The following is a 143450-nucleotide window of genomic DNA, read 5'->3' as shown; positions in this document are numbered from 1 at the left end:
AGTGCTATTCTAGACGCATTTAAAATGACAACTGCGAGATGTGAGTGTGAGCATCATTGAAGCGCCAGTGAGACAACCGACAGCAGGACAGGTAGGCTACACAGACAGGGGCGGTGTCGAAGTATATCTCCCCATTTCAATGGCCTGTAAAAGCTTATTGAATCAAAATGTCAATATTACATATCAGGTGCACTATATGTCCAGCGTTACATACCGAAAGAGTGAATTTGTCGTCTAATTCATTGTTCTTCTTCAGATACTGCAAGGACCTAACCTATTATGAAGTTTTTCTGACAGATCCAGGGGATGAAGTGCAGACAACGGAACATGGGTAAGGGGCGGAGTTTTCGAAAACCATTAAAGGACTGTCCGCATTATAAAACAGATACAACAGAAGCGCGTGGTGGGTGTGGTGTTCTCCACACAGAAATTGATGCAATCTGTAATGCCGTTTGTGAGGCTGTCAATGTCCATGGCCCTTTATTTTGAACGTCTAAAATTACATTTGTTAGGGAAAAATAAATAAATAAACAGCTCTAAAAACTTTCGGGAGGACTTTCACAATTGGATATTGTGTAATAATTATGGTGTTGACTTACAAAAACATTAAATTTGGCCTTAGAATTTTTTGCATAAATGTAAATTTCTCAAAACCACCCCACGCTTTATTGTACTTTTGACAGAACAGTTTATTTTCATGGATCATTGAAACTAAACCAAAAAGCTGCACTTTTATATGAATATATGTTAAATGTATCTTTCGACTGGACCCCAAACAGATATTGAAATTATTTACTTACTTACTCACTTACTTAATTTTTTCTTTCTTTGTATTATTATTTGTTTAATTTGCATTTTGGTTTTCTGTTTATTTTTTAACCTTGCTCTGTACTTGTACTGGTAACTGTTGATTTTGCTGTAATTGCTCAGTCCTTAACTGAAGTCTGTTTTTCTTAAAAAAGCTTGTAAGATTTTAATTTTGCAATAAAGAAAGTAAGAAAAATAAACTTTACGAGGCAGAAGAGGTGACCATTGCACATGCAATCAAGGAGGTGCTTCTGCACATCCGCTGGCGGCGGTCCGTCATCTTATCTGCAGCAAGGTACTCATTTTTAGTTCTGATGATGATGTTGTGATAACTTGTGATCTATAAATTAATATGTTTGTTGTTCATTGTGAATCCTGACTGGACAGATGTGACAGAGAAGAAATCAGGAGCTCAGACAAAAGTTCTGGAGGATCATGTCATGAGAATAAAACAACAAAAGTGGGTGTGTCAGTGTCATTAGTTTCCATCAGTATTTCAACTGCTGCAGACTAAAACAAAAACCCAGAATTTGGCCAACTAAAAGGTTGATATAAAATTAAGGGATTATAAATGCCACAAAAAGTGATAAAACTGAAATGTATTAGTGTAGCTGGAGCCTTGGTGTCATAACTTTTAGTGTCTCTTATTGTAAATAGTAGTTTTATATTTGGATGTAAGTGCTTATATTGTCTCAAGGTTATTGTTTTTTGTTCTCTCAAGACTATAGTTATATTTATTTGTTGTACAAGAACCACCAAAACAATAATCAGTTCAGCAAACTTTATGGATAATAAAGGATAATAAACTATAAACTAAGGAGCAGGCAGCTCCTTAGTTTATAGTTTATTATCCTCCCATTAAGGAATGGGGGGATAATAAACTATATTGTGTTTAGAACAGCAGCAAAAGGTAACACTTGGAAGCTGAACAGATGACCAAAAAGACACAAGTGAGGCAGGGATGGTTGGACTCAGGTGAAACACATCAGGGCAGGTCAGAAAATAACAAAAGCAGAAAAACTTTACAATTACAGGAAATAAAACAGCCAACAGACACAAGTAATATCAATATAAAACAGGAAATAATAAGACTGTCATTTGCAGGGTACGAGAGTTTGTCAGTTATATGCATTACACTCTCAATCTTTACCATCAACAGACGTGTTGTGTATACTGTACTCTAGTTTTAATGTAGTGGCTGATTGTTGTATCATTTACATTCTGAATCATTGTTCACCACCCTAATGAACTATCTTAACTCAGCTGACTGATGCTGAACTGCAGAGGGAGCCAAAGAGAGGGTTTAGAGACTGTAGGCCTTGTACTCTCTAAACATTTCAACTATCTACATCTGCCTTGTGCTTTTAGTAAATATTCATTTAAAGACACATTACAACAAAGTACCAACATCCAGAGCTCCATGTATATGCATACTGTTGTGCAAGGTATGTTGACCCCCTTATGTTTTTAGATATTTAGATGGATATAACCTGCAGAATGTTTGACAAAAGTATTTGCTAAATAAAATTACAATCTTGCTTACTCACTTACTTGCCTGAACAATATGATAAGAAGAAATTGTAGATACTGTAAACAAAACTTAACAGATTTCTTCTTTCTGTATTAAAAAAAGACTCCTGCTGCTCAAAATGCATTTCCCTACAGATGGCTGCTATAAAAGAGACATATATATAAAACAGAAGAATTTTAATATTTGTTGGCATATTCCCAGAGTGTAGACCAGCATATTTGTGTATATATGTGTATGACATAATTTTGTAAAAAGTATATAAGCAGGAGTGACATTTTGTCATAAAACACTTTTGGGGACATTACATAGATTTGCATATAGTTTCTCACCTAAAGTAAATACTGTAAATTGCAATATGTTACACTATATCTGATCACTATATTTTCTTTAAAATGAAAGGTGAAAATAGGAAAATTTATAAAAAATATTATTTATTTATTTATCAGGTGTAGGCTATAGTTCTAAGTACCTGTTTGATGTGCTTGTGTTTGAAATTAACTGATAAAAACCCTAAAAGTTGAAATTGTGGAAATTATTTTAAAACTTTATTTCTGAGGAGGTGTATAGCTCACCTGTTAGAGCTGCTACCCCAATGAGGCAAGGCCTCAACCTGTAGAGGCCTGAGTTCAATTCTACATGTCCTCCCCCACTCTCTTTCTATCCCCCTTTCACAAACTTACTCTGTCCTATCCACAAAAAAAGCCCCAAAAAAGCAACAGCTTAAATATATTTGTTTAAATGCAGCTTTTTCTGAAAGGAGCAACCAGATTTCTGCTGTTGCAGCTAACAGTAATGGACAGTGGGCTTGACTTTGAAAAGGTTGTTGTAGGTGTATGTGTGTCTCTGTAAAGAGCTCTTGTCAGCAGGACAAAAGGCTGTGATGGGTGTTTGAGTGTCTCTCTCAGTGTCTAGTTTACTCAGCTACATTCACCACTTACACTGGCTTGCTCACTCATAGACATCAGACATGCATGATTATTGCTCAGTAGACATAAACCTCTCAGCTCTCTCTTCTGTCTCCATCAAGTGGACACATTTTATGGAGTACAAGGAGGAATGTGTACACGCTCTTCTACCTTTATCCACCACCTTTTCATTATTGTTTTCTTCTCCTCTATAGACAAGTTTTGTAGATGTAATCTCAAAGATTTTTCTAATCCCACAAAAATCTGTTTCTTTCTAAAATAAGTGTATTCATCCCTACAGTAAAGTTTCAAACGTTTTTTTGTCTCTGATACTGGAAGTGTTCAATGGCCATGAGTGAGGAGACCATGGTGATTGTTAAATGTGTGCAGGTGAGTAAACATCTAACTGAGTTCTTCTTTGGAAAATAAACAAAATACCAAAGCAAGACATAATTTAATCAAATGTATCCTGCTAAATGGTGGGGCTGCAGTCTACCTGATGAATGACGACTCCTGTTAAAATGTTTGCAGTGTAGTCTCTGTTTGCACAGTTGTGGCGTCTTCACCTCTGTTCCTCTGAAAGAGGAGATCCATCTCATCCTGCCATGCAGGTTTATCAAACACAGAACAGACATTTGTGACACTAGTCTTCCTTTGTCTTGTTCAGGCTCGAGACAGGGTGAAAAATATTCTCAACTTGGGAAATGAGAAGTAATTTAACAGCCAGTAGTTTATCTGTGTTTGTGAACCTGTAAAAAGATTCAAGATTCAAATGGATCAAATTTGCAGATGAAGTAAATATATGTACTTATAGTGAAGAAATAATTAGAGAAAAAATGTGCAAAAATTATGTGGCATTTATGTTATTTTGCTGTTGAGGTTTTACAAAACCTCTAAGAAATGAACAGTTCTTAAGCTCCTTTTAGTGGCTCTCATGAACCTTTGGATTAAATAAACTGAGTTTGCTGATGTGCTAAATCAAGATCTAGAACAGCCACTAAATAGATTTTGAAATAAGACTTGAATATAAGTCAGCTTTTGTTTTCAAGGTCTACAATGGACTTACTTACTTTTATTTTACTTTTACTTTTACTTTTACCTTTATAAATATTTACGTGGTACAGGTTCATCAAACAAAACAATCAGTGTTTGTTCTTGGTCTGTCACAGTAAAAAAAATAACAGAGAGTGATGCTACCATTGTGTTATTGAGTCCCTCCAAATAAAAGGTTTAATATAAACTTATTTACTTTACATCAGATTTGTATAGGTCACTGCTTCACTCTTAAAATAAATGTACATTCACACTCTATGGACAAATAAATAGTTTTCGATCACAACCAGAAAATATAAGCAAAAAGTATTAAATAAAATACAACTCATAGGATCAGCATTGCAGTATTAATCTTTATTTACAGTGAATATTTTTATATTTTGAGGCCCTGATATGACATACATTGGCCTTCAGGTACTAATTCTAAATACGTGGTTGGCCATTTCACTCTTTTGGCTTGCACTCTTTCTGTCTCTTTTTCCTCCTATTCAATGCATACTGTCAATCAGCTGTCAACTGCAGTCAAAGTGGTCCTCAATGCAACTTTAAATAGAATATGTGAGGATTTGATCAGGCTGAAGTTCTTTAAGGTATGCTTGGTGTGTCAAGTCTTTTAAAGAACACTTTGCCTTTAGAGGTTAACTGTTTTGGTATAATCTCGTATGTAACCTCGTCACCGTGAACATGTGTCTGTGCAGGCTGCTAATCCAGTCCGTCATTGTTGTGAAATTGGCCCAGTGTTCATTTAGAAAGGGGAAGTGAGAGATAGGCACACACACACACACACACACATATGGGTGTTCAGCAAAGCAGTGTAGCCATACACCCTGCATGTGTGCTCTTAGATAGCTTGTTATTTTTTAATAGCAGAACATGTGTTGTTACCGATAGGCAAATCCTCTGGGTGCCGTCACTGACGGCTGCATTCTGTGAAGAAAGAATGTCCACATGACTCAGCAGACACAGAGACAGGCAGAAAGACAAAGAGTAAGAGGGAAGAACCCAAGAGAGACAACATGGATAATAAAACAACTTGTCTTTATTATTTATAAGTTTCTTTTTAAATATGTTGATTACGTTTGTGTGATCATACATGCTCACATAAACTGTAAAATATTTCTGCTTTGTCTAAGAAAACAAAGGCTAAAGGAATCTCTTAGAATAGATGGCAGTACAAAGGTTTAATTTCCACCTGGTATGTCTATTGGGCCATTATTGTAGCAAAACTATTGACAAATGTGAGTCAGATTTGAAAATGTGTAAAGAAAATATCTTCAAATATTTATTCAGATTTGAAAGTGTATTTATATCTGTAAATGTGAAGTACAATCTGTAAACCCATACTTGGAGATTAATGGCTGAAAAGTGTAAGTATTTTGCTTCAAGAGCTGAAAATATAGTCATCAGTCATCAGTTTCTGCTCAGACCCTTTCAATTGGGTGTTTTTTACATGTGACTTTTGCTACCCTTCTGCTGTGGCAGATCCGTAAATGTGTGCAGCCATCTGCAAATATGTGAGGAGACTTTTTGCGTTTTCAGTAGCTGCAGCCGTCATACCACTAGGTGGCGGTAGCAGTTTGTAGTGGCTATAGCAGCGTAACACCAAAGTCCATTCACAAATTTCCCTTCTCAACACATATTTGTCCGTCATAGTCCTGGTCGAAACCGTTGTACTGTTTTCACTTTTATTAGTCTGTCAGTCATCTTGGAAGATGTACCGCCCAGTGCGGCCTTGAATATTGGGCTCAGCACAGCTTAGTTTGGCAAACAGAAACACTGCGCTCCGGCTGCGTTTATGTTTTTTCCGACCTATCTGCTGTCTGTGGTCCACCAGGCACTACTGCCACCTAGTTGTATGAAGGCTGTACCTCCTGAAAACACAGACAAATCTCCACACAAATTTACAGATCGCTGCAGACATTTGCAGATCTGTGAAGGCAGAAGTGTCGCAAAAGTCACATGTAAAAAAACAGCCAATTGAGAAACTGATGACTTGTCTGTATTTTCAGCTCTTAAAGCAAAAAGCAAAATACTCAGACTTTTCAGCCATGCAGCTTCATGTCTGCATTCTAAATACAGATTTGCAGATTCTTTTACACATTCACAAATCTGATTACAATCAGACAGATTGAGACACACATTGCAACAATAATGGCCCCATATATGTCCCCCTCAGTTTTCAAGATCCCATTTCCTGAGATGCTCACCAGGCTGAGGAACATTATTGGTAATGGTAATGGTTTTGCATTTATATAGCACTTTTCTAGTCTTGATGACCACTCAAAGCTCTTTACAGTACAGTTTTACATTCACCCATTCACACACACATTCATACAGTACATCTATTAGCAGCACTTTGTTGTTCTATGTGGGGCAATTCGGGGTTCAGCATCTTGCCCAAGGACACTTCCGGTGAAGACTGGGACCTTCAGGTTGGAGGACGACCACTCTACCCCTCAGCCACAGCCGCCCCTATATAGTGGACAAATATAATGTTGTTGTATGTTGTACCAAGAAATAAGATGAGTGTTGACACCCTGCTTTCGTGCAAACAGGCTTATTTCTGTAAAATATCAAACATGTAAAATAAAATTAAACACGCCCAGTTCGGATCTTACTTCAGATCTTGTTCATCTGTCATGAGTCTGCTCTTTTAAACAATAGACTGTTTCCGATCGTGATGGTGTATCCTGATCATGGTAGCTGCTGACCATGGACTATGATTACAACATCTTTCTGATGTTCTCTATTACACGTGGTATCTATTGCACTTCTGTCCGTCCTGGAAGAGGGATCCCTTACATGTGGCTCTCTCTGAGGTTTCTACCTTCTTTTTAACCTGTTAAAAGTTTTTTTTGTAGTTTTTCTTTACTCGTGTTGAGGGTTAAGGGCAGAGGATGTGACACCTTGTTAAAGACAAATTGTGATTTGTGAATATGGGCTATACAAATAAAATTAGATTTATTGATTGATTCTCCTACCCTAACAGCTGTTGCCTAGCAACAGAGCTACTGACGAAATAGTTCTTCGGTTGATAAAATAAGTTGAAAAGAGGTTTTTGTGTGTACTGTTAGCTCTTCAGTTGAGTACTTACATTTAAAAATAAATTCCTCTGACGTTTTTATCATCAAGATGGCGTCGAGTGGCAGCTTCTCCAGTACCTCCGTCTGTGTAGTGTTGATTTGTTGTTTTCCTACTTAGCTTTCACTTTTTACTTTTTTTACTGCACGCATTGGGAAGATCACATTAAATCCTATGGATATGTGTTTTGGTCTTGCAAGACAGTCAGGGAAGCTGTATTTATTCAAGGGAACAACTGATCACACTTCGAACAATGGTGAACTCTCTCTGGGGGGTGTAGTGGGTGCATAAGAAAAAGTATGGGGGAAGATTTCTGGGTTTTATTAAAACAACATTTGGAACAGTAAAGAGAAGAACATGTTGGGCTTGACTTCACATAAAACTACGTAAAAAAATAACCAAAGTATAGGAAAGAAGTGAGGGTGTGTGTGTGTGTGTCTCCCACAGTGGACATCTGGACCGTGGTTTTGGTTTCGATTTGAGAATCGTTACAGCCCTAGTACAAAGGCAACCACAGGGTCCTTCAGAAAATGGTTTCCAGAAGCAGAGGAGGCTCTGAGGGACTGCTTTGAGTCCACTGACTGGATATGCAGGAACCCTACAGCAAGGACATTGAGGTGGTCACACACTGCATTACTGACAACCTAAACTTAAGATAAGATAAGATAAAAATTAAATAAGCTTTATTTGTCACGTACACAATTATGCATCGTACAACTTGCAGTGAAATGTGTTATTGTGCCTGCATCCAGTTTTAAAATAGTAAAATAAAAGATACAATATTAAAATAGCACACAATAGTATTACAAAATTGCTAAATATTACAAAGGTAAAATATAAAAATGCCATAATATATTCATGTAAGTGAGTGTGCTTCTGCTGTAGTGCAGGAACTGTGCAAGTATGCAAGTGCTCGGCTGAACGGACTACCCTTTTCAGGGACAAGAAGTCCTGCTTAGTGCAGCTGCCCATCCAGGTGGTGATGCTCCCACTCAAGATGCTCTCGATGGTGCAGGTGTAAAAGTTCCTGAGCACCTTGAGGGGGAGCTTAAAGTCTCTCAGCCGTCTGAGGTGGATGAGACGCTGTCTGGCCTTCTTCACTGTCCTCTTTACATGGAGTGACCAAGACAGGGTCTGTGTGATGTATTTAAGACTCACCACTCTCTCCACCTCAGACCCACTTATCCAGAGTGGACGGATGGAGCTCTGCTGTTCCTCCTGAAGTCCACAATCAGTTCTTTAGTTTTGCTGGCATTCAGCAGGAGATGATTCTCCCATCACCAGCTCTCCAGGTGGATGATCTCCGTCCTATAGGCTTCCTTGTTGCTGTGGGAGATTAACCCCACAACTGCTGTGTCGTCAGCAAACTTAATTATGATGTTGCTGTCTGATGTGGATACACAGTCATGGGTGTACAGCGAGTACAGCAGAGGGCTCAGCACGAAGCCTTGAGGGGATCCGGTATTAAGGGTAAGGGGGGGATGATGTTTGGGTGCCCACGCACCTGTTGTCTGCCGGTTTGGAAGCTGTGGACCCACCTACACAGGTAGGAGTTCAGTCCAAGGTCACACAGCTTAGTTACCAGCCTGGAGGGGACTATGGTTTTGAATGCTGAGCTGTAGTAGACAAAGAGCACTCTCACATAGTTCCCCTTCCCAGTGTCCACGTTGGGGAGTGTTTTATTGAGCATGAAGCGGTGTCGTCTGTGGATCTGTCCGGGCGGTATGCAAATTGAAGAGGGTCTAGGGTGACAAGTAGGGAGGAGGGGATGAAAGTTTTAACCAGTTTCTCAAAACATTTCATCACCACAGATGTGAGGGCAATGGTGCGGTAGTCATGGGGGCTACTGGGCTGGGCTTTCTTTAGGACAGGGACAGGTTCAATATTACTGTAAACACCAGTGCTAGTTGTACAGCGCAGGTTTTAAGGACGCGTCCACTAATCATCTGGTCCTGCTGCCTTCCTGGTGTTTAGACTTTTGAACATCCTCCTCACATCCCATTTGCTTTGTAGCCGTCCTTGAAGGGTGAGTAGCAGTGGTCTAAAGTTCTCTCTCCTCTGGTGGGACAGGCGATGTGTTGTTTAAACTCCGGTATCACTTTTTTCAAGTTTGCACTGCAAAAGTCCCCAGCCATGATGAGGGCTGAATCAGGGTGGTTAGCCTGATAGGTAGAAATAGCCTCAAGTAGCTCGGTTAGAGCTGTGTCCGTGTCCGCCTGAGGTGGAATATAAACAGGGCTGATGATGACAAAAGTAAACTCACGGGGCAGGTAGAAGGGACAACACTTTATGGTTAGGAGCTCCAGGTGAGGGAAACAGGAGTATTTGAGAGACACAACATGCCTGTTGTCACACCAGTTGTTATTAACCATCAGACATACCCCACCACCCCTTGATTTACCAGACTCACTCGTTCTGTCCGTGCGATGAACCATAAAGAACTCCGCTGGTTGAACGCCGTGATCCGGAGTCAGGGGGGTCAGCCATGTCTCAGTGAGGCAGATGATATTACAGTCCCGTATGTCCTGTTGGTACTTTATCCTGGCCCTGAGTTCATCCAGCTTGTTTTCGAGTGACTGGACATTGGCGAGTAGGATGCTCGGCAGAGGTGTGTGGTGTGCTCTACGCCTCAGCCTGTTCCTAACACCAGCTTGTTTGCCTTGGGGCTTTTTCCGTGACCTGGAGCCTGCGCGTCCTCCATTTTTGTTGTTGTTGTTGGCCCCACGTAGAATGTCTGGATGCCAGGACGGGTCTGGATTAAAGCTGATAGGAACGCAGATGGAGTACTGGATTTCTATGTTGATCAGAGTCTGTTTGTGGTATGTGTTACAACATATTGTGGCTGAACTCAACAAAGCAAAAATAAGACAAAAAGCTACTATAAACAAACAAAGGTTTGGAGCAGGTACAGTACGACAGCAGCCAACCTCACCGGCGTCATCTTCTACGTGGAAGAACTGCTACAATGATCGAGGTGGCAGACGATAGTGGACCCTGAATGGCGGCAGTGGATCATGATGATGGATTGTGGATTATGGTGGCATCCGATTGTGGTGGTGGATTCTGATCGTGGTGGCAGCTGATTGTGGACTATAATTACTGCTTGATATACAATATACCTACTCAGGTACTTTTACTGACAATAACTCCTCAATTAATTTACTTTCCATTATGCTAAAAATGGTTTATTCTAATCAATGTTGTAAATACTCTTATTTTTCTGATGTTCTCGGTTACACGTGGCATCTATTGCACTTCTGTCTGTCCTGGGAGAGGGATCCCTCACATGTGGCTCTCTCTGAGGTTTCTACGTTCTTTTTCCCCTGTTAATAGTTTATTTTTAAATTTTTTATTACTCTTGTTGAGGGTTAAGGGCAGAGGATGTCACACCTTGTTTAGCCCCATGAGACAAATTGTGATTTGTTAATATGGGCTACACAAATAAAATTTGGTTGATTGATTGATTGAAGTTGTTGTTCCCACCAAAACTGTGCATGCTTCCCCAACAACAAGCCCTGGATTAGCCCCCAATTAGCCCTTGGACATCAAAGACCTTTCTTAAAAAGAAAAATATGGTGTTTAAAGGAGACCGGGGCCGGGCAGAGCTGAAGCTTGTTCAGGGGGAACTCAAGGTCCAGCTGAGAGAGGCAAAGGAGTCTAACAGGAGAAAAGTGGAAAAGAAACTGCAGGACACCAACATGAAGGAGGTCTGGGAGAGTATGAAAACCATCACAAGATGCAGAAAGAAGAACAGTAGCACAGTAGATGGAGATGTAGTGAGAGCAAAAAAGTTCAACCACTTCTTCAACAGGTTTGACAGCCAGTCTCCATTGAGGGGGCTGATGTTGCGGCGGTCAGAGCCAAGTGGCAACCAAGCTGACGTCACCCATTGGTTTGTGAACTGCCATTTTGAAGCCGAGAGTTTCGAAAACTAGCTGCTAACACGGTTAGCTTCCATCATCTGAGGATAAATCCGTAATGTTTAAGTAATCTGAAAAGCCAGTGGTACACATGTCCACATATTTCATAGCAGTAATGAGTTGTAGCTAAAGTTAGTGTGTAAACTAACGTTAAATAATGTTGTGTAAAATATTTTCTAACACTGTGTTTTAATCTGCAGAACAAGAAGAGACGTCAGAACAGATGTCAGCTGCTACATGAACTGTAATGATTCCTGATGAATAATGGCTCCTGGAATGTTCATCTTTCCAGCATTACAGTGAAATTACACACTTTTAAACATTTTAAATGTACGAGCATGTTATGTTCCTCCAGGCTTTGGACTTAACTCTTATTGTGAACAGATGACTGCATCAAGTGCTGTATAAAATACAACTTTACTATTGTGCTTTCTCAATTCTAACATTTCTACTTTAAATTATACATACAAAATATTAAGCACTAGAGATTAATCTTCCTACGGTGAAGATAATGATTACCTTGATCCACAACTGTAGTTCAATGTGCAATAAAGTTATCTATGAAACTCTGTTTCTCATGAGCACATCTGATAAAAAGGTTACAGCAGCAACATGCACAGTATTATAATCATACAAGAACACTTTGATGAACGTGTTTTGGGAATTTGAAATGAATCACAGGCCTTTTATATTTCGGTTTTAATCAAATCAATCATTGATAGTTAAGATATGAGTTAATACTTTCCTTATGTGTCTTATGACAAACGTTTATGACAATGACAACATAAAGTGTCCTGTTTGATTTATTTTAAGGAAAGGGGTAAATGTGCAAAAACCAGGAAAGTCATCTGTAGTCAATGGAAAATGTACTCAGTACAGTTTAATAATAAATATCAGAGGTTAAGTAAACACTTAAGAGATTGTATATCTAATACGTACTTCAAAAGTGTTAACAGCAGTAAACATTTGTTATAGAAGTCACAATTAATCCAGGTGAACTTCAGATTGTACAGTTTCAGCTGTTTAGGATTGAGGACTCTTCATGTCAATCAATCAATCAATCAAATTTTATTTGTATAGCCCATATTCACAAATTACAATTTGTCTCATAGGGCTTTAACAAGGTGTGACATCCTCTGCCCTTAACCCTCAACAAGAGTAAGGAAAAACTACTAAAAAACCCTTTTAACAGGGTAAAAAGAAGGTAGAAACCTCAGAGAGAGCCACATGTGAGGGATCCCTCTCCCAGGATGGACAGATGTGCAATAGATGTCAAGTGTAAAGGAGAACATCAGAAAGATAAGGGTATTTAGAGCTTTGATTAGAATAAACACTTTGTAGAATAATTGAAGGTCAATGAATTGATGGATTATTGTCAGTAATGGTCGAGTATCTGAGGAGAAATATTGTATATCAAGCAGTCTTGTTGTAATCATAGTCCATGGTCAGCTGCCACCATGATCATGATCCACCATCAAGATCGGATTCCACCATAGTCCACAGTCATTGTCCACTGCCGCCATCAGGATCCATCATCAGCTGCCACCTCAATCGTGGTCCACCACCATTATGAGATGCCAACACGATACAGGATCTGCCATTATTATCACAATCAGCCAGCACGATACAGAATCCGCCATCTTTATCACAAACAGCCAGCTAGATACAGGATCCGCCATACAGGATCCACCATTACGATCATGATCTCTGATACGTGATCCCCCATCATAATCCACGATGTGGCTGCAGCCGCGGCCGCTGCCCTGGATCTGCGGACGATAAGGCAAAGGGACTCCGGGGAAGAAGTCAAGTCAGTAACGTATTGATGAGTTATGAATTACTTTGATGTGATAAAGATTGAGATGAGGAAGGAGAAGCTAGGAAGAGAAGCCCCATGTGTCATGTGTCCCCCGACCTTCTAGACCTATAGCAGCATAACTAAGAGCAGGTCTAAGACAAGCCTGGACTGGCCCTAACTAAAGCTTTATCGTAAAGGAAGGTTTTAAGCCTACTCTTAAACGTACAGATGGTGTCTCCCTCCCGAACTGAAACTGGGAGATGATTCCACAGGAGAGGAGCTTGATAGCTGAAAGCTCTGGCTCCTACTCTACTTTTAGAGACTTTAGGGACGACAAGTAAGCCTGAATTCTGGGAGCACAGTGCTCTAGTGGGTTGATATGGTACTATGAGCTGTTTGATGTATAATGGTGCCATATTATTAAGGTAAGGAGGTGAATTTTAAATTCTATTCTAGATTTAACCGTAAGCCAGTGTAGTGAAGCTAATACAGTGTGGTCTCTTTTCCTGGTTCTTATCAGGACACGTGCTGCATCATTTTGGACAAGCTGCAGAGTCTTTAACGACTTACTGCTGGAACCTGATAATAAGGAATTACTCAAGTCTGGATGTAACAAAGGCGTGGACTAGTTTTTCTGCATCTTTTTGAGAAAGGACATGTCAGATTTTTGAGATGTTACGCAAGTGAAAGAAGGCGGTCCTAGAAATTAGTTTTAAGTGAGAATTAAAGGACAAAGTCTTCATATACATTATTTTCTTGGAGAAACTCACACAGCTGATTGGCTACAACTTTTTCAAGGATTTTAGACAGGAAGGGGAGGTTGGATATTGGTCTGTAGTTGGCTAAAATCTCAGGGTCCAGGGTGGATTTTTTGATAAGGGGTTTGATTACAGCTAGTTTAAAGGACTGTGGTACATATCCTGATGATAATGAGAGATTGATTGTTAGGGGCAAAATTTCTTTAAGTAATTTTGTAGGAATGGGATCTAAAATACAAGTTGTGGGTTTAGAACATGAGATTATTTTGGTCAGCGGATCAAGGGTGATCAGAGAGAAGCTGTCTAAATAATTGGTAGGATTCTCAGCCATTTCTGAGATTTCTGTTCTTGATGGGGTATTAGTGCTAACTGAGGGCAGGAGATGGTTGATTTTATTTCTAATAGTTAGAATTTTATCATTAAAGAAGATCATAAAAATATTGCTATTTAGGGATCGAGGAATACTGGGTTTGGTGGAGGTGTGACTCTCTGTCAGCCTGGCTACAGTGCTGAAGAGAAACCTGGGGTTGTTTTTATTTTCTTCTATTAATTTCAAATAGTAGGCAGCTCTTGCTTTGTGGAGGGCCTTCTTATATACTTTAACACAATTTTTCCAGGCTACGTGATTTTCAACACGATTGCTGGAGCGCCACTTCCTTTCTAGTTTTCTTGACGCTTGTTTTAATTCATGTGTGTTGGAATTATACCACGGAGCTAATTTACTATGTTTTACACGTTTCTTTTTTAGAGGCGCTATTGAGTCTAATGTTAATCGTAATGACTTTACAGAGCTATCGACAAGATGGTCAATCTCAGTGGAGCTAGGGTTTTTAAAGAATTTGTTGGTTATATCGACGGAAAATACGGGTTTAAATGTAATTGGAATTATTTCCTTAAATTTAGCTACAGCACTATCAGGTAGACATCTAGAAAATTAGTTTTTTATAAGTGGCATATATTCTGATAATGAGAAATCGAAGGTTATTAAATTATGGTCCGATAGAATCAGATTACGTTGAAGTATTATTAGGTGTTCAATTTTGACACTGTATGATAATACAAGGTCAAGTGTGTGGTTACAACAATGAGTAGGTTGGTGTACACACTGACTGAAACCAATTGAGTCTAGTACTGAAATAAATGCTACGCTAAGGCTATCATTATTATTGTCAACATGAATATTAAAGTCACCGACAATAATAATTGTATCTGTTTTTAGGACTAGGCTTGATAAAAACTCAGGGAATTCCGTTAAAAATTCAGAATAAGCCTTAGGAGCACGGTAAACTACAGCAAATATGATTGGCTGTTGGTGTTTCTTGGATGGGTGTGGAAGACTAAGAACAAGACTTTCAAATGAATTGTAGCTTAGTTTAGGTGTAAGATTAATTGATAGACGCTCTGCGTCCTGGTCCCAACTCTGGGTTGTCATTTTATAGACTGAGTAATATTCCTAGATAAGAGAGCTGCTCCATCCCAAGTGGGATGAACGCCATCTCTCCTAACAAGACCAGGTTTCCTCCCAAAAAATTGCCTACAATTATCTACAAATCCCACACCATTTACAGGACACCACCTTGACAGCCAGCGGTTAAAAGACAACATGTGGCTAAACATGCCATCACCTGTCGTGTTAGGAAGCGGTCCAGAGAAAACTACATTGTCACATTGGTAAACACTTACCTGTGAAGGTTGTGACTGCTGAAGTTGATACACTTATTAATTCTAGGTAAATAATTTGCAAGTAAATACCACCTCTAAAAACTGGAGAAATTAAGTAAAAGGTAAGAAACTGAATCTAAGAATATAGAGAATCGAACACCAAGTTCTGTTGGTCTTTCATCTCAGAAGAAACTGAAGGTGGTTTAATGACATCATCATCACATCTCATTTAAGAATTAAGGTTGTTGTTATCCAGTCTCTCTCCTCTACATCCTGAAGAATGGCACCAAATATGCTGCTCCATACATGAGGTCTTCCTTCTTTTGACACCAGTCATCATTATCGTTGGATGAGGTCCAGTTGTTTCACTTCATCATCATCAACTAAAGCTTCAGTCCTTCAGCCTCTGGTAGATTCATGGATGATTAAAAAAAAAAGTACAAAAGCACGTCAGTAGAGAGAAATAGAAAAATTATTAATGAATTAGTTGGTAGTAATCAGACATTATCACATCAGATTAAAGTAGAAATAAAGACAAATAAAGACAAGGCACCAAGAAATCCAACATCCACAGCCCAGGAGAAATCATAAAACTGAATGTAATCATAAAAATCTAATGTCATTGACTTCCTGTCGGTTTTTCCTACACAGTCAGTATAATCTAACAGCTTCACTACATAACTACATAGACTTACACACAACTTTTTACCTAATTAACTGTAGACATACAGCAGGTAATCACAACAAAACAAAGAAAGTTTATACTATAGTTTAACCACATGTAAGAAGTTACCAAAAAATTATATTAAACTGAACTATCACCACGTCCTCATGGACTTTTAAATGTTACCTTTTTATCGAGCTTAACTTTAACACCTGGTTACCACAGGTTAGCAGCCCTGAGGGAACTGGTAGGCCCAGCATTGCATAGCTATCGGCTAAATAGCTTGCTTGGTCAGCATCATTCACTGGGCCAGTAACTAGCATACTAACAGATTCCTCTTCTATTGTCAGAACACCTAGAAACACAATAACTTTTGTGGAGCATATAGTGAACTCATGTGAAGATAAAGACTGTAAAACGTTAAGAAAACAAGAGTTTACTCACTGAATAAACTGGATATCAGCTCCTGTCTGTTGTTACTGAAGAACAGGCCTTAAACCAGGAGAAGTCAAAACTTATAATCAAAGCAAAAGCAATAGGGTCCTCGCACTGTGAGTGCTCGGGCCCTAATAAAACCAAACTAACAGTAAAAGTGTCAGTGTAAAAACCTTCTCCAGCAACTGATAACGACAGAACAAGAGTAAATGTTAGAGAAGTGAACACGATGTAAATAAAGCTCCAGTTTTCCTCCGGTGAATCTCTCTCTAGTCTGACCCGTCTCAGCTGCTGACTGTCGATCCGAGAGTCTGTGTATCAATCAAACAGACACGCCCTCAAATCTACGGCTTTTTAAACTCTAATATCTAATTATTTACAGTAATTTTTTCAGATGGACCACCAGATCTCTGATAAGAAGGAGGATATCTAGTGAATCAGGCAATAATCACCGGTGGGAAAAAAAATTTGGTGGAGTATTTCATTGGAGAAATTGAAAGCGTTTTTGTTAAATAGATTTAAATGTCTATGGAGCCAGAGATTTCTTGGAGCAGCCCCTTCTGGATCTCCGCGGTAGTACACTTTTAAGCACTTCCACCTAGGCTTCTTCTTTTGGAGCCGGAATCTACGTCCATTTTTTATATACAGTCTATGGTCAGGACGTATAACTACTTCTGACTGCAGCTATCTAGCTGCAGTCAGAAGTATATCATCTGATATACTGGACTGGTCAGCGAAAACAGACACCCTCCAAAGAAAGGGGCAGAACCGATTCTATTTCCTGAGGAGGCTGGGGTCCTTTAACATCTGCAGGAAACTGCTGATGATGTTTTACCAACGCATTAACCATGTCACTAGGCTGCCAGACTGTTACCATTACTGCCTATGTTTATCTTTACTTTGTATAGCTTCGGTTATTTGTCTTTAAATATGTATTTATATTTGGCTTCAATACTCAGTTCTAGTGTCTTTCAATCACTTTATACTTAAAATATCTGTATTGTCAATATTTCCATTAGCACATACTCCTTCACAGTGACAGCTTTGTAGTAGTTCTGGGGGCTAGACATTCATCTCACTGCAATGTACTTATTCTTTACTCACCAATAAAAAAACTTTTTTTATTCTTATGCTCAAACAAACCGGATGTCAGCTCCTCTGTGTCTGTTGTTACTGAAGAACAGGTCTTAAATCCGGTGAACTCAAAACTAAAAATCAAAGCAAAAGCATTTTTGCTTTCATTTTGCTATCCATCTATCTATCTATCTATCTATCTATCTATCTATCTATCTATCTATCTATCGCAATGGAAATTAACTTAATAACTACTTACTTTACTTAATGACAACTTAGTTCATGCTTATAGCAGACATTTCCATCTAGGGTACAGCTCGACATAAACTCTATGAAAGCATGTGCACCCACTGTCCAGCATGTGAGCCCATTGTCTATTCATGTCTTGCAGAAGTTGATCCTGAGGTCATCTGAACTCTGTTGTGACTTTTGCTGTACTCTGGTTGGACCCTGTTTATCCTTTGTTCGAAGAACTCAGCTGACTGATAAACATCCTTACCATACATTACACTATTTCCTCTCCAACACATTTAGAATTCAGCCTTTAAGTCACACCTTTACAGACTATATGTTCCAGACACAGAACAATACATTCAAACACCCCCCTGTGTGTTTTGGGGTAAGGGCATAACCCACACAGAGACACTTAAATAGGAGCACAGACACTTCCCTTTCCATCTCACTTGCAACCTCCACCTTGCCTGTGTGATCCTCTCTGCAGAAAGCTTTTGCAATAAGCCTCACAAAGACAGCTTGTCTCAAAACCTTTTTTATTGACCAATTTCCACAACAACTTGGCGTCAGAAGTGGGATCACTCGCCTGGGATGCGACTGGACTGGGAGTCACTGGCTGACTGATCATCCTGGACATCGAAAGCGTCCAGCCTCAACCTCCCTGATAAGGTGAGACAGAGAAGCCAGACTCCTGATTCAGTTTGTTTCTCAGCGCAGCGTCCGGACTGAAATAGACTGGTGAGAATTTGGTTAATATTGCTTGCATGTTTTCTGTTCTATTATACTAACACTTGAATTCAGGGAATTCTAATATAGTGTTATAGAACTAACATGGTTAGTTAAATGGAGAAGGTTGGACCTGTCTCATTTGTTTCCTGAGTTTAAGAAAACCAGGCGTAGCAACTGACGAGTTGACTTCGTACAGGTAATTGTAATACCGTTTGAGCAGAGTGAACATACTAAGCAAGCAAATCTGAGATGGGGAACTTAAAGAGTAAAAATAACAATGGCAATTCCGACTCTAGGTGGATAAGTCCAAATGAAACACACATGCGAAAAACTTAGGTGAAGAGTTATGTGATCAATTACAATGGTGGAATAAAGAATGTGGTTTTCCAGAAGGAGGTAGTTTTAGTTTGTCTCAGCTGAAACAAGTATGTAAAAGGTTAAAGGGGAAAGAAACAGAAAGTGGTAAAAAGAGAAACAAGAACAAAGTAAATTGGTTAGCTTACAGTATGTGGTTAGATAAAGCACATAAAAGGCAAAAAGAAGCAACAAGTAGGGAAAGCTCATGTGTCTGCTTGTCAGTGTCTTTCCTCTAGTGTCAACCTCAATCTCGACTCCGCTCCGACCTGTCCACCCCAGCTGCAGCTGCCCCAACAACAACCAAAACCACAGCCCATCCTGGTTCGACAACCACCACCACCTCTTCCACTCCAACCACAACCACTTCAAGCCCAGATACATGAACTTCCTCGACAGCAAGCAGACCGTCCTCTATCAACGTCTGCTCCGCCGCAAGCAACACTTCTCTACCCACAGGCTGAGCCGCCTCCATACCCCACTGAGACTGATGTGGTGTCTCCTCTGCACACACATTCGGGTAAGGGTTATTCTGATACTAAACCATTCACCTCTGACTCTCCTGTCTCCACTCGAAAGGTGGAATTTCAACTACCGATGGTAGAGATGTGCAGCCGAGGTCCCGAACCTGCTCTCGTGTACCATCCATGGACAGACACAGACATAAAGGAAGTCATGTCAAGACTCCCGAGTGCTCAAGCTGGTGGCACACGTCTTGCCCCTGAGTTCAGATGGCTCTGTATAATGTTCAAACCGACAACTAATGAAATGCAAAGACTTTACGTTACATCTAGGCATTGAATTCCACAAGGTGGCAAATGAGTTTGATAACAACGATGTCAGAGCTAGACACACTGCTTGGGATGATGAAGCTAACGTCCTGTATCGTGGTGCAGTGCAAGCTGTTGTTGAAGCTTTGGAAAATGCCTTTCCTGTAGCACTGGACATTTCTTAGCATAAACAGCGTAAACAGCGTATTTCTTAGCGTAAACAGCATAAACAAGAGGGTTAGGGTTTCATACCTTGTTAACACAGCAAAACAAAGCACACATGTGAAACTGTCTATATGTCTCCAAAAGATCTGCATGTGACCACACGCATACATTATGGTCTAGAGTCTAGACAAAGAATATGAAACAGTTTGTTTTGACAAACAACACACACAAGACAAGTTAACTTTAAAATGGTTATATTGGCAAGATCACAAATGTGCTGTTTCTGTCTCCATACCACAAACAGGCATGAGGTATGCTCAAAGGTCATGACCTTGCCATTGTTTGATGTGGCCGACTCAGTTCCTCATGTCTCACTTTCCAAACACATCAGTGGTGAATGGAAAGATTTGGGCCCAGGGGTAAGAGAATGGCAATTTGCAGATGATTGGACGCCCACACATCATGACACTGTGTATTATAGCAAATCTCTGAATGTCTACAGGAAGTCTGTAGTTTCAACTTGACACTATGCAGCTTACTTCCTCCAATTTTGTGCTGACTGACTCATCTGCACCTCGACATTCTCTCCCCAAACAGCATGCTGATCCCGTTGACATTGATGCACCACTCTCACAAGTCCCACGTACTCTATGGTCCCAACATATGTACAATGTTGGTCTGATTAAATATGCTGAACCTGTAACTATTACACCAAAATCACCTATTTTTCCGGTAAAAAAGATTTGCAGTACAAGGACCTGCATGTACAGTAGACGACCAGACACTATGAACTTAGTGCTGCAACACTGGACCTGCTGGAGATCCCCCCCCCCCCCCCCCCGCTCAGCCATACAAGGCGCCATTTCCTTTCTGCAAATGATAAATCTAACACGCCACCCTCCTTAAACATAACAGCCTGTTTTATGGGAGTTGTACTCATCTTGGATTCCCACATTTCTAAAGTAAAGTATATGTTTTGCGAGAAACAAGATCTGTGTCTGAGAAAGACTAGCCCGCTAGCTGCTACTGATGCTACTGAGTGGTGGTAGCGAAGCTAACTACTTACCCCAATGGAGTCCGAGCTATCCAGTTTGAGATCTGAACTTCAGTACATCGAGAGTCTTCTAGATGATGTCCTCCAGTGGCAGTTCTCGCTACTCTCCCGGCTAGATGTGCTGAAACAGGACGCTTTCTCCTGCTCTGGGAGTACCTCTCCTGGCCCTGCTGCTAACCAAAGTTCTTCATGGACGTCTGTGGTGAAGACGGGGAAAAGGATTTCTCTCCCGCTATTTTTTCCAGATGGTGAGGAAGACCCTATCCCGATCTCAAACTTCCTTACCCCACTTGAGGACCTAACTGAGCTAGCGGCTACATGCTCGCCGTCTGCTGCTCCGGAGCAGTCAGCCCCGGCCACGTCACCTCCAGTAGCGACTCTCCAGGTGAAACTGCCCTAATCAACTCCTCTGTCTCAGCTACCGTCGCTAACAGCTTTCAGTCACTTCACTCATCTCAACTCTCTGCCTACAACGGTGGCTGCAAAGAAATCCTTGTTATACGTGACTCAATTGTCAGGTTTGTTGAACTCCCAGACGCCATCACCTACTGTCTTTCTGGTGGCAAAACGGCAGATTTCATAGAACTGACACCTGCTCTATGTCCACCCCTCTGTCCACACTGTGCTTTTGCACACGGGTACCAATGACGTCTTGTTAAGACAATCCACCAAACTTCATCATGATTTTGAGTCCCTCGTCTACACAATGGAAAGCCTTGGGAGAAGGTGTGTACTGTCTGGCCCACTTCCCACTCTGAATAAAAGCTCAGAGTGTTTTAGCCATCTTTTTAGCCTGCACATGTGGATGCAGAATTTCACCACTCCCACTTGACAAAGTTTTATAAGCAATTTTGATCATTTTTGGACTGAGTGGGACCTGTTTAAAATTGATGGGTTGCATCCAAACAGGAATGGTGTAGGCAAACTGATTAGCAACTCCATAAAGGTCATTGCTTTTAGCCTAAAGCAAGACCCTGCCCAGCATCATCATTTTTTATCCCACAGCCCTGTCCCTGACAGTGCGGGTCCTGCTGGTTCTGGTTCAGTTTTCCGCAACGACTCACTTATTCCTGATCCTCCTTCACCTACAGTATTTCACCTACTCACAGTCACCTCAAGATTCTTTGTGATTTTAAATGTACCATCCCTGTTATAATCAACCATAGAAGGAACAGGTATTCATCTAGCTACCTCTCTCCATGTACAGTCACACTATCCAATCTTATTCCCATTACCTGCCATCCACCTCCAGTACCCCACACCAAAATTCCAAACATTTTCAAGACAGGTGTACTAAATGTAAGATCTCTGTCAAATAAGTCTTTTGTATGTAATGATTTTATTCTGTCACAGAATTTGGACATATTAATGAAATTGTATTAATATCCATGTCTGCTGCTGCTGATAATGTTTTTTTTTATCTCTGATTGACTTTGAATCTATCTCTCACTCAAACTGGACCCACACTTTGTCTGGGCCACACTCTTGATCTTGTTTAACCTATGGTTTTACATTATCTGATTTGACATGTTTTAATCGGATCACTATTGCTTATGTTTTAAATTTGTTTTATCCCCTGGTTCTAATAGCTCTCCTACTCAGTCTCGGTCTAGAGTTTTTAATTCTACATCTGCCAATTCCTTTAGTAAAGCTTTTAACTCGATCCATATAGAGCCTGTAGCATCAGTTGATGAGCAGCTAACACGTTTTTAATTCTGCCTGCAATTCCATCCTGGATCGAATTGCACCATTTAAGAGCAAAGAAATTAAGCACCTATCTCAGCCCTGACAAAATGAGAACATTCACGGTCTAAAGCGTAAACGTTGCAAAGCAGAGCATCACTGGAGGGCCTCTAAGCTCCCTGGCCACTTTGAGCACCTTAAAATACTCATGAAGCTTTTTCATATAGAGGTAAAAAACTCTAGGCATGCCTATTTTACTAATCTTATTGAATCAAATGCTTCGAACCCCAAGGTGCTTGTTAACATTGTAAGCCGTGCCACTGATGCTCCCTATATCCCCTCTGTAGAGTCTACCCCTCAAGCCTGCAATGAGTTTTTAAACTTTTTTTACAAAAAAATCTCCACCATCCATCAGAGCATTATCGCACCCGTGGATCCTCAGTCAGTTTCTGTACCAACTAGGCCCAATATTTGCTTCACTGTGTTTACTCCAGTCTCCCAGCCTACACTGCTCAATACAGTCCCCCCAAAAATGAACCCCTCATCCAGCCCCCTAGACACTCTTCCCCCTCGATTTGTTAAAGAAGTTTATATACAATCTGTCCATTTTAAATAGCTACCTCTCCTCTGGGACTGTGCCAAATTGTTTTTAAAATGCTATTATCCAACCCCTTTTAAAGAAACCCAGACTTAACTCCAATGATTTTAACAACTTTAGACCCATCTCTAAACTTCCCCTTTTTAGCAAAAGTCCTGGAGAAGATCGTTGCAATCAACTTTTAGCTTTTATATCAGAAAACTCATTGTTTCAGTCTGGTTTTAGAGCCCAACACAGCACCGATACTGCACTCCTGAAAGTAATGAACGATTTGTTTTTAGCTGCTGATGCTGGGCGCCCCTCCATTTTAATACTTTAATACCATCCTCTTGTCCCGTTTAGAGGAGTGGGTGGGCATTAGTGGTACGGCCCTGAAATGGCTTAAATCTTACCTCACAGATTGTGGGGTTCCTCAGGGCTCGGTGCTCGGTCCGATTCTGTTCATTATCTACATGTTAACACTTAGTCACCGCATAAGATCCCACAACATCAGTTTTAATTTTTATGCAGATGACACTCAAGTCTACTTCAGTTGTAACCCCAATAACTTAAATGAAATCTCTTCACTTCTAAACTGTTTCACAGATATTCAAAACTGTATGGCACATAATTTCCTTCAGCTGAACCCAAAAAAGACAGAAATACTTCTGATGGCCACTAACTCCTGACACACCGAACTCACAAACATGCTAGGTCCTTACTCACATCTCATCACTCCTCAGTGTAGAAACCCTAGGGTTATATTTGACAACAACCTCACTTTGAACAGCCACCTCAAATCTATCACACAGGCATGCTTCTGCCAACTCCGGAAGATTTCTAAAATTAAGCCCTTTCTCTCTGCCAAAAACCTAGAAACAGTCATTCATGCATTTATATCAACATGTTTAGATTATTGCAACTCCCTTTTCTCCGTCTGCAGCACAAAATCAGACCAAGAAGCGGACCGAGAAGCGGACCGAGAAGCGGACCGAGAAGCAGACCGAGAAGCAGACCGAGAAGCAGACCGAGAAGAAGACCGAGACGATGAAGAAGACCGAGACGACGACGACGAAGACGACGACGAAGACGGCGACGAAGACGGCGACGAAGACGGCGACGAAGACGGCGACGAAGACGGCGACGAAGACGATGGCGGCGACGGTGACGAAGACTACGACCCAGTGTGTGATGCTGCTGCAGTTTCGTCATCGTGCTCCGCCTCGGAAGAAGAAGAAGAAGAAGAAGAAGGACAAGACCACGGCACCACCACCACCACCGGACTCGTGGAAAGAGAGACCTTCCTGTCAAGAAACGGAGAAATAACATGGTCCTCGAGGGCGTACGACCGAGAGGAGGGCCGCTGCTCCTCCTCCTCCTCCTCCTCCTCTGCTGTGGCTCAAAGCGCCGTCGCTACGCCCATCGGGGTCCCCCTGGGCCCCACGACGCACGCGACGTCCCGCGACGTCCCGCGCCCGTGACCTAGCCTCGACGTTCCGCCTGTTCGTCATGCCGACGGTAGACAACATCATCCTGGAGATGACGAGGGAGGGTCGTCGAAAATACGGCGACGACTGGAAAGGAATGCACGAGACCGACCTGCTCGCCTACGTAGGGCTGCTGATCTTAGTGGGCATGTACAGGTCGCGGGGTGAGGCCGCCACCAGCCTGTGGGACGCCGAGAGCGGCCGGGCGATATTTCATAGTGCCACGATGCCGCTCAAAGTCTTTCACACGTACTCCAGACTGCTGCGCTTTGACGACCGCGAGACGAGACATGCCACGGACAAATTGGTGGCCGTGCGAGAGGTCTGGGAAGCGTGGGTGGCGTGGCTGCCACACCTCTACAACCCGGGGCCCGAAGTGACCGTGGACGAGCAACTGGTTCCGTTCAGAGGTTATTCTTTTTTTCATCTCCTCTCCTCTCATCTCTTCTCCTCCTCTTCTTCTCCCCAGGCCGGTGTCCTTTCCGACAGTACATGCCCAGCAAGCCGGCGAAATACGGGATCAAGTCGTGGGTGGCCTGCGACGCAAAATCCAGCTACGCTTGGAAGATGCAAGTCTACACCGGAAAGCCGAGCGGTGGACGCCCAGAACGGAACCAGGGGTTGCAGGTAGTGCTCGATTTCACCTTCCATTATGCTACAAACTGTTTATGCTAACCAATGCTGTAAATACTAATATTTTTCTGATGTTCTCTATTACACGTGGCATCTGTTGCACTTCTGTCCGTCCTGGGGGAGGGATCCCTCACGTGTGGCTCTCTTTGAGGTTTCTACGTTCTTTTTCCCCTGTTAAAGGTTTTATTTTTTTTATTTTTTCCTTAATCTTGTTGAGGGTTAAGGGCAGATGATGTCACACCTTGTTAAAGCCCTATGAGACAAATTGTGATTTGTGCAAATAGGCTATACAAATAAAATTTGATTGATTGATTAATTGATTGAAAAATGTGATCTGAGACTAATTCATTAACTAAAACAGCCTTTCGTGACAATGATCTTACGTTTTAGAGTCCACATTTAATTGTCTTGCTTTGTTGTGTTGTTGCAGAGGTTGTTTTTATTAGGTTTACTTAGGTTTTTGTGTGGAATTCTCCCTCTCTTAATGTTTGATTTAAATAATTTAATGGGACGGGAGGCAGACACAGTCTCTATGGGGTTGTGGTTGTGTGACTGATCTAAAGTTGGTGCAGAGAAGTGTATAGAACTGCTGCTCTGCATCCTGGTCCCAACTCTGGGTTGTCATTTTGGGTTCATAAACTGAGCTATATTCCTAGATAAGAGAGCCTCTCAATCCAGAGTAGGATGGACACCGTCTCTCCTCACAAGACCAGGTTTCCTCCAAAAAGTTTGCCAATTGTCTACAAAGTCGACAGCCAGCGGTAAATAACAACATGCGGCTAAACATGTCATCAATGGTCATATAAGTTTGAGGTCCAGAGAATACTGATATGAGCACTGAGGTTGTTCCAGAGGAGCTAGGCACAATAAGAAAAAGACTTGCACCCTGCTGACTTCTTTTTAACTCTTGAAACAGACAGGAAACTGCATTCCGAGAGCGAAGAGCATGGGATGGAATATAAGATCTAAGTAGATTAGAAAGGTAAAATGGTAAAACTACAATCCCCACAAACTGAGAGAAGATCTGGGCTACAAGCGATGTGGGAGCTATCAAGTCTCAGGTACCGTGGCACAGAAATCCAAAGGGTATGTCAAGAGATTGCAGTTTATTACCTACCTCACCTTCCTAAAGGATATTGTCAACATGACCTTGATGCCAGACTTACTGAAAAGCCATACCATCATCACACTGGACCTGACACTACCATGGGAAGAGTGCATGGGATAGGCCTATGAGAGGATGCTGCAAAATAATAGCCACTGTAGAATAAATTACAGCAAGTGACAGGATTAGCGACAAGCCCTGTGAGGTGACGAGATGTACGTCTGCCTGGTCTTATCTCTGACAAAGTTGCTTCAGCACCTGCAGATAGAGAGTCCACTCTATTTGAAGGAGGTTCTCATGTGACAGATCTGCCCAACTGTTTAACATGCCTGGCACATGTATTGTGTGAAAGGAATGGTGCCTGGGGTTGCTCCATTAACTTCTGATAACTACAACAGAAGAATTATCACTACAATAGGAGAATTGTAATTTTTTAGGACATGGCGACCTCAGAGAAAATTATAGTCACTGGTAAATAAATGCACTAAGAAAGGATAGATCAAAGCACCTGCCAGTGGAGGTTTGAACTATAGGTTTCCGAGGGCTGTACCTCTGGAGAGCATTGAAACAAACTAGGTTTCAGAAGGCAACAGCAGAACATCTAAAAAGTAGTAGCCCAAGAGGATGAGTGCCTGTTTCCAAGGCAGTGAAGGATGATGCCCCTGCAGCAGTATGCAGAGGATGCGACCTGGTTTGGATGTACATTTGTGTTTCTTCCTGGTGATAACTATTTTCAAGTAAGGCCTTTCAAGGCGTTATCTCTGCCAAATTTGTTCCACCACCTGTAGGTAGAGAGTCTACTCCATGTAAAGAAGGTTCTCTTGTGAGAGATCTGCCCCACTGTTCAACATACCTGGCACATGTGTCGCATGAAGGGACAGAAGTCTGGTGTTGCTCCATTATGTCGCTAACTTATGTAAGTGAAGTCAGCAAGTCCCACCCTAACAGTTGATTAGAAGAACCACAACAGAAGAATTATCTGTTTTTAGGTCATGGTGACCTCAGCGAAAGTGCCCTACATAGTCGCCCCACCTTGACAGGGACAAACTCGTTCTCATGGTTACACTTGATGACACTGCCCCCTCGGAACACCTGGTACGAGCACCATCGAGACACATGCATAATGCTGCCATAAAACATTGAAAATCCGTTATCATCAGAAATCCAAAATTATCAACAGATATTACTAAGGCCATGAGGCTGAAAAGGGCATTGGCATATTCCCACGTGTGGGAGCATATCAAATTCTGGTGTATGAGAATATTCTGATGCCGCTGTGTTTTATTCGAGACTCCTTTCACACACTTGCTCAACACCCTCCATACTAATGAAAGCCTGACTGGAATGACTTTGTAGGCTCAACTCTGAGATGCAAAACTGTGTGTGACATGAGTGATGGGAAAATATGCATCTGAGAGATACATTTTTACAAACCAGTCACATGGACAGATCAAATGACAGAGCACTCACTTTATGTGTTAACAGTGTGAACTTGTATTCGCTTAGGTGCAGGTAAGATGTAAAATAGGGTGATGTGTTTAACTTTTTTTGGGGAATGAAAGCTATTAACACCATTGAATCTGCATGGTTTGTGTGAACTGTGCTTCCCATGGGAAACTGTGTATGTGTATTATTGTCTCCAATAGTGGAGAGATGAACCCCGATAAGAAAAAGTATAGTTGAATAAGGAATATTTGAATCAAAAATAATTGAATATGAATAAATATATTTCTAGATTCCTTTTTATTTCAGTTTATGCTTATCACACAATGTAATTCTTCTTAAAGCTAGAATCATAAATTTCTTGTTTGAGAAAAAATAGCAGGTGGTTTATGGATTGTCAGTTTTGTTGAATAAAAAAAATTGTTGGTGATTCATACAGTGAACGGTTCCCTCTTAGAGGTGTAAAGGCATTTACACAGACACCCTGTGAAAAAGACTAATTTTTAGGGTTTTATCGCAGTGGAAAAATATTCTTAACTTTCCAGCACATATTAATTTTCTTTCTGAATTCACTTGTGCCCTAATAGCACCTTAATTCAGTCGGATGTTTGCAACATTTGGCCATAGCTATTTATTATCAGTGTGTGTACCCTGCCAGGGCAGTTTGTTTGAGCAGCTAATTGTTCAGATGGGCTATCTAAATTGGATGGTGAGGCAGAAAATCCTGTACTCTTTTGACTAGCATATGAATACTTTTAAAACCTTGCTATCCTCCATTTGGATACGGCCTAATTGAAAAGCAAATAGTACACTTGAGTGCACCCATGAATCGGTGAGTGATATCTCCTTAGCTGACACAGGAATTAATCTCTCCTGCCAAGCCCCCTTGTCCCTTCTTTCCTTGGTTTCCATTGCTTCAAATGGCCTCTCTCACGCATAATCTATTGAAACATTGTTTTAGGGATTAATGTCTCGATGTGGATTCTTTTTACACACACAGTAAGTGGTTTCTCGGACAACTCCAGTCCTCAGTGTTGACTCACCATATGGGATGCTGAACAAAGGCTGACAGATACATTCAATGTACAATTTGAATTTGAAGTGGATTTTGCATCGTGAGAAGGTAAAGGGGGAAAGTTAAATGGGCAGTAGTGTATCGTTTGGAATTATTTCTGCAGAATAGGTATGGACTGAAGTCTGAAAATAATCATCTTTAATGTCTAATGCATTTTGTATTATTAATGTACATAATAAAATGTAGAGCAGAGACAAGAGGAGGGACATTAAGTTATAGTAATAAAAAAAACAAAGCTAAAAACCACTCAACTGTTAAATGATTCAATATTGTGTCATCTTATAATAATTGTATTATTTTTCAAGTCATAGTGTAGTTTTTGAGCTTGAACATCGAAGTTAGTTAGATGACATTGAAAATATGAACCCTGAAGTAGAAACTAAATGTAAGAAAAGTGATCAAACCTATGATTTACAATTCAGGATAAATACATGAACAAGGTAATAAATATAATCATACTTTGGTCTAATGAAACCAAAATAAATAAGTTTAAATGACATGGAATCCTCCATGTCTGACACGGACCATGGGTCATAGTGATGACATGGAGTTTGTTTTGTTATGACCAGCTCGTTTTAGGCCACAACAATTAAGGGAGGTCTACACAGACCTTTTTAATGGATTCAAAAGAATAACAAAATTTATGGAATGACACATCAGTTGTCAGTGTGTGGTGGTAAGCAAAAGTACAAACGAGGATGGCAGGAGCTTGGCTGTCCAGGAAGAGAGAGATCGGTCTAATGAAGCCTGGCTTTTATTATAGGAAGCCAAGCAAAACAAAGTAGGAGACCAGGGCATAGCAGACTTAGCACAGAGGTGGGCAAAACACCTGCAATAGAGAAAACATCCAGGAAAACACATAAAGCCAGGGTCCTCACAGTATACATAAAAACATGGAGTTAGTATATATAATATAAGATTATTTTATATATATATAACACCTAAGCTTCCACAGTAGTCAGCTCTGTTCTTTCCTGCTCACAGCCTCTGTGTTGTATTTCCTATCCATGCTATCAAAGTGGTCTCCAAGGTATCTCTCTCTCTCTCTCTCTCTCTCTCTATATATATATATATATATATAGAGTCTTCCCAAGGAAGACTAGGATGATGTTAATCCCCATTTACCTACAGAGAGTAGGTGGAGGTGGTGGAGCAATACAGATACCTTGGAGGTCACTTTATGAATCACATCTGTTTACATTAGATTATTTACTCTATTTGGCAATATACCGAATTATTTCCTTTTATTGCCTTGTTTGTTATTATTATTATAATTATTATTGCCAATAATAATTATTATAATAATTAATTGTCATTCTTGATGGGTTAATGGTTCACTCCTTCCCTCTTCGTGCTGTGCATTTGCTATCATTAAAAATCTTCAAAGAACTGTTTGGTCCTGTCTTCTGCCACCCAGAAAAGCACATGGTTCACTTTTTTTGCTCTCTTTCTACATAAATCAGTGCACAGCCAATTCCTAAAATATGAACTAAATATTCCCAGGCTGGAAGGATAATTCTGCCAACAACTATGAGGGACACATTTTCGTTAATAATCTGCACTGGAGAATTTGTCACTCTCTGTCAGTTTCTATGAGGTTTGTTAGTATGATGTTTGGGATAGACATTTTGCCAGGATGATACATACATATGTAAACAGATGTATACAAGTAATAAAGCATTTAGTATTTTATGCATAACTACAAATGAGGTAAAACCAGCATATCAAATAGTTTCTGCAAAAGAGATCCTCTACCAATAACACTGTGTTGAAATACAAAACAAGTGTTTCCAGTAAACCAAACACTGGACTGCTGTATTTGTGAATAATGCTGCTACTGGAGCCATTTCACACCTATGGAGGGATGTAAATCCAAATGAAATTATTATTGTTTGGTCTTTAAGTCATACACAGAATCAATTAGAATAGTTTGCTTCTACCTAAATACTGCACTGAAGGCTATACTCTTCCATCTTGTTATCTGAGCCCATCTTCTGTTTATTTCATATTTCTCAATCATTACAGGAAGTTAATGCTGGAATGAATAATCAAAAATAAACAGATTATATTTTCCACTAATTCTATCAACCTGTGTCTCACCAATTATATTTGTCCATGCTATCTGTATATGCTTGTCTCTGTTTCCTCCTTACCAATTCTCCCCCTCCTCCTCTACCTCTCTTTGTCTGTGTGGCTGCTGGCGACACTAGTATCGATGTAAGAGATGTTTTCTCTCATTAATTTATCAGCTTAGCAGAGGAGGGAGGCCTCAGCAGGGGGAGATAATGGCTGCCATTTGGCCAAGGTCAACAGTCAACACATTCCTCAGTCGTTCAAATATAACCACACATTAACTTGTGTGCACCAATACCACACACACACACACACACACACACACACACACACACACACACACACACACACACACACATACACACACACACACACACACACACACACACACACACACACACACACACACACAGACGGACACACACACACAGCCAATAGATTGTGGTAACACTGTCCTGTCAATGAGGGTTTCATCCTATTACAGAGTTAATACACTGATCCTGATCTAAAAATCACTTGAATATCAGAATGGTCAACTTCAGATAACAGCTATAGATAACAGCTACAGACAAATAAAGGACTTTACCTCATCAGAACCCAGATGACCCAGGATATCTGCATTTGTTTAGTAGCTGGAAAGTCTAATACTATTAGTCTAATATTTTAATAATGTAAATTTTTCAGGGTAGTAATCAGATTATAATAATTTTGGTGAGGGTAATTGTGATCGTCAGAGGTTTGAGAATGTCTTCTGTAAATGAGGCTAGAGGAAAATTTACTCAACATAAATGAATACATAGGTTTTAGTTTACTCCTTCTAAGCTTAACAGGATGTTGGAAATGTCAGACCGAGACAGGAACGTTTTTACTTGCAATTTTAAAGAGTAAATTTGTCTACCCATTTTGGAAAAAGTACTAGAATACATAGGGAAGTGTATAGGTACTGCGGTATCTGTATCACCAAGACTTTGCCTACTGGGGGACCAGACAGAACTGTCCAATATATCAAAATCCCACTTTGCAGTGATAAAGGTCAGGGCTGTCACGGCTGCCCAAATGATCCTCAGATTATGGAAAAGTAAATCCTCTCCAGATATTAAGAAATGGAGGGAATCTATGTTGGAAATACTATCATATGAACACATGTTAGCTAGAATTAATAATGAAGTTGAGAACTTTCAGAGGACATGGTAACGCTTGCTCGCTCAAAGCATTGCTGGGACACTGTGATGATCTGGTTGCATTACTGTAACTGCTAAATGTTTGTTTGTTGTTCTTAGTGGGTGTATTTCTCACAGGTCTTTGGGTATTTTGTAACTCAAAGTAATAATACAGTTTGTTTGTGCTGTCTGTTTGTACATGTTTAAGTCAATAAAAACATTAATTACAAAAAAAGAGAATGTCTTCAGTCCACATGAACATGTGGGCTAATATTTGAAAATATATAAGAACATAAAATCATAAAACCTGGAACTCCATTGAGCCCACTACTGGTTTATTTACAACTTAATGCCATTACAGGGGAAAATCACGACAGATGGGTAAAAAGCAACAACAAATCAAAACACAACAACTCTCAATACAGAAACTGTAACCACAAAGCAGAAGACATGATATACATGCTGTCTACCAGGGTTGTTGCTAATTGAACGGATTCACTGTCTGTCTTTGTATCACCAAGGAAGGGCTCAGCCTCAAGAGTCTTGTGATGCCCCCCATCACAACCAATGCAAAAGTCTGGCTGTAGGTCTTGGTGACTTTTTTACCACAGGGAGGCCAATATATTCTAATTTTTTTTAATTTCCCAATTTTGGTCCCTCTGCTGTTTTCCTCAGTTTGTGCCTAATGAAGCACATGCCTTTTCTTGTAGGCTAGATGTTGTTGAATGATTCTCCATTCCCAATTTGCAATTGTGTTTTGATGTTGAGATTTTCTATTTTTTGATGATGTTGATGTTGATTTGCACTTCACACCCACCATAGATGTAACTGATAATCTTCACAGACAAAACATTCCCACTCACAAGAAGTTAGCGTTGGTTCATGTCCTGTTTCCATGTTCTTACGCTTAGGCCACTCATGATTTAAATAATTACTGAGGAAGTAAACACATCATGTCTTTTGCTTCAAGCCACCCTTTTTAATCTTTTCATAACCTTAACCACAAGCTTTAAATTGCCTGGACAAAACAATAAAACATTAAAATGCTTTATTTGATCTAGATATTGTAGGAAAATAAATAAAATACTGTGCAGATACAGTCATGAAAGACTTTTCATTGTTATAATTCAGGTGCCATTGCTTTTCACAGTATCATTTATAATTATGGTTTCCGGGAATAAATACAGAGAATTAAAGGTTGTTTCTGAACAGCACTTAAGTGTTTATTCAGATTTATTCTTGATGCCTCTGAATAATGACATTCCACAGTATTTGTCATATCTGGTCATTAGTAGAAAAATGTTTCACATATTGATCATATCTGATGCATACACTAATTTGTGTGTGTGTGTGTGTGTGTGTGTGTGTGTGTGTGTGTGTGTGTGTGTGTGTGTGTGTGTGTGTGTGTGTGTGTGTGTGTGTGTCTGTGTGTGAATTGACCAGATCAGACAGGCACTCAAGAACAGGCCAGCTATCTGCTTAAAATTTTACCCACCAACTGTGTGTGCTATTCCTCCGAATGTTGACTTTACCCAGCACAATTTGTGAACCATTACACAATACAGAGGCTTAGATCAATGTGCATACTGTTGGTTTAGGAATAGTCTTGTACGTGGAAGGCCATTGAACCTCAGTAATGCAACTCAAACAGGTTATGGGAGCAATGACCTTTTGCCTTTAAGAATCACAAATGGTTAAAAATTAGTCTTCCCTAATTTACAAATCAGGGCCATAATCTCAGTTTAAATGTCAGTCTCAACAACTATAATCATTCCTTATATTAAAAACTACTGCGAACATATTGTATGACTATCAATCAGTGCCCTGCTATCTGTCTGTAGTTCCTGCTGTTCTGAAGGTTCACTCAATCATTAACCTAATCTACTTACTGAAAAACTCCCACTCACAGTGTCTGCATGAGAGCTCAGTGATAAGCTATTTGAAGATGAAGGTGGTGATGGGACAACGATCGACATGGACTAAACTGTTTGCTAATCTCTGGCTACTTTGATTTGCTGGGAAATCAGGAGGCAGTAAAATAGAGCAATGAGGGTCTGCATCTTTAAGTGGGAAACTTATGTATCCAGCAACATATGTTTCAACAGCAGATTTTCCATTCAGTGATTTAAACTTTTTCACACTCACAGTTTCTTGTTTTCTGAGGTCAGGTGGCTTCCGGAGTGTAATTTGTTTTCATTATATGAAAGCAAATTAATAAAAACAAATTTGCATCATACTGTGCACATTATCATAAAAATGTATGGGTATTTGAAATTGTTACAATAAAGGACAGAGCAGGAACTGGTGCACATAGGCGCCAGAGTTTTCTTCAACAGCCAGAATCTTCAGGTTATACACAGCTAAGGTAGGACCCTCACGTCCAGAGGGCAGCTTTAAATAAATGAAACACATAACAACAATTTCCAGGTCTACGCATCAGTTGTGATTACTTTCCAGTTCAAAAAATTCACCCAGAACAATTGATGAATTTTTAGAATTTAATGCAGATATAGATTTAACAGAGTAGCTAATTAAGTAGTTAACATTACTTACAACTTGACCAGCTATACATAAAATTATTGATGCATCAATAACGTTAGGCTAATCCGAAACAATATATCATATAATAATATATTGTGAAGGTGTCATATGAATAACTGTATTTATTTTAAGTATTAGTTTGCAAATAATACCTTTGTATTTTTAAGTAAAGTTTTTTGTGTTATTCTCAGTTGCAATTATTCAATATATGTTTTGTCTGAGTAAAAGATCTAATTACCTCCTCTCCATCATAACTTTTCATATAGTTTTTCTTGCTTTTGTAAACTAAACCATAGGAGGGTAGAGCAGTCGTCCTCTAACCAGACGGTCGATGGTTCGATCCCGGTCTTCCCTATATGTTTCCTTGGGAAAGATACTGAACCTCAAATTCCCCCTTCTCATAGAGAAAGTCCTGCACTGAATGATGAATTAGTTAAAGAGGGTGAATGGAAAACACAACAGTAAAGCGCTTTCAGTGGCCAGCCAGACTAGAACAGTGCTAGATATACACCATTTACCATTTACGCAAAAATCCCCCCAAAAAATTATATTATTGTAGTACATAAAACTGGATTATTAGTTAATTAGATGAAACATTCCAGACTACCAACAGGGTCCGATTAAACCAGTGGAAAGAAAAAAGGAAACACCTAATTTGGGAAATAATTTCACTTAATTCCAACTATAAGTCTAATGATTTATCATTGTGTATAATTAAGTCACAAGATAAAAAACTACAAACTACAAATAATCTTAGATCTCATGTGAGAGCAGCCAACCATAGCTACATAGGTAGCATTTTAATTGGGTTTTAATGTATTTAACATGATTGGCAATGTAGCCTGGGAATATACAACACATTCTTACAACTTATGTTCCCCTTGTAAACTCAATATTTGCTCTCGTTCAAATTATGACTATTTAATGGCCATGTAGGATAAAAGCCAAATTTTTCTTGATATGTTTAAATACTATAGGATATTTATTTTGGTTTATTAACTTGTTTATATTAATTTATATTTCAGTTTTTTGCCAAATTATAAATGGTCTATAATGTCGTAATTTATTGATTTTCTTTTTCCTGTAGCAATTTGAAAAATACTAAATACTAAATCACAATGAAATTCTAGCTGTGTTTGACAAAATTATTCTCATCAGAAAATGTGTTTATTATTATTATAAGCAATTAACCACATCATTATTTGGTCTGTATTGATTTCATATATCATATTTTAAGGCAACAGCCTGAATTAAGAATGTTTCTCATTTAAAACAACATACAGTACAAGTCATTTACAGTGGTCAACATAACAAAGTGACAATCAAAACGAATATGTTTTATATACAAAAAGACGCGTCATGGCAGGATTAAGTAATGTAAACGTTACCTAAATATTACACCAGTAACTATTTTGTCAAGTTGTCTGAATGGAGATGAGTGACCAGACTCAGGTGTGAGAAGATTCCGCTAGCCTTCATCATCCAGCTCTGAATGTCCATTGGATCCAGTGTCATTGTGGATTATACCCTTCAGAATTGCAGTTTCCGTGTGAATTCTTCGTCGTCCACTATGTCCAGCTCCTGGTCAGTGTCATCTGATGTCACGTTAGAGTCCAGTGCTGTGTGCAGATGTTGCGGGGACACAGAGCGCACATAGACTGTCTGCTTCTGTTCCGGGCTCTGCATCACGGTTGACTCGATCATCTCATCACCTTTATTACTCCTCCCGGCTGGACTGTCATTCTCCAGCTCCCTTTTACCTCCCTGAGGATTCTCCTGAAAGAAATTGAAACAGATGATTTTATGAATGAAGGGTCTGGACAACTGTATACCTGGTTGAACAGAATTATTTTTAATGAATGCTTGTCATGTGACATTTGTCAAAAGTCCTCACCTGTTTCAGTCTTCGCCACTTCGCACGTCGATTTTGGAACCAGGTTTTAACCTTGGAGAGGAAACAATTCAAACCAAAATATATCTTATTATATTCCATTTAGCTAGAATCCTGCTCCAGACAAAATGTGTCATTTTTGGGTCAGTTATTAACGGATTATAATATGTTTTTATCCGAACTGATGTGCAATTGTCAAAGAAGATTTCAATATTGAAACATGTCAGTTTGTTTCTGCTGTTAGGGCCTATTAATTGAGTGAAACTTCATCATTATTATTAATTATTACATACTTCCCTTCCATAATTTTAATGGTGGAATGCACACCGCATTAAATTAGACGGTAGAGGCTTGTGCCGTAGGACTACACCATGAGGACTCATTTATAACCAAATGAACTTGACCTTAAACAAATACTTAAAATACAAACCCAATTAATAACTTCTATTAACAAATAAATATAAAACATTGTAACAGATTATTAACACTGTCGGGAATAGTTCTGCTCTCTCTCTCTCTCTCTCTCTCTCTCTCTCTCTCTCTCTCTCTCTCTCTCTCTCTCTCGCATTGAGTCTGATTCTGCTGGAGGTTTCTTCATGTAATATTTTTTTCCCCCCTTCATTATCACCTGTCTCTCGCTGAGCTGCAGCATCTTTGCCAATCGCTTCCTCTCTGGAGGAGAGAGGTACTTTTGCGTCTCAAACTTCTTCTCCAGCTCAATGGTCTGGTCGTTAGAAAACCGGACCTGGCCGCCTTTTCTCTTGTGCAGCGGCCGCTGCATGAAGGGAGTCCATAGCAGCGGCTTCCCTTTAGAGGAGGGAGGGAAGAACAGCGCATTTAATACAAGTCCCCACAAAGTTGCATTATATACGAGGACAGTCGCCATCATTTTGACTGTTGGATGTGGCAGGCCTGCTCATTTGTATCACTAACATTCTATTAAAGGCAACGTTATTACATTTTCCCAATTGAAAGTTAAAGGTTTTCAGATTACTCTCGCTAGGGAAAACCATGACAGTCACTTAAAATATGAAGAAAAATCTAATGAATCGAAATTGAAGATTGATCACTTTTTAGTTTTTCAAAATATTTACACAGACTGCTTATATAGCTGAATATCATTAAGAGCTTTAAAAAAGGAATCGAAGGAAAGTGGACAGACACTGAAAATAAAAATAAAAAACCTAGGAAGACTTTCAGATCATGAGCATGCGACCCCTGTGCACACATTCATTAAAACATCTGACTGTGTAACACACTAACAGTCTCACTGTACTTTATGATTCAATAACAATAAGATATAGTGGTCAAAGTGTACAGTTAGAGTTCAGATAAATGAGGAAATATTGTGAATTGTTCAGCTAAATTAATCTTCGTTTTGCAGGTTGTTTGAAATGACTGTAAAGGTTTATTGAGAGAAAGGACGCAGCAGTGGGTTCAGGCCTGGTTTCCTCTGCAGTTAACGGCCGGGAAGACTGCCCCCACCCCCCACCGGCCTGCTGCATGCTGTCTTTAAAGGAAGGTCGTGACAGAGTAAAAACTATGGCCAAATATCCGCTGCATGTGCTTCCTCCTTTGTGGCGTGATTATAGGCGATAGCATCCACCAACAGACACAGACTCACTGACACAATATAAATCTGTTGCGGTCGAAACTGCTGTCAAAGACCTTACTGCGGCTCTTTTCCAAAGGAAGTTAGCTAATCCAGGCCCATGTGATCTGTTTCTAAAACCAAAAAAATGTCGTGAAATTCAAAAAGATTCTGTAAAGATCTCATGTCCTTTATTCGGGAGTATTTATGATTGTATGTATTGTTTACTGTTATGATTAAAACGATGTCGAGATCACACATACAATGACTTCTTAGTGTCGACAGCTTTTCTTTCTGATGACCTTAATTCATCTGGTGTTTATTCCTATTAAAATGAAATAGCTGGGCTACGGTGAAGCTGAGCTTATTAAATGAATTAAGAACATTTAAGAGGGAGGAGATAGTGTTAAAACTGGAGAAAATCCGTTTCAACTGCTACTATCATCAGCTTTAGATACACATAATTTGCTGTCTTAGATTTTAAATGGCATTGTATTAATTTGCTTCTTGTTTTTGATGTTTTGTATTTTTGTCTTCATTGTCCACTTTGTAGCGGTTCTTTTGAAATGTGCTATATAATATAAAATAAAGTAATAATAATAATAATGAATATTACTTTATTGTGTATTATAATGATTCATTCCCTAACCTCAATATAGTTTCACAAAATAAAAAATAAACTGAAAAAATGAGAGTGAACACAAATCAGGCCTACACACTAAATTCATCCCATTATTCTTTGGGAGAACTTTTTGTTTGTGCTTTTCATTGTCACGTATGAGACTCGTTTACGTTACTCCAACCCTTCCTCTTTTATTATTGTTGCCTGCTCTCAAACTAGCCTTTATCTTTTCTCTAAGATCCCATTAGGTCTGTCGTGCTGCTCTGTATGCTTTATTTTCTTCTCGCCGCTAACCATGCCACATCCTCGCTGGCCAGCCAGAGGAAGTGTAACAATATGTGAAAAACGGATCCCGGGCTATCAGAGGCCGAGTGTTTCCTGAATATGTCTGTATTGAGGATGTCGATAAAATAATCAGCAGCGTGCAGCGGGCTCCCGAGGAAGTGACTGGCCGGGTGAGCCAGGAAAACATTTAACAGCTTCTGAAAGCAGATTTATTCCTATTGACAGGCTTGCGGCTTCCGTTATGAACGGAAAGGCCCAGCTTGTTCAGCGCAACACAAAGTCAGCCGTTCCGCTTGTCACACAAGAGGATCACAGAGCGAAAGGGAGACAAATATTCACCAAAAAAAATAACAGTAGCCATTAACAGTAGACATAACCTCTGCCCCCGGTGTCTATATGTGACGCTTACATTTAATCCAGTTACCACATTTGAACCAGGGCCTGATAAAGCTGGCATAAAGAGAGGGAGAGAGAGAGAGAGAGAGAGAGAGAGAGAGAGAGAGAGAGAGAGAGCAGTGAAATACCAAGTGATTTAGAGCACAAATATGTTTAAGTCACCGACTCACTTGCGCCTCTGATGTTTCAGAACAATGGGAGTCAGGAAAACGAGTCAAGGCTACCCCCCCAACCAACCCAGACACACACACACACACACACACACGTACACACACACGTACACACACACACACACACACACACACACACACACACACACACACAAACACACACGCACACACGCACACCACCACCACAGCAGACTGAATGGAATGAAAGGCCCCAAATATGTCTGTTGCAATGACAATGTGACCCATATGTTCGTGGTGAGGCACAACTGTTTCTTCAGGACTGATATGAGCCGAGCACTCAGAGCAACAAGCTACCAAAACTCCACACTCACTTATGTATAGGTTATATGAAACTATATGGTCGCGAGCTCGATATGCAAGCATGACCAAGCGTGATACACTTATGCAAAATTGGTTTCGTTGGTACTGAAACGAAGTTTGTGAAAAATAAAAAACATCGTTTTAATGCACAGTATGTTAAGTGCTCTCACATCATCTGCGCAAGTCTGACTGTTGGGCTGAAATGGGCTAAATTTAGATCAGTTAGTTTCTCTTGCAGAATCTTCAGGGACATTCTGTGAATTACGTTCACTATAAATGAGCAAACAATACCTATGCCTACACCCCAAATTATCTATGAGTTTCACGCAAGTCATTTGCCCAACTCACCGAGCGGGTCGCGCCTCAGCAGAGCCTGTGCGTACTCCCCCATGGAGCGGTTGTGCTGGTGGTGGAACGGGTAGATGGGGCCAGCGAAAGCTCCGGCGGAGGCGTACGTCGTTGTCAACATTGCAGCTGCATGGTGAGACAGCGCCGCGTGGATCGGCGTGGGTTCATAAATCGGCGCCCGGTACGGTGAGATTACACTCGTGAACGAAGAATTGGGCGATGCGAGAGTCGGTGTGGGGATAATCAGCGTGGAGCAGGAGGAGGATGAAGAGGCGGAGGATGAAGAAGAGGAGGGAGAGTAGGTAGTAGAGGCAGTCGTCCCCAGAATGTCCTCGATGTAGAAGGGAGTCGGATGAGCCGGCTGGATCGGAGTTGGTGCAAAAAGCGGGACGCTCATGGTGCTGTTTGCCGCCGCTGTGCACTGGAACTCAATTTACAGTCTCACAACAGCCTTCCTATTTAGCGACTACGTCTCTCTCGTTTTTAAATAATACCCTCAAGTTTTTACATGTTATCAACCATCTACTGTAACTTTGAGTGAAACCTTCAGTCTGCGGGCTGCCCTTTACAAACCAAACACAGTCCCTCTGGGTTGTGGATAACACCGTTAGAGTGTTTTGGTGTCCATCACGTTGCAAGGGTGAACAAGCAGATACTCGGTCCAACTGTTGAGGCTGTTATCTGGCTGCAGGCGGAGGTGGGTGGTGATAAGTGCGGTCAACTTCCTGCAGGTGGCCAACGGCCATTCCTGATTGGCTTATTTTCAGCTCCAATGGCGCCACAGTGATCCAGATGGCAGGGTAGAAGAGATTATTGTATTTCAGGTGAATCAGTGGGCTATTCGGCAGCTACTGGGACACATACACACACACACACAAAATAATAATAGAAAGTCCTAAAATGATCTCTCTCCTGAAAACCTTGGTTACAGCAGTGGCTACATCATGCATTTGTCTTCAAACTGAATCCTTTGAATCAGTTTAATTAGATGATCTTACATTTTATGTAACTTGCATACGCAACATATATGTATAAACTAAATAATGTAAATGTATAGTGATTATAAAGTAATCACACATTACTGTATTTTATCATTTAGCTGTAAGCTTAATACCAAAGCGGGGACTTTTCTTCTGCTTCTTATCTCCTTTGTCTTGTATTTGTATCAAGTTCCCCTGGATAAAGACTTTTATAGGACACCTCCACCAAGCATCGTTCTCCCTTGTATCCCTCCGGTTAACTTAACTAAACTTAACTTAACTTAACTTAACTTATATTGTTGGTAGAAACCTTTGATAATGTTGGATTTTGAGAAAAAACTGTCTTTGCAAATACAAATAAATAATACCTCTCTTAAACATCATTAAACAAATTACTAAAAGAAAACCGTGATACAGGTAAATGAGTAGAGCATAATTCGCTACAGCTGTATTAGAAAAATAAATGAATACAAGAATCATACATAGTAAGCAGTAAGCAAGTATCACAGTAAGCAGATATTAAATACTGAAGAATCAGAATCTACATTTTACAGTTACATCTGTATAGTATATGCTTCACTGAGCTACTTGACCTTTTAAAGAAAACGCTTTTATCAGTAACTTTGTCCAGACTCCTGCTTAGGGGCCTAATAACACTTTGGGCCCCACAACACCACACACATGCATATACTGAACCATGTATGTCATGTATTTTGTTGGTCTATAGGAATTTGACATTTAAGTTTAAAACTACCTGAATCAATAAGTAATATTATTTACAGCTCACTGTAAATAATATTGTGTACTGTAGTAACCAGTTGTGGAATTTAACAATGTAGAACAGGGACATAAGAGAAAAAGAACACCCAGAGGGCATGTCCTAAAGTCGCTGTATGAGCGGCATCTTGCGTTAAAGGGCTCTCTGAAACTGTTTAGTGTTATCTAACAAGGTAATGTATAGGGTAACTGCAATCCACTGGCCTAACAGCGCAGCTGAATGGCGAGTGATTAACTCATGATTTCAATGTTTGGAGTTTTCCTGTAAAATCTACCTATCAGTGCGGCTGAGGTGATACAAGGATTACCCTTATTCCCCAACACACGTTTCCGCAAAGTGTTAAACAATAACAGAGTCGTGTGTTTGCAGAGCTACAATACTGTCAGTAACACTGCCTCTCTCGTGCGTCTGCGACCAGTTGCACGTGTTATAGTCATCTAGTTATGTTGTGAGCAGCTGAGATCAGTTCGCCTCAGCGCAGGCTGAGCTAACTATTGCTTCTGACCGATAAACGTGCGGACAAATACAAGCCGATTGTTCGATTTTCTGATGCGTCTTTAAAGCGCGCGCCCAAGCCTGCCAACTTTCTAACGGCTGTAATTTAGATAAAGTTGACTCAGAGTGCAAACAGGGATATAAGCAGCCTTGAAGACATGAAAGAAGTCACTAAAGGACTAATATTTGGACGGAGACAATGATTACAGCTAATTGATCTGTCCAGCGTCTGGTGGCGTCAGACCGCTGTCCACAAACGATTGAAAACTTTACGACAGAGGCTCTGGCAGCTGGCGCCATATATCTGTCTGTCTGTCTGTCTGTCTGTCTGTCTGTCTGTCTATCTATCTATCTATCTATCTATCTATCTATCTATCTATCCATCCATCCATCTATCTGATTCTTGAGACATGGGACAAAACACATTTAACACAATTATCTCCTTCAATTAATTTAATAATTATTATATCAAATCTATGACACTTACTGTCTTCCCACTACATTAAAACAGCATGTTGAAAGAGAAGGTTTAATCATTCATGTGCAATAAAATGGATACAAATATTTTTAATGATTAAAAGGACCTTGCTTCATCAAAAGACAAATGAAATGATATCTCATATCAGAGCAAAGTTTATTTTCAATGACACATGCATATTTCAATGTTGTGTCCCCACTTTTTGTCAACACCGTCAAACATTCATTAAAATGTAATAAAATCAGACAATATAAGAGGAAGCAGTCACTCTAAAGGATCCATTTTCACATTTCACCTATGCAGGATGCATCTGTGGGAGCCGGGTCAAATAGGTTTTATAGGTTTATACCGTCAGATATGGCTCAACTCCGTCAGGGCTATGTCACCTCTGTCAGATTAATATTTTGATAATATTTCAGTATGATATTTTTATATTTTTAAGGAATAGTTAGTCATATGTGAAAATGCAATGTGTCTCCTAACATTAGAATGTGTTATTAAATCTTAAAAATAATTCGGGTAAAGTTCAAATTCTATTATATAGTCCAATAAAAAAAACACAGACAAAACTCTTTTTAATATAAAAATATATACATATTGAAAGTATTTTTCTTGAGGGCTCTGTCAGCCTTGGTGAAAATTTGTTTTTGTTACAGTTTTTATAGGTCAAGCATAATGTGAGTGAAAATGAATCTGTGTTTTTGGTGTCTGATGGTGTTGACACAAAAATGGCAAGGCAAAAAGCACATTTAGTTAAAAAAGAGAAAAGCTGGGAGGTAGTATCAAAGCATACCTCAAAGCCTAGTACATGGTAGATGCATATACAGTATATGTAGTTTAATTTGTCGAAGTAAATTTTTTTTTTTTTTCAATATTGGATCCTGTTTTATCCCACTTCTCAAGAATCTGTGCTATCTATCTATCTATCTATCTATCTATCTATCTATCTATCTATCTATCTATCTATCCATTCTTTGTGCCAAGAAAGACAATTCTGCCTGAATTTCATAATCTGGGACAGGTCACTTTGTAATCTGGGACACTTTTTTAGGATAAAAAAAAGCCTAATCACCGTGCTTTATGCATGCCAAGCTCCATATTACCACATTTTAAAAAGCATTATGAAAAAATGACTATTGGGGTTACTCGGGGAACAAACATCTTCTGTGCTTTTTTAATCATCTCTGATTTAGAGAGCTAACTGATAATGCATTAGTTAGCTAACTAGACAATCAGTTTGAACAGACAGGGACAGACTGTATTTACCATTAACTCTTGTCTGACAACTGCAGACCATATGCTACATCTCTTTAGTTTATAATTTTTGTACTTCAGAAAGTCCCTTAATGTATATTTCCCCATTTAGAGAATTTAAATGACTGTCCCAGATTACCCAAAGCATGCTGTCCCACATTATCAATCATATTTGATAAAGTGGGACAGCTAAAAAATGACACATTTTCAACAACGCAATGCGTATTATTTTGCTCGAATACATCACAAACATAATTTGATAACAAACAAAGGAACAATGTCTTATTTATAACACATGTATATCCTTAACATTAATCTTGTCAGAATCCTATGTCATTGACCTTGTCATGCAATTCCAAGGGGGAGCTTTTGATTGACACTTGCCTAGCCCCACTCAATGAATTGACACTATTTAGCACTTGTTCTCTAAGATTATAAACAGAATGCGGTCTTCTGGCAGGCAGTAACAGTAACTGGACATGGCCGTGAAGCTCGTTTTAGGTTGGATATTCGCTCTACATACAAGCCCCCCAAAGCCAGGGGTTTCACTTAGGGACCATCAATTAATTACAGTTGAAATGACACACAACCAATGTTATTATAGGCTTTGTGATTACATACCAATCTAAGAAAATAATGTCATGCAACACACCGTTTTTGATTGCTAAATTCAGAATCATTTATTACAAAAAAATAAAATAAACAAATTGCAGTTTTTTAGCTTCCATGTCATGTGACCCAGTGACTCTAAATCAATGCCAAATTGTAATCCAATACTTGGCATTAGAACCGTCTTGTTATATTGGATTTTAGTGCTTTTTCTACTTTATAATAAAATTCTAATGGAAAAATAAGGATTTTTTTTCAACCGCTTCCATGTCATGTGAACCAATGATTCTTAATCAATACCAAATTGTAATCCCACATTTGGAAATTAAAACACACCTCTTTAAACTAGATTTGAGTGCTTCTTTTATTTTGTATTAATATTTTTAAGTAAAAACTTTTTTGGGGGGCTTCCATGTCATGTGACCCAGTGACTATACATTTATTCCAAATTGTAATACTATACTGGCCAATTAGAACACCACTTCATAATGGTTTTTACTACTTGTTATTTTTTCTATACATTTTTTGTATGGAAAAATAAGGATTTTCTTAAGTAATTGTATATTCAAAGGAGAGGTAGTAAGAGATGGATATGGAGGCGAGAGAGACAACCATGCGGCCAAATGTGCATCAGCAGTATTAAACTGATATTCTGCAAGTGAGGACTACATACATGTGAGGCATGGTTAACATGTGCATGTGCATTTAACTATGTAAGCAGTGTTTGAACCAACCTCAGTCATGGGTTTGTTGAAAATACAACTCAATATCCCTTTAAAGCGTTAAACAAAAGTTGTCTTTTTACACATATATTCATTTAATTAATTGCAAAAAGTGCTTTTTTTTTTTATTTGGGCCCCCGCCCATCTGACATCCTTTGCCCGTCCCTGTCTATTAACAAAGTGTATCTGTCTGTGAATATACATGTTTATTAATATATATCTGTCTATAAACATGTGTCTATATACCTAGAGAATGTATGTTAACATAAATATATCCATGAACTTATGCCCATCTATGTACACATGTCTATGAACATATATATATCACGGTGACCATATCTGTATATGAACATACATGTATATGTGTGTATTGACAAAGCCCAAAAACCAAAGACACAGCATCGCACAGGTGCAATTAATAACATTATCAATGGCTCAGTTCCATTTAGTGACCCATTAGGTCATGTCATCTGTTGTGATTGTTACTGATTAAACCTTTGCTTTCCTGCTATGGTAAATGGTTTGCATTTATATTGCCACTCAAAGTGCTGTGCAGTACATCTCACACACACATTAATTTAGTGTTGCTATATGTGCGCTTTTTCATACACCCTTCACACACTGACAACAGAATAGTTTAGGGTTCAGTGCTTTGCAGAAAGAAGACAGAATGAGGACGTAACCAATGATTTAAAGATTAAAATTAAGATTTTGATGTCGTCTTAACTTTGGACAGATGTATATTATATTTGATGTAATACTCCTCATCATATACAAAGCACCTAGCTTTTTATTTTGTGTTTTTTGAGATGAAGAGCATAAATTGAAACTATGAATTAGAAAAGAAAATTGTAATACAAAAATACAATTGAGGTTCAAATTATAAGAATCACTTCCAAACCAAAAATAAAAAATATATAAAACTTTTATTAAAAGTAGTTTTTATGGAATTCAAATAGACTTAAATAGACTTTTTCCCATTTGATCAACACAACATGCATAGTACTTTGAAGGTGAAAAATACCGTGTATTGTGACACAAACAATAATGAGAACAAAAAAGTTGACATCTGTTGGATGCATAAGTATTCACCCCCCAGAGTCAATACTTGGTAGAACCCCCTTTCGCTGCAATTACAGCTGCAAGTCTTTTGGGGTATGTCTCTACCAGCTTTGCACATCTAGAGATGGAAATGTTTGTCCATTCTTCTTGGCAAAAAAGCTGAAGCTCAGTCAGATTGGATGGAGACCGTCTGTGAACAGCAATTTTCAAGTCTTGCCATAGATTCTCAATTGGATTTAGGTCTGGGCTTTGACTGGGCCATTTTAAGACATTAACAGGCTTTGATCTAAGCCATTGTAGCTCTGGCTGTATGTTTAGGGTCATTGTCCTGCTGGAAGATGAACCTCTGCCCCAGTCTCAAGTCTTTTGCAGACTGCATCAGATTTTCTTCAAGGATTGCCCTGTATTTGGCTCCATCTATCTTTCCCTCAATTCTGACCAGTTTCCCTGTACCTGCTGAAGAGAAGCATCCCCACAGCATGATGCTACCACCACCATGTTTCACTGTTGGGATGGTGTGCTCAGGGTGATGGGCAGTGTTGGGGACAGATTCTCCCACCTCAGCTGTGGATCTTTGCAGCTCCTCCAGAGTTACCATGGGCCTCTTGGTTGCTCCTCTGATTAACTCCTTGTCTGGGACAGCTGACAAGTTTGGGTGGACGGCGTTGTCTTGGTAGGTTTGCGGTTGTGCCGTATTCTTTCCATTTTCTGATGATGGATTTTATGGTGCTCCGTGAGATGTTCAAAGCTTGGGATATGTTTTTATAACCTAACCCTGCTTCATACTTCTCCACAACTTTATCCCTGACCTGTTTGGTGATCTCCTTGGTCTTCATGATGCTGTTTGTTCAGTACTGATCTCTAACAAACTCTGAGTCCGTCACAGAACAGGTGTATTTATACTGAGATCAAATTGCAAACATTTGGACCCTATTTACTAATTATGTGACTTGCAAATGTGACTTGTGAAGGCAATTGGTCGCACCAGATCTTTGTTAGGGGTTTCACAGTAAAGGGGTGAATACATATGCACTCAACACTTTTCAGATTTTTATTTGTAAATCATTTTGAAATCCATGTAATATTTCCCCCCCACTTCCAAATGATGGACTATATTTTGTTCATTACATAAAATCACAATGAAATAAATTTTAATCTGTGGTTATACCATGACAAAATGTAGAAAAGTCCAAGGGGGGGTGAATACTTATGCAAGGCACTGTAACTTCAGTGTGGACTATAGCAGCCTCATGACATCACACCACTCATAAACCACTTAGTATACTCTAATAATGCTGTGTTGTTTGCTTTGCATTTCAGATTAATGCTGTTTTTGCAAAAAGACATTAGTAAAAAAAAAAAAACATTAGTATTTAACAAAGATAATAGTTTCACTTGAATATTTATTCAATCTGAAAATACAGAAAACATGGCATACAAGAGTGCTGATGAAACAACAGATGTGGAGATCATGAAAATAGAGCACTGTTTTGACCTTTGCTGCAAATCAACTGATTCATATATTTTTCCTGCTTTGTAAGAAATGCATGTTAGGTCCAAAACAAGACCATGCATATAAACCATAACTGATTTACCATTATATCATAATACAACTGAAGTCAATATTTCTGATTTTTCAAAGATTCCTCACAACTGTGTCACACACAGAAAAATCTGTCTTTATACAGAATTTCTACAAAAATAAAGTAATACTCTAAACCTTTTCATCATGGGTCCAGTAGTGGGTCACGCTTCCCTAAATTATGTTTAATATACCACCAGTCTATTTCCTGTGTGTATTGTCAAGCACTTTTTCCTATCACAGCCTTTCCTTCTCAGTTTCATAGTGTATTTTTTCATACTGTATTTTTTATATACATATACATATATACATATATATATATATATATATATATACACACACACACACACTTTGGGTTTCTATTACCTAACACTTTAATAAGGGGACAATGAGAAAATGAAGATAGAAGCTGGGGTTGGAGTGTTTACAAAGTTCAAATACATAACTATTCACAAATTAAACTAAAATTAAACTGCAGGTGAGACAGAGACAAATAGAAACCACGTGGACTCAAAAATCTAAAGTCCAGGGCGGGAATAATGACACTGGTCAAAAGAGTCCTCAAAAAGAGGTTTCAACAAGTGTCTCAATTTGTTATGATTTTAACAAACACACCCTAAAATAACCAAGACAAATAGCCAAACTGAGACCAACTGTTTTCTTCATTGAAAAGCCAAACAAGTTAGTCATGTCATATTATTAGCCTGGGTCCTGTTCACATTGTGTTGATCTGATGGTTTAGTACCCTGCTCCGACTCTGTACAGGGTTGCAGAGAGTGCAGGACATGCTCCAGTGTCCACTGCTCCTCGTGTAAGGCATGCTCCTCCAGGGTGAACTGACCCTGCTTGGTCCGCACCAGATTCTTCACATGAGCACAGGATGACAGAGCTGCAGCATGGAGACACTGATTATTCCTACAATTAAGTGTTAGCAGGCTGATTTCTGATGAGTTGGGAAACTGAAATATGATGAATTCATCTCACCTTTCCCCAGGTCATCCACCAAGCTTCTGACATAAAATCCCCCACCACATTCAACATCTGTCATGGAAACACAATTAAATGTGACAAATTTTTCTAACTGTATTTTTGCATTGGAGAATTAGGAAATTCAATCATAAATCCTGTTTTAAGAAAGACTGCGGTACTTCATGATACATCATGTGCTAACCTAGAGTGAAGAAAGGAGGCTTGAACTCCTGCAGAGTCAGGTTGTACACAGTGACTGGTCTAGCAGGTTTGGCCTCAACCTTGTGACCTTTTTTCAGCAGGACAGACAGACGCTGGCCATCCTTTTTCAGAGCAGAGTAGCTGAAGAGACAAAAATCAATAATAATCAACATTTTGTTAGCTACAGGTTTTTCCGTAATAAAATCAGTCAGGCTGCAACTAGCAATTTGTTTTTAATTAAAGGGTTGGGTTGGTAAGTCGTTTGAGGCACTTTTATTTTATTTGTTGATATCCTCTTCTTGTCCCAATAGCCATAAATAAATAAAGTTTCCTGTCTGTAACCAACTGACCTGCCTGCCTGCCTGCCACACCGCTGGCAAGCCAGCTGAAGTTACAGCATCAAAAACAATTTCAAATAAAATATTAACCCTAACCCAGAAGTACAATTACAGATCTATGATTGGGAACGCCAAGAAAGGCAAACAGGAGGTCATTCTCCATCACTAGCTCTAACAATTGATAGATCAGCTTCAACTCCACCACGATCCGCGTGGTAACACTCACCATTGTCCTGTAGTAAACAGAGACGCCAGAGAATTTGTAAATAAGCGGACACACACCTACGCACAACTATGAATGCTCGGCCCCATGCGTAGGCTATGTGCGTACCTATGGCATAGCTTTGACGCAAAAGCATGAATAAGCCTCAAGTGTCTGAAGGAGAGGTATTGCCGGTCATTTCTGCAGCAGTAAGATTGTAAAATCAGCTCAGCTCCCAGTAGAACTACACACACACACATTATGGACTGCACTTTAAATCTGGTTTAGCTCTCTTAACTGTGAAATATTCATTCTGACTGTGCAATACAGTGGTTCATATGCAATCCATTTACTGTACATTGTAGCAGTAAGGAGAAAATTTGATACAGACCAGCCCTTTACACCTCAACAGGAAAAGAAGGAGGGCCGAGGGAGCTGATAAGTTGGACACACCTGTGAGCCAAAGAGGAGGGAAATTCAAACAAAGGCAGCATGGTAGAGAAAATGTGAAGTCAGAGTAACTGAAGGAAAGAGATCACAAAAAGATAATCTAGTTTCTGGACAGTTGATCCAAGAACCGGCTGTTATTTTTTCCCCCCACAAATCGTCCTGGATCAAGAGGAAAAGAAGTTGATTCCTACAGAGACTGATGAAGAGGATTTGAAAATCTGTCTAACCTGCTCGGATTGGGCCGTGATCCCCTCTGTCCTGGTTGAACCATAAAAGCTAAGTCTTTCCGTACTGAAACTCTCCTGGCTTCCCCGATTCCCTTTGCCTCTGGTGTTTGCTCTATGTGTCTCGCTCTGTAATGGCGGCGAGGACGCTGGTGTGTATGTCGCCACTTCGCAGTCCGCGGCTAAATCGTGTTTTTTCGTGCAATCTATCATTCTCATTGCTACTAGATCCTGTGCTGGTTGACTGCTAGCAGAGTCGCTTCATCTCCTGCTCTTGGGTTAACTTTTGGTGACTCTTTGCTGCCTGTCTAGTCAGCATACTCACCATCTCTGAACATCGGCTGTTGGATGTTAACTGCCGGTCAGTGGTTAGCTTCACCTCATAGCTGGTGTACACACCAACCTGGAGATTTTCCCCCTTGGATTGCGTTCGGACTGGACCCTCATCTGCCGTGATCTCAGGACTATCCCTCCCTGGCCCGCTTGGAATTGTTTTCCTACCGCAGCCCACTCCCTGGCTAGTAGCTAACTGGTTAGCAGCTGCTTCTCTGCGCTGCTGAGATGGTGCTCATGAAATACTCCGCTGTGCATCTCCTGAATCTCGTTTGCCCAACTGCCTGGCGATCATTAAATCCCTTGGACTCCTGCGCCGTCCTCGCTATGTGCACAGGGCAGCCTGATTCAAATTTGTTTACACACCAACCATTCCATCCCCGTTGTGGTGTTTGACCGGCGCGCCAGCGCGGTAACAAACCACACATGCACACCTAAAATCTGAGACCCCTCGTCTCTGTTGACAGCATCATTCCCCTCACCCCCTCTACCTCAGCTTCTAACATCAACACCGCAACTTTTATGTGACAGAATACTCGCTCCCTAAACAATAAAGCACTACTCATCCATGACATCATCACTGATTTTCTTTGTCTAACTCAAACATGGCAGATCCAACTGAACTTTCTCACACTAAACCAGGCCACACCCCCAGGTTACTCTTGCATTCAAAAGCCCGGCTCTATGGGCCGGGGTGGTGGGCTGGCCATAATACATAGAGCTGACTTCTTGGTTGAAGAGCTTCCTGTACCCAATGCAACCTCGTTTGAATGTGTCGCCGTCACCCTGGCTCGACCCGCACAGGTTTATTTCTATTCTGTTTTGAACTATTACTTTTCCCTTTCTCTTCTGTTTTGTGTTCATGGACATATGTAAAGCATCCTTGGCCCCTTTGAAAGGCGCTATATAAATGCAAGCCATTATCTTTATTATTATTATAAATTCACCCCTCATCTTCACTCTGCCTGGAGATTAAAGCACCCCCTCAAACACCTACATAGTCCACTTTCATTGGACCTTAACTCTCCTCTCCAAACACACAACAAACACACACAACAAACACAAACACAAACACAAACACACACACACACACACACCATCTGAACTCTGACTATAAACTCAATGACTCAAATTAACACTTATTTAATTTGATTATTTATTGGACATTTAATTTGATTTGGAAGTGAATTAGTTTTCTATTGATTATTTGACATTATCGTGAATATGAGTTCTTGATAGGGCTGGGCGATATGGAAAAAAATCTTATCACGATAATTTTTTTCATATCAGTCGGTATAGATATATATTGCGATATAGTTTAAATGACCAGAAGATAACTTTCTCGCACAATTGTGTTTATGTACAAACGTTTTTTCTTATGCACAAAACAAATTTTTACCTGCTCATACAATCATCCTGCGCCACTGCACTTTACTTATAACATTTCATACAAACCACTAGTGATAAGGTGTATATATTGTACATACTGTTTTCATAAAATGTTTTATTTTTATTCTCTTGTGCTAACAACTGAATTTCCCCTGTGTGTGGATTAATAGAGTTTTATCTTATCTTAAATCAGCGCAGGCGCATTACTCCGCTGGTCAACAAGTGACTGTGCTCCTCTGAGGATTTCTAATCACTCAAACGTAGAACTGATCTTTATAAAAACCTGCTGAATTCATATTTATGTTCCTGGATAAACAATGAAGTTAAAACACTGCATTACGGCGTAATCTGCAGAAAGAACGTCTGTCTGCAGGAGTTTGTCTGTCTGCAGGAGTTTGTGTGTGTGTGTGTGTGTGTGTGTGTGTGTGTGTGTGTGTGTGTCTGCTCGTCTCTGTCCCTCTTCACACACAAACTGATCATCACGTTAATTTAGTTATTAATCGATGACGTCGGATCATGACTGCAGATCGCTCCGGTCACTTTAACCCTGATGTCCTGACTGTGCGCGTCACATTACGTCTTGTGTAGCAGGTTTAAACATGTGTCTGATAAACTCTAGAGAATCAAACAAGCACAAAGTGAACATCAGTCCCGTACAAGTCCAAATAACTTGTGATCAAAGATTATGTTTATTGTTAAAGTGTAAAGTGAGTACAGGTCAGAGGAGGAGTAAGGAGGAAGCTCCGAACAGAGACTTTGACACAGCCCAGACCTTTAATGAGCGTCTGTCCTGAAGCACCCAAAGTCCACAGGATCATCAAAATATGACTTTGACCTAATGGATGGGATATTATCTAGAAATGATCTGTAAGTGAAGCACTACAACGGTTCAGTCAGATTTGAGGCCTTACTCACAGTGGAGGAACTTGCATGATGTCACCAGTGAAGGATTTCAGCTTCTCCTCAAAGTCCTGCCTGGTAATGTGTTCTGTTGTTTAAAAAAGAAACAAGAAAAAAATAAATCACAAACTGCTCCAGCAGAAACTGTGCCTCGAATTAATACAATACAACTGTTCAGATGATGTGATGTGATTTTTTTGCGCACCGTCTTACCAAAGTCTTTCTCTAAAATCACTTTACCAGTAGCATCAAGAGTGTCTGTTGCTTTTCCCAGCTCCCCCACAGCAACATATTTCTGAAAAATAAATACACTGGTTTGGTCTTGTGTACAATCTAGCTGGGCTGATATTATTAGTCAACACTGCTGTCACATATATCCCAGTGTATCGGTGTATGTCAGCCGATGGGTACCGAGAAATGTAAATACTGATTGAAATAACAATATATCTTGGAGATTGCTAAAGTGCCCCTTTGGTGATTTATGGGTTTCCAATTCCCTTTCCTTGAGTCCATCATAACTTTTCGTAAAACACTTTTATTGTGCTATAAGAGCTAAAATCAGAGCATGTCATTGTTGTAATGAGTCCACCCACACATCCAACCAATCCCAAGTCTTACTGATTTGCATGTTTTTGTAGTTTGCCAAAAAAGCAATGATTATTTACGAGCAAAATATTGTTTAAATATAGAGGGGCAAGAAATTTAAGCAAACCTGTGGAATTTTCTGCATTTATGTATAAATTGGTCTTAAATGTCATCAGTCCTTTATTTAAGTTACAATTGTGAGTATTGTACTGTTCTTGTCCATATTGGTAAAAATTCAACATTTGTCGATGTGGGACATTATTTTAAGCTCCGTTTTAACGTCCCATTGGCGTTGCGGAGCTTTTGTTTGGCGTGGCAGCCATCGCTGAACACGATCATCCCCATATGCAGATAATGCGCTCTTGCCATTTCTTTCATCCAGGTGCGTTATGTGCGTATTTATGACATATGCACCTCTTATTGTAGCGCGGCTGACTACTGGTGAGGGGGGAGACAGATTGCTCCGCCGGAGGCTGTCTGGGTGCAGTTGCGTGTCTGCTCGGAAGGTAATGTTGTCTGCCTAGCTTCTTGGCCTATTTTATTCCCAGCTGATTATTGTTGCGCATTTTATGCTACAGCCTGATCCAGCTGCGGCCGTTGAGGCTCTCACCTTCCGGTTGCTGTTGGGCTGCGCTGCGGCTTAACAGGGTGGTACGTATGGTCTCATTATCTCTGGAACTGTATATATATATATTTCACGTTTCATTTACTAAATCTGTTTAATTGCCTTTCTAAGAGGCCGGTTATTTGTTTGCCGTCATTGGCCACCACACTCTGGACTGCCCTGCTGTTTTGGCTCTCTTTTTACACCGTGGCGCTTAGCGCTGTGGCTCCTTTGTGCTGTGGCTTCTTTGAGCTGTGGCTTTCCGGCTCTGTGGTTTATGTTTTAAAATCTCTAAGTAACCCACCTCAGAGGAATGCCTGGTTTTAAATAATATTGCGTTCATTTTCCTTTGTATTATTTCTGGGATCTGTATTAATATTTATTTTGTTCACATATATTGTTTGGGTTGTTAACTTTTTATCTACATTGATTTGGATTCTTTTTTTTTTTTGTCATTCTGTTTTCAATGTTTTGTTTTTTTTCGACACCAGTTTTGCTTAACATTTGTGGCTTGTTTTAACTATCTTTCCGTTGTCAGACAGGTGCTGTGGGCCTGAGACGGCAACCCAATCCCTGGTGCTGGAGTTTTCTTCACGACCCGTTTTTGTTGGTCTGCAGTGTCACGGGTGGTTAGTTTATCAAACCTTGCTGATACAAAAAATAGGCTTAATAATTTCCTGGAGGTGAAACTCCCCAGGTGGCATTGTTGCAACAAATTTCATCAACCCGCCCTCACGCTACACATGGTTTTAGTAGTTTTTGTGTGCTGTTTATTTGGATTATGGATCAAAATAATGAAAAACAGCTGTGACCAACTGGACCACACCTCACACAGCTCAGGATTGGTCGACACAGGACAGTCTGCTTTTTAGGGATTGGTTTAGGACAGGTACGGCAGAAGGAAAGACGATGGAAAACACAGGCAAGACAGACACGACGGGGGCAGAAAAAACTGGAGAGTTCTATACACCACGGAGTTAAGGCTGTTCCACCGAGGCAGTTTGCGGACTGTTAACAGGGCGGCAAAGCGAAAATAAGCCAGAGATGAGGTACCGGACGAAGATCCGTGAAAGGGTCAGATGTGACCAGGAGGCCGAAAGACTTGATTTAATGCTTGCTGTAAGATAAGTAAAGGAAAGTGAGCAAAGAAATGCAACATTTGTGAGTGAGCCTTCATTTGTGTGCCTGCGACTCAGGGTGCTTCCTTCTCTTCCCAACTGGCCGCAGCAGTTTGAGTGAGGAGGGGAGCAGGACCGTGGTGAGGACGAGACACAGATCCGAAACCAGAGAGAGAACAGGTAGATGGCGAAACGGGATCCCCGCTGTGGTCACCCCCTGGGACTTAAGTATAACATTCCCCTTCTTGAAGGATTTTATTACCCAACAGAGACATTCAGATTTTAGTACCGCCACTCCAAGAACAGTTATTTGTGTTTTGTTAAAGTGACGCTGGTTATTTATCTACCTGAGTACATTTGAGTGATTTCAGCAATTTGAATACCCTTGTTTTTTTTTTGGAACCTTTTGTTTAATCTATCAAGTTTTATAATTTTTTCAAGTGGCTGTCTTTTATTTGTTTTAGCTTAGCACCTTTTGTTTTTATTGTGGCATTTTATTGGTTTTAAACTTTTTCTTATAAAAAGGCCCTCCCGGGCGCCTCATTTTTTAACAGTGGAATTAATCGCTGGTAAAACAGAAAAGAACCTCTCACACACACACACACACACACACACACACACACACACACACACACACACACACACACACACACACACACACACACACACACACACACACACACACACACACACACACACACACACACACACACACACACACACACACACACAAGCTAAGTGGAGATAGGAGTTAGTCAACCTAGGGTGAAATCAATGAAACAAGACTGGAGGTGTGGGTTGGAGAGTACTCCTCTGCTCTTTTCTAATCACTCACATGTAGTACTTTATAAAAAACGCCTGAATTCATATTTATGTGTTGATGGATAAACCAGTATATCAGTGTATCTTACAGAATATTTGTCAGGATGTAAATGACGCCGTTTCGAGTCGAAATTGAATGTTGGGGGATTCTTTTCCGGTGTGTGGCTGCTTATGTCTGCCTACCCATATATGTAATACCCACCCCTCCATTGACATTGTGGTGAGTAGATAATGAGTACATTTTTATTTTTCTATGAGTAGATTAAGCACATTGTGTTTGTCTGTAGTTGTGAGTTCGATGAAGATCATATCTTATGATTAATCAAAACGGGAAACCAGATTATGCTAAAGGCTTCAATTTTTCTTGTCACTGTATGTATTTATAGCTCCATTTACTCTCTGTGTGTAAAGTGCAAACAAACTTACCTTTGAACCCGCTAACATGGTACTGAGCTTTTTTGTGCCATATCCAACACCGACAACTGAAAGGAACATAAGAGTTTTAGAGTCCTGCTTGCAACCCTCTAGAGGACGAAATGTTCATTACACACAAAGGAAAAATTGTCTTGGACAGATGATAATGAAGATTTCCCTTTTGCGTTTTTTTAAATTATTATTATTATTTTTTTTACATAGAATGTAGCTGGCCTAGGAAATCTCACGTTTTTTCTGACGGTGGTGCATCAAAATCTCATGTCTACTTTTATTTCTGTCGAATAGATTTTCAGATGTCATGTGTAGACTGAGAACAAAATGTTGACGAGTCATTTTTCATGATGTTTAAATGCAGGCTCGCCGCTGCAGCTGATTGGACTATGATATTCAGAGGATGCAGGCAGAACAAACTGTCTTGATAATTTGTATAATTTCCTACATTGTTAAAATAATAGATGATTATAATGATAATTAACTAAATTTATCACTATCATCTTTTTTTAATTTTTTCTTTAGGGAGGGTGGTGCCCTATCGCGCCCTATTGGCCAGCCGCCCCTGCTCCAGCATTTCTGTTGACCAAATCCATTCTTTTGTTTAAAAAGGTGTTTTTAATTGTGAAAAAGTACTGGTGTTTATTTGAGTACATAGGACTACTTTTATACAAGAAAATAGTCATATTTATGGACATATTCAAGGCAAAGCCTATGTAAAAACATTGTGCTGCAGTAGCAGCTCCTCTGCAAAACATACTGTTGAACTGAGGAGCTAAATATTGTGCATTGAACAGATGCTGTAAATATTAATTAATATTAATGTGAATATTGTGCATTGAATAGATAAAGTTGCATAACTGCCTCTCTTTGTGTATGTTTATGCTTGTACATTCAGCCTTTAACAGAAATTGCAAAAATAAAAAATATGACCCTCCTAGGTGGGATTTTTGGAAGATATCAGGGTGGTAGATCTCGGCTTACGTTTGGAATTAAAAAGTGATCTTGGGCTTGAAAAGGTTGGTGACCACTGCTATAACCCATAGAATGCTTTAGCCATGCTGCCACTGAGGACTTACAGTTCTCCATGTCAGACAGAAAGGTTCCAACTGAAATGGGACATTCATGTAGATGAGCCCTACAAACTTTGTTGATACATTGACTTCTCCTAAATACATTTTTTGGGTGTGAAATTAAGTTCAGACATTCATGTTCTTCTTAGAATGAATGTTGGTCATTTTGGTGACCATTTGACTGATCCTATCTTTATGCTCTGACATTTTCAACCAGCTACATCAAGTAAATTTTACATTTGATCATTTCTGGTTTATGACCGAATACCTGCAAATCGATTAATGTTCACATACATCTGAGCTGGACTGGGCAATTTGACTCAAAAAGTTGAATCAGATTAAGGTTTATTGAAAAACACATTATGACTCCTTCAATATATCATTAGTTTTAAGCAAGTTATATAGCAGTTCTTTAATTTTTTTAAACAGCACTTTTCAACCTAATGTGCATTATCTAAAATAAAAATATAAGATTAAAACAACCATTATCTCTGATGTACCTGCCTCCTGGACATTTTCAAGCCCAAACTTTGAACATGTTTTACAAGCGTTTGGGTGGAACGGCCACTTGAAATGACGGCCCCCATCATTACAACCCAATCTAGGCAGTAAAGGTAACAGTGGCAGCTTTGTGAACATGGTACAGTCAACTTACCTAACACTCCACTGGCAGCACTGTCCAGAGTCCCTCCATGCCCCAGCTTCAGGCTCTGCTTCTTTCTCTTTCGCGGATTTGGGTTTTGTACACCGGCTTCTGAAAGACACGAGACACAAAACATTTCACTGTCAGCTTCAAAAACTGACAGTGGACTTACTTCTTGGGTGTTTTCCTTTGCTGTTACCTTTGAGCAGAGCCTCTTTGAACGTATTCAACAATTCTGCAGACGTAGGCCCTTGTTTTTTATAAATGGCAAAGAGCCCATTCAGAGACTGCAATTTAGACAGAGAACTAGTTATAGGGGCAAAGCTGCTACTCATGTTTCCGGCCATGCTTGTTTTACCCTATGGTTTTAGCCCTCCGGTGGATACTCTTCTTCTTTTTGATGTTATATAAGGTCAGCAAACAACGTTATGGTGCATTACCGCCACCAACTGGTATGGAGTTATAAAAGTATATATATACTTTTCTTTGAATTCGGTCAAAACCACCTTCCTGTTTTCTCTTCTTCCCATTGCTTTTGCCACCTTTTTGTTAACTTATGCTTATGTCTTCATTTCCGTTTGACTAAAGGATAGTGTGATGTCAATGTGAACTGGAATCAGAACATAATACTGCCCTGTTAGGTGTCACCTCTTCAATCGACTGCAATGACAACAAAATCGTCACCATCTCCCCAGTATACACTGATAACCCATCACTGATTCGTTTGACAAATTTAACTACTCTTCTTCTTCTTCTTCTTCTTCTTCTTCTTCCTCGTCCTCTTCCTCGTCCTCTTCTCGTCCTCTACGATTTGGTGAATTACCGCCACCAGCTGGTATAGATGTATGGTATGGATGAATGGTGGTATAAGCGCTGGGATTTTACCGCCATCTACCGGTTCAACGCGTTAACTATGACTGGAACCCCAACAAACCGAAAAAACACAAAGTATATAACATAGCATGGTATAACGCTATGGCCCATGTGACGTTGACGGATAAAGTTGGATTAAAACACGGTTTTATATTGGTTTGTAGTTATCCTCACTAATAAGGATAGGTTGGTGGGAACATGCATATGCTTTTGAAACTACACTGACCAAGATGCTTTGCGCGAAAATACATTTCCTTCTAATGTCGTTTGGTTTCGGCCATATCAGTAGTGTCGCCTGATACAACAGCCAGGAAATTAATCGTGCTGTAGTGACCAAGGTTTGTGTTGTTCCATGTCTGAAGGTTATATGAATACTGATCGAGAAAGCTGTCAAACATTCACGTCACGTTACATGTTAACCGTTTATCGGCCCCGTGCGGACTTTTGACTAGTGTGGAGATACTGTAACGACACGGTTGCGCGAAACTCCCTTTCAGACTTTGGCAATAACATTTTGTCTTACTTATCACCGAGCTGCATATTTTATGAAATATGAGGGAATGCTGGTTTAGAATCAGTATACACTCTATTCCGATTCGGCAAACATATAATTCACCAGACAGGTTTTGTTTCGTTCAAATTCAAAATGTTATTCCTTGTCACAGTGCTTATGTCCGCTAGCTAACATCACATCCGTTCCTAAAGGCAAAATTTGTTACCCAGATTTTAAAATGTTTATTCTGCAGTTGTCGGGTAGATTTCTCTTCATATTACCTTACGCTGCTTGTGTTTTTGTCGTATTAAACCGCTGCAGTTTTCATAGGTTCCGTCTGAGTTAAGCTCTCAGTATTAGTTAATGGGTGCAGCAGCTGTTTAGGTTTTCTAATGGGATGCTTGCTAATATTTCTGAAATGTTGGATCTTGCCTGTTTTGGTTAAACAGAGAGTTAATCAGGAAGTATAGACAGTGTGTCAGCTGCTACTAACCCCAAAAGATTTTGTCAAAAAACAGCTGATTACGGCTGTTAAACTCTGGTCCTACTGCAGTCCTCTTTTATCCACTTCTACCCACTAACTGATGTTAATAGACTGTATATAATGTATAGAGTCTATGGTTATAACCTGTCTGTGGTTCTCTACATGTAGTGGAGAGACTCCCCTTTGGGCTGCAGTTTGGACGTATTTGATTCAGGGCACAGAGAATCAGTAATAGGGCTGCAACTAGTGATTATTTTGATTAATCTGTCGATTATTTTTTTGATTAATCGTATAAAAAGACAAAAAGTTCAATTTTAACCTTTCCATGAGTTCTTTTGGTACAATGCTGTTTTTACATGTATTACAGACACTGCAATTTAATTATAACTGCTCAAAAAAATTAAGGGAACACTTAAATCACACATCAGATCTTGCTGAACGAATTATTTAAGTTAAAAAATCTTTACTGATGTATATTCTATAATTTGTTGAGAACAAAATGATGCAACAACTGTCAATGGAAACCAAAATCATTAACCCATCGAGGGCTGGATTCAAAATCATACTGAAAATCAAAGAAAAAAAATGAAATCACAGGGTGATCCAACTTGTGTGACTTTTATCTCAGCAATTCATAATGTTATTCAGTACTGTGTATGGCCCCCACGTGCCTGTATGCACACCGGACTCAGTGAGCTCCTGCACAGTCTGTGGCGGTACTTGGCGGCATCGGATGCACGATACATAATGTCCCATAGGTGCTCAATTGGATTTAGGTCAGGGGATCGAGAGGGCCAGTCAATGGCATCAATGCCTTCATCATCAAGGAACTGCCTACACACTCTGGCCACATGAAGCCGGGCATTGTCCTGCACCAGGAGGAACCCAGCTTAAGGTCTGGCAATCTCTCTGAGGATTTCATCCCGGTACCTAACAGCAGTTGAGGTATGACATGAAGGTCTGTGCAACCCTCCAAGGATATGCCTCCCCAGACCATCACTGACCCACCGCCAAACCAGTCATGCTGGATGATATTACAGGCAGCATAACGTTCACCACACTTGTGCTTCCTAAATGGACAGATTGATATCCCTGAAATTGAACTGACTTGCTGTTATACTGTGATGATTAGGTTTTCCCATAATTTATTTGAGCAGTATATATAATTCTGACTGGCCAGAATCTAAGTATAAGATGTCTTAAATTTATCTAAATTCAAGATACCTTAAATTAAGTTTGAACTAGTCAGTATGGTGTTGTATTTATGACTAGTCATAATTGAATTGTGTATATCGGAAACTGGAATGAAAGATTATAGTATATAATATAATTCTACTGAATTTTAGATTTCTATAATGAAATAACATACACATGAATTACAAAAGTAGTATGAATCTTACGATGTAATTACATATGTTGAAAATTTGAGTTTTGAGTAGTTAAAACATAATTAAAGATATTGTTTTAAATACTTAGAATTATGTTGTATAAATCTTATATGAAAATTCTTACTCGTCACAGTGAAAGTATGACTAGTCAAAATGACTGGATTAGGGTTGGGCGATATAGCCTCAAAATTATATCCCAATATTTCAAGGAAATTTGGGATAACGATATGTATGACGATATAGAAATTAGTGATGGAATTTATTGTTAAAGTGTAAAGTGAGTGCAGGTCAGTGGGGGAGTGAGGATGAAGCAGACTCCGACAGAGACTCTGACACATACAGTACGACTGGACCTTTAATGTGCGTCTGTGCTGGTCCTGAAGCAGTGGTTGTTATAAATATTCAGTGGTGGGAAAACGCTAAAACAATGAGCATACCAAAAAACATGAATCGGTTTTGTTCAGTCACTGCATCGATGCAAGCTGCTGCCTGCATGACTGCCCTCCAATCATATCACTGAGATGCCTGTTAGATCTGTAGATGTACTTCCATGTAGTCATAGCGGCTCATTCTACAAAGGTGAGCCGCTGTGACAAGACGGAAGTAAAAATACAGATCTAATATAAGGAGCACTAGAATGCTATGAAAGGCAAACATGACAAATCAGTGAACGTGATTTTGCTGTTGCTCAACAATGAAAATGGAGATTGCAGAGGTAGCAGAAAGTCCCCAGATTTGTCGCTAGTCGCTAGATACGATTTTTAGTCTCTAGGGAAGGTAAAAAGTCACTAAATCTAGCGAGAAAGTAGCTAAATTGGCAACACTGAGGAGACAGCGCTCTCACGTGAGCTATACAAGGCATGGTATTGCCCCCACCTCAGGAGATATTGCCACAGTGTGTGCTGTGATTATAAAAGACCCAACTAATCAATTACTAAAGTAGTTCCCAACTATTTTTTACAATTAATTAAATCGATTAGTTGTTGCAGCCCTACAGAGTAATGAAATCTGTTTTTTACTAGACCTATGATAGGCTGGGTGAAAAAACGATAAAGGTATTTATCACAATATAACTTTTCCTCGATATAAATAAAAGACATGGTCGATACAACATCGATAGAACTCATTCCATACATGTTTTGACAGACAACATGAACAAGCAATGATAATGAGAACAGAGCCGCGCCAAACTATTCATGTTGCTGGAATAGAGTTACTGCCATGTCAAGTTAGGTTATATGAATTCAGCAGGTTTTTATAAAGATCAGTTCTAAGTGTGAGTGATACGAAAACATCAGAGGAGCAGAGTCACTTGTTGACCTGCGCAGAGTAATGCGCCTCTGCAGTGGAGCTGATTTGATTTATATCGTGATATATCGTTATCGACTGATATGAATATAATTATCGTGATAAGATTTTTTCCCATATCGCCCAGCCCTGCCCAGTGCTGCTGTAACTGTCTGAGAGACAATACCTAATTTGATATACTTTGTCATAAATTCATAAGAATTTGAGTTCAATTTGTCATTAAAATGATTTAAAATGTTATAAGAGAGTAAAAGTGTAATGATAGATACAATATTTGTTAAAAGTATACCATGTAATATAATTTTGGTTTAAAAATCAAATGCTGTTTAAAATAGGGTTCATTTAATGTGTAATGTAGGCAGTCACATGACCATAGGTCAGAGGTTACGTATGTAAGCGTGGCATTATAGGATACAGCTAACATGGACACAGAGGACACATACGGCCGTGGAGTACCCACATTCTGTACATGGTTTAAGAGACGCACATTGTAACTGTATTTCAGTTGTTCATTCACAAATACTTGTTTAAGTGACTATGTGAACAATATGGACATTTCTAGAAATTATACGCATCTCAAAAATAATAAGGGAACACTTAATTGTCAAAGTATAACAAAGTCTGCGGTGTGGTTTTGAATCCAGCCCTCAATGCCCTCAATTTTGGTTTCCATTGACCGTTGTTACGTCATTTTGTTCCAACTATACAATGTACATCAGTAAATATTTTCAACTTGGTTAATTTGTTCCTCAAGATCTGATGTGTGATTGAAGTGTTCCCTTCATTTTCTTAGCAGTGTATACAATTTTTGCACATTTCTGTTGTGCTAATATGTTTATCAACAGACATTATCTTGAGAGACTTTCAGAAAATTATGGAGAGATGTATATCTGAAACCTTCATTCTTTTATTTTCTTGTAGTTTTCACAGGGTCTAATGAGGAAACAGAGAGAGAAAAAAGTAAATCTTCAAAAGACTACAGTACGATTTGTGGCCATTATTTCATTGAACTGGTTCAGTTACAGCTGCTGCAAACAATTATTTTCTGTATCAGTTCAGGTGTCCATTACTTTTTGATTCTTCTGTTGGTGAGCATTGTGCATCATGATTGGCTTGAGCCAAAGGTAATTTTACCAAAAGCAAGGCAGATTTCACGAGTTTAAAATTGCAAGAGGAAAAAAGCAGAAACTCCCTCATGTTGAAAGCTAAAACAATGTTGGACTTATTGTTTAATATGACTTCAAGAATGAATAAATGATCAAAACTGCTGGTGATTCAATTTCTGTCGATTCATTAATCATCGGATCCTCTCAGTTCTAGATTGACAACGGGTCAAGTCACCATGGAAAGAAAGAAGACGTGAGGATGGAATTTGCATCTCAGATATAAGGAGAGACTGGTGATGCAGAATGCAGGATTTCAGGCAGACGTACCTGAGTCTGTGTAAGGAGGGAGGTGTGAAGCCCCAGGAGAGTGTTGTAGCTCAGATCCAGGAGAGCAGGGCTGCTCACAGCTCCAGATTGGACCTGAGTGGACAAAGCCTGTCTTTGGATACGTGCTCTGTGCTGGCCAGGGCCTTCCAAAAAGATATCACCTTCACAGATGTGTCGCTAAGTGACTGCATGCTCAGCGAGGAAGGTGTGTGAGAGACAGACAAACCATGTGTATGATGGCTGATAATACATAAGTAGTTGTTTAGTATAGAAGCATGTGCAAATTATTATGCAAAAAACTAAACAAATATATGCTTGATACATCTTTTGCGTTTCCATGTTGATTACAATGATTGGTACTGTGGAATGACTGAAGCTGCAAGAGAAGTCACTGCAGTGTGATTACTTAGTGCTGTTTGTGACATTTCACTAAAACCTGCCTGAGTGCCTGAAGTAGCTGTCTTCAAATCAAATGCCTTTTAATGGATAAAGCTAGGGTTTTGTTCTTATTATAGCCATTTTCAGACATGAACTGCGGGCAAAGTCCGGAGAATTGGGTCTGGATTTTGCCTTTCACACATGCACAACACAGCGGGACGTTCTCTGCGCAGACGCTTTCAAACCAGCAGCAAACTCCCGCATTATTTAGGCGAGAGGTGTAGCTGCTGGGTGCAGCAGGCAGAGGCAGGATGTAACCATTAATTCCGCTGCAGAGATCACATGATCATGTTTACAGCACCCCGACACTGTTGTCAGCTCTTATCACCACAAACTCTTTATATCTTCATCTGTGTCTTCTATGTTTATGACACTGCTTTTTCACTAGGAGATATGTTTTCTTCATTACATATCATTTCATATGACTTCATTATTTTTTTCAGTTTTGCGTCTGTCTCGTGTTAGAAGCGTCATCAACTACTGATAACGGAGGAATGTTTTGACAAAATAAATGCTGTCAACATGATCACGTTATCTCCGCAGCAGAGTTAAAACGTTACTTCCTGCCTCTGTGTGATGCACTACCTTTCGGCTGAATAATGCAGATGATTCGTTGCTGTTGTGAATGTGTCCTGGCAGAGAACCTCTCGCTGGGTTGTGCATGTGTGAAATGCAAACTGGGTAAACCCCGGACCCAATTCTCTGGACTTTACCCATAGGTCATGTCTGAAAACGGCTATAGACAAAGTGCTGCACATAAATGCACTTTATGAGTCGTGTGTGAATGGGTGGATGACAGTTCTTTGATTGGTCACCAAGACCAGAAAACCGCTATATAGATACAGACTATTTACTCAAACAAGAGGATATATGTTGGGGGCTATTGTCACCACATTTGGTGCTCTGGTGTATTTTCCTGCATCAGGACAGTTAACTACATAGTGATGAAGGAACATGTCGCCCAGTACAAAAGTGTGACCCGGAAACCATGGAGCTCTGTGGCTCAGAGGTGTAGGCTACAGTATATTGGACTTTGGATACAAACATAGAACTTGTTAACATACATTACTTACATTAATTGGTGTTTCAGCTCTGCACATAAGATGTGTATTTATGAGTCTGCTATGTTTGTGACTCAGGTGCAAAAGTACTCCTGACTGGACTGTGTGGCAACACAACTGTGAAAATCCTGGATTTGAAGGTACCACCTGCCAAATTAGACGTATGGCTCTCTCAGACACTAATGGATTTTTCATGAGACATTTGTTGATAGTCGCATCATGTAAAATTTTGTCCACAGGGAAATAACCTGAAATCAGCAGGGGTGGAGGTGTTGGGAACGTTGTTGGCATGCAACAAGACCCTGCGCAGGTAAGAATGATACAGATACATTTCTGAACATTTTCTGTCACTGTGTCACAACATGTTTATTTTTACAGTGTCAAGAGAAAAGGGTGAACCCTTTGGAATGACCTGGTTTTCTATATTAATTGGTCATTAAAGGTTATCTGATCTTCATCTTAGTCACTACACAATGTACTTAATGGGATAATTCACCAAAAAATGAAAATTCCCTCATTATCTGCTCACCTCTATGCCAATGGGGGAATGGGTGAAGTGTTTTGAGTCCACAAAACACTTTTGGGGGTAAACAATATTGCAGTCAAATCCAATACAATTAAAGTAACAGGGGATCAATTCTTTAAACATAAAATAACAACATAAAATAAACATTAAATGCCTCCATACTGTCATTCAATTGTCCAGAAGCCTCGACATTCATATTCGACTCAAAACAGCGTCATTTACACCATGTTTAAGCCTAAATGCATCCATTAGAGAGTTGCAAGGTTAAACCACTGCTGACCAAAAATAACACAATGTCTTATCTCACATTTGCCAAAAAAATATCTTGATGACCTGATTCAGGATAATATCCTGTGGACAGTTGAGTCAAAAGTAAAACAATTCAAAAGTAGAACTTTTTTTAAGCCTTTTGGCTCCTGTTACATCTAAAGACAACCCAGCATTCCACAATAAGAACATCATACCAACAGTCAAATGCGTTTGTGGTAGTGTGATGGTCTGCGGCTGCTTTGCTTCTTGAGGACCTGTATGACTTGCCATCTTTGATGCAATCATGAATTCTGCACTTAACTAAAAAATGCAGCAGGTCAATGGTCTGAACCACACAAGCAACTCCACCTCTGAATGGCTCATAATAAATAAGGTTTTGTAGCGGCCTAAAGTCCTGACTTAAATGCAATTGAGATGGTGCGTGATGAGACCTTGAGTGGGCAGTTCATGCTTGAAAACCCACCGATGTGGCTGAATTAAAAAAAATTCTCCAAACCAACAAAGGGGGGATAAGGATTCTGTCTCTGTCCTCGCGGCCGTGGTGCTTGGGGACCAGGTGGGGTGGCCCTCGCTCGTCTCGCTGGTCGCCCAGTCTGGCATCACACCTCACCGCTGTAGAGATGCATGTTAATTATATAATGGTCATTATTATTTTATAGGATGTATAATAAAATTATATGGCAAATAATAATATTACATATACAATAATGGTGATAGCAACAGTATTATATTGGTTCATTATTTCTCTTGTGATTTTACATTATAATTATTTTATTAACACCACATCTTTGTGGGATCCCTCTCCCAGGACGAACAGAAGTGCAATAGATACCACGTGTAATGGAGAACATCAGAAAGATACGGGTATTTAGAGCAGTGACTCTCAACTGGTGGGTCGCGACCCAAAAGTGGGTCGCGGACCCGTTTCCAGTGGGTCGCGGGCCTTTGCCTGGGCAAAAAATAAATAAAAATAAAAATGTTAAGAAGAAAATCCTGTTTTGAAGGGGATTTTTGATGCAGCTGAGTGCAGTCTATTCACACTCCGGTGAAACAGTATTTGGCGTTAATGCCTTGTAATGCTAATAGACACCCGCCATTTCACAGCATAGAAGAACCCCCGCAAAGTTTATTTTCAAATGCCCAGTTCTCCCATTAATTCCTTCAAACTCAGGTCTATGTCAGCGTTTACACCTAAGGTTGACGTGAGTGCTGCTTAATTTTCTTCAAAGCACAATGTTTTTCTATGGAAGCGTATTGCATTCACTTGAAAAAAAAAAAAGTTCAGATTTTCCGAGATAATTATCTCGGAGCGTTCTGTATTTAGGTTTAGCTTTAGTCAGCAGCTTCAGTTTGGATTTGATGTTGCCTGCTCTGGCCTCTGGCATGCAATTGACTATGGTCGCTGGTTTCGCCAACCTCACGTTTCTCAAGACCGAGTCACCAATGACCAGAGTTTGCTTCTCAACGGGTGCGTCGTTGAGTGGAGATAATCTGTTCGAAACTTGAACTGGTATGTCCTTAATCGTGGGCTTTGAGGTAGCACTATGCCCCCTCCGGACAGTCTCCCAGCCGTCCTGGGCTCCCGGCTGCCAGGGACAAGTCGAGGGACTGCTAGCGGAGGCTAAGCTAGGTGGCTCCGTAGCGGCTAGCGCGGGCTGGCTAACTACAGCTAACGGAGGGTCTAAGCTGCGGAGCCGAGCTTCTAAGTCACTCATTTATGACATTATGATTTACATCATTTACATGCTTTGTTTTTTCTGTATGTCTTCTCATTATATATCTATATCTGAATGTCTTATCTATCTTGTAGGTCACTTATGTCACTATTTCACTAATAAACTTTTTTAAAAAACTAAAAAAAACAATTGGGTCCAAATCACAGTTATCACAAACGTTTAATTGCAATTGTTGCTGTAGTTATTTATTAAGTTTTGGGGGGCAATTTCTTTTTCACAAGGTGATATAGGTTTTGAACTCTACCTTCAATAAATGGGATGATTATTTTAAAAGCAATTTTTGCTTACTCTTACTGTCTACTTAAAACTAAAATATGTTCAATCATCTCTACATTTAAATGTGACAAATAAGCAAAAATAGAAGAAATTGGTAATAGTATATTTATAAATCAAAGCCGACTGCTACAACATATAGTAGCAGCCAACAAATAAATCTCTCATATATCATCTGAGAAAGGATTCGTAATCACGACATAAACCAGATTTGTGAAACTTGTGTTTCATCAATAAAGTACCCTCCACTTTAAAGACTTGAAATATTTTTTGCAGGCTTGTGTTGGAGTGGAATGCGTTGGGGGTGTGGGATGAGGCCTTCTTAGCCTTTTGTCAGGGTTTGGCCTCCAACAGCATGCTGACGCAGCTGGACCTGCGCAACAATCAGATCAACCACCACGGAGCATCTGAGCTTGCTCTGGCACTCAAACACAACACCACACTGGAAGTGTTAGGTGATATACAATGACATCGAACAACACCCTTTCACTTTCACAAGACAGTGCACAATATTAAGTTGCATGATTTCTTTTTTCAATTTAAAGGGGACATAGCATGCCCATTTTACCACAAGTTGATATGGTTCCTTGGGGTCTTAATGAAATGTCTGTAACATACTTTGGTCAAAATACCACAAGGATCATTTAAAACAGCTCCTTTTTACCCTGTATAAAACAGCCCTCCACAGAGTGGCCTGTTTTGAGTGCCTGTTCCTTTAAATGCTAATGAGCCAGCTCCCCCCTCCCCCCTCTCCCCCCATGATTTTAAACGATATAAATTACATATTTTATATGATATAAATTATCAAATATGCATCCCATACTTTGTATTCCCCTTGTTGTCCTGGAGTTTTAATTTTCCCAATCACATAATTAAATGTCCCCCTCTGCCCATCCACTACAAGCACACAAGCAGACAGACAGAGAGAGAAAGAGAGGGGTGGGGGGGGGGGGGCTATGAAGACCATCATTTACCCCCGAACCCCGACATTCAACGGGTACAACAACAAGCGGAGAAAGCAGAATCGCGGGCTGACCTTATATATACAGTCTATGGGGCTGACCAGCGTGGAGAAATGCTCGTCCCGTGTGAACAGCCAGGCGGCTGCGCGCTTGAGAACGGCGCTGCGCTGCCTCGCAGCTGCGCTTCCGCGTCCGGTGTAAACCCGGCGTAACTACTGTACCCCGGCGTAACTACTGTAACCCGGCATACAGTAGAGCTGAACACTGCGGAAGTCTTCCACACAGCTGGCAGTGTAGGGAGACCATGTAGGGAGACTTCCAGTTCCTTGTTACGACACAATACCCAGGAAGCGCAATCGAGTCGCTCAAGCATGACGTTTCTGACTTAGAGGAACTATAACAAAACGCGCGAGTGTTTTTTCCCCAGAGTTTTTGGGTTGGTAGACATGCCAGATACCCACATTAACCTGTAGAAGCACTAACAAAGTGGAATTTGCATGCTATGTCCCCTTTAATATACATAAATTAGAAAGCAATGTATGAAATCTCATGAACTTTGTACATTGCCACAGTAATTATATTTGTCAGTAAAACTTTAGCTTTTTATCTAGACTATTCTCATCCTGGTTTTCAGTTAAAAAAGACATTTCTCAATATAAGTTATTAAACAGGGCAATACAGTGGTACAGTGATTACCATTGTTGCCTCTGGTTTGAATCTGCTGGCTGGCTAAGGCATTTTTTTTGAGTTTGCATGTACTCCCTGTGCGGCTTTCCTCCCACAGTCCAAAGAGGTGCAGGTTAGACTAGCTGGTGACTCTAAATTGCCCATAGCTGTGAATGTGAGCTTGAATGGTCATCCACATGTCATGGTTGAGGGTGTATCCTGTCTGTCAGCTGGGATTGGCTTCATGCAGGAATATTTTCACACCTGACCTTTTCTTATAGTTGTGAATATATTTTATCTCGAGTAGACTTTGTTTTTTCTCAATTTGTTTTTTTTCAGTTGGGGTCAGTCTGACATTGTTACTGTTCTGATGTACATAAATACAGTATTTATGATCGAATGGTGGTCCACTCTTATTTAAAGTTAGATCACTGTTACTGTCTGTTGACAGACCTGAGATGGAACAACATTGGTCTGCTGGGTGGCAGGATATTGCTCGAGGCTTTGCAGAAAAACAAGAGGATCGTGCAGCTGGAGCTGGCAGGGAACAATATTCCCAGTGACACACTCAAAGCACTCGGTAAGTCTTTTATTTAGATGCAGTAATAATTAAAGCTACATCTGTGATTGTAGCTGTAACAGAATAGAGTCACCTTCAATAAAACTTGCTATGCCTCTCAATAGTGTTACAGTGATAACTCTTTACCATGTACGCTGCCTCTTCTGGACCCACATTTCTCTGTCCTCATCTATTACCATTTTGCTCTTTTTGTTGTTAAACCATTTCAGAGCGGACCACTGGGCACAACTCAGACAGACAGTCCACCCTGAGAGAGAACCACAGGAAGACCCAGGTCCTCAGCAAAGAGATCCAGACACTGAAAGACAAGAAGAGCCATCAGGTAACATTCACTCTTTTAATTTGATTCATTTGGTCCAGAAGAATCTGGCTCATGTTCACATAAACCTGTTAATGAAACAGGGAAACATGAAATGGCATGGGCTTACAAGTGGCTATTTAATTGGACAGTTTTGAAGAGGTCATCCTGTATCATCAGCATGGACTCCCATGGTGAATTCCATGAACATGTAACTCTATACTGAACCTCATCGTCTCTGGTATCGTAAAGAGCTTATCAAAAAACGGATAAACATTATTTTAATTTGACTATAAATGGAAAATGTGTGTATGTACAGAGTTGGAAACGCCTTTTCACTTTCTGATTGAGCCTCTTGCTCCTTTGCTGATGTGCATATGTGTTACCATGGTTACCAAATTATATGCATAAAAATGTTTATGGTTTAAAGATTGCTTTATAGTTCATAGCCAGAAAATGGATTCAACAGTAGTTATACAGCAATTCCACAGTAGTCCTGAACCTATGCCTAAAGACCAATAACACTGGCTGTTAGAGTTTGAACTGGGGCAAGTGGAGAGGTAGTTGATCAGCATGTAATGAATATGATAGAAAGAATATGAAAGATGAAGAAATGTAGGGGTGTGTGGTGTTGGTGGGTGTGGGTGTTGTGCAGAGTCTGGCCCTAGGTGTTGGCCCGATCGAGTGTTCGGATACTCTGTGAGAAAAAAAGCTCCTCCTCATTCGCTCATCGCATTTGCTCATTGAAATCAAAGTTTACATGCAGCCAATCCTAAAAATCAACTAGAAAATTCATCCCGAGAAATTTTTAATGTGTGCATAGTGCTTGCTGCTACATTTATAAAAGTTGCAGGATTATAACATGATCCAGGTTGGTGAGAGAGAGAGAGAGAGAGACTGGGCCAATTTCAGAGAGAGAGAGACTCTGCCAGCCTCCTTTCAGGTTTCCTGGTCACATCCTGTAACTATCCGGGGGCTTTTAACCACCTGGGTGCTTTAATTTTTGAAAATCCAGCCTCCTTCAGGCTTCCTGGTAAGGTCTTATTAACATCCAGGACTTTTATTTTGAAAGTCCAGCCTCCTTCAGGCTTCCAGGCACATTCCTATCACCATCCAGGGGCATTTATCTTGAAAATCCAGCCTCTATTCAGGCTTCCTGGTAACATCCTGTAACTATCTGGAGTGTTTTATTTTGAAAATCCAGGCTCCTTTCAGGTTTTCTGGTGACATCCTGTAACTATTTGGGGTGTTTTATTTTGACAATCCAGACTCCTTTCGGGTTTCCTGGCAATTCCTGTAACTATCTGGGTGGTTTTATTTTGAAATTCCAGCCTGCTTTTGGGTTTCCTGGTAACTTCCTGTAACTATCTGGGGGGGTTTGTTTTGAAAATCCAGCCTCCTTTCGGGTTTCCTGGTAACTTCCTGTAACTATCTGGGGGGGGGGGGGGGGGGGGTTATATTGAAAATCCAGAGGGACTACTTGCAGTTTCCACTAGGTGGTGCTGTTGAGCCATTCTGCCTCACCAAATATTGTCCTTGTTCACATAGTGACTCGAATCGTACATGTCCATTTTGAGGCAGAATGGAGCATGTGCAGTGACGTTACAACCACTTCCTGTGTGTTGGCGTTCCATCGTAATGCACGCCGTAGCGGTTCAATGTAAAGGCTTAAGTGTCACAACATGGTCTCACCAGCTTCTCAATGCTTCCCTGACCTATTTTGAGGTGGATCAAATGAGAAATGTTGGCGTAGAATGTCAAAGTATAAAACATGGTACTTCCTGTCACAGCTAGGGGAGCATTGACTATTAAATTAAATTTGCATATAGAACTCTTCAGGGCAGGTTCCCAATCACAAACAAAGTTTGATGGTGATTGGAGCGAAAACATGGAAGTTACAGCTATTGGCGAGTCATCAAGATTCCCCGCCATGCCAAGGACACGCCCCCCAAATGAAAAGTCACAAGTTTGATTCTATGGCATTTGCTACTTCTTTAGGCTCTCCTGACCAAATTTCACATGAATCGTGTGAACGGGCTAGCTTCAGGACACTTAAATGTAAAACATGACATTTCCTTTTACAGCTAGGGGGCGCTATGACTGTTATTGAATATTATCATATGGAGCTGTTCAGGGCAGGATGATTGTGTACATATATGGTTTGAGGCACCTTGGACAATATACATGGACCTGATAAGGACTTCTTAAATGTAAAACACGATATTCCCTGTTACAGCTAGCGGGCGCTATGACTATTATCCAATATTTTCATATGGAGCTGTTGAGGGCGGGACCTTTGTTGTACATATGAGGTTTGAGGCAGATTGGACAATATACATGGAAGATATAAGCACTTAATTGTTTTCTGGCGAATCATTGAAACCCTCTTCCATGCAACGGCCATGCCCCCTGATGAAAACTCACACACAGATGTAATTTTAATCAGAAAGTCTCTAACATTAAAAGCAGTTAAAAGCAAAATAAAATGTAATGCCCTCACTTGATTTCGAACTCATGACCAATGGGTTACTGATTCCGTGTCTCAACCAACTGACCTAAACACATTGTTGAATATCAGTTGTGAAAGTAGTTTTTTAAAGAGTTCTTAAGTCCCCCTCTGGCCCCCCTCCTCTGCGTGTGTAAGGCACTAATGAGCACACCTGTGTATGGGAAGAGACAGATCTGAGCTCTGGCGCAACCCTCGAACAAATGTGTCTTGTTCAAAAACTATTAGTCCTATCTGAGAAATAAAAACACAGTTAAACAGTCTCACGTAGGTCGCAGAATGGACACTTATTAAGAACAGTGGGATTAAAAACAGAAATAAAAGCGTTGGAAGCAACGGCACCCTGTAAAATTCTCTACAGGAGGTCACCAGTCAGTTTTTTGAGGGGAGGTTTATATAAAATCCTACACTGTGGGCTGGGTCCATTTTCGCCCCACCTCTGTGATCACACAGTGGGGGGCCGGTTGCTCAGTCCGGACTGGTGGCTGCTCTTCACACAGTTCCTGCAGAGCCAACCCGTCGATCGCGATCTACTGGTCGATCTCGCAGTCTTCACTGTCGATCCCCGAACTCTCTGGATTCACTGGCTGCGGTTTCGCCGCAGATCAGCTGTGTGTCAGTTGTTTACACGGCAGCGTGTCCGCTGCTGGCGGCGGTGCTGCTAGTTTATCTACTGCATTGCCTTCAAAACAAGTTGGTTTATGTACTAAAGCAGGGTATCCGCGGGGTCTTGAAAAGTATATAAAGTTGATATATCAATTTAGGGAAAATCAAGACCCTTAAAAAGTATTTAAAAAGTCTTGAATCTTTTTAAAATTCAAGACCCTTTACATGTGTTGTTTTTTCGATGTGAATAGCATATTTGTCCAAAGATTTTGTTAAAAGTTTATGTGAATTCATTTATTCTAGTCCTCACAACAGCGCAACAAAAAAATACCTGGCGTTCAAGCGGGGACGGGGTTCGAGCAGCGTTGCTAGGTAACGTTGGTCTCAGAGCGCGAGACCGCCGCGCGAATGGCGCTTGTCGTTGTCGAATCTTCCATGTAGAGGACGGCTTGCTGCAAATATTGCGCTATTAATTCTTTACATGGCTGCAAAGGAATAGGCAATGGGGAAGTGTAAATTCGCAGAGTCGTGGTTGGAACACGAGCAGTTCAAGCCCTGGTTGAAGCCCGTCGCTGGGAATGACCGGGAGGCTTACTGTTCGGTCTGTAAAAAGAAAATGAGTGTAGCTTCAATGGGGATCAATGCTCTCTGGTCACATATGCAAGGCACTAGCCACAAATCCGTTGCGGCACGCAGACAGCGGTTGTCCATCGAGCATTGGGCAACACCTTCCTCAGCTAACGTTGTTACACCACCCAGTACTAGTACGACAGCTGAAGCTAGTAACGTTAACTTTACTGATAGGTGTTTCAAAATAAAAGCACCCCAGCGTTTCTGTTGACGGAATCCATTATTTTTTGTTTAACAAGGAGATTTTATTGTGAAATATTTGCAGGAGCAGAATATGCACGGCTTCAAACTGTATAGTATTTGTATTTATTTGAGTACAAGGGACTACTTTCACACAAGGAAATAGTCACATTTATGGCCATATTCAAATCAAAGGCCATGTAAAAAAAACATAGTGCTGCAGTGCTAAATATTGTGCACTGAACAGATGCTGTAAATATGAATTGATATTAATGTGAATATTGTTCATTGAATAGATAAAGTTGCATAACTGCCTCTCTTTGTGTATATTTATGCTCGTACATTCAGCCTTTAACAGAAAATGCAAAAATAATAAATATGACCCTCCTAAGTGGGTTTCTTGGAAGATAACAGGGTGGTAGATCTAAGTTTACGTTTGGATTTAAAAAGTGATCTTAGGCTCGAAAAGGTTGGAGACCACTGCTGTAGAGGGTTTCCTTGTCAACTCTGTGTAGGGTCAGTTTCAGTTTGTTTACTACAGTGAGTAGGGGACCGGTCTTCTCCCCCAGTCCTGGGCTCAGGATGATGTCAGGGTAGGGGTCTGCAGCATCAGGTTCAGCTTCTTTGCTGTGGTAGGCCATCAGGAGGTTATTTTCTTTCCCTGAGAGCCTCTGGGTCCAGAGCTCCAGGATCCTCTGGGCCACCCGGGTAGACTGCAGCCCCAGCAGAGAGCCCAGGGCCTGGGTGTCATTCAGCGCCGGCCCCACTGCATCCACCAGCTGCTGCAGGGTCAGAGTCCCAGACCAGGTCAGCTCTGGGTGTCGTTTGGTTGCTGATGTCGAGTCAGGCTCTGTGGATTAATGTTTCCCTCAACAACCAGTAGAGAGAGTCAGCTTTTGGGCACCTTTTATGGTAAAAAAGGGCCCATGATTTAAAAACACCTTGACAAAAAGGAGGCAACCCATTTAATTTTAGAAATTTAGAATTAGTTAAGAACAGAGCATCATCCAACCCCAGATTATTGTCACGCCTAAGGATGCTGCTGGCCACATCTCTCCTCACCAGATCTGCCAGACCTGTGAGGTACTTTTGAATGAACTGAAGTCTGAAAGTGGCAGTCCGGCTGGCCAGGTGGACAAGGCCCTGTCCCCCCTCCTCTCTGGCTAAAAACAGCACCCCCTGTGGCACCCAGTGCAGATCACCCCAGAAAAAAGGGGGAAGAAAGTAAGCCTGGGGGGTGGGTCCACACAACGTAATCGGTGCCACAGTTGGGATGCCAAAAGATTGTTTAAAATCAGTTCTCTACCTCTGAGAGACATTTGAGGGAGCAGCCGTTTCCATTTTGCAAATCTGTTTTCTATTTGTTCTGTGACGGTCTCCCAGTTCATCTTTACTTTGTTGTCCGCTCCAAAAACACCCCCAGGTCCTTTATTCCATCTATTCTGCACTTAAGGTTTTGGGGGACAACTGGGAGACCGTCACGCCACTCACCGACAGCGAGGGCTTCACTTTTTTTCCAGTTAACCCTCGCTGCTGAAGCCAAGCTAAAATATTTGATGATGTCTGCTAAAAGATCTACATCTACCTGGTTTTAAATAAAAACAACAAGATCGTCGGCGTAGGCATATAAAATCATGTTCTTACTAAAACCAGAATAAAACAAACCCTGAAGGCTGGAACAATTTTGGGAAGGATAGGTTCCAGGGAGAGTGCGTAGAGCATCCCTGACAGAGCACAGCCCTGCCTGACGCCTCTACACACTCTAAAAGGAGCACTCAGACTGCCGTTGAACTTTAGCACACTCTCAACGTCACTGTAGAGCACCTTGATCTTAGCTATGAAACAGCACTGAACACAACTTCCTGTGGAAAATAATGGAGAAGTCTGGGTTCAGCGCTGGTTTCAACGTGGTCAAACACCTTTTTTTTTGGTCTAGGGCAAGGGTAGGCTACCCGCGGCTCTGCAGCTGCATGCGGCTCTTCAGCCCCTCTGCAGTGTCTCCCTGTACAGTGTTGTGCATGAATTATATTGTACATTTTACAGTTATCCAGCAAGAGTGACCGTCACTTATGTTTATTTTTCAAATCATCATCGTATCAGGCCATCATGTGAAATACCAGTAGCAAGAGAAAATGTACACACACACACACACACACACACACACACACACACACACACACACACACACACACACACACACACACACACACACACACACACAAAGGCCCCGGGGCTCCGCCCCCCCACTCACTCGCTCAGAGCGACACACGCAGTGAGATCAGAGCTCGTTCAGCAGCCGGTCAGTGACTTTGTTGAAGATTAAGATTAAGAAATCCTTTATTCGTCCCACAATGGGGAAATTTGCAATGAAGAACAGTGGAAAAATGAAAACACAGTTTCTCTGATCACAGCTGCTTCATGATCAGAGCAGAAGCTGCATTTGGCTTGTACCGAGCTGGAGTTTCTGTTTTCTCCTCCACTCTGACCTGCTCTCACTGTAACTTAGAAACACTCATCACTAGTTATCAGGACCTGATCAGTACATGAAGTAACTTAGTGTTTGTTTGATTCGCTCCTGAGTTTATGAGACTGCATTTAAATATCATGAAAAATTACTCTCAACATTTTGTGTACAGTACAACATGAGATGCTGTGGCCGACCATCTCCCCCACAGTGAGGCCGATGTCCTCCACGCTGCAGCGGAAGGTGGCAGCGATTTTAATGCCATGTTTGCGGGTTAAGTTTTTAAAGTTCCCGCTGGCCATGGTGTCTGACACGCCAACGGCAGAATGACATGTAAGAAATTGCATGATGGGAGTAAAATAAAATACCTCAAAACTCTTAGAAAGGATAAATCTTGCTCAAATAGATGACAATTCAGTGTAGAAACTATAATAAGTAGTAGTAGTACAAATACTAAAATAGAAAAAGTAAATGAATCAAAGGTTAATGAAATAAATGGGCAACGCAGCACACTTGCACCTCACAGTGGAAATAACCGTTATAGACACAGACAGCTTTGTGACTGCAAACACACTCATGTTCATTCTCTTTCAGGTCCTGAGTCTAATGGAAACTATAGACAGCCAGCGGGAGGAGATAAGATGTTCTAAAAGGTGCGAGAGTGTGTTACCATGTTTAATTATTTACATAAACACTATTGTATAACTGAGAGTCACAAAACTCCATTTCAGAATAAAACCCTCTATATTTGGACTGGAATTGAAATACAGCTTGGATAGATATAGCATGTTTTCACTATTATAATCAAAATATAATAGTCACACTGCACTTTTCAAAAAAAGAAATATTAAGATTGTAAAATGTTTATCTTATCTCCCCTCTGCTTCATTAGATCCACTTCCATTCAGATAGGCCAACTCCAGGAAGCTCTGAATGAGAGGAAGTCAGCTGTCAACTCTCTCACTGCCAAGTACGTATTTCATCTTTCTTTACTCCATGTTCATGATATGAAGACCGGCACAGTTTTAGTGTTTTGTGTAACCTATGTGACTTTAATCAACATTACTTAACCCATCTGTCCATTATCTATACTGCAATAATACTAGCTGTAATACTAGCTTTATTGATGGAGCTCTAACTAAAACTCGGATCTGTTAATGATTTGATTTGTAGACTGCAGATGACAGAGGAGGCCCTCGCTCTCTCTGAGCAGAAAAATCACAACATGGTAGAACTGCTGACTCAAGTGAAGGTTGAGAAAGAAGAACAGAGGGAGCGACAGAGTAGAGAGAGAAAGAAAGAGCAAGAGGTAAGGCTGGAAACACAGTTCACTCAGTCAATGTCCTATGGTTAGAAAACACTGTAGAGCACTAGAATGTTTAAGTAGTGTAAGTAATCAGTTTTAGAAATGAATGATATGAGATCATTTTGTGAATAGAGTACATTGATGTATATATAAATAAAAGGTACATGTCCTCCAATGGCAGTTATCAGCCTTTGACTTTGACATGCACAAATGTCTATACACTATCCCATACATCTTTTAAAAGTAATTTTTTCTTCTAATAACTCTGCAGTATCCCTGACGACATCAATAGAACAGACAGCACAACTGTCAAAAGATTCACTGTAATAGGATTTTTCACTGTCAACTACTTTTGTTTAAAAAACCCATCTAATTGTAGTACACACAAAGGTGAATCCACTGTCCTCTTTGTGGATATTTATTGCCTTCAGGACCATAAGTCCCATCCGATCTAAGAATCTCTTCCCTTTGTTTTTGGTACTTATCATATGGGTCTTGTTAAATATTTAAGCCTAATAAAACTTATAAAGTAAGAATTATTATCCACTGCTGCTTTCTATATTATAGTGACAAGTGACTTGATTTATGGGATTATTACTATTAACTGACGCAATGAAGGAATTGAACCCACGTTAACTGAGCCAGTTGTTCACCAGCTCTATGGGACCAGTTATGCAGGATCACCATTGTTAGGAGACAGTCTGAGTATGTTGAAATTGCTCCATGAGACAGGCTTTGGGTGGAATAAAAAAACTCAACCTTGCAATACTAAATATAACAACTTTTGTGGTAACAGTATACAGTCTAACATGGCAGACATCTAGAATAAAATTAATGTTGAGTGTTTAGCAAAGCTACATTAACTCACATTGTCTGTTTCCTGCTATTATCTGCTTATCGTCAATGTTTGTCCAATGAAATCCTGCAAAACAACATTATTACAGACTGACACACTGTAATAATATATATTTGTTATCCATTTATGCACACACTGACTTGGGCAAAAATTTAATTTTGGTGCTGTTAGATCTTACTGTAGCCTTTGACACTGTGGGTTACAGTATACTTTCACAAAGACTCGAAAACTGGGTTTTTAATGTAAATATGCCGATGACCTGTGGTGTCCCTTAAGGGTCAATTCTGGGACCACTTCTGTTCAATCCATATATCTTCCACTTTTATGGGGCCATATCATTCACAACAATAACCTTGCCAGCCATAGTTATGCGGACGACACTCAGATTTACCTAGCTCTCTCATCAAATGATTATGGTCCCATGAAATCACTATCCAAATGCATTACAGAAATCTAATACTGGATGTCACAATTTTTATATTTTGCAGTAAAGATGAGAGATATGGGTTTGCCACTCACCTAAAAGACAATGGATTACACACAAATGAGCAGGTTGAAAACCTTGTGCGAGTTTGTGTCAGCACAAGAGAGATGAGGCTGGGACGGGCTGATGAATGCGCGCGCAGCTATGAAGAAAGATTTGACTCATTTAAGAAAAGTAGGGTGAATTCGGGTAATCTGGGACATTGGGTAATGTGGGACATCTAAACTCAAGTCTGTTTATTTCCTTTCCTAACTAAATCTAGTCAACAGGACTTTTACTATAGGTTTAGCATAGACATGTGAATCAATTAACTTCATAAGGGTGAAGTCACAAAAAGAGGAGGGGTAAGTGTCAATCATAAGCTTAGTATAGCATGACAATGTCAATGACATAGTTGTTATGATCTGTTTTCTTAGCGGAACCAAAATGCAGAACAGGAACACAGCTGGTGGATGGTGGTAAAAAATATTTATTGTTCAAAGCTGGAGCTGGGGTGGTGGTGGCAGGCAGTGGGGATCCAAAAGTCCAGGCAGGGTTAGGCCAGAGCAGATAGAGTTGAACAAACGGAAGGTGCGCAGCTGATTCTGTGGCAAAGGGAGCACGGGTAAATAAGTATAACAAAACAAGAGACATGTAGTCTCTAGAACAGGGGTTCCCAAAGTGGGGGTCGCGAGATGCCGTCCAAAAAACAAATACAATTATTAAATAATTTAAAATGGAATATTTAACCCATTATTGTATAAATATATACATAAATATGAGTTGAAATTAGAATAAAACCATGCAATAAAAACATTTCCATCAGTTTTTTCCTTTTTCTTTGTTGACCCATGAGGTTATTACCACACGGATTAGCGGAATGAGCGAGAGGTACAAGACCAAAAGAAAGTCCTTACTAAACAAACAGAAAATCCCAGCTGAAGCTCAAAGGGCATCATATGAGGTGGCATATTTAATTGCACAGGCAAAAAAGCCACACATAATCGGCGAACATTTTTTTAAACCCGCTGCTGTAGCTATAAATCTGGCCATGCATGGGGATAAATTAGCCCGTGAGCTGGAATCAGTGCCGCTGTCTAACGGGACTATTGCCCGGCGCATCACCGACATGGCCCAGGACATAAAGTGCCAGCTGGTGGATAGAGTTAAGAAAGGGAAATATGCTTTACAGTTAGATGAATCCACAGATATATCAAACTCTGCCCAGCTGCTTGTTTTCATCAGATACAGTTTTGACGGAAAACGTAATGCTGTTTTGCTCCGCGCTGGAGTGGACGTGCACAGGTGTGGACATTTTTACAAAACTAAAAGAAGAGGGACTATCTTCGGAAAACTGTATTGGTGTGTGTCGGGACAGGGCTGGAGCGATGCTGGGGAAAAAGGCAGAACTGAAAGCGAGTGTCTTACAAGTGGCACCGCACGTAAATTTCACACACTGTATTATTCACAGAGAATCTCTTGCAAGCAAAACACTTGAACCAGAGCTTAAACATATTTTTGATATTGCGATAAAATGTATGAACTGCGGGACGAGGTGCGCATTTTTCTGATGGAGCATGGATCCCAGCTCGCTGACCACCTCACTGACCCTGACTGGTTAACAAGGCTGGCGTACTTGTGCGAAAAGACTTTCTCAGCCTTGACATACATAAAGAATAAATACAGAGCACAGCTAAACGTGGAGAATGATCTCCGAGTCGCCGTCTCCAAAATAAAGCCGAGAATGGACTTGCTCTGCTCCATGCATATTGCCCACCTATCTCATTAGTGAGTTTAAGAAATGAAAGTAATATGTAGGCTAAAATAAATAACCCTAAAGTTTTTCCACATGGCAGCAATAAGGTGTCTGCTGCTCGTTATGCATACAGACGCGCACAGACAAACACAGACATCACCTGCGCACTTTTTATACTTACAGTATATGCTCACTCTGCTGTTTATACAGGGAGATTCCCTGTATTCTGGTTATATTCTATTTCTTAAATTACTATAAAAATAATATCATGGCTGTAAGGCTGTTGTTCTTTTGTGTTGTATTAATGCACGTGTTTGCATAGGCCTAATAGTGCATGTGCGTGGCTGTGCGCAACATTATATACCACATCCAGGGTAGGTGAGGGTCGCCAGTCTCTGGCACCGTTATTTTGGGGGTCGCGGGCTGAAAAGTTTGGGAACCCCTGATTTAGAACAGAGATGATCCAAAAAGCACAGAAGAGTCCTGTCCTGTCCTGTGTTCTGCAGCCATTGGTTTCACGAAACATGTTGAGAAGACAGTGGGGTGATCGATGATGATGGTCTCTCACCTGCAAGGACTCTTTGATCCCAGAGTAGCGTGTGTGCGTGTGTGCGTGTGTGCGTGTGTGCGTGTGTGCGTGTGCGTGTGCGTGTGCGTGTGTGTGTGAGAACGCAATTCACTCCACTGTATTTCATTCTATTTTCATTATTTTACAAGGTTTTATCTATTTGTATTATTTCTCCCTCTCAATTTTTTGTTATTGATACAGATTAATGTATTTTATTTCTTTTACCTATCTTAATTCTTAATACCTTTTATTCTACCCTTTTTTAATATTTTATTTTGCTTGAAATTTGTTTTTAATTGTGCTTTCACATTTTAAATAAATTTCTTTAAAGTCTGTGTTGTTTTTCTTTAATGTTCCTGTACAGCACCCTGATCTACCTCTGTATATGAAAGGTGCTTAAATAAAATGTCCTTGCCCCTCAGTATCATATTTTTTTCCATTCTGTAGGACTGTGTTTTGCGAGAGGGAAAACTCTTTAGAGAGATCCAAAACCTCTCAGAAACCAACAGCCAACTCAGGAATAAAGTAAGAGTAATTTTTGTTCAGAACATTGAATTTATGTATTTAGTATTTGCACTTGAACCATTCATGCTGATGCACAACAAATACACACACATACCACGTTTGATTGTGATCCCTGTTAATTCAATTCAGTGTAATTTTGTTTTTACATAACCCCAAATCATAACATAAGATGTCTAACAGAGCAAGGTCCACCTTCCAATATTAACGAGAGAAACCCAGAAACAACCATTCACACTTGGCTTCATGTGACTCCAAATAATACCTCCACACTATTCTAGAGTTGAAAGGCTGGATGGGCAGAAACTGAAACCTTTGGAAACAATAAAGAGTAAAGAGAATAAGAATAAACAGCTCCTGATTGGATATTATCAATATTATTATTTATGACTCAAGGGCCAGTTGTGAATTCAACTTGGATGATGTTTTTACAAGTTTAGCCAAATCTTACTTGTCAGCGGTCCAAGAAAACAACAAAGTGACATCAGTGGACTTGATAACAATCCCTCAGAGGTTAGTTACAAATGAAGTAATCTCTTGGATGAGACAATAAACCTTTTTTAACTACATACAACCATTTCCAATTGCCCTCAATGGCTCACCCAACCAACCTTAAAGGGATAGCTTACCCAAAAAGGAAAATTGACTCAATATCTACTCACCACTATATCAATGGAGGGGTGGGTGAACTGTTTGAGTCCTAAAAAACATTTGGAGTTTTAGGGATAAACAGCGTTGAAGCCAAATCCAATACAATTGAAGTAAATGGTGACCACTTCTTAAAACATTAAAAAAACAAAAGAAAAAAAGTAAAATGCCTCCACACTGCTCCTGTGGTGTCATCCAAATGTCCGTAAGCCCCGGCATTCAAATATGACTCGAAACGGCATCATTTACACCATGTTTTTGCCTAAATGTCCACTGGTATCCAGTCCATCGGCATATTGGTAAGAAGATAATAAGTGAATTTTCTTTTTTGGGTTAACTATCTCTTTAACTTAACGCTTCATCAAAGAGGAAAGTTTCCCGCTAGCCTTAAATGTAGAGATGGTTTCCGGCACCTGAACCCAAACTGGGAGGTGGATCCACAGAGGGGAGCCTGATAGCTGAAGGCTCTCCCTGCCATTGTACTCTTATGAAACATGTAAAGCATCTTTCCCAGCACAGAACCTTGAGGAACTCCATGACTAACTTTTCAACATCTAGAGACAACAAAGGTTAGATCTGACCCAATCTGAAAAGCCTGCGGTAAAGATGAATTTATTAAAACTAAAAGAAATCCTTACAACTGTCTAGTTGGAACAGGATCTAAAAGACATGTTGATGGTTAAGGTGTCCAAAGTTTTGGGATCTGTTCAAAGAGATTGGTAGGAGAAAAGGCTAAATATAAATCAGGTGCTACAGTCGATTTTAAGGCTACTGGACAATACATTAGTGTCAGCTGTGGCAGATATGATAGATGTAAACCTAACTGTGTGTGTGTGTGTGTGTGTGTGTGTGTGTGTGTTTGTGTTTGTGTGGATAGGTTGAGGAGATGGAGAGATGGTGTAAGTCACAACAACACCAGATTTTTGAGCTTAAGCAGGAACTGACCAACAGTACAGCTGAGCTCAATCTACGACTAGCCCAGGCGGAAGGTAACACTCATACATGCAAAAACTACAATTGCACTGCGGTTGTATGGGTCACTGCAACCTTTACCTCTGACAACTGAAACATAATCACTTTATCTTTGATTCCAAGTGAACACTGATCAAAAATTGGAAGAAATTCCCTCAAGCAGTCTTGAGATATCACATTCAAGAGGCCCAAAACACGTTTTTTTAAGCTACCTTGACCTGGACCTTTGACCACTGAAATCTAATCAATTAATCATTGAGTCAAAGTCGAATTGTGCCAGATGTAATGAAATTCCCTATGGGCAGTCCTAATATGTAACTGTGAGAGAATTCCCTCAAGGTGTTTCAGAGATATTGCATTCACAAGGCAAAACATTTGCTTTGTGAATTCAGGTCATCCTTGAGTCCAAATGATGTTTGTGCCAGATGTGATGAAATTCCCTTTGGGCATTCCCGATATATATCTAGTTAATAACAACGCAAGGTCGTGTAACAAAATTTTATGACATTCCCTCAAGCTGATCTTAAAGGGCCCATATTTTACACCTTTCTGGGATTTAATTTGAAGTATTGGTACCCCTAAGATGATATATCAGTGGCTTAAAGTCGAAAAAACTGCTGCAATGTGTATTTCCCTGTCCTTTCTTCTGCCTCTCTCTGGCCCTCCAGACAGAACAGGCTGTTTTCGCCTACCTCTTTAATTATTTATGAGCCCCTCCTCTGATTGGCTGACTGCACTTTGAGTGACACGCGACCAGGCCTATCACCGGTCGGTTACAACAGGATGTTTCTGAACAGTAAGTTACACTGTCCTCATGTTTGTTCAAGTTTTAGCAGGACAGTCAGCCAATGTAGGAGTAAGTCCCGAGTTTCAATACAGAGTTTCAGTACGGAGTAACGAGTAACGTCTACGTTACCCCCTACTGAGCACACCGACAGGGCACGTCAGAAGAAATAAAGCGTTACCGCTGATTTCGAATAGTAACAGAGGAATGTGCACGGACACATTCTTTCCTTGCATCCCTCCACGCTGCAGTGTTTCTTCAGTGTTGTTGTTGTGGTTAGCCTGTGGTAGCCAACAAGCTGCTAGCTCAGCAACTTGTCTGCTTGGTGTCGCGTTGGATGTGGAGGGGAGGAGGGTTGGTGGTGGGGGTGGGGAGCGGGGGTGGTGGGTTCGGAGGCTGGACTGGTATCGGCTGGGTGGGGCTGAGAGAAGAGTGCGATTCCATGATGACATCATACGGAGAGGAAGTAAGAAACGAGAAACATATTTCTGAGAATGACTGAGTGAAAAGGTCTGCGGAGTGACTGTTTTCATACTTTGAGGGTACCTACTGACCCCCTTTCAAGTAATTACAGATAGTAAAAGCCCAGAAAATGTATTTTACACAATATGGGCCCTTTAAGCTATCGCGTTCAAGAAAAATATAGACATACTTTGTGTGGCCACCTTGACCTTTCACCTTTGGCTACCAAAATCAAATGAGTTAACCCCTGAGTCCAAGTGTATGTTTGTGCCTTATGTGAAAGGATTCTTTTATGGCGTTCCAGAGATATCACCTTTACAAGGCAAAAATGTGACCTTTAACCTTTGACCGCCAAAATCGAATCAGTTCCTCCTTGATTCCAAGTGAATATTTGTACCAAATTTGAAGAAATCCCCTCAAGGCATTCTTGAGATATCGCGTTCATGGGAATGGAATGTACGTACGTACGGACAACCCGAAAACATAATGCCCCCAGCCACTGGCTGTCGCCGGCGCGGAAGCATAAACACAACGCATACACAAATGCATACAAACACACAGTCCTTGTCACGCAACTCCCAACAGATATGTCCTGTGTCACCCTCTGTTAGATCGTCTGGAAACAGAGAAACGAAGGTCCAAGCAAGCCCTGAGGGATATGGACAGTCTCCGACAGAAAGAGGTGCTCTCTGTGCTCTGTCCTATGCAGGCTGCAAGAGAATGCAACATCATTTTAAGGAGAAAGACCATTCTGATTACCTTTCCTTTTTTTTGCACTTTTGCTCCTATTATTGTATTTCTGTCGATTGCATCTGTATCTGTAATTTTGTAGTCACAAGAGTAATGGCCTCTCTCTCTTTCTCTTTCTCATAGAAAATGTACCAGTCTAAACCTGAAAATTTATTGTAGAGAATTTTAAGTACATTTTCAAAGGAAAGTTTACAAACACACTTAATCTGTGACAATTAACTTGTAGCTTTCAATGGAAAATGTATAAATTTTATTTGAAGGAATAATTTAACACTTCATCAAAGGAAGTCAGAAATGTTGGTAATTAATGCACCTGAAATAAGTTTTTTGTTACATTTTTAACTCTGAGCTTTTGTAATGTGATATGTTAATTAGTGTACATAGTGCACAGAATTGTAATTATGTTATCATTGGACAGTTTTATTTTATATTTCTGTATGATTTCCTAAAACTCAATATCGTAACAGATGTAGACTTTAAAAAAATACAATATTCTAAATATAAAAATTTCTTTACAGGTGGAGCATGTGAATTGTAATCTAGAGGAGAGTGAGAGAGCTCTGCAAGAACACATCTTCAAACTGGAGGGACAGCGGATACAACTGGAAGAGGTCAGAGCTCAGAGTGTCCATGTTTAAAAGGACACAATCTGGCATGTCCTGAAAGCTAACTGTAACATCTCTGGTACGATTTAAAGACAAAAAAATAACAATCAATATAACATAAATGAAGTCAACAGTAACTCTGTGACTGTCTTTGTGTTGCCTCTGCATGTGTATTTTTAAGGACCCAGGGAAATGCAGTGTCAAATTTTGTCACAATGGAGGGGGGGGGGGGGGATGAAGTGTTTGAGTCCACAAAACACTTCTGGAATTTCCGGGGTAAACTTTGTTGCAGCAGAATCCAGGACTCATCATTGGCCATTGTATTGGATTTTGCTCTAACAGAGTTAGTGTTTTGAGGACTTAAAGACTTCACCCACCCCTCCATCGCCAAAGTGGTGAGTAGATAATGAGGGAATTATCATTTTTTAGTGAACTATCCTACTAATAAACATTGAAACGTATCGAACAGGCGACCAATGCTCTATAACAGTCAGTGGGGCTGGGGCAGTGTGCCTTCAGTCTGGAGACAGAGTAGAATTTTCTTCTTCTTCTTTTTTTAACTACTAAAAGTGTTCGTGCGCACAAAACCGGAAATGGCGTACGCAAAAGAAAATTCAGATTTATAAAACCATGTGCACGCACACCTGAACGCAATGTTCACTTTATAAATCACAGTCCACATGGAAACGTTTGTACTTGGATCTGCCTCATGCTCCGCCCTCTACACGTCCACTCTCAACCATAAATGGTCAATGCAAAGCACCTCATGAATATTAAATTATGCTGATGACCAATGGGTTTCCATGGTGACTCATGACAGAGTCACGGCATCAAGCGATGAGAAGAGGAAGTGAAACTTTCTGAAACTGACATCGAGGTGTTTGTTAGTGAGGCGGAGGTGAAGAGCGATTTTATGGGACAGCAGCGATGACATTAATAAAGAAAATACACTGATACTCTGCTGCTGTTGTGGATAATACAGTGAGTTAGAGTGAGGACGATAGAAAGAAAGGAGCCTGAAATAAAAAAGATCCAATTCAAAGTTGGAGGCAAAAAAAAAAAACTTTGAGGGAACTTTTGTATATCATGTTCGTATTTTAATCATCCAAAACTGCAGGATTATGAAATTCAGAGACAGCTGTGATGTCCTCAATCTGTAGAATTTAACAGAATTATTATTATATGCTCGTGTTTGTACTGGGATGGTTCGGTTCCGTTGGTCAATCTATGATACTGGACTGTTCAGCACACAGATCACAGATCAATAGAATCTATATCAGCTGATCAGACATCGCTGAACCCTCGCTTCCTCCTCATTCTTCCATTCGCGTGCATCCATCACGCAGCAGTGTCACCACAGTATTTATTTATTTAGAGCAATCAAACCGATTACCTCACATCAGTGGATCCTCACCTCCACTCTGGGATATTATTTGGAAAGTGAATAGTTTTTGCTGTAAGTTGTTTTATATATTTTTCAATTAAAAGGTTTGTGTGTAACAGATATGTCGCGCGAGCACAACTAAAGCTGTTGGTTTTAATGTAAATGATGAAGTGGATCAATAATCTGGCTTCAGTTCACCACCTCACGTCTGCATCGCCACTTTGCTGTCTCCAAAACGTTCATACGCATGGGTCAGAGTTTGCATGGAAATGCGCAAATTTTCCCGTCAAGTTTGTTTTTATAAATCCCAACGTTTGCATGACAAATGGCGTACGTACGTTTCAGGCCCCGTTTTGTGCGTACTCAACGGTTATAAAAGAGACCCCAGAGCATTACCACAGGCCAAGCAAACAGCACATTCCAAACAGGCCTGTTAAGAACTGGCACTGCACTGGTAACTAATAACAGATAAAAGATTGTAGTTAGTTGTTGGGCTGCATTAATGTAGAAGCAGTTTTATTTTAATTATTAGTTTCCAACTTGTAAATAGCTCACGTCAACTTTCAAGTTGTGATTATGACTGGTAAAGTTAGATTTTTCAGAAAGCTCATATGCTGATATACTAATATATAATTAAACTCTATAGTGTTATAGGGCTGTTGTAAGAAACTTTAATTGTCACACAAGTCAGATTATACCCCGCCTTTCAGTTTCCTAATCAGGAGTAGGGCTAAAGGTGCTATTTACAATTTTGTTAAATCTTGTTTTGAGTCACCTGGAAGAGATCAAATCACTCTAAATTGATTTAGCTTTTGTTTTTAATTGTATAGTATTAAGCTCCACATCCTCACTAGACAGCTGTAAAAATGTTACATTTTGATATTGTTAGTTATTTAATTCCTTTTGGGGGCTACATCCTTTGCCTGCTTTTATTAGTCTGATATACAAATGACCCATTTATTTGTTATTTACACTGGACTATAATCAGGTAAATTTCACACGTTGGCTTTTCTTTGCAAGCTATTATTTCCAACTTCGCAGGTCATGCTGGACATGAATGTAGAGCATGGGAACACCTTATTGTCGGGGTGCTGGATTATAATACTATCTGTTCAGTTAGTGGAGAGGCACAGTTGGTGGACACAGTTAAATAAAAATGGATACATTAATGCTGAAATGCCATCTGATGTGAAAATGTAATGTGCATTTACTGTAGGAGCTGAGTAAAGCTAAAGCAGGGTGTGTGACAGAGAGGGCCCAGGCAAAGGAGGAGTTGGGAAGAATGCGAGCTCAAGCGCGTTTGGAAGAGGTGGGTTAAAAAATCTTCATCTTTGATCAGTCATTGGTTATACTTAAAAAAAACTAATGGCCCAACTGTGATTTGTCTTCATTTTTGTGCTTCTAAATATAACTATTATCGGCCTCTATCATCAGACCAAAGATACCACTTTTATATTATATATATATATGTACTGCTCAAAAAAATTTAAGGGAACCCTTAAATCACACATCAGATCTTGATGAACGAATTATTCAAGTTGAAAATCTTTACTGACGTACATTCTATAATATGTTGAGAATAAAATGATGTAACAACGGTCAATGGAAACCAAAATCATGAACCTATTTAGGGCTGGATTCAAAATCATACCGAAAATCAAAGAAAAAATATGAAATCACAGGGTGATCCAACTTGCGTGACTTTTATCACAGTAACTCATAATGTTACTCAGTACTTTGTATGGCCCCCACGTGTCTGTATGCACACCGAAAACATCTAGGCATTCTCCTGATGAGTTGGCGGATGGTGTCCTGGAAGATTTCCTCCCAGACCTGGATCAGGGCATCAGTGAGCCCCTGCACAGTCTGTGGCGGTACTTGGCAGCGTCGGATGCACTGATAAATAATGTCCCATAGGTGCTCAATTGGATTTAGGTCAGGGGATCGAGAGGGCCAGTCAATGGCATCAATGCCTTCATCATCAAGGAACTGCCTACACACTCTGGCCACATGAGGTCCGGCATTGTCCTGCACCAGGAGGAACCCGGGGCCCACTGCAACAGTGTAAGATCTGGCAATCTCTCTGAGGATTTCATCCCCGTACCTAACAGCAGTCAACGTACCGTTGGCTATGACATGGAGGTCTGTGCGACCCTTCAAGAATATGCCTCCCCAGACCATCACTGACCCACTGCCAAACCAGTCATGCTGGATGATGTTATTGCCCAGCTCTCCTTGTGTAACTGCCGGTCTCCTGGTATCGCCTCCATGCTCTTGAGAGAGTGCTGGGAGACACAGCAAACCTTCTGGCGACAGCACGTATCGATGTGCCTTCCTGGAGGAGCTGGACTACCTGTGCAACCTGATCGGGCTGCCGATACCGCCTCATGCTACCAGTAGTGACAAGGTCACTAGCAGAACACAAAACTAAAGAAGAACTAGTCAGGAAGGATAAAGACAGAGCAGCTGTCTTTGGCCAGCACATGCAAAACCATCCCCTTTTTGGGGGTTGTCTTGATTTTGCTTCTCCATTGTACCTGTTGTCACTTTAATTTGCACCAAAGTAGGTGAAACTGATTCATTATCACTTGTGCTTCCTAAAGGGACAGATTGATATCCCTGAAATTTAACTGACTTGCTGTTATACTGTGATGATTAAGTGTTCCCTTATTTTTTTTTAGCAGTATATATATATATTGCCATATTTATAGTCTTAGATGAGTCAATGGGCCCCTGAGGACAGACATGTTGAATTGAATAAATTAATCCTTATTTGACTTAATAAGGATCTTAATAATTATATTTTAATGTATGCCTTTTACAGAGAAAAAAAACAAGTTTGTGTCACATGTTCCATGGTTTTACTGCTACAGCTTTTAGTTCAAATGTTCCCTCTAAGTGTAGCCTATTAATTCTGAAAAACAAGTTTACTTATATTCTGAGACAAAAGAAGACTCAGGAGATGCAACCCTATGTCTGAGGGTGCAGTGCAGGTCTGTGTGTGCATCATGCACCAAGTCGGACCTTAACACAAATATGATTCAAAACATTTTGTCTAAACCTGGCCCGGCTGAGGGTTAATTTGCAGTGCTGTGTTTCCAATAATCCACTGCTCCAGCTCAGATTAAATTATATGACATTTCATTTAGCTGACGCTTTGATCCAAAGCAACTTACAATAAGTGCATTGAACCATGAGGGTACAAACCCAGAACAGCAAGAACCAAATAAGTACAATTGGCTTCAAAAAAGCCAAACTACAGGTGCTACATGTAAGTGCAACAAACTCTTTTTTTATATATATATATATAAACAAGAGTTGAAGATGGTTATGATGATTCTTAAGCCTGCGGTGGAATATGTGTAGATTTTTTGCTGTCCTGAAATCAATGAGGCCACCGTGTTGTTTACAGTAGTCCAAACTGGACAAACTAAACACCTTTTGAGACAACTGAAGGCTACCACAAATTCTCTCTCATGTTTGGAAGGGGAAGGTGACGTGAGGGGTATTCACCTGCAACATGCAACTTCAGCACTAGATGTCACTTAATTCTACACACTGAATCTTTAAGTATTCATGTGAGCAGAGCACGACACAGCGCCACAAAATTCCAGTCTTTCAAATTAGTGGTCAGCTATGGAACTGCAATGAGCCCTGTAATGCCGAACAGTAATGTCTCTCCATGTCAGTTGTTGTGTGTGAACCATTCAACAGCAGAGATTCTTAACACAATCAAACGACTGCAAATTAAAAAAAGAAGCAGTGTGAAGCAGTTGGACTATTTCTTTAGGCTATACTGTAGTTTTAGAGAAAATACAACCGTTACAGGGGGGAAAGAGACCAGCCTGTTGCAGGCTGCGTACAGATGCTAAAGTTAGCACACAAATGCTGCTATTTAGTTTTATGGACACTAACACTACCTTGGCACTCCTGTTAGGTAGCCTATGTTTATTACTGCCCTCCGTGGGTCGTGGGGTGAATGTAAAGGATAAGTGAGCACTTATCAACATAATAGTTATGTGATAGAAAACTCAAATTCAAAAGGCCACTGAGGTACCTGAGGAGTAAACCTTACGCAGGGAATAAGTCAATTTTCCAGGCTGGAGTCACACTTTGTGTGATTTATTTTTACATTTTTGCAAACAAACAAACAAAAGGTAATGGCGTCTGTTGTCTCTCTTGCCCTGGTAAAAAACCATGAACCCTGCCCGGTGCCTGGCTACCTATGCCCCCTAATCATATATATAATATCAACTGGTGCTCAGTACCTTCAAAACAAAAGCATAAACTACCAAAACTAACTTAACATAGCTAAAACAATATTATTGTTTTTAATTATTATTATTCTAAAGGCATAATCTAACTAGTTATATTAAACAAAACAAAAGCTAAAAAAACAAATGTTTAACTATTAAACACTAGTATATAGTACCAACACTTACCTTACTTCATGTTATTATTCTTTTATCTTATTAATCTTATAAAAGGTTTACATACATTATCTTTTCTATCAAAGAAAATGTTTAACATTGTTGAGGTCTTAAAAATATCTTAAAAAGCATTAAATTTGACTTTTAAAATGGTGCAAGAACCCTGTATGAGGTGCTCAAAGATTTTAATTATTACAGAAGTTAATATGCGACAGGTCTGTAATCATTCAGGCAACTGATGATAGATTTCTTAGGTACAGGATTGTGACAGCAGACTTAAAACAAGCAGAAACTTTGCATTCCTTAAAAGACCTGTTAAAGATATCAGTGAAGACTGTAGCAAGTTCATCTGCACAACATTTTAACTTGGCAGAGTATACAAGGTCAGGGCCTGTTGCTTTCTTACTTCACAGCAGGATCCTCACTTCATACTCCTCTATGACAGAGGGGGGAGTTAGGGGCTTGGCCATTATTGGCTGTCTTATTAGGCTTTGGTTGTTATCAGTGCGACAATAGAATTCGGTGAGGCTGACAGGCAGCTTGGGGTCATCATTGACTACAGAGACAGTGGTTTTATAATTCGTGATCTGTTTAAGGCCTTGCCATACAACCCTACTAGTCATTGGCCTTGAGTTTGTTTTCCAATTTGCAATTGTATTCAGCTTTAGCTTTCCTGAAAGCTCTCTCGAAATCATATTTAGTCGCTTTATACAGTTCCCTGTCTTCACCCTTAAAGGGATAGTTCACCCAAAAATGAAAATGTACTCATTATCTACTCACCACTTTGCTGATGGAGGGGTGGGTGAAATGACTCCACAAAACACTTTTGGAGTTTCAGGAGTAAATAGCATTGCATCCAAATCCAATACAATTGAAGTAAATGGTGACCACCTCTTCAAACATATAAAAACAAGAGAAAAAAAACATTAAATGCCTCCATACTGCTCCTGTGGTGTCATCCAAGTGTCCGTAAGACGTAAGCTCCGACATTCAAATTCGACTCGAAACAGCGTCAGAGCTCACACACTCATGCTTCCATATCTTTGCTGTGACTATGACACTTGATGAAAGTTGAAAATCTACAATGATGAAATGATGAAATCTACAACAAGAAGTTGTGATTATCATGAAAGAATTTGGAAAAACAAAAAGTCCATATGTGTGCCAATGCAATTGTGATTATTTAATTTTCTAGATATTTCAGATGTAATTATGCATTGCCTAAAACATACACATACTGTACCTCCACATACAACCTGTTCCTCCTTTAGTTCCTCTACATCAACTTTCTTCTTCTTATTTCCTCTGAGCAGCAGGAGCATGTGTCATCCTTAGAGGAGAAGCTTCGCTTGGTGCATTCCTCCCTGCAGGAGGTCCAGCTCCACTGCTCCCAGCAGAAGCAAACCATCTCTGAGTTTAAGGCCAAGACCAACCATCAGAGCATCGAGGTGGACGGACTGCGGCGCAGGATAGGGGAGCTCCAGCAGGTGAGGAACCATGGCATTCCTGTTACAATAAGAACATGCCAGGCTCACAATGTGTAGGCATCATTATATTCTATATGTAGCTCCTGCGATCACACCATATATTCATGTTGATTTAACCATTATTTTTGTATTATGAATTACATCGCAGTATAAATCAATCTGAATTATCTGATCTGTGCCACATCATCAGACATCTAATTCCCAGTAGAATTATTTTGAAAAAAGGATGTGCACTTGTGAAAGCATTTTAAAATAATTTCACTGTAGTTTCACTTCAGTTTTTAGTTAAGAATGTCAATCTAATGATGTTGATTGTCAATTAAAGATTTTAAGAATATATGGAGAGGTTGGGTGTAGCCACATGGCCTGCCTGATATGCACCTTAAGAAAAATGTAACTTCACGTTGCAGCAAGAGAGAACAGAATATATGTGATCATTCCACTTGGTAGCATGTCTCCTCCATCTCTCTCAGTAGCCAAACAAGCACTCAAGACTCACTTTCCCTTTTCCCTGTTGCATTAATTTCAGTAAAAGTAACTGTTGTTAAACATTTATTCATTCAGATTGAAGTACACACAGTGATTATCTGCAATAGCCAGAAACCCGCAATAGCCAATGAGAGCAAGCTGACCGGGAAGCGTCCCCAACCGAATGTTGTGTACTTGTACAAATGCGGCTAAAAACAACAATACATTTCCAGCTCACGTCCAGCTCGCGCTGCAGAGCTCACAGAACTCAACACCTCAGCGGTGTCCTCTCAGCCTTCACTGGGATCCTGCTCAGGTCAGGAGAGTCCAATGAATAAAAAATCACAATTTCCTGAATTTACAAAATTTTAACAGTGGTTATATGGGTGAAAACTGGTGCTGGTCAGTGTGATTTGACCACAACAAAATGTGCATATACAGCCAAGAAATTCTGGTTTTAAATAGTCTAACTTATAATTGGTGAAACTTTGTTTTGTTCACTGTTCTGCACCTCATCAGAATCAAGCAGGTTTCTGTGAGATTTCAAGTCTCTGGAATCGCCACTTTGAGATCGTTTTCTACAAATGGCAAGTGTGTGGTCTTACGTTCAGGGCAAATCATCTAGTTTCTGCGTTCAGATGATTATAGGATTCAAAATCGGTTAACCATGTCTGGTTTCCCACGTTTTTGAAATTGGTCGAGAGTTGAAAATCCTGTGTCCACCAGGCTTGAGGTACTTAAACACAGGTCATGGTTTTCCAGGAAAAGATTAATTAAAGGCAACTGTACTTTTGGTGGAGGACAGTTCGGAAGACCCAGCTATTTTACATTTGTGGGGCTATTGTCAAGGCCATTGATTGATTGTCACATGTTCCTTTAGTGCTTCTGGCTGTTGTGACAACAGTTGGTAAAGTGGTTTGAGTCAACTGACCAGGTTAAACACCCCTACAGTCAAAAGTTAGTAACAGATGCGTCCTGTTTAGAGCTTGCATTATGTGTTCCAAGTGATCCGATTGAAAGTGGTCACTGGAGACACATTTAGAAACATTCTGATGCCAGGTGTGAACAGACATGAGCTGTTATTTAAAAAGAACCCAGGAAACGAAGCTACCTCAAGGGAAAAGAAAAGACTCCATGCAAGATGAAACATATGACATGGGTGGATAATGTGTGCCCAGAGGGAACTTAACCAACCAGAGATTGATCACACCGCAGCATTTACCAATAGTTAGCCTCATCACAGCAAAAGAATCAGCCATTGACCCCAACCTAATACCAGGATTACCACACTACTTAATGATATTAATACATATAAAACACTCAGGTGTCTTGCCAAAAGTTACAGAGGGAGAAAACTATTGACCATTAACAATATTATCTTCTGTATACTGCAGAAGACAAACCATTCTCTTAACCGTGCTAGGATTAACCGCAGCTAACACTTAAGGCTACTGTACCATGGTCTTGTCCATCTGATATGCCTCCAGAATTGACATATAAATAGTTTTTTTTTGTTAGCTTCAACATGCTTTGGGTGTTTAACAGTTGGGGTGTTGTTGTAGGAGCTTTTAGGTAAGGACCAGGAGAAGGTGGCTGAGGTGAGCCAGGTCAGGTTGGAGCTGCAGGAGCAAATTGGACATTTACAGGCAGAGAGGACACTACAGAGAGGACTCAAAGAGAAGATCTGTGCTCTGGAGAGAGAGAATAAAGGTAAAGTCTTTTTTTTTACTTTTTGCAAACAAACATAAATAAATGTATTGACACCAGTAGCATAAACTGCCTTCATGTGAAATATAGACATCTGTAAAGCAAACTTTACAGATGTAAAAACTTTGAAACTGATTTGTTTTAAATGTTATACTTTGTTGTTGAACCAGTTCAAACATTGTAGATTTCAAATGTATCATGTTTGAAATCTGAATTATTTTATTATGCTGTTTTAAAAAAAAAAAATATATATATATATATATATATCGGTTGCTTGCTGTCCTGCAGTTTTAAGCAGTAACCACAGAGAGGTGCTCCTTGACAAAGAGAGTGAGATGTCTTCCATGTTGGAGAAGCTGCGGTTGAAGGAGGCAGATATCCGGAGGATGAGGGAGGACGAGACAAACAGAGCAAGCTACCTGCAGAGTGCCTTCCTCACCTACGTTCAGGGCTCGCCTCTGGGACACTGCAGCAGCCCCAAGAAATGACCACAGAACTCAACACCTCAACTATGTCCTCTAAGCCCTCACTGGGATCCTGCTCAGCTCAAAGTTTTAACAGTGCTGATACTGGAGATAACTGGCACTGGTCAGTGAGATTTGACCACAACAAAATGTACATATACAGTACAGCCAAGAAATTAAGGTTTTAAATAGTCTAATTTATAACTGTTGGAACTTTGTTTTGTTCGCTGTTTTGCGCCTCATCAGTTTGCCAGATTGAACTGTTATTGATACATTGCCCTAATAGCCTCTATCCTTAAAGTGATAGTTCACCGAAAAAGGAAAATTCATGACATGAACTGAATTTAGCAGATACTCCGTATTATTTCTGGAGGAGGTGCAGGTGTGAACGCAAATGAAAATGAAATAAAACTTTATGTTATGCTCAGGTTTCCCCTAGGCCGGGCGTAACACTGAGTGAGAGGCTCCTCAGTTTCTGCTGACTTTCTCCACCTCGCCTAGTATAAAGTCCGTTAGAAAGGGGATCTCCTGCTCTGTTCACAGTGAGCGAGTCGGGGCATTAATGACGCTTCTTTTTTTCCATTTTGTCCATAATTTCTATTTATCTATGATTTGTTTGTAGTCACTAATAGTAATAGCTGAGCTCAGTGGCTTCACTAAAAAGAACTCAGTCAAGATATGTAGATAGATGATCAGACAGGGTGGAGACAGGTTTATACAGATGATCTAAACCCCCTTATTTTAAGTGTAAACGACCACATCAGAAATATCATTAATAATCCTTCATTGTAAAATTTAAAGCAGGTGCTGAGTCTATGAAAATGTGATTGATATTTACAATATACAACCAGCATTAGATGAAAAGTCAGTGGATCACCACACTGATTACAATTCATGTCGAGGAAACATGAATATGTGTAACTAATTTCCCAATAATCTATCCCACAGTTGTTGAGACATTTCACTCAAAACCATGCAACTCATTGCACTAGCTGAAGAGTCAGTGGATTACTAACAGAGTCATCAAGGTGCACCATTAAGAAACCATGACTGACTGTACTAAATTGTATAACAATCCATTGGAACTTGACATATTTCAGTCTGAACCAAAATGGTCGACCGAATAATAGATTGACATAGTCTGTAGCGCTACAGAGCTAGCTGGGCCAAAAAGTGCCAGCCTTACATCCATGACATCATCTGTGGAGATTCTCAAATCCGTGGAACCCGTTCTTTGTTTCTCCCAGTCTCAGAATTATTAGAGAGACAACCTTCAAACTGAGTTATGGGTTAAAGGTTAAGTGTGTAAAATGTAGGTGTAAGAGATCTATGGGCAGAAATAAAATCCTAGTGATGTTTTCACAAGTGTATGATCATCTAAACCGAATGTTTGATGTTTTCTTTATCCTAGAATGGGCCCTTTATATGGCCGGAGGCCGCCAGATTTTTTACAGTAGCCCAAACTGGAAGAACTAAACACCGTTTGAGTTTTTATAACAACTGAAGACCACCACAGGTTCTCTGTCATGTTTGGAAGGGGAGGGTGAGGTGAGGGATATTCAGCTGCAACATGCAACTTCACCACTAGATGTCACTACATTCTACACGATTAACTTTTAAGTGTGCCTTAATATTGTATCAGTCAAACCAGACAGCTGCCTGCCTGCAGTTCAGATGCAGGAAGCAGGTAAAGACTTATCGAAATATTGTCTGTAGTTGTTGTTGTGTTTTTTACAAATTATATTTTATTGTAATAGATTTCAGATGTGTGATGGATATTTTATTAGAGTGTTTGTTTTTAGAATTTTGTTTTGATTACACATTTTTTTATATCAGTAAAATGTGGTCATTTCTGCGGAAAAAAGTTGTGTGGTGATTTTTCTTAATGTGTGAATGTTTCAGTGGTTGATCTTAATTGTTCTATTATTCTACATAATTGTTTTTTGATTGTAGTAGGTCTGTCGCTTGGGGATACATGAGGTCACTGGGTTTTGATACTACAGCACAAGATCTTTAATTTTCAAGGTAGTTCAAACACATTTAAATTCCATCTGTTCCTTCTGTTGTTCCTGCACTGTTTAGGTTCTGAAAAGCACTGATCAAGAAAATAATAAGAAGAAGAAGTATCTTCAGATTGAGTAGTAGTAGCTGACATTTTGAATGTTGCATGCAATATCTTTAATTTTGAATGAAAGTCATGCTTTAATGGGAAACATCAATCATAATCAGCCACATTTTTTGTAGGATAAAGTGCAATAATTGTCAAGTGTATGGATCTAATTCAGTAATAGCGAAGTGAAATTCAAGGAATAATACAAATTTCTCCTACCAATAAATCGCATTTTCGGCATCCTAAACATAAGTAACTTCTGCTGAAACTTTGCACGAGATTCAGATGTGCGAGAAATTTACGTTTCAATTGGTTTTCGCGCATCAACGTGCCCAATTGACTCGATAGTGCCCCATAAAGTGCAGCCCCTGTAGCATGTTTTACCAATATGCCTGAAAATCATTTGGCATATGTATTATGCCCAGACGTACAAAAAAAGTCCCCATATTCCAAACCCATCAGGAAGTCAGCCATTTTGGGTTAAGTGGTCATTTTTGGCGATTCACACACATCGTACTTTAATGAGCTCCTCCTTAAGATTAAAATTCGGTCAGTGCAATCTGTGAGTTTTTATCACAGGGCGTGTCCCTGGGGTGGCATCAAATTTCAATGTTTTGCCGTGAAACAGGAAGTTGTTGTAACTTCAGTGTACATTATTCAACCTCCACCAAACTTCATGTTTGATAAGGGTCCCGGCCTGAACACGTATACATGCCAATATTCAGTCATACTCATAGTGCCCCCTACTGGCATCAAGAAGTGTCAATTTTTATACTGTGATGTACTCCTCCCAGAAAGTTGCCCACATCCAGCTGAAATTTGGTCAGAAGACCCTTTAAACGTGGTTCATGATAGATTATGTATATGGTGAATTTCATCAAACACTGTTGCTGTGGCAATGAGCCAAAATTTGATGTTTAGTTTTTACAATTGAAAAATGGTATAGCAGCTCCAGGTAATACTAGTAATAATAATTAAAGCTGCCCTCCCAGTCTGCACAAGTCTGTGTGTGCTGCGATGTGTCTTGAGGTTGGTTGACACAGCTTGGTATTGCGTAATGCGTTAGCACAGTGCATGAAGGAGTTAAATGTCACATCCTGTTGAGGTGTGCATCTTGTCGCTAGTAGGTGGTGCTATGATTATGTTGAATTTTCGCATATAAATATGGTCACGCCAGGTTATCAAACATGTTATGTCTTGCCCAGATTGGACAATGTATAGTTAAATTAGTTGAACTTCCTGTTTCATGGCAATATGGCCAAGGGCATGCTGTTGAAGGAAAAGTTATGATTAGCACAACGTTTATTTATAAAACATTATTGTATTGAAGTCCAAACTTTCAGCAACTACATACAACTTGTGAAGTTTCTGAATCCACTGAATCCAGTCTTCCTCCATCCCTAAATAGCAATGTCTATATGCACTTCTTTAACGATAGCCATCTCCTACCCTCAGTTGATGTTAATACATCATCAAGCACAAAAACCTCAGGAACAGCTAAGAATCCTTACTAATTATTTAGAGCTTCTCTCCGATCACCCTTGATCAGCTGACCTCAGTTATTTCACCTATACTAAAGCCACAAATAGTATCTTAAATCCCATTCCTACAAAGTTACTCAAAAACATTCTGCCGCTAATAAATGTATTGAATACAATAGATCTATCAACATTCATATTCGACTCTGTGTCATTTACACCATGTTTTAAGCCTAAAGGTAGCGGATGTCGGTCCCTGAACACACCTCGTCGGAAGATATCAGAAGACATTTAGGCTTAAAACATGGTGTAAATGACGCTGTTTCGAGTCGAATATGAATGTTGCTGCTTGCGGACACTTGGATGATACCACACAAGCAGTATGGAGGCATGTTGGGTTTTTTCTTTTGTTTTATTACATCTGAAGATTTGGTCACCAGTTACTTCAGTTGTATTGTATTGTTATGGAACTTTTTTGGAAGCTGGTGAAAGGAGAACTCAGGCAGCAGCTGATGTCTTATGCAGAAGGTTTTAATGTAGACTTCAAAGGGACCAGAAGGTGAAACAATATACAAACGCTAACAGAATAACATGAGCAATTGTCACCCCCAAGTCTGCAGATGTCTCCCACAGCATCACCACATATCTCCCTCCACTTGCATCACCCATTTTAACAGCAAATCCTTGAATGGCTAGAATTGCTGTCACTCTCTATGTTACATGTAGGTGTTTGCATCCTATTGGATAGTTAAGTCTAAATATGCATTCCTAAATCACATTGTGTCCTTACGTCTTGCCACTGGTGAAATACGCAAAAGAGTTAAAGTTGGTGAGAGTTGAAATTGGTGTCTATCTGTCTGGCGCATCTGAATTAGATATGAAAGTCCCTCAACGTAGACACTACAATGTACTGTTGGTTGGTCCTTTATCTATAACCTGACCTTGGGTACTGCTGAAAGAGAGAATGGAATATCTGTGGAATTAGACGGGCACTATTCTCTTGTACAGATATAATGTAATATACATAATATATAGTGGCATATAGAGTAATGTGTGAGGATAGTCAAAAATTCCTCAACACTACCCTTACACTGTTTACCCCTGTAACTCCCAAAGTGTTTTGTAGACTCAAAGACTTTACCCACCCCTCCATCGGCATAGTGGTGAGTAGATAATGAGTGAATTTAAATTTTTCGGTGAACCGCCCTAACCCTTTTTAGAATCCTTTTTATCAGATCGATTCCAATTTGTGCAAATTAATAATGAGTCATCTGTGCGCTCCAAAGGTAATCATGGTGTTCCTCTGGGTTCTGTGCCCGGCTTAATTTTATTCACATTATATATGCTTCCACTAGGAAACATTATCAGGACACAATTTTCACTGCTTTGCGGATGACACCCAGTTATACCTATCAATAAAACTAGAACAATGTTATCAACTAACTAAACTTCAAGCATTTTTCAAGGAATTGATTATTGTAATTCCTTATAATCAGGCTCCAGCAGTAAGTCGTTAAAGACTCAGCAGCTTGTCCAAAATGCTGCAGCACGTGTCCTGAAAAGAACCAGGAAAAGAGATAACATTTCTCCGTATTAGCTTCACTGCACTGGCTTCCTGTTAAATTCAGAGTATAATTTAAAACTCCCCTCCTCACCTACAAGTCTATTAATAAAATGGCACCATCATACTTTAAAGAGCTCATAGTAGCATATCACCCCACTAGAGCACTGCGCTCCCAGAATTCAGGCTTACTCATCCCCAAAGTCTCTAAAAGTAGAGTAGGAGCCAGAGCTTCCAGCAATCAAGCTCCTCTCCTGTGGAATCATCTCCCAGTTATAGTTCGGGAGGCAGACACCATCTGTACGTTTAAGATTAGTCTTATAACCTTCCCTTTTGATAAAGCTTATAGTTAGAGCTGGTTCAGGTATGTCTTGGACCTGCTCTTAGTTATGCTGCTATAGATCTATAATGTCGGGGGCCACATAACACATGGATTTTCTCTTTCCTCTTCTCCCTCTTTTTCAAATTAATGTGCCATCAATACATATTACAGGATTGACCTTTTCCCCGGAGTCCTTGTGCTTTATTGTTTTCAGATCCAGGACCGCAGCTGTGGCCACATTGTGGTTCATGATGGTGGATCGTGTATAGTAGTGGAGGATCATGATCGTGTTGGCAGCTGATCGGGATAGTGGTGGTGGAACATGATTGTGGATCAGGATGGTGGATCCTGATAGACGTGGTGGATCATGACGATGGATTGTGGATCATGGTAGCATCTGATTGTGGTGATGGATCCTGATCGTGGTGGCAGCTGATCGTGGACTATGATTACAACAAGACTGCTTGACATACAATACGCCTACTACCATACTCTACCTTTACTGACAATAACTCAATTCATTTGTCATTGCTGCTCCCTTCATCTCTATCAGACATTTTCTTATGTACAAATAATATAAACATTGACATACTTTTCCATTATGTTACAAACTGTTTCTTCTAATTAATGTTGTAAATACTGTTATTTTGCTAATGTTATATTGCACTTCTGTCCGTCCTGGGAGAGGGATCCCTCACATGTCGCTCTCTCTGAGGTTTCTATGTTTTTTCCCCCTGTTAATAGTTTTTGGTAGTTATTCCTTACTCTTTTTGAGGGTTAATGTCAGAGGATGTTGCACCTTGTGAGACAAATTGTGATTTGTGAATATGGGCTATACAAAAAATATTGGAAGTTTAGGTGATTTAAGCATGTACTCTCATATTGCAACAGCCTTCCTCAAAGCAAAACATCAAAATTCCACATTATGCCACATACATCTTGAATGTGTTTTGATTGCAATAACCAAATTTCGGTCAGGACCACTTTAGTCAAGACTGAAGCCAGACTCAACAAAAACAACTCAACACACAATATGCCAATCCTGTAGCCTTCATCGAGCTGCTGAGCCATGCTAAGCCTGCAGCAAAAATTTAGCTTGTATAAACGACTGTGGCAACTTTCATGCCATTTGCATTTTTCAGAGAGATGTTATAGGTCTTGCACCCCTATCGATGTACAAACTACCTACATGCCGACACTTTGAAACAGCAAAACGGAAGCAATAAAAGGCATTACTTACACCACATCAAGTTAGCCAACTCTGTTTCTCATAACATGAGCGGGAGAAGCCCTGGGTATTCAGCTTGTCCTCATCACTTGCCTGCTCCTGAATCTGTAAATCGGGTCGGTCCGGACCAAGCTCCCTTTTTTTCTTTGAGTGAACACCTGGTGAAAGGGTGTTTTTGTGAAGAAATTACCGGATTTGCCACAATTCCACTTGAAGTCGTCATAGCTTTGTTGATCAGCTCGCAGCAGAAGTAACTCAGTGACAGCGGATCTACCTGAGACGGTGTCAAGGGTTGACCAATTTCATTGGATAAAAAACGTAAATCAAAACCAATTGACTGTAAATAAAAGTGTATCTGGAGCATAGAGAGCTACGTCCTGTGGAAAATCATTAACAACCAATTAAAGAGCAACCTCAGGTCCTGTGTTTGCCAAAAGTTTAAGGACCCACATTCACTCCCTTTTGGCAGGTGCCCCACACCAGGAAGTATATGTATTTAGACAGAAATTAACCAAATACAATTGTTTACCAGGTGCATTGTCCGAGTAAACTGTTATTATCTAATTAAATGGTTTTTTTACTCAGGATGTTGGAAGGGTGGTACCCCATATTAACAAACCGCCACTGCCCATATGCAAGATCCATATTGGAAGTAAAAGTTTGTCATTTCTGTGATTAGTTTCATGACTTTTGAAGAATGTATAGCCCCCCAAAAATATGATCAATTGTAAAACTTAATATCAACGTTCGATGCATCGCCACGGCAACAGTGTTCAATGAAAGCAGACAAAACATTTAAATTGTCAATTATTTTTGTGAACATTGGAAATTTATTCAGCAAGAATTTCCACTATCTGTTTATAGTACAAAAAAATTTGCACTGTAGGCTCAAAGCGCATGAAAGTTTCTACTCAATTGGGCCTAGAAATTGATGAAAGTTGCCAAGTTCTAGCACTTTAGAAGGTTGTTATAGCACCTCCATCAGGCAGCACATCAGCCCCGCTCCTAATGATAGCAGTATAATGTTGTATATGTGAGTAGGCATATTGTATATCTAGCAATCTAGTTGTAATAATAATCCATGCTCAGCTGCTTCCCCGATCGACGATAACAATCCACAATCATGATCCACGATGTGGTTGCAGCCGCAATCCTGGTTTTGCAAAGATAAAGCACAAGGACTCCAGGGAAGAAGTCAAGTTATTAACATGTATTGAGACATTCATGTGATGAAGACGGAGAGGAGGAAAGAGAAACTCCATGTATAATGTGTCCCCTGACAATCTAAGCCTATAGCAGCATAACTAAAGTTGGTCCATGTTAAACTATCATTATAGATAACGCTCTTATCAATGTATTACGGTAATAGCATTGGCTGTTATATTAGAGGTGTTACGGTTTCTCATACCTGTGTGTATGACGTGTATGTCGTTAAATTCACTTGTATGCTGTGCAGAGAGACGGATGAATATAGCCGGTGCACATGTAAGGAATAAATACTTATAAAGAAGACGCTCCGCTTATACTTTCACGCCAAGTTATACCTGCGCAAGTCAGATAACTTAACAGTCCAAATATATGTTATACTGTAATTTTGACTTCGCATCTCTTATATGAGTGTTTTTATTTTTGTGATTCTTAACATTCCATCCACTTTTCACTCCTGGCAGAAACAGACTATCATCGTCGATTCGTAGCCAAATGCATTTTGTCTCTATTGTTTATTATATCTGCTACATCACTTATCCTTTTTAACAACCGAAAGCCAGTGCAAAGCTAAAAGAACAGGAGCAATATAGCTAAGCGAAGGCGGAAGTACACGAGGGGAATCCTCTCTTCTACAACGATCCTTCTACTCTGCTGTCTGTCCCTTTAAACACACTCGGTACTTTCCGCACTCGCTCGGCGCTACTCGAAATCGTCTCTTTTCACTGCAGCTCCATCGCCGAGCGAACTAGCCCGCTGCTCTCATCCAACACCTCAGCGCAGACTGTCGAATCCATCAAAGCACCATCTGCGGCTCCCTGGAAGCTTTGAGCTCGTGCAGAAATGCAGGCTATCAAATGTGTGGTGGTCGGCGACGGGTAAGAGTTGAAAACACTCAGCATCAGCACGTTCTCTCGTGTGTGATTCAGTAATGGGTCTACGGATGAATGGATGATGGGAGGATGCTTTGTAGAAAAAGGAGCGGGGGCTCACCGATGTGTCGGTTGACCCGATTTTCTGTTCTTCTTATGTTCGATAGATCTGTAGTTACATTAGATTCGTTCACATCGTGCCCTCTGGGATGCTATGGGGGGAACACCTCGCACTGCTGGCAGGCCACCGAAGGCAGGCTGAAGTGCTGATGCACGCTAAGGAATCTGTGGCCCTGTCAGTGGCAAACAGGCCCCGTTGCCCTAGTTCTGCCCACACTGTCCGGCAGCTACAGCAGGATCCTTTTTACTGCTGTTTTAAAATCTTTACATTATTGCTGGTTGTAGATAAAGACCAGGAAAATTGTCCTGATACAATTTTGACAAAGTTAAGAAAACGCCTCAGATATAAGTCATTATTCTGTGCTTGAAATCAAAATGCTGAAACAACAAATCTGACTTAAATAGAAATGCTGCTTTTTTCAGATTTTTCTCTGAATTCTGGGATTCATCTCAGAACACAGAGAAAAGTTTTGGCAGAATGTAGATTATACTGTATAACACTAATATGCAAATAAGATAGTTAATAATTCTCCAAGGACAGAGCAACAGTTCAGTTAATTGGTCATGTGAAGTAGCCCACTGCTTAGCTGGGAGCTTTCTGAAGGTGCAATCTGTACATTTTCCTAATTAAATGTCTACACAAATAGACTAGTTTTATAGTTTTGAGTTGTGCACTTTCACTGTCACAAATGTCTCCTGCAAAAGTAATTTGGTCACCTGTCAGGGGCCTCATATACCCTGTGTGCATGTATCAGCGTTGTTTGTCTGCCAGAAATGCCAAAGTAGGCTTTTTATTTGATACACTTACCGTATAAGCTCTTGGTGGAGTTGGAAAGATGCATGTGTTTACTTGGCAGGGACGGTCCAAAGGTGTGGTCAGACTGAAAGTGAGATGTTTTCCTTTGTATTGTATTTTCAAATGTGTGCTTTTTTTATAGTCAAAACTTTTAGTTATAGTTTTTATTCACTACAAACAGTAATTTGTAATGTAGCTAGCTTGCAATGTGTGTGTGTTGTCTATGGTACCAACAGTATCATCTGTTAGTAGCATCTGCAGCCTGCAAGGATATAAGTTATGCCCACTATAAGGAACACCTGATTAAAGACACTAGGCGATAGATAACATTGGTCAGTTTATATCAAGTGTTAACTCAATTGCTATTTAACATCTCTGCCACATTGAAAAGACTGACCTGTAAACACATGCAAGTAAACAATGGCGCTTCGGTTTTCGGAATACAGAGCTCTTTAGCATTTACAATTCTCAATTTGTTTCAATGGTTTATGATCTACAGGATGGACTTACATTACGTAGAATGTTGATAGTTAGATATAATCACTGAGTTGTAGAAACTCCCGTTTGTCTAATCTGGATTTGACTTATTTTCTTTGTTAATGCATCTCTACCGGATATGATATAATTTGATGTACATTAACATTTTTACAGTTTGAAAATGCCTTGTGTAGTGTACGACCCAACCAGTGTAGCATTACTCGTGCTCCAGGTCAGAACCATAGTAATTAATTAGATATTAGAGCTTAAAAAGCCGTAGGTTTGGGGGCGTGTCTGTTTGACACACATACACTTGGATGATTGACAGGCAGCTTTTGAGACTATAGAGAAAAATTCACTGGAGGAAAACTAGAGCTTATTTACATTGTGTTCACTCAATTTTGCTGACATCTACTCTTATTCAGTCGTTATTAGTCGCTGGAGAAGGTTTTGACACCGACACTGTTAGTTTTTTTTAATTAGTTTTGAATTCTTCAGTAACAAGAGACACAGAGGAGCTGATATCTGGTTTCTTCGGTGAGTAAACTCTTGTTTTCTTAACGTTTTACAGTCTTTATCTTCACGTGTTTACTCTGCTCCACAAAAGTTACTGTGTGTTTCTATGTGTTCTGACCAGAGAAGGGGAAACTGTTAGCATTCTAGGGCTGCTAACATGTGTTAACCAGGTGTTAGAGTTAAGCTCGATTAAAAGTTCAATTTAACCAACATTAACATAACGACATTTGTTTCTGCCACATGTGACTCAGTTTAAATGATGTGAGCTACATACATGTGAGTTGTTAAAAGTCCATGAGGATGTGGTGATAGTTCAGTTTAACATCATGTACTCCTTACATGTTGTTAAACTGTAGCATTAACTTTCTGTGTTTTGCTGTGATTACCTAGTGTATGTCTACAGTTAATCAGGTAAAAAGTTGTGTGTAAGTCTATGTAGTTATGTAGTGAAGCTGTCAGATTATACTGACTGTGTAGGAAAGTAAGTTAACTACAGTACATTATATTCAGTTTTATGATTTCTGCTGGGCTATGGATGTTGGATTTCTTTGTGTCAGGGTCTTAATTTCTACTTTAATGTGATTTTATGTGTTAATGTCTGATTGTTACCAACTAATACATTATTTATTTTTCTATTTCTCTATGCTGACGTGCTTTTGTATGTTTGTTTTTTTTAAATCATCCATGAATCTACCAGAGGCAGAAGGACTGAAGCTTTAGTTGATGACGATGACGTGAAACAACTGGACCTCATCCAACGATAATGATGACTGGTGTCAAAAGAAGGAAGACCTCATGTATGGAGCAGCATATTTGGTGCCATTCTTCAGGATGTAGAGGAGAGAGACTGGATAACAACATCCTTAATTCTTAAATGAGATGTGATGATGATGTCAATAAACCTTAAGTTCAGTTTCCTCTGATGAAATGTCAGTACACAGAACTTTGTGTTTGATTCTCTATATTCTCAGGTTCAGTTTCTTACCTTTTACTTAATTTCAGTTTTTTTAGAGGTGGTAGTAACATTTAAAAAATATAATTTGAAAATTAGTTAACTAGAATTAGTCAATTGAACAACTTCAGCAGTCACAAACTTCCCAGGTCAGTGTTTACCAATGTGACGTGAAGAGTCTTCAAACGTAAACAGCTGGAACTGTACAACCTGAAGTTCAGCTGGATTAAATGTGACTTCTATAACAAATGTTTACTGCTGTTATAGAAGTCGCACGCTGCCTTTTAAGCATGAGGACCAATCAGCTAACAGCTTTCACCTGTGCTGATTGATCCTCTGTTGTGCAGGTGAGGGTGCTCTCCCAGCCCCCTCACCTCCACAGTATGTATTAGATATACAAACCTACATATTTAAGCTCTGATATTAAAATTTTGAAGTCACAGTTTGTGTTTAACACAAGTACCCAATATGATTAAACTGTACTGAGTACATTTTCCATTGACTACAGATGACTTGCCTGGTTTTTGCACATTTACTCTTTTCCTTATAATAAATCAAACAGGACACTTTGGTTAATTAATGTTTTCATTGTCATAAGACTAATAAGAGAAGTATTAACTCATATCTAAACTGTCAATGATTTGATTAAAATCAAAATGTAAAAAGCCTGTGATTAATTTCTAATTCCAATAACATGTTCATCAAAGTGTTCTTGTGTGATTACAATACTGTGCTGTTATTTTTTTTTTACCAGATGTGCTTCTGTGCTCATGAGTAGTAAAACTAAATTTTACAGATATCTCTATTGCACATTGAACTACATTCATTAATTTATAATCCAACAAAAAGTGAAATACAGTTGTGGATCAAGGTAAACATGATCTCCACTGTAGGAAGATGAATCTCTAGTGCTTAATATTTAGTGAATATAATTTACAGTAGAAATGTTAGAATTGAGAAAGCACAATAGTAAAGTAGTATTTCATATAAATCTTAAAGCACTTGATGGAGTCAAGTGTTTACTGTAAGAGCAAAGTCCAAAGCCTGGAGGAACACAAGCTGCTCACACATTTAAAACAGTTTAACAAAGTGTAAGAAGTTAAACATTATGTTAAACTGAACTATCACCACATCCTCATGGACCTTTAATAACTCACATTAATGTAACTCACATCATTTAAACTGAGTCCCATGTGAAAGAAACAAATGTTGACATGTTAATGTTGGTTAAATGTACCTTTTTATCGAGCTTAACTTTAACACCCGGTTAACACAGGTTAGCAGCGCTGAGGGAACTGGTAGGCCCAGCATTGCAAAGCTATCAGCTAACTAGCTAGCTTGGTTCGTATTTAATTCACATTCATTGGGACAGTAACTAGCAAGCAACAGTTTCCCCTTCTCCGGTACACATAGAAACACACATCAAACGACGTCATGCTAGGCTGCCACTTGGTCAGAACACAACTCATTTAGTTAAAATAGTGCAAATGCAAGCACTAATAGCTGACTATCAGTGAGAAAGATGGAACAAAATGGGCACTTTCAAATCAAATAGGGAGACACTGGCAGTGACAGGATGTGGATATAATCCAAGTCGAAGATAATTATAATATAGCAGAGGCAAAATTCATGTGTTACAGCATTGTAGCATAGTAAAATGATATTGTAAAAAGAAATTGTACAAATATATTAGAGCCGAAATAATATGACAAGTTGCCTGGTCCAATACGGCAGCAATGATGACGTATGATTGCCAATGCAGTGTCATATATATCTTTTAATATTTCTGTGGTAAAATTTCAACCCATAAAAATGTTGAAGAGGAGAAAACACACAGGATATTTGGTCTAAACTGCAAAAGATAACATTTTTTAAACACATGAACATGTTTGAGTGGAGAATATTTAGTCACAAAAATAGTCACCCATCCTTAGGTTTTTCACACTGGTGTTTACATATTAAATACGTTCCATAATTTTACTGCTACAGATTTTAGTTAAAATGTTCTTTCCAAGTTTAGCCAATTAATTCTTCAAACCGAGTTTATATCTGTTCTGAAATGAGAGATTCCTTAGGAGAGTGCAGCACAGGGTGCGCACTGCACACTGGTCTGTGGGTGCACCGAGCGGGACCTGAACCAGAATATGATTCAAAACATTTTGTCTGAACCCTACCCGGTATGTCCGGTCCTGATGGGTCCAGTCAGGCTCAGGTCGAGTATCCACAGACGCTCAGCTGCAGGTTCACCTGCAGTGCTGTGTTTCCAATTATGCGCTGCTCCAGCTCAGATAACTCTGTCCACCTTCCTTTTCTTTCCCATCCCCTCTCTCTTCTGTGTTTGACAATATTTCTTATGACTTCAAAACTGATATCAAACATTTTTTTTACTTCAATTATGCACCTTTGTCCTGATATAGCTTTCACTGAATGTGTTTCTGCATTCTATGTATCCTTTTTTGGGGTATTTTTGCCACTGTTGACACTGCAAAATGTAGCAACTTTTTTACGGTTTGAGTCCAGTGCTGCGCTGTCTTTAGATTTTCGTTTAATCATTCCTGACTTCTTTAATGTTCTTTTCAGTTTGTCTGATTTCTCTGTGTGCACACGGTACTGCAGTCCGAATTTCACCTGATAGACCATGTGACATTTTGGACTGTTTTTGTCAGTTTATCTTGATCAGCCCCAAAGAGCACAGATTATTGTTGTTATTCATGCTGTCTCACTGACACTCACACTTTTGGACTCATGGTGGTTCATGTCGCACCTGTGCCTCTCTTACAGAGTAATCAGAATATCTGGTTTGATTAAGGTAAACCAGCACACAGACATAAGCTTATGAAATGTCTTAGAATAACTGGATGCTGGACTCAAAGATTCCACCTATTTACTTGAATAAAATTTGCTTGGTGATTGCATTGTGTGTGTGTGTGTGTGTGTGTGTGTGTGTGTGTGTGTGTGTGTGTGTGTGTGTGTGTGTGTGTGTGTGTGTGTGTGTGTGTGTGTGTGTGTGTGTGTGTGTGTTATTTAACACAGAAATCTTCCAGTGCCCATTATTACATATACATACTGGTCTCATAAACCCTGGAATTTTTGTTAAAAGCTGAGAATTATTCCTTGGGAAAGTTTTGAAAAAAGCCCTATCTCGCACCGTTATAGGAAGTGAAGAAAAATCCTGGATACGCTCCCTTATATGATCCGCACCAAAATGTTATGGGTTCTTCCCTGATCGATACCACATCCTTCAACCAAGTTTCAAGGAAATCTGTTCAGTTGTTTTTGTGTAATCATGCTTACAAACAAACAAACATACGAACCAACCAACAAACAAAGGACAGAGATGAAAACATAACCTCCTTGGTGGAGATAACAATATAGAGTTGGATTGTGGGAGTATATAGTGTATAGTGTATAGTGTATAATTGTTATTACAATCATTATATAGTCCCTCAATAATCACCTGTCTCTATGGAGGGTGAGTGAATGCTAAATGACTAGGATAGTCCTTTTCACATAATGGTGTAAATAAATAAATAATAATAAATACATGAAGAGATGATTTGAAGCTGTCAGTATCAGTCATTATAATGCCACCCTCTTGTTATTTGCTCATTCTCTATTTCATAGGGAGCAACTGAGTCCCTCAGGCAATATGAATTTAGGCCAATGTCTGTGTAGCACTCATTGAAAGGGAGTAGTAGCACACTGTTACATACACAATAACAGTCCTCCGTACACTCTTCCATTAAGTCAATTCAGATGTAATTTTTGTATACATTGCATGATTGTGGAGATGTATTAAAATGTTGAACTCTGTTGTCCCTCCTCCTCAGGGCTGTTGGTAAGACCTGTCTGCTGATTAGCTACACCACCAATGCCTTCCCTGGTGAATACATTCCTACTGTGTGAGTAAACCTACACTGTACATGTTCTCACAATTATTTGATTTAAAGGGGACATTGTATGCCCATTTTACCACAAGTTGATATGGTTCCTTGGGGTCTTAATGAAATGTCTGTAACATACTTTGGTCAAAATACCACAAGGATCATTTAAAACAGCACCCTTTTTACCCTCTCCCCCCATGATTTTAAACGATATAAATTACATATTTTATATGATATAAATTATCAAATATGCATCCCATACTTTGTATTCCCCTTCTGTTGTCCTGGAGTTTTAATTTTCCCAATCACATAATTAAATGTCCCCCTCTGCCCATCCACTACAAGCACACAAGCAGACAGACAGAGAGAGAAAGAGAGGGGTGGGGGGGGGCTATGAAGACCATCATTTACCCCCAAACCCCGACATTCAACGGGTATAACAACAAGCGGAGAAAGCAGAATCGCGAGCTGACCAACGCGGAGAAATGCGCGTCCCGTGTGAACAGCCAGGCGGCTGCGTGCTTGAGAACGGCGCTGCGCTGCCTCGCAGCCTTGCTGCGTCCGGTGTAAACCCGGCGTAATGAGTGTGGGGGCTCTGTGTGTTTGTGCCAGTGTTACAGTAGTGCTGAACACTGCGGAAGTCTTCCACACTGCTGGCTGTGTGGCGTTGACACAAATTCCAGCTCACGCATGGGAGAGCGAGCGGTCGCGCCCGAGCAACTGCTGTAGCCTCCCAGTCCCAACGATCCAGACAAATGCCACATGTGAGTGAATCGCGGGCTGACCAGCGCGGAGAAATGCGAGTCCTGTGTGAACAGCCAGGCGGCTGCGCGCTTGGGAACGGCGCTGCGCTGCCTCGCAGCCTCGCTGCGTCCGGTGTAAATCCGGCGTAACGAGTGTGGGGTGGTGGGGGGGATGAGGTGGGGGGTGGGCCAAGGCCATGTAGGGAGACTTCCAGTGTATTGTTACGACACAAAACACAGGAAGCTCATTCGAGTCACTCAAGCATGACGTTTCTGACTTAGAGGAACTATAACAAAACGCGCGAGTGTTTTTTTTCCAGAGTTTTTGGGTTGGTAGACATGCCAGATACCCACATTAACGTGTAGAAGCAAAGTGGAATTTGCATGCTATGTCCCCTTTAAGCAAGGGCTTTATAGGACCATACAATATTTAAAGTCTATGACAATATGTTGTATATGCTGAGATAATTAAAATATTTCACCCATCAGTGAGATTTTGCCACACTGGTATACTATACCAGCAGTAAAACGCCTGAGACTTTAGTAATACTGCAAATCAATAAACATGATTGATTCAAGATATCAGACAGACATTTAACTTGCAGGATTGAATGAAAACAGACCTGTCAGGTAGGGTTCGAATTACACAGTGTCTTTCCGGGGAGCCCTACTTTCCGATGCGCACCAGTCCATATCACATGCATTAGCTTTCTGTTTCTAAAACACACCCCTTCAAGAACAACACACCACTTGAATAAAAACTGCTGAGCATTATTCATTATCATTTCTAACTACAATGAAATAATACAGCTGCAGCAGCCTCTTGCAGCAGCCTCTCCATCCCTGTGTCCCTCTCTGTCGCTCTGTCACTGTTCCTTCACTTTCGTGACATTTCCTGAAGATCGAAGAGAATAGTGAAGTGCCATGTATTCCCGTATTTTCCACTCACTCCATTGCTTTCTTGTCCAATTAAAAGGCAATAATGCATCATCAGACAGATGTTCGGAAAACGGAATGTAACGAGTGAATAAACACACAGCATTGACATATTTCCGATTATTATTATTTTTATATCTGAAACCTTAATGTAAGTCAAATAGTGAAATATTGAGCAATTTGTTAGAGCTCCTCCTAAAGTTCTCAGGAAGGGCTTTCAGAGTAGCATGTGTCCTTTTCAGGGGAGCCGAGCTCCCCTTAGCTCCCCTGTAATTCCAACCCTGCCGTCAGGTTATTTTATCCGTCAACATTGGTTTATGAAGTTCATTCTTGATTGTTGTGATGGAAATCTGAAAATACAAGAGGCTGGAACACCAAATTTGTCTTTGTGTATTTTAATAGGGGCTTTCTGCAGAAAGGATCAACACAGAGAGTCACAGGGATCTCAGAGTGAAGATGAAGAACAGTCAAATGCAAGGATCTTATATAGGAGAACTAAGGCTGTTTGTCTGAGCCAGTTCAGACTGGTTCCGTAGGCGCAGTTTGAAACAGGAATCAAAACACAGAAAACTGATTTACATATGTTTCCTTTGGAGATAAAGCAGACAAAAATTCAGTTCTTTGGAGAGTAAATAAGTAATAAAAAGATCATAAAGGTTTCAGGTCATAAAAGTTCAGATCATAAACATTTCAGGTCATAAAAGTATTTAGACAGGTTATATATGTATTTAGACAGGTCATAAAAGTATTTAGACAGGTCTGCAAAAACTTACTTTTCAACTACAAAATAGGTTTCAACCACACTTAGTTATTTTTCCACTACATTGTACAAAAAGTAGTTTGGCAAAACAAAAGAAAAGACGTGGCGCTGTGTAGATCTGTTTTCAAACGTATTTTACAATCTTCATTATCTGGCTAAAGTGTTGACCTAAGTGTGAATCAATGGACCTGTCAATAAAGAGAGCTCATCCGTCAGATCCCCCAAGTAATGACCTAATTCCAGAGGGGTCTCACCGTCTTTCAGCACATATATCACACTGTATCAGTATAGAGGACGTTCTCTTGCATCCGTTCCAAATAGTTTTAGACGCGCATAAACCGTGGTGAATGCGGCTATGAAGACGTTGTTTCTCCTATTAGGCGGTGTCTGACAGAGGTAGTCGTTTTAATTCCACTGTACCATAGCATTTTTATCGTTGAGGAAACTAAAGTATCGGATGTTGTATTTTCCCGAAAACATGAATTTAGAAAAATTCTTTGGATCTAGAGATAAATACGGTCTGATTCAGATTACTGCATTGCGCAAACTTACCCCAGAAGCTGTTGAGACAAAGTTTAGCCACTTGTCTTTTGGCGGGATTCACCTCTATTTTCTCGGCATCTAGCTGAATACCCTGACGGATCCTGTACTCTCTGATATACTCGGCCCGACTCTCCTTATCCGTCGCCTCGGGCGGATATCCCGACGCTTCCTGTTTACCCTTCAAAAAAGTGTGCATATAGTCGACAAAAATGCTATCGCTGCATCGGTCAAAGTGCCCGACTTCAATGATTTTACCCACTCTGTAACCCAACTCCAGAGCCTTGTTAAATTCGACGGTGACCCAAACCCCCGTCAAGGCTCTGGCGTCGTCGTCATGTGTGCAAGGACCCTGCTGATGATTGATGTCGGCGCAGGTGCGGCAGAGGGTAAACACCAATTTACCTCGAGACGTTTTGTGCGGCAGCGCGGGGAAATAGAGAACGTGTGAAGGGTACACGACGGCTTTGATGAAGCCCAAATATATTTGAGGTTCGTCAAAGTCTCTGTGGATGATGCTCAGCTAACTTAACGGATAAGGACATTTGCAGTTGACATACGGATATAAGGAAGTGACGTCTACATAGTGCATGGTTTCTCCGGGCCCTGCCATGTACCTGAGCCTCACGGCGCTCGTCCTACCACCATAAAGAGCGTGGCGGAGTGAGAGAGGTTCTGGGGGATTAAAATCCTTCAGAAAATCTCTCACTCCAGCGTGAGACGTTTTCATCTCTCTCCATTCGTGTTCTGTATTTTACTCTCCGCCTCGGCGTGCAGCTCCTCAAAGGAGGTGCCCGTCAACGGGAAGACATTGTGCGGGAGAAAACAGGTAGGACAACCGGGAAAGAAAGTTGACCCCCCCGTCTCGCATAAATCATCTATGTGATAGGGCCCGATCTTTCTCTCCCTCTCGATCGCGCGAAATCCACTCTAACCACTGGATGGAGACGTTGGAGTAACGAGGGAGGAAGTTGGTGAGAAACACCTTCATGCAGGCCGAGGCTATGGTGACGCATCCGAACGGGTCCACGCCCGTGTCCTCGAGAAACTGATTCCTGAATCGTGTTAGGGTTAGGGTTAGCCCTAACCCGCTATAAACGTAGTCCCCCGATAAAGAGGCCTCCTGAAAAGCAGGAGAAATTGCCTCACGCAACCCACGCTGTAAGACATCCACTCGACAGGCGGGATCGTTGGGTTTATTGAAAGATTTGTCGTCGGTGGTGTTTCTGTACAATACGACAATTTTGCGATTCACCATACTCTCAAATTTATGGATGTGAGGTAACGGGGATCTGCTCGTCCAGACACACCAGACGCATTAGTTCTCTCCCTCGTTTGAGGGCTTGAGCGTCTGTACAATCAGGATGGAGGAGATGAGCCAAGTTGATGGCAAAACAGAGTTGATGGTCCCTATTTTCTACTGTGTACAACAAATGTCTTTTCCTGCGATAATTTTGAGGTGAGCCAGGAGAAAAAGAGACAGGGTCCATCTCGACATTATTCTGAGGTGAAGCAGGTGAAATAGAGGGGAAATGTATCTCGAGATTATTTTGAGGTGAGTCGGGAGAAAAAGAGGGAGAATCCTCCACCAGCGGATTTCCTCCGCATATATATCTGCCTCGTTGTACGGTTGACGATTTTAATTAATCTATGGTGGATAAAATGTCATCGGGAATGACAACGTACTCCAAGTTACACCACCTCACACCATACTTTACAAATTCTTTTCACAGAGGAGTAACATCAGTTCGGAAAGATTATCACAGATTCTAACAGTATCTAACTGCCGCTGACTTTGTGGGATGGCTCCTCCCCGACGAGTTCTCTGCGTGCACGTGTGTGGAAAGAGAAGAGAGTGAGTGAGTGAGTGAGTATGTGATTGAGTGAGTGAGTGAGTGTGTGTGTGTGTGTGTGTGTGTGTGTGTGTGTTTGTGTGTGTGTGTGTGTGTGTGTGACTGAGAGTGAGTGTGTGAGTGCGTACGTGTGTGTGTGGCGCAAGAACAACCAGCGATTAGCATAGGACGCTATTTTTGGTGAGGGAAGCCCGTCTCTTCTTGGGTCTAATAGAGACCTGCGTAGAATAATACAAAAACATTAATGATAATGATGAAGATTTGCTATATGTATTTTAAACCCGTCCGTTGCAACGGAGTCTAATACACCGGTTAGAGAAATACAACGGCCTTAAATGAACGACTCAGGTTCGGTCAGCTTGAAGTTAAAATCTACACTGAAGCCCACATTCTAAGATTGAGAGAAATACTATTCAGGATTCTTAAAAACAAACGATTAAAAAATACCTCACAGAATTAAGATAGATACCACTCACACTCCTTTCCTGACGGTGGTGCTAATGCACCTACATGATACCAACCGTCATTAACGCCAGAAGAAGAAGAAAGAAAAATGGTGCTAACGGATCTATTTCGACCTCACTCAGACCGTCACCACGGTCTTTACCTTGAATGATGCCCTCATCTCCCTATCCTCGAGACCATATATCAACAAACTCACGTGAGTGACCTTAGGGGGCTGGGCTCGCCGGCCATAAAGCTCCCCGGTGAGTGGGCCGCCTCCTCTTTGCTTCACCAGCCTCATCCGAGACCGGCAGGTAAGTGATTACTCTGGGACTCCACTTTTATCAATCCGCCACTCTTGTGCAGTTGCCTTGTGTCCCTGAGGATTGTATTTGGTTTCCCCTTTTCTAATAGCAAGGCAGAGGGTTACACGGCATGTGTTAAACTCTGCTCTTTGTTTCAGGCAACTTAATTTGTTGCACCTGGTACTAACAACACTTGCTTGCAGCTTCGGGTAAGTGTTGTTTATCTCACGCTGTTTGTTTCCATACAGTTTTTCTCTTACAGGAATGAGTAGAAAGAGAGTTGGGGTTGCCCCCCTTTTCTGCCATTGCAGGCATACAGTGGGCATTTTCAGGTGAATTACATTTATTTCACCCCTTCCTTCGTTTTATGTGATAGTGGCCAGCTGTGATCAGCCTGTTTATTAGTTCCCCTTTATCAGCTATCCGTAGCTGCTGGGCGCTATTGTTTATCTATTTATTTATATATTCTTAAATCACAAAAGTGACACAGACACACACAGACACACACACGCGACATGCAGAACACTGTACAGGGAGCCACTGCAGAGGGGCTGAAGAGCCGCATGCGGCTCCAGAGCCGTGGGTTGCCGACCCCTGACCTAGGGGCTCCCAGCCTCCCCACCAATCATCATCCTGGGCTCGTAAGGAGCCATGGGTGTATGGCAGGCGACAGGCTACAGGATTCACAGCCTCTGGTGACTCCAAACAGCCATCACAACGTCAATGAGGGTTCCATCCCCGTCTTTCGACTAGAGATGCACCCCAGAGGAAGCGCCCCCCCAGAGGTTCAGGACCTCAGGGCGCTGCTGCCTAGGGGTGGGGGGACGGCCGCCGAATTTCATTCCCAGCTATGCCTGGGCAGCTGGGAAGAAACTGTGTCAGACCCATGGGTGCTTGCTACATTATCAACTACTCCCCTTACTCTGGGCTCCGAATGACGATAGTCAGGGACCCAGTCCAGTCTAAAATCCTGACACAGGAAATTTTGACCCTTCTGCAGAAGGATGCAATTATGAAAGTAGATCCAGACGAACAGCTCACTGGCTTCTACTCCACGTATTTCCTCGTGCCGAAAAAAGATCTTGGACCTGAGGCGATTAAACGCCTTCATAAAGGTACTTCCTTTCAAGATGCTGACCAAGGGTCAGATCTTAGAATCTATCGAAACAGGGGAGTGGGTCACCTCGATAGATCTGGAAGATGCTTACTTCCATGTGCCAATCTGTCCAAACCACAGACCCTTTCTTTGGTTTTCATTCCAGGGGTAAGCCTATCAGTTCAAGGTCCTGTCATTTGGCCTTTCCCTCTCACCACAGGTGTTCACCAGAGTGGTTGGGGCTGCCTTGTCTCCTCTCCAGATGTCAGGAAAAAAAATCCTTCCCTACCTGGACGACTGGCTGATTTGTGCTCCATCTCTTGGCCAAGTTGTAGAGGATACCCAGAGGGTGATCTCGTATGTACGGTCCTTGGGTTTCAAGTTGAATGTGATGAAAAGCAACCTCGAGCCAAGGCAGCAGGTGACTTTTGTGGGACTTTCAATCAATCAATCAAATTGTATAGCCCATATTCACAAATCACAATTTGTCTCATAGGGCTTTAACAAGGTGTGACATCATCTGCCCTTAAACCTCAACAAGAGTAAGGAAAAACTACTAAAAAGCCCTTTTAACAGGGTAAAAAGAAGGTAGAAACCTCAGAGAGAGCCACATGTGAGGGATCCCTCTCCCAGGACGGACAGAAGTGCAATAGATATCAAGTGTAAAGGAGAACATCAGCAAGATAAGGGTATTTGCAGCATTGATTAGAATAAACACTTCCAGCATAATGGAAGGTAATGAATTGATGGATTATTGTCAGTAATGGTTGAGTATCTGAGGAGAAATATTGTATATCAAGCAGTCTTGTTGTAATCATAGTCCATTGTCAGCAGCCACCACGATCATGATCCACCATCAAGATCGGATGCGACTATAGTCCACAGTCATTGTCCACTGCCGCCATCAGGATCCACCATCAGCTGCCACCTCAATCGTGGTCCACCACCACTATGAGATGCCAACACGATACAGGATCTGCCATTATTATCACAATCAGCCAGCTAGATACAGGATCCGCCATTATTATCACGATCCGCCCAGCACGATACAGAATCCGCCATACAGGATCCACCATTACAATCATGATCTCTGATACGCGATCCACCATCATAATCCACAATGTGGCCGTAGCCGCGGCCCTGGATCTGCGGACGATAAGGCAAAGGGACTCCGGGGGAAGAAGTCAAGTCAGTAACATGTATTGATGAGATATTAATTTCTTTGATGTGAGAAGGATGGAGAAGAGGAAGGAGAAGCTGGGAAGAGAAGCTCCGTGTGTCATGTGTCCCCCGACATTCTAGACCTATAGCAGCATAACTAAGAGCAGGTCTAAGACAAGCCTGGACCGGCTCTAACTATAAGCTTTATCATAAAGGAAGGTTTTAAGCCTACTCTTAAACTTACAGATGGTGTCTGCCTCCCGAACTGAAAGTGGGAGATGATTCCACAGGAGAGGAGCTTGATAGCTGAAAGCTCTGGCTCCTACTCTACTTTTAGAGACTTTAGGGACGACAAGTACGCCTGAATTCTGGGAGCGCAGTGCTCTAGTGGGTTGATAAGGTACTATCAGCTCTTTTAGGTATAATGGTGCCATATTATTAAGGGCCTTGAAGGTGAGGAGGAGAATTTTTAATTCTATTCTAGATATAACTGGAAGCCAGTGTAGCGAAGCTAATACAGGAGAAATGTGGTCTCTTTTCTTGGTTCTTGTCAGGACACGTGCTGCAGCATTTTGGACAAGCTGCAGAGTCTTTAACGACTTACTGCCTGATAATAATGAATTACAATAATCAAGTCTGGATGGAACAAAGGCGTGGACTAGTTTTTCTGCATCTTTTTGAGAAAGGACATGTCTGATTTTTTAGATATTACGCAAGTGGAAAAAGGCGGTCCTAGAAATTAGTTTTAAGTGAGAATTAAAGGACAAATCGGGATCGAAGATCACTCCCAAGTTCCTGACTGTTTCATTGGAAGCAAGGGCAATGTCGTCTAGCGCAGCTATATCATTAGATAATGTATCTCTAAGGTGTTTAGGGCCAAGTATTAGAACATCTGTTTTATCTGAGTTTAATAAGAATTCAGTTTAATGTTTGAATTCCCTCACGATGTCTGCATCCCTCACCTCTCAGCGGGTGAGGAGGATTCTAGCCTTCCTGGAACAATTCCGTCTCGGCAGGCAGCTAGAATTTATCAATTTTCAGAGGATGCTGGGGATGATTGCAGCCGCAGCAGCCGTTGTTCCTTTGGGCCTCCTCAGGGCACGGCCAATTCAGAGGTGGCTTAATGCCTTCAAGCTCCACCCGAAGCAGGACAGACACTTGAAACTTCGTGTGACACGTGCATGTCTCCAAGCCTTACGCCCATGGGCGGACCGGGTGCTCCTGCTCCAAGGAGTCCCCCTCGGGAGCATTCCATCGAGGAGGACAGTGGTGACGACAGATACTTCCCTCACAGGTTGGGGAGCAGTCTGGGAAAGCAGGATGGTGCGCGGTTCGTGGATACCCCCTTGGGGTGGCGAACACGTCAATGTTCTGGAGTTGAGAGCGGTTCACCTTGCTCAGAAGGCTCTCCTTTCCTCCATCCAGGGCAGGCATGTCTTGATAAGAACAGACAGTTCTTCGACTGTGTATCCAGCCCAGCACCATTAAGGTATACACTGCTGCAATTTCTTGCAATGTTACAGTTGGGAGACATCCTTTGGTGTCTCAGTTCATTAAAGGGGCATACCGCCTGCGACCAAGCAGGGCTCCCAGGGCTCCGTCCTGGGAACTCCCCTTGGTATTACGGTCCCTGATGCAGTCTCCCTATGAACCCATAGGGCAATCCAGCCTTAAGTTTCTATCTCACAAAGCAGCTTTCCTCCTGGCTATATGCTCTGCCATGAGGGTGAGTGAGTTGCATGCTCTGTCTGTAAGTGACGATTGTTTAAGATGGAGGGCAGGTGACTCAGGCGTGTCTCTCTGGCCAAACCCCTCGTTTTTGCCTAAAGTCCTAAACCCTCAGATGGTAAATCAGGTGGTTGAGATCAGCACTTTTCAACATGATCCAGCTCTACTGCAGGAGGAAGCAGGCCTGCCTACTTTGTGCCCAGTAAGGGCACTGAGGGCTTATATTGCACGCACACAGTCTCTGAGGGGCTCACACTCACTTATTTGTCTGTTTTGGTGGTAAAAAAGTTGGCCACCCTGTGTCTAAACAGTGTTTGTCCCATTGGATCGTTAACACTATCGCTGAGGCCTATTCTGGACAGAACCTACCAGTCCCAGATACCTTGGTAGCTCATTCCACCAGGAGTGTGGCCACTTCCTGGGCTGCTTTGAGTGGGGTCCCTCTTTCAGAAATCTGTGCAGCAGCAACATGGAGCACTCCCTGTACGTTCTCTAGGTTCTACAGGATCAACGTGGCATCCCCCACACCATTGGCTTCCGCGGTGCTGCTCTCAGCTGCTGGGCGAGGATGTGAGGTGGTGGACTCCTCTGTTCCTCGCGACCTTGATGGTACTAGTCATCCAAGGTAAAGACCGTGGTGACGGTCTGAGTGAGGTCGAAATAGATCGTAAGTTATGACTGTAACTGTGGATCTATGAGACCGAACGATGACCGTCACCCTCTCTTGTCGCTCAGAACGGGCTGAGGCGTTCAGACAAGGAGGAGGTGGCGCGCTCACCGGGGAGCTTTATGGCCGGCAAGCCCAGCCCCCTAAGTTCACTCACGTGACTTTGTTGATATATGGTCTCGAGGATAGGGAGATGAGGGCATCATTCAAGGTAAAGACCATGGTAACGGTCATCGTTCGGTCTCATAGATCCATAGTTATAGTCATAACTTACGTTGTATACATCGGCTTCCCATACTGTAATTTTTTTTTAACGTGATAAATTCTTACCCGGCTTAGTGGATTCGTTCGTCGGTTCTTCCGCTTGGATTTCGGCTGCCAGTGCTGGACATTTCAGTCGGCAGGGGCTGTTCTCCGCTGAAACGTTTGTCGGTACTTCCACCCGGGTCTCAGCGGTTGGAGCCAAACTACTGGAGACGACCTCCGCTGTGACTGTTCTCGGTTCTCTTGCTCGGATATGCGCTGGACATTTCGGGCGTCGGGAGATGACCCCCGCGAGACCCTCTTCCCCACCTAACTGATCTATCTCTCCGTGGTAGACGGCAGGACACCAAATCTCATCTCCGAGGCCTCTATAAAATCTGTAAGTTTTATACTACTACAGTACCAAATAAAAACTTTTAAAACATATAAAGAGAGAACGTAAATACATACCGTAATCACTCTGCGTCAGGTGTAAGTCCTCAAGGTCCTCCGCTAAAACTTTAAAGATGAGTACATGTTATGAAATGTTTTTTTTTTATTGACTAAATGTCTGAATGAAAACAAGGTAACTTACCCGGCAGTCGCTTATCGGGGAAAAGCAGGATGAATCTCATCAACGGTTTTAAGTTCTATATTGCGTAAAAATCTATCATGAGTTTTTCTGTCAACATATCTCCCGGAGACGTTGCTATAAAGCCCACATAAACCAGACGCTAGTATGCAAAGCCGTATTTCATTCTAGACACTCGCCGTTTGGTGGACGATTCACACTTTTTTAGTGTCCGGGGTCACCGCGGCTGGAGGATCGGATATGCGTGTATCATCTCCTTAGGAGAGATTGTCAGCAGATTTCCCGGTGACGTCCATAAAGCCTGCATACATGTGTTTTACCCATAGGCGATAAAACAAGACGTTAGTATACAAAGCCATATTTCATTCTAAACTCTCGCCTTTTGGTGGACGATTCACACTTTTTAGTGTTGGGGTCACCGTGGCTGAAGGATCGGATATGTGTGTTTCACCTCCTCAGCAGAGATTGTCAGCAGATTTCACGATGACGTGATATAAAGCATATGTTTTACCCGTTGGTGATAAAACCGGACGTTAGAAAACAAAGCAATATTTCATTCAACAGGCATATCACACTTTTTTTTATGTGCGGAGGTCACAGATGAAGGACCGAGCATTTCATTAAAGTGTGTGTGTGTGTGTGTGTGTGTGTGTGTGTGTTGCAAGAGTGAAGGGGGCAAATAATCAGACACATCCTGTGATGTTGCATACGTCCTAAATACCACAGTGAGGAGCAGAGTAGGAACCAGTACCCTTTTTGATTAGATAGAACTTTATTTATCCACACATCGGGGAAATTCACTTGTTACAGCAGCAGGCAGGTCAGAATGAGGCAGACAAGAGAATAAAGAAATTAAAAAAAACAATAGAATAAAAATAAAGAATTTAAAAGTAAAAAATGTTTAAATTAAATAAAAAATGCTGAGTATGAACATTCTGTCCACACAGGATGAATAGTACGTGGCAAGTAAAATAATATTTTGTACATAAGAGTGAAACGAGTGAAAATTGTGCAAAAGACAAATTTTTGCAAATAGTGTAAGTAAGTAAACATGACCAAAGCAGAAATTATTTAACATTCTGGATGGTGTTGTACAGTCTGACAGCAGTGGGAATGAAGGACCTGCGGAAGCTTTCCTTCTTGCACCGTGGGTGGAGCAGTCTGCTTCGGAAAGAGCTGCTAAGGGCCCCCAAGGTGTCATGTAGGGGGTGAGAGGTGTTATCCATGATGGAATTAAACTTTGCTAGCATCCTCCTCTCACCCACCTCCTCAGTGGGATCCAGAGGGCAGTCCAAGACCGAGCTGGCTCTCCTAACCAGTTTGTTTAGTCTTTCCTGTCCCTCTCAGTGCATCCACATCCCCAGCAGACAACGGCATAGAACACTGCGGAAGCCACCACAGTGTCATAAAAAGTCTTTAGTAGTGTCCTGCACACTCCGAAGTACCTCAGTCTCCTCAGCCGATGGAGGCGACTCTGGCCCCTCTTGTACAGGACGTCTGCGTGTGTGGACCAGTCCAGTTTGTTATTGAGGTGAACAGCCAGGTATCTATAGTCCTTCACAATATCAATGTCCATATCCTGGATGTTCACCTGTGTGGTCTGGGGTGACTTCCTGCAGAATTCTATCACCATCTCCTTTGTCTTGGTGGCGTTGATGTAAAGGTGATTCAGTTTACACAAGTGGACAAAGTCAGTGATGACCCCACTATATTCAAGTTCGTTGCCCTCTGATACACGACCAACGATAGCTGTGTCATCAGAGAACTTCTGGATATGACAGCTGTCTGTGTTGTTTCTGAAGTCTGATGTATATATGGTGAACAGGAAAAGAGAAAGTACTGTTCCTTGAGGGGCCCCTGTGCTGCAAACTACTACATCCGACACACAGTCACAAAGCCTCACATACTGTGGTCTGTCGGTGAGGTAGTTGATGGTCCATGCAGCCAGGTGGCAGTCCACTCCAGCACCTTCCAGCTTTTCCCTGAGCAGTGATGGCTGGATTGTGTTGAAAGCACTGGAGAAGTCAAAGAACATGACTCTCACAGTGCTCCTAGTGTTCTCCAGGTGCTGAAGGGATCTGTGCAGGAGGTAGATGACCGCGTTATCCACATCAAAGCCTGGCAGATATGCAAACTGTAGGGCGTCCAGCTCAGTGCTCACTAGAGGGTATAGGTGCTGGAGTATAATCCTTTCCATTGTCTTCATCAGGTGAGAGGTCAAGGCTACCGGGCTGAAGTGGTTTAGCTCCTTGGGGTGCACAGTCTTTGGTACCGGGGCCACACAGGAGGTTTTCCACATGGTTGGGACTCTCTCCAGCCTGAGACTCAGATTGAAGATGTGCACTACCACCTCACAGAGCTGGGGTCTCATTTATAAAACAGTGCGTGGGATTCATACAAGTGTTCGTGCGCACAAAAGCTGGAAATGGCGTACGCAAAAGAAAATTCCGATTAATAAAACCATGCGCACGCACACCTGAACGCAATGTTCACTTTATAAATCACACTCCACCTGGAAACGTTCGTACCTGGATCTGCCTTCAAGTCCTCCCTCCACAAGCCCACTTTCAACCATAAATGGTCAATGCAAAGCACGTCATGAATATTAAATTATGCTGCTGACCAATGGGTTTCCACCGTGAGTCCTGACAGAGTCACGGCATCAACCCTCGCTTCCTCCTCGTCCTTCCATTCGCATGCATCCATCACGCAGAATCACGCACCAGTGTCACGGCAGTATTTATTTATTTAGAGCAACCGGACTGATTACCTCACATCAGTGGATCCTAACCTCCACTCTGAGATATTATTTGGAAAGTTTCTTCATTTCTTGTAAGTGTTCTCCAGTGCGCTCTGTGCGCCTTATGGCACAGTCATGTTCACTGAAATGATTTGATGATACATTCACAGTGATAGAAGATATTATTAAAACCTATTAATGACTCAGCTCTGTAACTCCGCTGTTTAATGGAATCTGAACGTAATTTGCTGTAAGTTGTTTTATATATTTTTCAATTAAAAGGTTTGTGTGGAACAGATATGTCGCACGAGCACAACTAAAGCTGTTGGTTTTAATGTAAATGATGAAGTGGATAAATAATCTGGCTTAAGTTCACCACCTCACGTCTGTATCGCCACTTTCCCGTCTCCAAAACGTTCGTACGCATGGGTCAGAGTTTGCGTGGAAATACAGAATCAAATCTGCTGAAAAACAAATTCAGCTCATTTACCCACTCCTTGTCTCCAGACTCTGGGCCCCTCCTGCTGTCCTTACCATGGCCGGAGATGGTTTTCAGGCCCCGCCACACCTATAAAAATATAAACTTCAACCCTTACCTTCTCATCGACCAAGGGATTAGGAGACCAGACATCGCCACGATTTAAAAACATTAAAATCCATCCAGATGGATTTTGCAAAGTGACGTATGCATTAATATAGAAAATCAAGGGTACGAATGAGAGTAGTTTGCCACGTGGCAGCTGCTGATTGGTCAAGGGAGGTGGGGGCATGTTCAACCTGTCACTTTGACCTTCTCATTGGTCGGGGCGGAACTTAGCATGGACCAGATACTGTGACGTGGTAAATGCTCATTGGAAGGTGCAGGGATTAGGACGCAGTGGCCCTCTATTCTCTCTGCTGTCGAAATAAATAAAAGGATTTTCAGCTGTTTCTGTGCTTGATGGGGTATTAGTGTCCACTGAGGGCAGGAGATGGTAGATTATATGTTTTACACGCTTCTTTTTAGAAGCACTTTAGAGTCTAATGTTAATCGTAATGAGTTTACAGAGCTATCTACAAGATATCTCAGTGGAGCTAGGGTTTTTAAAGAATTCGTTGGTTATATCAACGGATAGTATGGGGTTAAATATAATTGGAATTATTTCCTTAAATTTAGCTACAGCACTATCAGGTAGACATCTAGAAAAGGAGTTTTTCATTAATGGCATACATTCTGATGAGAAATCGAAGGTTATTAAATTGTGGTCTGATAGAATCGGATTATGTGGAAGTACTATTAGATTTATTAGGTCAAGTGTGTGTTTACAACAATGAGTAGGTTGGTGTACACACTGACTGAAACCAATTAAGTCTAATACTGAAATGAATGCAACACTAAGGCTATCATTGTCAGGATGCACAAAATGGCAGACGTGAACCCAGAAGCACGACACTTGAGCAGTTATGGGAGTAGACAAGAGTTCTGGTTTATTGGACGAGCAGAGGTCAAAAACCAGGCAGACAGTCAGTGATATCAAACAAATCCGATAGGGAGCAGGCAAAAGGGAATCCAGGGTCCAAAAGGCAGGTCAGAGCAGAGATCAGGCAGAAGAGTTAAACACGGGATAACGCTGGAAAGCTAGGAGAAAACACACTAGACGATCTGGCAGAGAACAGAGGAAATGATCCGGTATATATACTGGGTGACTAATGACTGATGGAAAGCAGGTGAGTCTGGGGGTGGGGCAGGTAATGGGATCCATGGGAACGAGGTGATGCAGAGCAGGGGGGAGTGGCTGAATTCTGAAATGACATGAGAATTAGTACATGCAAAAAATAAGATAAGACAATGAAAATGTTAAGAGCTGACTGAAGTTGTGGCAGAACCCCTCCCTCTAGGGACGGCTCCTGACGTCCCATCAGGCTGGTCAGGATGGACCCTATGGAAATCTTTGATGAGGTCTGGGTCAAAGATACTGCGAGAGGGGACCCAGGAGCGCTCTTCAGGTCCATAACCCTCCCAGTCCACCAGATACTGGAAACCTCTTCCCCCGCCGTCGGGACTTAATGAGAGCAGAACGGGCCTGCAACCAGGTGTGGCGACAGTGCCGGATAAACATCTGGACAGATGGGACACTGGCTTCACGCTCCTGCTCAGGAAAAAGTGGGGGCTGGTAACCTCGGGAGCACTGGAAAGGTGAGAGTCCAGAAGCCGAACTGGGAAGCGTGTTGTGAGCGTATTCCACCCACAGGAGCTGCTTGGACCAGGAGGAAGGATTGTGGGAGACAACGCACCGCAAAGCAGTCTCCATCTCCTGATTCATCCTCTCGGACTGGCCATTTGATTGAGGATGGAACCCAGAGGATAGGCTGACCTTGGCCCCCAACAAACTGCAGAACTATGTCCAAAACCGAGAGGTGAATTGTGGCCCCCGGTCGGAGACAATGTCACTGGGGAGGCCATGCAGACGGAAAATGTGGTGCAGCATAAGTTCAGCCGTCTCCTTGGCTGATGGTAATTTAGGCAAAGGAATGAAGTGGGCAGATTTGGAGAATCTATCCACAATGGTGAGAATAGTGGTGTTACCGTCTGATGGGGGAAGTCCAGTGATGAAGTCGAGAGAGATGTGAGACCATGGACGATGAGGAATGGGCAGTGGCTGGAGCAGACCGGAAGGAGCATGGCGGGCACTCTTGTGCTGGGAACAAATCTGGCAGGCCGCGACAAACTCCTTAGTGTCCTCCTCCATGGAACCCCACCAGAAGCGTTGCCTCAATAGAGCTAGGGTGCGTCTAACCCCTGGGTGACAGGCAAGGCGAGAAGAGTGTCCCCACTGGAGTACCTGAGAGCGTAGATTCGCAGGGACAAACAGGCGATTTTCAGGGCAAGCACTGGGCGCTGGGTGATCAGCCTGACCCTGCTTCACCTTATCCTCAATGTCCCAGGTTATAACGCCGATGACCACCTTGGAGGGGAGGATACTATCCGGTAATGTGGGACCACTGTCTGACTGGAACTGACGGGACAGGGCATCAGGCTTGACATTCTTCGAACCTGGGCGGTAAGAGAGGGAAAAGTCAAACCGGTTAAAGAATAATGCCCACCTGGCTTGACGGGAACTCAACCGTTTGGCTGACCGGATGTACTCCAGGTTCTTGTGGTCGGTCCAAACCACAAACGGCTTCTCCGCCCCCTCTAACCAGTGCCTCCACTCCTCCAGCCATCTTGACAGCCAACAACTCTCGATTCCCAATATCATAATGTTGTTCGGCTGGTGACAATTTGCGGGAGAAAAAAGCACATGGGTGCATCTTCTGGTCCTCTGCTGACCGCTGGGAGAGGACTGCTCCCACCCCGGAGTCCGAAGCGTCCACCTCCACAGTAAACTGGTGCTCTGGATCTGGAAAGACAAGGATGGGAGCAGACAAGAACCGTGACTTTAACTCACCGAATGCTCTTTCTGCAGCAGAGGACCATTGGAAGGTGAGTTTCTGGGAGGTGAGAGCAGTTAGAGGAGCCGCCACAGAGCTATAATTGCGGATGAAACGACGGTAGAAATTGGCAAACCCCAAGAACTGCTGAAGCCTCTTCCAAGTGGTGGGGTTAGGCCAATCAGCCACGGCTTTGACCTTGGTGGGGTCCATCAGGATACGACCAGCCCTGATGATAAACCACAAGAACGTTACCTCCATGGCATGAAATTCACATTTCTCCGCTTTCACGAAAAGCTGATTCTCCAGGAGTCTCTGGAGAACACTGTGAACATGCTGAACATGCTCCGGTTCTGACTTAGAGAAGATCAGGATATCGTCAAGGTAGACAAACACAAAAACATTAAGAAAATCCCGGAGAACATTGTTTACCATAGCCTGGAAGATAGCAGGAGCATTAGTAAGTCCGAAAGGCATAACCAGATACTCATAATGACCACTAGGGGTGTTGAATGCAGTCTTCCATTCATCCCCCTCCCTGATACGAACAAGGTGATAGGCGTTTCGGAGGTCAAGCTTGGTGAACACTGTAGCCCCTTGCAACAGTTCAAATGCAGAAGAAATTAGTGGGAGGGGGTACCTGTTTTTAACGGTGATGTTGTTCAGACCTCTGTAATCAATGCAGGGCCGGAGGGTCTTGTCCTTCTTGTCCACAAAAAAGAATCCAGCTCCTGCAGGGGATGAAGAAGGACGGATAATTCCGGCAGCCAGTGAGTCATTTATGTACCTCTCCATGGCCTTGGTCTCAGGAGTAGACAGGGAGAATAGTCGCCCCCTGGGTGGTGAGGTACCAGGGAGGAGATCGATGGCGCAGTCATACGGGCGGTGTGGGGGTAGCGAAGTGGCCCGTGCCTTGTTAAACACCTCCTTTACGTCCTGGTATTCTGATGGAACTCCTGAAAGATCTGGAAACTCATTAGGAGGAGAGGGGCTAGAGGCAAGTGATGACGCAGATCTGAGGCAGACAGCATGACAGTGGTTACTCCACTGTAAAATGGAACCAGTAACCCAGTCAATGTGAGGATTATGTCTTCGTAACCATGGGTGCCCTAGAATAACTGGTTGTTGTGGTGCATGAATCAGGTGAAACGTGAGAAGCTCTGTGTGGTTACCTGACATGCCCAGATGGAGAGGGATGGTGCGGTGGGTTACTGTGCAGAGGAGGCGCCCATCCAGAGCAGTGGCCTTGATGGGCTGGATCAAAGGCTCCTGCTCAATACCCAGCTGCACGGCAAGAGTACGGTCCAGGAGATTGGTGTCGGCCCCAGAGTCAATAAAGATCGAGACTGTGTTAGTCTGTCCTTTGCAGAAGAGCTGGGCGTGGAGAAGGGGCCGAGAGGGCATTACAGAACTTGTGATGTGGCTCACCAGCGCCCTCGGAATTCCTGGTGAGCCCGTTTTTTTACCGGACAAGATGACACATAGTGGCCTCCCTGCCCACAGTACATGCAGCAGTTCTCCCTAAGGCGGCGCTGTCGTTCCGCTGATGACAGCTGGGTCCTGCCGAGTTGCATCGGCTCCGCTGGTTTGCTGGGAACGCTCGCGATCGATGCAAACGAGGAGTCTGGAGGTGGTGAGGGTTGACGGCTACGGTGACTTCTCGTCACCGCCCTCTCTCGCCTCCGTTCCTGGAGACGTCCGTCGATGCGGATAGCCATTGCTATGAGCGTGTCCAAATCAGCCGGAGGATCCCGTGCCGCCAGCTCATCCTTGATAATGTCAGAGAGACCATTGTAGAAAGCATCCGTCAGCGAGGAGGAATTCCAATCGCTCTCCGCATCGAGAGTCCGGAAATCAATGGAATAATCCACCACTCGCTGACTCCCCTGGACCAGGTTGAAAAGTCCACGGGCAGCCTCTCGGCCGGGGGTAGCATGGTCAAAAACCCTCCGGAGACCATCAGAGAAGGCTGACACGGAAGAACAGATCGACTGCTTCTCCCACTCGGCGGTTCCCCAATCCCGTGCCCGTCCCGAAAGCTGGGTGATCATACAAGCCACTCTCGACCTCTCGGTGGGATATGTGAGGCTGTCGTTCAAAAGTCAACGAACAGAGAGTAAGGAAGGACCGGCAGGTACCTGGAGCTCCGGAGAACCATTCGGGAGTGTTAAGGCGAGGTTCCGGACCGGAGATAGCACGAGCGGGAGGACTGGCTGGCCGTGAAACAGCCGGTGGTTGACGGACTTGTGCTAACCGCTGGAACTGGTCGTTGAGAGCCTCCAAATGTTGGTCGTGGCGTGCGGAAGCTTCTTGGAAAGCCTCTGCCATGGCGGTAAGTTGTCGCTCGTGTTGGTACAGAGCACCAGCTTGTGCCGCCATCACTCTCCGGAGATTCTCAGAGTCGGCTGGGTTCATTTTTGGCCAGATTGTACTGTCAGGATGCACAAAATGGCAGACATGAACCCAGAAGCACGACACTTGAGCAGTCATGGGAGTAGACAAGAGTTCTGGTTTATTGGACGAGCAGAGGTCAAAAACCAGGCAGACAGTCAGTGATATCAAACAAATCCGATAGGGAGCAGGCAAAAGGGAATCCAGGGTCCAAAAGGCAGGTCAGAGCAGAGATCAGGCAGAAGAGTTAAACACGGGATAACGCTGGAAAGCTAGGAGAAAACACACTAGACGATCTGGCAGAGAACAGAGGAAATGATCCGGTATATATACTGGGTGACTAATGACTGATGGAAAGCAGGTGAGTCTGGGGGTGGGGCAGGTAATGGGATCCGTGGGAACGAGGTGATGCAGAGCAGGGGGGAGTGGCTGAATTCTGAAATTACATGAGAATTAGTACATGCAAAAAATTAAGATAAGACAATGAAAATGTTAAGAGCTGACTGAAGTTGTGACAATCATTATTATTGTCAAAATGAATATTAAAGGACCCATATTGTGTAAAATACACTTTCTGGGCTTTTACTATCCGTAATTACTTGACGGGGGTCAGTAGGTATCCTCAAAGTTTGAAAACAGTCCCTCCGCGGACTTTTTCCCTCAGTCCATTCTAAGAAATAAGTTATCGAAATGTCTCGTTTCGTACTTCCTCCCCCGTATGAGTCATTCGGGATTACACTTGTCTCTCAGCCCGGTACCAGTCCAGCCTCCTAACCCAATACCTCTGAAGCGCTTCTACTAATAATGTGACATTTTGTTTGTTCAAACTGTACAAAAAAGTGTGAAATGCTATATATGTACTGCTGTACAACTTCCACAGCCTGACCATAAATCCCTGCAGGAGAGATGACATTTGGGTTCTTCCTAAAATCTATAATGATCTCCTTGATTTTGGATTATTATCTAAAAAGGAAGACGTACGCCATCTAGTAAAATCGATCACTACAGGGCCATGATCAGGGTCATCAGAGTCTACACTAATTATTTAGTTCCACACAAAAAAATATTGTTCCATGAACCACTATGTTTGGAAGTGCGACAAAATCAACAATGTGTTTTCCCCCTTTCCCTGAACGGAGCTGCCATTTACTCAGTGTAATGTCTTTCCTTCAGCTTTGACAACTACTCTGCAAATGTGATGGTTGATGGGAAACCAGTGAATCTTGGTCTCTGGGATACAGCAGGACAGGAGGACTACGATAGGCTAAGACCACTGTCTTACCCACAGACGGTATTCAAACTCTTTCCCCCCACATGCACGCACGCACGCACACACACGCACACACACACACATATTTAGATCTCAACTAGTCATCTCTCTGGTTCTTTCCCAGGATGTGTTCTTGATATGCTTCTCCCTGGTCAGTCCGGCCTCCTTTGAGAACGTCCGAGCTAAGGTCAGTACGCTGACTGACCAGCCCGCCTCCTTTTCCCCTTCAAGCCGAGTCTGACCACAAGGAGGCACATCTATGGCTCCACCTGGTTATTACACTGTTACCTCACTTGTCCAGACCTTGGCTTAGAACGGTCTAAATTTGAAGTCATTCCCCCCAGGGATGTGGCACATAGACATGTTGTTAGATGAGGTCTGAACTAGTGCAAACACTCTGCAGAGGGTGCGTGATGGCCAGCTGTGGTGTAGTCTGCTGAGCATCATGTGATGCTCTCATATGAAATCACACTTTTCTTTGGTCCAGCCTCCTTCTGTAGAGTCTGTATACTAGTCTCTCATCATGTGATGTGATGTGACTGGAGATTTGTGTTTAGACAAGTATGCTTTCTTTCAGACCGATCCATTTTTCTTTTTTTTTTTACAACTCACTGTTGAATGTAATCTTGGAAAGGCACTCATTGCTCTCCCTCTGTATCCAGCTAACTGTTCTCTTTTTCTTCTCTCATTGACTTTGTCCCTTGTATATGCATATGTACGCTTGTGTGTTTGTGTGTGTACGTGTGTGGCGACACAGTGGTACCCTGAGGTGAGACACCATTGCCCCAACACACCCATCATCCTGGTGGGCACAAAGCTAGATTTGCGAGATGACAAGGATACCATTGAGAGGCTGCGAGACAAGAAGCTTTCTCCCATTACTTACCCGCAGGGCCTGGCCATGGCAAGAGAGATTGGTAAGGCTGTGTATGGCATATGGTTAGTGGTTCGATCCAAGTCTTCCCCATCTGCATGCCAAAATGTCCTTGGGCAAGACACTGAACCCCGAATTGCCCCTCATAGAAAGAGTGCTGCCCATAGATGCACTGTATGAATGTGTGTGTGAGTGGCAATAAACTACTGCAAAGCATTTTGAGTGGTCATTATGACTAGAAAAGGGCTATATAAATACAGACCATTTACCATATGCACAACTGCATATGTTTTGCATTATGATTTTGGCAGCGCAGAGCATGTGTAACTGGTGTATTTAAGTACTGACTAGTTGTAAAAGAGACAATGATAGCACTACCAATAGTTATAGTAATGATAATAGTGCTTACAATATATAATAGGGCAATAGTAATATTAATACCTGCAGCTCTGAAGTCAGGGATACCTGCAGAATGAGGACTGAGAGATAAAGCCAAAACAACAGTTGTGGTGTCTAAAGACATTCCCATGTCCCAAAGATAAGATTCCTAACAGAAGAACCCGAGGCCAAGGTTAAACCATTTACTTTTAAATTTACTTTCTCTGAGATGCTAGGGGCCAAGTACAATGACTTCAGTTGCGTCTGAATTTAGAAGTAAAAAAAGTACAGGTCATCCAGGCCTTTATGTCTTGAAGACATACCTGAAGTTTGACTACCTTATTAGTTTTATAAGACTCATCTAACAATGTAAATTTATGTGGTGCTTTCTGATAATGTTTCCTAATGGAAGCATTGTATGAATGTGTGTGTGTAGAACTTAATTGCTTTGCAACAGTTTTTTCTGTGATTTTAAATGTAGGTGAGGTTGGATCTGCATCAAGAATAGGCTTTTTAAACAGTGTAGCCTTGTTTAAGTTAATGCAGCCTTGTTATTAGGGAGGTAAAATATAGGGAGGAAGTTATCGCAAATCAGGTCAAATAGTGTATCAGGAACCCTCATACTGTAAGGCTGGAAGAAAATTTACATTTCAGATAAATATTACCAAGGAAGCAAAGAAGCATTTTCATTAACGATCAAGATGAATCTGCTACAGAGACAGTGTTAAACAAACTAGACAGTATATTTTGACTAAAAGAACAACAAACTGCACTTACATGTTTGATGACATGCTATGTCACATGTTTTATTAGCTCTGATTGGTTGTAGGTCTATCCAATTGTGTCCAGGGGTATTATGATCTGTGACCGTTGATAATACTCCCTGGAAAAATGAACTGAAAGGCTCCTGACTAATTTGCAAATGCATCAGAATTTTGTAGGGAGAAACAGAAAAGGTGGCAGATCCTGTTGCCCTAGGTTGATGATATATGTTTGATTTTAGTTGTCTGCTTTCAAATATTCCTTAGCTGTTGCAATCAAAAGCACCACAAGCAGTGTCACTGAGAACTATGTTTCACATCATGTCCTCTCCCTGGTTCTCAGGGGCTGTGAAGTACCTGGAGTGCTCTGCGTTGACCCAGCGAGGCCTGAAGACCGTATTCGATGAGGCCATCCGAGCTGTGCTCTGCCCTCCACCAGTAAAGAAAAGGGGGAAAAGGTGTACCATGTTTTGAGGAGAAAACACTTCAATAACACTACATCACCATGAACAACAACCACTACTTCTCTGAGAGGATGAGAGAGAAAACTAGAGAGAATGAGTGTGTACTGCTGAGATTGCTTTATTTATATTTATGTTTCAAAGTGATATTGGGAACAAGACCAATACTTCATCAGTTTTTTTTTACCATTACTGAATAGGCCATAGGTTCTGAAAGACAGTGACTGTCCACTTTCTTTGTACTTATAGAACCACATCAAGTTGCCATGAGGGCTGACAATGGTATATATCTCTTCCTCATACTGTAACATCTCTTCTGTCTCAGCCATGTTTGCTCTAATTAATGCAGTGTTGACTAGATATGATATGTGAACTATGAATCCGCCTTCAGGTCAGAAGTTACCCTCAGCATTTGGAAACAAAATACTACTGCCTGCATTTCTGAAAATTCACATATTGAGCACGAGTCTAAAATATGTTGTGTTGCTCCTCTACAAGAAATGAGAATGACATATTGAAGGAAGAATCTGGTTTCTTACAACAAAGCCTCAGCTTGTTTTGTGGTTTTGGCCTATTGGTTATGATAGCGCTGTGCTAAACAAAACAAATGCTGAGATATTTTGGCAGCAAACATACAGGTTAGCCACATTACTTTTGAAGGGTAAATCAAGGCAAACAACAGTGATAGATTACTAACTGGGCCCCGTGTTCACTCTGTGGTAATTAGTTTGTGGCGATTTGATTAAATGGTAAACATACTGAAATGGAAAAGGCTTTAAGGTGACCTCTGAGGCCTGTCTTATAGAGGGGCCTAGGGTCAAAATCTAGTGTTAATAACATAAATATATAACCAAACTAAAGCCGTTTTCAGACAGGAAGTCCGGAGAATCGGGTCTGGAGTTTCTCCAGAGGTTGCCTTACACACATGCACAACGCAACGGGAGATTCTCCGCTCTGACGCATTCACAACAGTAACAAATCCTCCACAGGATTCAGGTGAGGACTGGCGCAGCAGGCAGAGGCAGGATGCAACGTATTAATATCGCTGCAAATATCACTTGTTTTTGTTTACAGCACATCTTCGTCTGTGACTTCTATGTGTTTGGCTCCACTTTTTCATCTGGAGATATTTGTTTTCTTTTTGTTTTTCATTTTTGCATCTGTCGCGTGTTAGAAGTGGGATCAGCCCCACCATCCCTCACGGTGAATCCTGTGGAAGATCTCCTGCTGTGTTTTCACATCAGCTCCTCCAGACTTCCTAGGGGGCCGGTCTGAGAAAGTCCTCAAAAACTCTGGAGTTCAGTACATGTCTGAAAGCAGTTTAAAAGATGTGGCTGTAAAATGCTATTTACTAGTCAAGTCAAGAAATAATATTCAAGCTCAAATGTTAATAGTGTCAGACAAAACTAGATTAACTGAAGGTCAACTCTTTTTTTTTTTTTTTTTAACCACGTCATGTTCTTCATCAACGAACACTATCTTGGGGTCTGTCATTTGATTTGTTTTTTAATTGAAATGTTTCACTTTTAGCAAGGTGGAACTATTTTATCCAGTCTGTGCTATTTCTTTTAAAGACTTCAGTTCTTACTTCAGATGAAAATCTGATCTTTGTCAAGTGTCTTTGGGTAACTTTATCTAACTGTGACAGACGAGCATGCCAAACATGGGGGCTGAACAACCTTGCTGCCTGAGTTCTGCCTGTGAGGGTGTGGGAGCTTGCATGGGTCTTAATTTATCCCATCGTTTCGATCTTGTCTCTCTTCCTCTGTTTGTGTATGTGTCTGTATGTGTATATATGAATGCTGGTGTTTTTGTGTTTGGACAAGAACGTGTCAGTGAGACAGTGTTGTTTGACAGTTTGGGATAGATCATAAAACACACACAGTATTGTTTTAAGCCAAGTTTTTAGTGTCCAGTTTTTGGTACTATTTCATATTGTATTGTAGGAATACACAATACTTTTCAACACTCTGTGGACATAAAGAAAGAAAAAATGGGTATCAATGACATTTTGTGATGTACAGAATAATCCTTAGAAAAAAAATATCTATCTACATGTACCTGATTATTTAGCTCTTAAAGTGAAAATTAAAGGGTTTTTTGTCGCTCACGTCGAAGTTAGAAGTGTTGCTAACAATGTTTGAAAAAGGGGCCAGTCTTTGTGGAGTTTGTCGTCATGGCAAACCGCACCGATTGCACCTTCATGACTTGCATTTCTGTATGGTTGCAGGCCTGCAGTGTGTCTCTCTCCCTCGTGTGGTGAGACACAGCACTACAGTCCACTCTGTCATGCTGTCTTTGGTTGGCATAGCAAACTGTGTGGTTGAATCATGTCATGTGGTCCTGCCAACTAATGTGTCGAAATGTAGCTGAGAAATGCCGAAAAAAAATTCTTATCTACTATTGCATGGAAGTTCACTGGTTATTCGACCGATTGTTATTCTTAGGAGAGGTTGTATGTTGAAATGCATTGGCCATGTACGTATGTAATGTAAGACGACTTGTACACTTGTTTTAATTGTTTGTTTTATTTTTTATTACTTCACGTTTGTGTGGTGAAATATTTAAAGTTTTTGTAAACTAAATACAAATGTCTCTGTAAAGTGCTTGTGCTTTCTGTCATGATTTAATGTCTGCACATAAACAAATAAATATGAAGCAGTAACGGAAAGTGGTCCTCCTCTTCGAAACGGGGGAGGCCAGTACTTACAACAGATAAGATAAAGGTAGTGCAAGTTAGCCCAAAGTTAAACCAAAGTTTTACTACAATATCCACCCTCCCAACAAAGGGAGTAACCCACGGAACCTGGTACACAAAAACACAGCATACATACTAACACATGGCCCATACTGGCCTAGTCTGTGGTTTTGGTTTAGATGGTGACTTTTAATCATTCAGTTACACACACTGCAGTAAAATGCTTAAGACAGTGAATAAAGTCTGAAACTGCAGTTTTTCTTAACAATGGTAACTAAATTCACCTCTCAGTTACACTAACCGAAAAGTCTTCAAATGGTGAATGAATGCTTAAACTGCAGTTTTAGATAGTCAAAAAACTGCACACTTTAAAGACAAAATTTTGGCTAAAGCTGCAATTTGGTTAAGATGGTATTTTTTATCACTCAGTTACACAACTGTCAGGAAAATGGTTAAAACTCTGAATTAAGGCTAAAAGTGCACTTTTGTGTCCTTGAGCAAGATACTGAATCCAGAATTGCCCCTAACAGAAAAAAATGCTGCCCATAGTTAGATGCCGTGTGTGTGTGCGTGTGTGTGTGCGGAAGCGGCAATAAGAAGGGTTCAACCCCTCTCGCGCTCAATAGAAGGAAGCAGCTCAGCTGGCCAAAGTTAAGGTGAAAAGATGCAAAAACAGGTTTCAGGCTACGTTGAGCAAAGTCACTTCAGTCGAAGTGAGAACAGTCGCTCGTCTCATCATTTCAATGCATGGAGCGGTAATTACACACACAGGGTTCCACTATTTGTCCACCCTCAATCGGATTTGTACGCAACTTGGTGAGCATGTTCAGGAGACAGGTTTATATCGGTCTGGTTTGTCGGGAATATGTCAAAGGCATCATGAGTTATATGCATTATTTGACAGATCAATCCCACTTTCGGCCAATCAATATCGCATTTCAGATTTTGGTTCATACTTGACCCCAGAGCATTGGTACCAAATTTGGTTAAATTCTGTCCAGTGGTTAATGCGATACATATTTTGTATTTTTGGCGCCTCCTATGGGAGAAACTCAAAATTCTTTTAAAGGCCTATTTCCCGACACAGTATGAACATATCTACCAGGCGATAATTAATAAAACCATGATAATTGGAAAAATTCTTGACAAGTTTTTGCCAATTCCCTAAGCCCTGACCTTGGCGAAAGTTCAGACCAATGCTCCTCATTTATAATAGTCTCAATATTCTTATGACCAAATATGGTATTGATTGAGTGAAAAAAAAAAATATATATGTGACATTAATGTTTTTCAATTTATGCAAATTACCTAAATATCCATCATGGCCAACAGTTATGATCCAAGAGGCTTTTATATAGACCACATTGAGCTGGACCTGTGTGGTAAATTTCAAGTCAATCCGATTTACAGTGTGAGGTGCGTGGACTGTCAAAAATTGCATTTTCAAAGCTTAATTACAGAGCCACCATGTGGCAGATTGGGCTCATCTTTTTATTGCGAACCACTTGAACATCATTTCCAGTTATTGTGACAATTTTTTATGTTTCTAGCTCAGAAAATGTCAAAGGTATCCTGACTTAAATGCAAATAATCGATTGACCACGCCCACTTCTTCCAATCAATATGGCACTTCGGTTCGGTTACCGTACGCATTTTTGGTATTTTTGTCACTTTCTATAAACAAAAATCAAAATGCTTCTACACGCCTATTCTCTAACACAATATGACCATATGTCCTAAGCTTGTTGATCATTGGATAAATTGTTGCTGAGTTATGGTCCAATTTCATGCTAAGCTCTGCCTTGCCCCTTGGCAAAAGAATTTGAATAATAGCGGCCATGTTTTTTTACCAATTCTGCTTAGTTATTGTAGCGCCCCTGTTACTACCCGGCTCAATAGACATGAGGTGGCAACATAAAACCAGGTGTTTTTGGTAAATTCACAGTTGTTTAATTTAGTTTAAACTTGGTTTTGAGATTGTGGGACAATACAAGGAACATACGCTTAACAGAAAAGCAAGCACAAGGGTGCTAGTTCAGATAAGAAAAACAAATATAACAAAAAGAGGACTCTTAAAAAAAGAGCTACACAAACCTTATTGTAAACCAAACTGCAAGGGCAATACTCATTAAACAACAACACAACTCGTTCAACCAAAAGACATAAATTCTCTAATAACAATTCAACAGGAATATTATCTCCTAATATAAATATGGCTAGTCTGACTCTCAGACAATAGGAATATTATCTCTTAAGACAAATGTGATGCAAGAGCTAGTTTGGCGAGCTGTTCACACACACACGACATACAGCTGCCCCGGCTGACACAGCTGGGCATAATTTATACTGTCAGCCCAAAGTGCTTTATGCTGATTGGATGCTTAGGGAGGATGCCGCTCCAATCAGGATATCAGTCTTTCCCTCCACCACCGGCCAGGAAGAAGGAGGAGCATCTGGGGACTCTAATGAATACAGAAACAGACACACGGACTACAGCCGTAACAGCCCCTTTTGATTCTAAACCAATGGTTGAAACTGAGGTGCTAATATCTATCTAGGTCCGTGAGCGGTTGTCTTAATAATAATTCATGAGAGGAGTTTAACTGTGTTGAACAGATGACACATTTTTTGCCATACAACAATCAAAATACATTTACAGTACTGGATTTGTTGTATGAACCACAATGAAAAAAAAATAGACCTCTGTTAAAGTACCAAATAAAAGAGAAAAATAAAGAATAAATGTCCTTTAAATGTGGGGATTTGTGACCCTAAAAGTGCCGTACTTGAGTACTTGTGTGTGTGTGAGGAATATTATGTTCCCTGCTACCCGGGTAGGCTTTGTGTGTGTATCTGCTTATCTGTCATCAATTGAGATCGAGTCAGTCGTCTCTTATTGACAGGTTCACGGCTGGCCACATCGTGTCAACCACTTTCCATAGCTCTGCTGGGCTGGGCTCGCCATCATTTGAATCTTCACTCTTTCTCGTTCACAAAAAAAAAAAAACTATTGTTCCTGTGTTCGTTCAATGCACGTTTCCACGGAGAAATTCCAAGCAGCAGTGTAACAAAGCAATTACTGTGCATGCGCATCTAACTTTTTTACCGTATCTGACATGCAGCAACATAACTGCGCCACCGTGTAGACAAAATATGCAATTACATCTTTACAACATATATGGTTTTAGTAGCCCTTTATTTCATGTGAGTTACATTATAATACAGTAGAAACATCTATCTCAGTCTCACAATGATGTATACAATATTTGGTGATTGATTGAAACCAAAAAGTAGATGTCAAATGATTATTGTTTCAAGTTATGCAAATTAGCAAAAAATCCATCATAGTGGACTTTTACAGTCCATGGGCTTTTTTGTAGAGCATATCAATGTGATGAATACAGAAGAGGGAGAGGAGGAAAGAGAAGCTCTATGTGTCCCATAACAATCTAAGCCTATAGCAGCATAAGAACATGTCCAAGGCAGACCTAAACCAGCTCTTACTATTATCTTTATCAAAATGGAAGGTTTTAGAGAAGGTGTCTAAATTAAAAAATTATGAAATATATTTATATAGTGCTTTTCTAGTCTTGATGACCACTCAAAGTGCTTTACAGTACAGTTTGCCGTTCACCCATTCACACACACATTGATACAGTGCATCTATTAGCAGCACTTTTTTATTTTTATTTTTATTATTTTTGTCTGGCTCCTTCTTTAACTTTGGAGAGTTCAGGGACGACGAGTAAGCATGAATTCTGGGAGTGCAGTGCAGTTGGTTTTATGAGCACTTTATGATACATACCATATTATTAAGGGCATAGTAGGTGAGGAGGAAGCCAGTGATGTGAAGCTAATACAGGAGAAATGGGATCTCTTTCCTGGTTTTTGTAACATTTGATTACTGACTGAACATCGTGGAGTCAGACAGTATTGTGACTGATGTGTAAACTCTGCAGTGTGACTAGCGGTGTTGAAACACAAACTGAAAAAAGCAGGTTATTAAGCTCACTGCAAAAGCGCTTGTGAAAAAGTAGACAAGCTGCAAGACAAGCGAAGCTCAACAAAGCAAGCACCATAAAAAAGATTGAATGACAAAAGGTAATAAAATGTAGGTATAAAATGCTCTTAAAGAATTCATTGATGTGTACGGTGAAGCAAAAAGCATGCATGAATCTGTGTTAGGTCTGTTACTGTGAAGGAATTGTTGACCATCCTCATACATCAGTACAGCACCATTAGGAGAATAGAGCCTGTCTCATTCCACACATACTCTTTTCTCTCCAAGCAATACCAAAGGTCAGGTTATAGATAAAGGGTTAACTAGCAGTACATCGTAGTGTCAATGCTTTCATACAACATTCAGATGCCCCAGACAGAGAGGCACCAACTCCAACTCTTTTCTAAATTACATCAGTAGCAAGACGTAAGGACACA

At 41.0% G+C, this 143450-nt stretch overlaps 4 protein-coding genes and 1 long non-coding RNA gene across 8 annotated transcripts; 3 read left to right on the top strand and 2 right to left on the bottom strand.

The window, feature by feature from the left end:
• The first annotated feature begins 29597 nt into the window (after positions 1-29597).
• On the top strand, positions 29598-29847 carry LOC117753265. The gene is made up of 2 exons (XR_004612223.1): positions 29598-29656; positions 29729-29847. It is a non-coding gene; the product is annotated as an uncharacterized LOC117753265 (long non-coding RNA).
• Positions 29848-35596: 5749 nt separating this feature from the next.
• On the bottom strand, positions 35597-41061 carry hhex (hematopoietically expressed homeobox). The gene is made up of 4 exons (XM_034571215.1): positions 40396-41061; positions 37291-37469; positions 36666-36716; positions 35597-36547 (listed from the first exon to the last, which is right to left on the bottom strand). The coding sequence occupies exons 1-4, from the start codon at positions 40790-40792 to the stop codon at positions 36302-36304; spliced, it is 873 nt and encodes a 290-aa protein (XP_034427106.1). The 5' UTR covers positions 40793-41061; the 3' UTR covers positions 35597-36301.
• Positions 41062-48758: 7697 nt separating this feature from the next.
• trub1 (TruB pseudouridine (psi) synthase family member 1) lies at positions 48759-59026 on the bottom strand. The gene is made up of 8 exons (XM_034571217.1): positions 58832-59026; positions 58645-58743; positions 56917-56972; positions 53575-53656; positions 53377-53449; positions 49527-49666; positions 49340-49396; positions 48759-49244 (listed from the first exon to the last, which is right to left on the bottom strand). Exons 1-8 carry the CDS (start codon positions 58977-58979, stop codon positions 49042-49044), a joined length of 858 nt encoding a protein of 285 aa, XP_034427108.1. The 5' UTR covers positions 58980-59026; the 3' UTR covers positions 48759-49041.
• Positions 59027-59745: 719 nt separating this feature from the next.
• On the top strand, positions 59746-99792 carry lrrc45 (leucine rich repeat containing 45). Of its 4 annotated transcripts, none has more exons than XM_034571152.1 (17): positions 59746-59843; positions 64493-64816; positions 66189-66250; positions 66350-66420; positions 69192-69370; positions 70995-71123; positions 71333-71445; positions 78402-78460; positions 78700-78777; positions 78981-79116; positions 83204-83281; positions 84804-84915; positions 86756-86826; positions 87413-87505; positions 94627-94800; positions 96831-96978; positions 97264-99792. In XM_034571152.1, exons 2-17 carry the CDS (start codon positions 64588-64590, stop codon positions 97461-97463), a joined length of 1932 nt encoding a protein of 643 aa, XP_034427043.1. In that variant the 5' UTR covers positions 59746-59843; positions 64493-64587; the 3' UTR covers positions 97464-99792. The 4 variants fall into 4 exon arrangements, with proteins under 4 accessions (XP_034427043.1, XP_034427046.1, XP_034427044.1 ...); XM_034571155.1 differs by lacking the exon at positions 59746-59843 and adding an exon at positions 90100-90192 and having other exon boundaries at positions 64279-64816; XM_034571154.1 differs by lacking the exon at positions 59746-59843 and adding an exon at positions 65137-65260 and having other exon boundaries at positions 64680-64816.
• Positions 99793-106036: 6244 nt separating this feature from the next.
• LOC117753249 (ras-related C3 botulinum toxin substrate 3) lies at positions 106037-136402 on the top strand. Its single transcript, XM_034571226.1, has 6 exons — positions 106037-106222; positions 112908-112979; positions 133745-133862; positions 133966-134028; positions 134599-134758; positions 136198-136402. The coding sequence occupies exons 1-6, from the start codon at positions 106188-106190 to the stop codon at positions 136326-136328; spliced, it is 579 nt and encodes a 192-aa protein (XP_034427117.1). The 5' UTR covers positions 106037-106187; the 3' UTR covers positions 136329-136402.
• The last annotated feature ends 7048 nt before the right edge of the window (positions 136403-143450 follow it).

Source organism: Hippoglossus hippoglossus, chromosome 19, assembly GCF_009819705.1.
Source record: "Hippoglossus hippoglossus isolate fHipHip1 chromosome 19, fHipHip1.pri, whole genome shotgun sequence".
Classification (NCBI taxonomy): domain Eukaryota; kingdom Metazoa; phylum Chordata; class Actinopteri; order Pleuronectiformes; family Pleuronectidae; genus Hippoglossus; species Hippoglossus hippoglossus.
The sequence above is the reverse complement of the archived record's forward strand: the minus strand, read 5'-3'. Positions and strand labels throughout refer to the sequence as shown.

What these genes read in the sequence shown, in the direction of transcription:
- LOC117753249 (XM_034571226.1), top strand. Translation starts at nt 106,188, where the DNA reads ATGCAGGCTATCAAATGTGTGGTGGTCGGCGACGG. An exon ending in GGTGAATACATTCCTACTGT is followed by an intron (nt 112,980 to 133,744) that starts GTGAGTAAACCT and finishes TCTTTCCTTCAG; the next exon opens with CTTTGACAACTACTCTGCAA. An exon ending in GGCCATGGCAAGAGAGATTG is followed by an intron (nt 134,759 to 136,197) that starts GTAAGGCTGTGT and finishes CCTGGTTCTCAG; the next exon opens with GGGCTGTGAAGTACCTGGAG.
- hhex (XM_034571215.1), bottom strand. Translation starts at nt 40,792, where the DNA reads ATGAGCGTCCCGCTTTTTGCACCAACTCCGATCCAGCCGGCTCATCCG. An exon ending in TGCAGCTCAGCGAGAGACAG is followed by an intron (nt 36,717 to 37,290) that starts GTGATAATGAAG and finishes TTCCTCTCCAAG; the next exon opens with GTTAAAACCTGGTTCCAAAA. An exon ending in AGTGGCGAAGACTGAAACAG is followed by an intron (nt 36,548 to 36,665) that starts GTGAGGACTTTT and finishes AATTTCTTTCAG; the next exon opens with GAGAATCCTCAGGGAGGTAA.
- lrrc45 (XM_034571155.1), top strand. Translation starts at nt 64,588, where the DNA reads ATGCAGGATTTCAGGCAGACGTACCTGAGTCTGTGTAAGGAGGGAGGT. An exon ending in TGAAAATCCTGGATTTGAAG is followed by an intron (nt 66,251 to 66,349) that starts GTACCACCTGCC and finishes TTTTGTCCACAG; the next exon opens with GGAAATAACCTGAAATCAGC. An exon ending in AGAGAAAGAAAGAGCAAGAG is followed by an intron (nt 79,117 to 83,203) that starts GTAAGGCTGGAA and finishes TCCATTCTGTAG; the next exon opens with GACTGTGTTTTGCGAGAGGG.
- trub1 (XM_034571217.1), bottom strand. Translation starts at nt 58,979, where the DNA reads ATGGCCGGAAACATGAGTAGCAGCTTTGCCCCTATAACTAGTTCTCTG. An exon ending in TGCTGCCAGTGGAGTGTTAG is followed by an intron (nt 56,973 to 58,644) that starts GTAAGTTGACTG and finishes TGTTCCTTTCAG; the next exon opens with TTGTCGGTGTTGGATATGGC. An exon ending in ATCATGCAAGTTCCTCCACT is followed by an intron (nt 49,667 to 53,376) that starts GTGAGTAAGGCC and finishes TTGTCTCTTCAG; the next exon opens with CTACTCTGCTCTGAAAAAGG.